The following is a 144,179-nucleotide window of genomic DNA, read 5'->3' on the forward strand; positions in this document are numbered from 1 at the left end:
GTGTCGTAAAGGTTCCAGTGACTAACGTCAGCTTAATTGCTATAGATAGTGCTCCCAGTTTAGATAGATAATTGGTTTCTATAGCTATGATTGGAAAACAGCGGCTCTTTTTATAACAGTCGGCATTTCTCCACAAAAAATGGACTTGTGTTATTACTCCAAGAAATTGTTCATTATTTTGACACATAAACTTATTTAGAATATAAAAAAGAAGATGTGGTGTGATTGCCAATGAGACAACTATTCACAAGAGACCAAATGACACAGAAATTAACAACTATAGGTCACCGTACGGCCTTCAACAATGAGCAAAGCCCATACCACATAGTCAGCTTTAAAAGGCCCCAAAATGACAAATGTAGAAGTTTAGGAATTATTTTATTTTTTTTATTTTTTAGATATATGAATAAAGTTATGAAATGTTTAAATATACAATATGCAGGTATATAACGATATCATTATGACGGTAACAGACCTGTGTATATTCTCTCCAATCATAAACACTAATGTTGTGTTTTGATCATTCTTACACATATATAAAGATCTTCAATTTTATTAGGTAATGTTAATGTGTGTTTCAGATATTTGGAATATTTTTGTTTCAATAATATTCAGCACGACTTTTCTCAACGTTCGTGGGTTTGTCAAAAATACTGTACATGTGCTTCTTTTTATCCGTAATATCATCCCCTTCCCCATGATGCAATTGTTCGCTTTAATCGTGAAAAAATGTTTTACCATCATAGACACTTACCATCCCCTTTCCTCTAATCCTGTCCACCCTTGCATATGGTTGGATAAGTCGTCGATAAAGAAGTCAAAAGTTATTACAGCAGATAACAAACATATAAACCAATGTCAGAAACAGTAACTGAGCCGCGTCAGTCTTAGTGGTAACCTTTGATTCTATGTTTCATTAATCAAGAATAAAGAAAAACAAGTATGTTTTCTGTTCTATCTTTGAATAAACAGACATAGGGTAACTATACCTCCCCTCCTGTGAGAATCAAATGATTGCTCCCTTTTATCATGTTTCTAGTGTATTGACACAATCTATAAACACAGATTGAAACAATATTTATATCAACTTCGAGTATTAGGGACAGTTAATTTGTAACCTTAAGGGCGTAGGATGGGAGGAAATTAAGGGGGGGGGAGGCATTGAAAATTTTTGTGATTAGAAACGGTTGCATTCAGTTCTTATTTTTTTTCAGATGGGGGGAGGGGACATTGAAACATTTTTACAAGATTTCAGCAATTCTGTATTTCAAACATGCAAAACATAAAAATTATAGCTAATTTGGTGAATACTCTAAATCAGTATCTGATTATTGAACAGAAGTGTCCAACACTTGATTCAGATGTCATATCTATATCTTTTGTGTCATAATTTTTGGCCATCCTCTATTTATTTGTTTGACATGAAGAATGAAAATAATAGGAAATATTGGTTAGATGTCTTTCTCTTTTTGCAGGTTTTCTCGAAGGTTTTACTTAGAGTGTACCCCTTCCATATAAAATAAACACTGGTAATATTTAATAGGTGATACCTTACATAATTAATCGTAAAATTTATGATTGAACATATATTGAGCTGGGGTCTTGAATTAATTTTTCCACTAAAACAAAGTCATCAGAGATACCAGGCTTAACATTTTGTACGTCAGATGCGCGTTTCGTCTGCAAAACTCATCAGTAACACTCGAAGAATAAAACTCCCTGTTTTACAGCCGACTATACGGTATCAGATTTATCATTGTTGAAGGCCGTTTGGTGGCATATAATTGCTCAATACCACTTCATTTTAACTCTGGTGCGAAGTTGTCCCATTGGCAATCATACCTAATCTCCTCATTTTTATACCGAGTATAAAATACTTGACAGGTGTATGCAATCAAAATGCCGGGCAGCAATGATACTATTTTTGTATCAGAAATGAATATCCTTGATATCCAGTTATCTTTGAAAAGACTTGATAAAAACCAACGACTATAATGTAGGTACCAAATTGTAAGCATGTGCTGTAATGTTCTTGCTCCTTCTTTGACAAAAAAATAACCTTAGTTTAAGATCTGGATGATTTCCTTGTCTTTTTTTTTAACTGCTATAGTATGTTCAATTTTGAATGATAGAAATAAATGGAATCCTGATAATTATATAAACCCTATTGAAGTTCTAAAGTGCATTTAAAAATTAATTGAAAGACACATACAATGCATCAGTACAATTTTATGATTATCTAAATAGTAAAAGGGTTTTGATAAGTTCACAGTCAGGTTTCAGACATATGCATAAAATCATCATAGATACCAGGCCCAAAATTGTGTACGCCAGACGCGCGCCTTGTCCACAAAGACTCAGTGACGCTCGAATAAAAAAACCCCAAAAAGTCCAAATAAAATACGAAGCCGAAGAGCACTGAGGACCCAAAGTTCCGGAAGGTTTTACCAAATACAGCAATGGTAATCTATTCCGGTAGTAGAAACATTCGTGTTCACTGCACTTACCCAACTATAGAAGACTGCTAAACTAACAAATATTGATAACGGAAACATGACTGAAGTTTTATTCTTAGATTTAAAAAGGCATATGATGCGTTATAAGTTTAAATCTGATCTGGACGTATCTTTTCAGAGTTCCATTGAGCACTCCGAAAAATTGAGTATTTTGATTAATTAAAAAGTGCAGAGCAACTATTAAGAGCAATTTCCAATGGGAGAATATGGCTTGTTCTATATGTTAGTTCTGTACCATGTTTTCTGATATGACAAAAATATTTACACTCACGTGCTTTGATGTGCGATCAAAATTAGTTTTACACTGAATGAACCTATTATCAAGATATGTCCAAGAGATGACCTTCTCATTTGAATTAATTTGCGTTTATTTCGCCATACACTAAGTTAACAATAGTAAAAGGATTCTGATTGCCCGTTTACTCCATTCAAAAATGTTTTAATTATTAACACATGTATAACATGTACCGGTATAATATCTGGATGTTAAGTTAGAAACTGTTCTGTTTCTGGTACTTCATCGTCAATGGTTCTTAGTGCCTCTTCATCGATGTCATCACCTATGCCCTTGGTAAACAGTTTGATACCATAAGATTCCACTAATTCCACCTCGGAGTGTGTTTCCTGGTTATTTGTGGACTTCCCGTCTGTGACAATGATACCAATTTTTTCTATCTTTTTGCGATATCCTTGTTTGGTTCAAAGTGGAAGAAAAAAAAAGAGTCGTGAGAATATGAACATATTAATCAGATATATTATTTTTTCATTCTAAAATGTAAATCATGTTTATTTTAATTATTTTACCATAAACATATAATCCTTTATTATTCCAACTTTTTCTCGTATGAATAATTAAAACCACGTTAAAAATGCACCGAAAATGCAAATTCAATTTATCTTAAAATTTCTGATTTCTAGTTTACATCTTTCCCATGTACTAAAATGGGTTGTTGTATAATATTTCTCGATAGCTACAATATATTCTTTTACAAATTATATTACTACCAGACGCAGAAAAGATTCACAAAACAAGCTAATTCAGTTCAAAGACCATTCCGTTTAGATAAATGATCTGACATGGAAAAACTGCAAATAAATCAAAAATGTTATTTTTTCATTCTAAAATGTAAATCATGTTTATTTTAATTATTTTACCATAAACATATAATCCTTTATTAGGGCATAGGATGTTTCTAATGGCTTCTATCAGTTTCTCTTTTTTCTTGTACTGTTTCAGTGGTATATCCATTTTTGCATCATCCGAAAATGTTATTATTCCAATCTGAGTTTGCCCATGACTCACTTTATTTTTGTTGATTGTTTCAATAACATAGTCCTCAGCCTTTTCAAATCCACTAGGTCCAAGTGAAGATGACAAATCGAGGACAAACATGAGATGGTACTGGCATGCTGTTCACAGAAAATAAATATAAATAATACAAATTATAATAATTTTCATTTCAAAATAATCCAATTTTAATATAAATTGACAATCCGCACTGAAGCGAAAAAAGTAAGATAAAGGTACTAAAGCAATATTAAGCTGGATAAAACAAAATTAAGTTAAGACGGACAATACCATGGCAAAACGAAATATACGAAAATATAAAGCAACAGTTCGCAAAACAATACACAGAAAGTAATAAAGAAATTTAATGTAAAAATCTTCACAATACTATCCTTTATAAAGTCCAAAAAACTTACCATTTTTCTTGGTAAAACCTTCAAGTCTTAATAGATTTAGACCTTTGAAAGTATTAGTTACACCACCTTTCCATTGGATGTTTCTAATGGCTTCTATCAGTTTCTCTTTTTTCTTGTACTGTTTCAGTGGTATATCCATTTTTGCATCATCCGAAAATGTTATTATTCCAATCTGAGTTTGCCCATGACTCACTTTATTTTTGTTGATTGTTTCAATAACATAGTCCTCAGCCTTTTCAAATCCACTAGGTCCAAGTGAAGATGACAAATCGAGGACAAACATGAGATGGTACTGGCATGCTGTTCACAGAAAATAAATATAAATAAATATATGATTAATTTAGTTGGTTTTCTATAAATTTATGAAATACGAGGTAACAGCTTATAATATTTTATTATTTTGTTTCAACAACCAACATTTTATCTATACACATAACTAATGTCACCAATATTAGAATTGCAATAAACTGTGGCTGTTCATAAGTTCGTAAGGACATGACACCCCCCCCCCCCTCTCCCCCCCCCCAAAAAAAATAGTCCTTCCCCTTCATTATCATAAATTCCCGATTTTCCAATATATGATATATCAGTTATTTGTACCATATGTATACCAATATGCCTTATTTTTATTCTGAATATATATGTGTTACTATCAATGTTGTATACATGTATAAAGGTTGTTTTAAATGTTTAATAGTTTGTACGTATATATAATCATTTATGTCAAGAGAGTCCTTTCTATATATGATATATTTGAAACTGAATACTATGCACGCTACAATTAATCTGCTTTTGAAAAAAAATGTATTTAAATTTTAGAAAGATATATTTTGATTTCACTACCTCTTCTTACTAATTTGGTCTTACCTCCACTCCCTTCTTTGCTTTCGCCACTGTTATTATTTACATCACCCTTGCTTTCACCACTGTTTTTATTCCGATCACCTTTGCTTTCGCCATTGTTTTCTTTCGTATCACTTTTGCTTTCTCCACTGTTTTTACTCCGATCACCTTTGATTTCGCCACTGTTTTCACTCAGATCACTTTTGTCTTCGCCACTGTTTTACATCTTATCTCCGTTGCTTTCGTCACTGTTTTCACTCAGATCACCTTTGCCATGACACAGTTTGTTGTTCAATTCTATTGTGATGGCAAACAATAGAAGTATCCACCAGGCTTTCTTTTTCGTTTTATCTAAACATGTGATTTGAAGCTTTGTATTTTCTGAGCGACAAACAATTTCTTACACACAAATTTGTATTTACAGTGCACGTTTGTGCATAATGATTATTCACTATCAATCGTAAAAGGGAATAAAAAAATAAGTATTAACAAAAATACCGAACTCCAAGGTTAATTCAAAAAGCGGGAAGTCTTTTAAATATTGCCATCATTTCCATAAAAAAGTAAAAGAAAATAGGTGTTAAAATTCATAACAAAAAAATCCAACAGACACTTGACAAACCAGCGCAAACCATGCTAAATTCTCATGAACCAGTTTGAAAATACATCAAACAGATTTTTTTTAAATATTGGAAATTAATTTAAGTTTATTTGTGATATAAATTGAAAAAAAATAAATAACATAGGGTTCATATAATGCCATTTATACTGAGAATTATAGCATTAGATAAAGCATTACTTACCAAAACAGTTTGTCGCACTGAGTGTTCTTAAAGTATGATAGTTCATATTTATACTAAGTAAATGTCTAATTATGTTATCTTGAAAGCTGATCTTATCATGAACATATTTCTTCTAAGTCTGAATATGGCTGTAATTTTTTTTTTATCGAGCACCAATTAATACTTAAGAAAAGTACGAATTGTTCAAAAAAATGCTTATGGATTTCAAGACAAATACAAAGATGACTTCAATGAAAATATTGACAGCTTCATCAAAAATATTTGCATAGTGTACCAGCTTTTATTTATTGCCATTTTATCTCACGATTCGTTAAAACGTAAGTACTGATGAACCAGCTGTTTATCATATACGTATATTTGCTAAAGTACAAAAACACACTTCAATAGTTCGAACCATTGGGATTGGTTGATTGACAATTGCTTGACGTGTTTTGAAAAATATAGATTTGTTTTTTCTATCATTACCTTTCAAATTGTATGTAACGAAATCAAGAAGCGACTGCAGATAAAGTACGTATCTATGTTCTTGGAAGTTTTACGGACGCCATCATGATTTGCAATATAAAAATAAGAAGATGTGGTATGATTGCCAATGAGACAACTCTCCACAAGAGACCAAATGACACAGAAATTATCAACTATATGTCACTGTTCGGCCTTCAATAATGAGTAAAAACCATACCGCATAGTCAGCTATAATGACCCCGAAATGACAAATGTAAAAAAATTCAAACGAGTAAACTAACGGTCTTTTCATGTATAAAATATTGCACGAAAAAAAAAAATGATATACAGCAACAAAAGAGAACCACTGAATAACAGGCTCCCGACTTGGGACAGGCACATACAGAATGTGGCGGGATTAAACTAGTTTGCTGGCGCTAAACCCTTCCCCTAACATGGGACAGTAGTGTAATGGCACCACATAAGAACAAACCATGCAAAACAATAAACGAAAATTATATATGAGAAACAGCAAAAAACGACTACCACTCAATTACAGGCTCCCGACTTGGGACTGGCACATATAGAATGTGGTGGGGTTAAACTAGTTTGAAGGCGCACCAACCATCCCCAAACCTGGGACAGTGGTGTAACAGTTCAACATAAGAATAAACTATAAAAAGCTAATAAAAAATCATACATCTATGACTTGCTTTACATAATATCTGTAATACAGATGACAAAGGTGAACGTTTTTTTGACACAATCAAATTTTCGGGTTTTTTTACCGTCTTAAAACAAAGGAGAACTGTTTCCCTTCAAGACTGTTTAACTTTACCTCCATGTTTGCCAGGTTCGAGGTGTGTAGTGTTTATTTTTTTCGTTTTTGTTTTTCTTATGGTGTCGATTTTTATTTGTTATGAACCAGAATTTTCATTCAAAAAGTAAGAAGATGTGGTATGATTGGCAATCTTCTAATGAGAACCACCAGAGACCAAATGTAGTAGAAATTAAGCAACTATTGGTCACTGTACAGTCATCTATAATGAGCAAAACTCAAACTTATAATGGCTATAAAAGGCCTCCAACATGACAAATGCAAAACTATTCAAATTAGAAAACAAACAGCATGATTTATGTAAAACACAATAAACGAAAAACAAATTTGATAAAAAAAACCAACAAACAACAATCACTGAATTACAGAATTACAGTAACCTGATTTGGGACAGTCATAGACATAATCCGGCGGGATTAATCATGTTTGTGGCGCCAAACCCTCCCCTAACATTAGGCAGAAGTGTAACAACACAACATAAGAACAAACTATAAAAATCAGTGGAAAAAGGTTTGACTCATTAGATCGATATCAAGTATAAAAGATGTCTTATAAACTATAGACATCTCATATAGTATATAGGATATCTTAAATATTAAATGAGATATCTTATATATTCTTATATATTATATAAGATATCTCATTTGGTTTATAATATACCGTTTATAAGACATCTCATATAATTTATAAGATATGTTATATGATTTTCTTAGATATCTCATAAAGTATATAAGATATCGTATATAAAAAATATCTATAAGATATCTTATACATTTTCAAAATTTCCCATTCGGTCAAGTTTTAGGGTAAGAAAAATTTTACATGACCGATGGTCTAGAATTTGGTGATATAATATGGTAAGCTAAGAGTCAATTACTAGTCCGCTGTTGCGTGATGTCTAATCACTTGATATAAATTATCAACGTATTTTATAGGAGTAACACGACGAGTGTCACACGTGGAGCAGATTCTGCTTACCCATACGCAGGACCTGACATCACCCCCGGTTTTTGGTGGGGTTAGTGTTGCGATATCTTTAGTTTTCTTGTTGTGTTTTGTGTGCTGTTGTTTTCCTGTTGGCCTTTTTCTTTTTGTTTTGCCATGGCGTTGTCAATCTATCTTTTGAATTATGAGTTTGAATGTCCCTTTGGTTTCTTTCTCCTCTCTTTTTTTAAAGCAATTACACACAGCCAAGGTGCTACAGCTCGCCAGAAACTTTTCCGAACCCTGAGTACAGAAGACATCTGGAAATTTTACATTCATATGTTTGAAAATGGGCCAGTCAGGTAATCATAGTAACTAGGGTTCTGATAAAACGATGTAATAATATTTTCGATCTATTTTTTGGAATTTAAATTATTTTTGTTAGTCTGATATCTTTTTCATTTAAACTGAATGGTTTATTTATGAAATTAAATGCGAATTTTAAAACATACTGTGACCCATCACATATAATGTAAAGCAGCTGTTGTTTCTAAATTAAATATATTTGTAAGAATCGTTAGTTCAAATTAAACTACAATAAACTAAAGACGATATTGTACGAAACATGATTCAAATAATGTTATCAAACCAATTACTGTTCACATCTTTTTGAAAACCTTGAAAGTCTTTTTGTACTATTGTCAATGTGTTTTTCCCTTAGAAATAACAGTATAAATGTCCATTAAGGTTCTCATAATTTATTTTATATATTTATATCTTCAAAGATGCTATCTATTCTGAACTCAAAATCATTATTCTTTGACGTTGTACGTATTAAATACCATCACCAAAGAAGCTTACTCGAAACATTTCAATACATTAAACGTATTTTACTTGTTATTTATAAGGGAAATTCAAATGTTCTGGTCTGCAATAAACATTAACGGCACCAATTTTACTGCACAAGATGCACGTTTTGAAAATCAATGTCTTTTCAGTAATGGTCAAAATACGCAACTTCTGTTTGAAAAAGTGTTGTGATTACTTTTAAACAATTAGTTAATCCTTTATTATCATAGTTGTACAAATAATAGGTTTGAATTCGTTTAATTTTGGTCTAATTTCATCTTTTGTTGATTATTACTGTGACCTAAAAATAAGTTTTTGTATATTTATTCCTTTCCAAAAGTTTCCATCCTTTCGCCTCTAAAAAAACTCTGTCAGTAACTTCCGAAATGTGTATCAAACTTGGCGGAAATGGAAAGCATTACGGTACTAAACATATATATTATTAACTTGTATGTATATTTTGACTAATTTGATTCGTTCAGGAATAGTCACATGTTAAACTATGTTTTCAAAGATCGATTAAAAAACAGCGGATAGAAAAGTGATCTTTCACGGTCATTTTTTGAATATCTAGAAACCAATAAACTTTGTGACGTTAATAATATAACAATTTTAGCCTTTGTATGAGGTCAATACAGGATATATCGACCCAAAGAAGTATATCGACTTTTGACTTCATCCTCAGTCTATATACTTCTTTCAGGTCAATATATCCTAGTATCGACCTCATACAAAGGCTATAATTGTATAATAAAATCACTGTTGTCTAACAAAACGTAAAATACAGATTTCAGTGTTTTACGTGTTTATGGAATTATCTTCACCAGGTACGCTCGACACAAATTTAATTGATTGATTGATTGATTGATTGCTGTTTAAGACCACTTTCAGCACTATTGTGCTATATTGTGGAGGCTATTTTTTATTGCTGGATTTTCAATTGTAGAAGTACATAAACATTGATTCAAAGACTGAAAGAATTCATAAATTCTTTACACAGAAAAACAAAGACAGGGCAACACCCTACCGAAATGATCACAGGTGGTCCGATACGGTAAGCAGACCCTGCTCCACAAGTGGCAGACGTCTTGTTATTCATGACAAGTACCAATTTGTTGATAAGTCTCATTCGGTAATGTCACATTCGAGGAAAGAGGCCGGGATTATATTGAGACAATTGAAATATTTCAATGGTCATCTGTGACACAGATATTCCTTAACTGTCAACAAAATCATGATGGTGTCCGAAGGGATGATTTGAACTTTTCGATTACCTTAATTTCTGTTTTTTGCCTTTATTTGTCTCTTTTTTTAATCGATTTACGAGATTTAAACATCGGTAAATTACTGTCTCCTTACTTCAACAGCTTTCTTGTTAGCAGCAACCTTCTATCAATTAATTCAAAACTATAATAAAATAAAAACTATCAATATATAACATTGTAGGCAATTGAAGTCAAGTCAATGTCCAAAGATTTATTTAAAGTCGATTAGTAACTTTTACATATAATATAAGTTTTAAAGAGCTCTAAAATCGACTACGTAAAATAATACAGTACACTTGAGACAAAACAATACACAAAAGATAAGGACAATACACGCATATAAAAGCAATATCATTCGATGTGATGATTTTGCTTTGATTCCACAAATAATGATAAAAAAAACATATACACACACAAAATAAATATTTGACTTCTATCCTGCATTAATATTAAGTTTTATTGAGGAACATGGAAATTTTTTCCAACGTTTATTAATTAAATCATTAATTTTATCAAAAGCATTATCATTATTGTTTTTTTTTACTTATGTCTTTTTGTAATCATTATAAAATTATGTAACATGCCCTTCATGACCCAATAATTGGTTTAATAAAGTATTCATGGAACATGTTTTTTGCAGTTTTGAATATAAAATAAATCTAATAATCATTATATTACATAAAATGATTTTTTATAGTATAAATATGTAGCTACAATGACCCATAAACTTGCACCATAGAGATCTATTGCAAGATGACTCGCATGTGTTTCTGGGACGTGCCAGCTAACTGGAAAATTCTTATGCAAAAGTTCGTGTCCCATATATACCAATATGGCATTCATACCTGTAATAATGGAAGTAATTACTAAGAAACTACTACATAGCTGAAACACAACGTAATGATTTACGTGCACTAAAAAACACAAATTTATAATAATTAACAAAATTAAAAAAATCTTGAATAATATTATATGACAAAGGACATCGAAGCAGAAACATTCTGAAATCAAACTGAACACTAGGTCAAATACAGCCATCATTGTTTTTTAGCTGGCTTTGAATAGTTTTTTCATTTGTATACTTAAAACATTGTACGTTTTGAAACCCTAATATAATCTAACGGCCATTAAACGTCACTGTGCTATATATGCGTAAGGAGAATTTACTTGTGAATCGCAAGTCGGTATCATCTTTCTTTTGAATTTTGTCAAAAACAAGATAATTTCGCATCCAATTGATACCCAATTTGGTGTGATGTCCCTTCAAACAGCGGTATACAATTGGGTCTGTAAAGTGTTTAAATATGCTTCTGTCAAAAGCTACCCGATTATAAACAAAAAATGGCTTTGACAAATGCAAAAGATTTCGTCTATATGTTAAACGAGAGGATGGATATGTTAGATGACGTTGGTTTGTTTGTATATTATAAAAATTATTTTTAATCTATTCAATATAATGGCTGCAATTGGTTATATATCAGTGTGTTGCATTTTGTCTCGTCTGGTGGTTACAGATTTTACGAAATCGATAGGTTAAAATATGACAATTGAATTATTTTCTTTACGTCATACTTACCTGGGTAATAAAATGGTGCTCCATTCCATATCTTCCATTCATCTATCATCAAATAGCAAAAACACAACAGAAAAAATGCAAAACCACCAAGGCAGAACACAAACGATAAAGACCTAGAAATAACATAATAATATTGAAATGTCTCCCTGTCCAGAATTGAGAGTGAGATGCAGTTGCGGATCCATGGGGTGTACAGGTGAACGCCCCCTTTGAATTTGTCATATTAAACCATATTATTGTCTAGAAAATGTTTTCACATTGCTCAACTCGGCAATATTTATTCCGTTTCCATTTTAAAAATCCTGTATCCGCCCCTGAGATGACAAAATTGTCTATTCCATACGTTTAGGGGCCAGCTGAAGCCCGCCTCCGGGTGCGGGATTATCTCGCTGTGTTGAAGACACATTGGTGGCCTTCGGCTGTTTTCTGCTCTTTGGTTGGGTTGTTGTCTCTTTGACACATTCCCCAGTTCCATTCTCAATTTTATTGTTGTTAGTGATGATAATCTTCAAAGGAAAATTTTAATCAAAAGACGTAACCGAGAGATATATTGCGATATGTTCAAATACTAGTGTTATCATTTCCCTATTTTGTAAATATGCTATAGATATAAATGTAGTTTAAAATTTTCAGCATAGGGAATGTGACACTAGTATTATTAAGTTCATAACTAGATTAATAAGTTCACAAAACATTACCATAAGTTTTTGTTGACGGGAATCCATCCTTCGTTTTTACTAAATTTACATAAAATTCCTGCTAACAGGCACTGAAAGGATATATGAAAAGAAATATATGTTTTAACGGGTATAAAGTAAATGTCTTATTTGCCGACATTGCTAAATTTTAATTCGAATATTTGCATACTCGTTAGTTCTGATTTTAACAAGATCTCCTCTCTCTGCATAATTCAAAGTTGGTCGACGATTTTGATGGTTGAAAAGGTGTGTGATATTGAAAAAAAGCCATATCATATGCACTTGACTTCAAACAGAGATGTCAAGTGACATGATTTAATACAGATTTTAGGGAAAACCAATATCACAAACCGTTTCAACTAATATATTCCTTTAATAATGAATGAATAATGTATGCCATTACAAACAAGAGATAACAAATCCCTTATTTAGTTGATAAAGTTGTAGGGCTTACCAAAACAAATCCCTTTTTTACATGGTAAAGTTGTAAGGCATACCAAAACACATCCCTTATGTACAAGGCAAAGTTGTAAGGCTAACAACCAAAGCAAACCCCTTTTTTACATGGTAAAGTTGAAAGGTATACAAAAACGATTACCTTATTCACATGGTAAGGTTTTCAAAAAAAAAAATCCCTTATTTACATGGTAAATTTGTAAGGCTTACCAAAATAAATCCCTTATGTACATGGTAAAGTTGTAAGGCTTACGAAAACAAATCCCTTATTTACAGTGTAAAGATGTTAAGCTTTCCAAAACAAATCCCTTATGTACATGGTAAAGTTGTAAAGCTTACCAAAACAAATCCCTTATGTACATGGTAAAGTTGTAAGGCTTACGAAAACAAATCCCTTATTTACAGTGTAAAGATGTTAAGCTTACCAAAACAAATCCCTTATGTACATGGTAAAATTGTAAGGCATACCAAAGCAAATCCCTTATGTACATGGTAAAATTGTAAGACTTTCCAAAACAAATCCCTTATGTACATGGTAAAATTGTAAGGCTTTCCAAAACAAATCCCTTATGTACATGGTAAAGTTGTAGAGCTCTCCATAACAAATCCTTTATGTACATTGTAAAATTGTAAGGCATACAAAAACAAATCCTTTATGTACATAGTAAAGTTGTAAGGCTTACCAAAACAAATCCTTTATGTACATGGTAATTTATAAAAGTTGTAGAGCTCTCCATAACAAATCCCTTATGTACATGGTAAAATTGTAAGGTAAACAAAAACAAATACCTTATTTACAGGGTAAAGATGTTAAGCTAACCAAAGCAAACCCCCTTTTTACATGGTAAAGTTGTAAGGCTTACCAAAATAAATCCCTTATGTGCGTGGTAAAGTTGTAAGGCTTACCAAAACAATTCCCCACAGACAGAATCGCACTACTCTGGCTGATCTGCTTTTGTATGTACAAAGAATTTTGCCTGCCTGAAAAAAAGGCGTGATTTTTATTGCAGTTGTACGAAAAATATATGTAAATGATATCATTTCCGGGCACAAATAAGAGAGTGTTTCTTAAATATGCACCATATCAGGTAAAGTTGTGATAGCATGTTTGAAAAGCCATTTTTTTTAAAAGGAGAAGAGCACACACAAAAATATCTAAACAGAACAATCGAAGCCGTCGAAGTTAAACTTTAATAGTGGTGGTTGCAATAAATTTTTGAAAGCATAAGTACTTAGTTTATAAGCTTTAAATAACAAATCAAATATATACTAATAATGTAAATTACACCAATAGCGGAGCATTGACTATTAAGCGGATATAGTACAGATCGCATCTTGACACTGTCCGTGGTAACAGAAATTACGAAACTGATGGTTTCATTTCTTAAAAAGCCAGCTGCTTAAAGTGGTGTTTTCAAATCGTTTTAATTTCAATAAGTATTGGAAATGTCTTCTTACTTGTAGTCCGAGAAAACATAGAACACAAGAGGTTAAAGTTCCAAGTAATCCTTCCGGTTCATGTGGCAAGTCGTTGTGATAAATTTCCTAATAAAAATAAGTATACGAATAACATTTATAATTTTTAGTACAGTACAAGTTAAAAAGTGCAATAAATAACTAACTATAACAAAACTTTAAACCTAACAAAACAACACCATAAAAAGGTACAATGTAACAAAAACGGGGAAGAAGGAAACATGCGAAACAAATTATTTGGTCGGATATTGTCTTGCATCCAGCATCCACATAATTGACTAAATATACTACAATAGGAATACTAGGAAGTATATATAAAATTCTCATCGAAACTCGCACTAAAAATCTAAACAGTATAATCAAGGTACATTAATTTAAGTTTTTAAATGTATTACAAAAAAATCATAGTACCTTACACGTAGGAGATCCGAAAATATGCTTTTCTCCGAAAACTTGTCTGTCTATATAACCCGCAGCTCCTCCGGTACAATTATGATGCTTCCCATAGTTTTCTAGTCCTCCTGGCCCAAGGTAACCTCTATATATTAAAATAAACTTATTTTATCATAAGGTCTTATATATTTATATCAAGGCGATATTTTACAGTCAAGACAATATAAACATACACTCAATTATCTGGTATAAAATTATGGATGTATGTACGATATACGGGGCGCCGAATGGGACTTGAATTTTTTGTAATCAAAATCAAAATTGTGTACACAAAATTCAATTCTGTCATAACAAAATCATTTTTGTCTTACAAAACTATGTGATACAGACTTGTTTTATGAGAAGTTCAATTTTGTAATGACAAAATTCTTTTTTGTAGACAAATTAATTTTTGTAGACAAAATTCATTTTTGTCATTCAAATAGGTATGCAAATATAAACCTATTTGCATACAAAATTGACTTTTGTTACCTGCTATGGAAGCTAAAACACAAAATTCAATTTTGTGAGACAAAATTGAATTTGTACGCAATTAATATTTTTGATTAAATTAGCATCCTGTGATTTTGTAATTAAAATTATTTTTTGAGTAGACAAAATTGAGTTTTGTTAGACAGAAGTGAAAACAAAATTGACTTTTGTGACAAAAATGACTTTTGTGACACAAAATTGACTTTTGTTAAATTTTCACTTCTGTTTAACAAAACTCAATTTTGTCTACACAGAAATAAACACAAAATTGAATTTTGTGACAAAATCTCAGTTTTGTATGCAAATTAGTTCACAGAATCCAAACTAAACTGATTTGCATACATAATTGACTTTTGTCGCCCAATTTTCAAATTAGGTAACAAAAAGTCTGTGATACAAAAATGAATTTGTCATGACAAAAGTAACTTTTGTCCACTGAAAGATAATTCTGTATGACAAAATTTAAATTTGTAGTATGCTACAAATTTTGTTTAAACTGAACTCATTTTTTTTTAACAAAACTCACTTTTGTCTGTACAAAATTGAATTTCGAGTACAAAACCACAAGAGTCCCGTTCGGCGCCCCGTACGATAAGCAGTTTGAGTTTTGTTGAAATAAGAAAAGATCAAACACTAAGATACGGTGTAAATTATGAACGAGTAATTTGTAAGAACAAGAAACTGATCTTAGTGCGTGTGATGTTTTATTTTGACAGCTTCGAGTGGTTGTCGTTGATCGCTGTCGGTCATATATTTGCTTTTCGTTCAAAGTGGTTGTACGAATTCGCCTTTGGTTTTCCTTTTAAATTGTTTCAAATTTTGTCATACCGGTATCTTCTATTACTTACGACACGGTACATGTAATGGTTTTGTGCATCGTTGAAGGGTGAATGATGACCTGTATTGTTCACTTTTTTTCCCATCATCTTTATGAATAACTTTTTCATTAAAAAACAATTTACATCTCCATTTATTTTTATTTTCATTTTTATGTAAAATGTATATAAGTTGATCGACATACTTTTCGCAACCGCGAACAGGCAGCAGAAAAGTCAGGCATGTATGTACTAATATAAACAAAGAAATAATAATCCATTCCGACCAGTAGTCAGTAATATCTTTAAATCTTGTCTCTGTCATCTGAAATATACATGTTTGAAACAGAGAAAAATTAAAAAAAGCATTTTGTTCACCGTCAGTGAAAACAATCTGAACGTGGAGGGTTTCACTGATTTTGTATTCAATAAGGCGATACTAAAAATTGAATATTATCTTTTTTCGATATATGATATTGATTGATAGTAACTTGCTTAACATCCAGTGGCAACCACTTTATGCAAATTCAGGACGAAAACTAAATATATGATAAGGAGGTTTTGCAAGCTCAGGATGAAGAGCAGGAAATTTGGACTGCAAATGGTTTATGAGATTGTGTCGGATAGGGGAGACATTTACCTTGCATCGCACGGGCAACCTACAAGCCCTCTAAGTTGCTGTAGTAGACATTTAAAGTGCAGAAAGCTTTATCACCCTACTCGAAGCATTTGTCTTAACGACCCAATGACCACAGAATGTGGCTACGCAATTCTTTATACCGCACAAATAAATGGACAGTCCACTCTAGGAAGGGTTTTACTGGTAGACAGGAAAAGTCAAAGAATTACCACATAACCTAGTCATCTCTTTGGATATCGATATTAATCTATTTGATTTCTTGAGGACACCAACCAAATATCTTTGTATGGGAGCATGACTTTTTTCTCTAGACAAACACACTTTAATCAAAAACATGTTTTAATGAAACACTCTGAGCTGGAAGATTTTTTTAAAATCCATGTTTTGCAATTTTTAAGTTTTTTTTTTACGAAACAGGGTACAAGTATCAATTAAATGTTTTGCAAGCACACATATTACAAAACACGCTGCTGTATGAAATCTTATTATTAGGTCTCTTGTGGAAAGTTTTCTTATTGGCAATCATACCACATCTTCTTTTTTTTATATATATGTAGGACTCAAATCTATGGTGGGTTCCAGATCTATGGCAGATTTCTAATCTATGGTAAATATGACGTCACAAACGCCAAACAAATGATAAATCTATGGCAATTTTTTGTTTTCTCCAAATCTATGGCAGATTTATTATTAGGTAATTTTTCTTGGAAAAAGAGTAAATTATAACGTCACAAGAAAATAACATCATATAACGTCCATGCCGGCGCTAACGATGACGGTTTTGTTATATAAAAGGAAACAAAAAGACCAGTTTTCAAGGAACCTAATACATAAATTAAATTATATTTCAGAATTCAAGTTTACGGTAACGGAAATTCCTACAAATGAAAAGATGAACTCATCTGATTCGATTGAAATAAGAATACTAGCGAAAAAACTCATATAGTCATTCGATGCAGCAAAATCGCTAGTGTAGGCAATTTCACGCAAATGAAATTTTTTTTGGCGTTTTCGGTGTTTATGTTTCGTGTTTGTTTTCGCTCCTTGTTTTTCTTGTTCATGTGTTCCTGATGTTGCCCTCTCCCTTAATTGTACGAGTTATTACTGTGCATTTTGGTTTGGTTTTGCTTTTTGTTTTTCTTTCGTATAATTTTTGTTATGCTATGCTGTTTTCTTGTTATTTTTTTTACCCCTATGGTACTCTTTAATTTTCTTTTAACATAACCTGTACTATTGTAGCAAATAATCTCACTTGAGATTTAAAAACTAAAAAAGATCTTTCATAAACTTCTAATAACTATTTACACCATTTTCAGCTAAAATTAGGTTGAATAACTGTACTGTTGGAGAAATAAGGATTTTTTTAAAATGCCACATTTTTGAGGCAAGTCATTGTTCATTACAGGAGTTAAATCGTCATTATTTAAAAAAGATTAATGCTGATATAAATATTTAGTAAAAGTTCAAACTGATTAATTCTTTTTATACAAACTGATTTTTGAGTTGTTAAGGGACTTGGTTTAATGAAGGGTCAACCCGGTACCATGCACATAGTAAAGGAAATGCTTATTCTCCCGGGGCACATAATTTCACTCCTAAAGGCTTTATAAATGTAATTTTAAGTGCTATTACTTAAAAGCAGCTAGCTTTTTTGCTACGTGATAAAGACATTTCGACTTATTTGAAGAAACTTTGAAATCATTGGTCAGACATGTACTGACTGGTCCTTCATTTGCAGAAAATCTGCCATAGATTTGAAAACTAGAAATTCACCATTGGTTAGGAAACTAAAGATTTGCCATAGATTAGGATTCTAAAAAATCGGCCATAGATTTGGGATGGCACAACGTCATTATTACCATAGATTAGGAATCTGCCACAGATCCGGAACCCACCATAGATTTGAGTCCTACATATATATAGAAGAGGGTGTGGATGGGGAATTTACAGAATTCAAAAAAATGAGCAAAAAAAATAAAGAATACAGAATAAAAATTAAAGAATTGTGTAAAACAATACTGAATTCAGAAAAGGACAATGTCCAGAATATAGTTATCAATTAGTTACAGAATATCCATTATTTTTAAAGATAAAGAATAATGAGCGATACAATTAAGGAATACAGAAATGAAAGACCCTATCCATACCCTCAAAGAACTTAATTATAGATTTCAAACAACAAGTTCATTCAAATAGCAGGATTAACGACATCGTTCACTGTCCACTGAAGTCTCTGTTACCGAATAGGGATAACGGAAACACAAAACAAACAATTAACATATAGTACTTTGTATCATGTGTGTATAGCTGGCTGGTATTATCATTGATTATATAAGCATGTTCTTCCAACATTACCGTATCCAGGAATTAGGAGCAAACATTAGCAAGTTGTGAACGTTTAAATTACCGTATCCGGGAGTTTAGCAACACACATGTGTACTGTGGCTGTAATGAGATAAGTCATAGCAAATCTCTGTAGAACTCCGGGTATTCTTAATTCTGTCATGTATACAGCTGAAAATTCAAATTCAAATTTATCAATAATTCTAAAGTTGACATAGAAGTGTATTTGTGAAAACAATAGAAGCTATATATATTCAGTTTGTATATAGAATTTCAAGGGCAAAACTAACAAGGCAGAATGCTTGTAAGTACGTTAATTTTTTTTTAACAAATTAAGTTTGTTTCACTTCTGTTATTGGAGGTGGTAAAGTGTTATAAATGAGCCTGACATCTTTTTCATTTAGACGGCAACATCAACAAAAAACGCCAATCATGCAGTTGATAATTACGATGTTGGTCAACCATTGTTCAAGATACAATACACTACACACCAGTAAAAGTCTGAAATGGCCTATATCTGTACTCGACTGTACTGATTTTTACTCGACCAGTCTGAATTGGTCTGAAATTTACTTGATAATACTTGACTGAAGTCTGAACCATACTTAACAGTCTGAACTTGTACTCGACCCTTACTCGACCAGTACTTAACCATTTTATACGTGTCTGAACCATGCTCGACCTAGTCTGAACCATGCTCGACCTAGTCTGAACCATACTCGACCTAGTCTGAACCATACTCAACCTAGTCTGAACCATACTCGACCAAGTCTTAACCAACCTAGACCTATTTTTTGTATCTATCTATTGTATTTCATCAATTTAGGAACTGTTTTTAACAACAGCTATTTCCCCTGGCTAGAAATTTGACAACAATTTGAAATTAAAAATGTATTCAATATACATGATATAGCATTGAAACCAAAATTTCACAATAAACATAATATAACTTCATCACCATATTCATCAACACTTATATACATACATATATATCACCTTTAAAATAAAAATAAAACAAGCTGATCAAATAATCTCAAAACTGAATTGTGACTAAGATTTTCAATGTTATTCAAATTTTTTTGAATGTTTCAGATATATTTTATGGTTACTGGACAATTTTCACCATTAACTTAAGCCTCGTATAGATTTATGGTGTCAGTTGAGTTTAGTTAATAATGCAGTGAACATTTTTTTTATTAAAATATATATAAATTAGCATATTAAGCAACTTAATAAATTTAAAAAATGACATCTTTGTTTTATTAAAACAAGAATATAATATAATCATGATAATAGAACTTCCATAGTAATCCTGTGATAAACTTTTAAAAAAGGAAATGTGTTCCAAAGTTACAGTAAAAATTTATTTCAATTAAATTTAAATAATTTTTCTCAAAATTAAAGACATGGCATACAAGAAGCACTTTGATAAGGTTTAATTACCTCAGTCCATGTGTGTTTTACAGGTAAAAAGAAATCCCTATTTAGAATTTAATACTCTCTGACCAGGTGTGATCTTTTTCATGAGTTTGCCCCAAGCAGGAGGTATTACTTTATACTTCACCACTAATCAGAAGAACAATTTTATTAATTTCTTTAATTTTTATTCCTTAAATTTTTGATATATATATTGTATATAATATATCCCAAATTATAATAATAGATATATTTCTAAAATAAGGTTAAACAATTTCAGTGATTTTGTTGGCTGTTGTTACGTCATTAAAAAGATAATTATATAACTATTGTACATTTTTTGTATGTAACCCACCTATGTAGTTTTTATTTAGGAATTTAGGAAAATTAATTTTAAAAAAAACACATGCCAAACAAGAAACACCTTAATAAGGTTTAGTTACCCTCAGTATAGGTGTGGTTTTTTGGTAAAAGAAAATCTTTTTTTAACAAAACTCTAAAACTTTATAAATTATTATATAAGATAATTTGATTTAACTATCTCTATTCGATAAATCTGAGAATCATGTAAGAATGTAAAAATCTGTTTTTATAATATATCTTTATTTTATTGTGGCTGTTGTCATGTCAGTTAAAAAGAAATTTATTTTAACAGTTAAAATTTAGAAAAAGTAGAGGTTATTTGGTCAAGTATGGTTCAGACTGGTTGAGTATTGTTCAGACCTTTGGTCGAGTATGGTTTAGACTGAAAAAAATAGGTCGAGTACAAGTCGAGAATGGGTTAAGACTGTTTCAGACTGGTCGAGTAATAGTTCAGACTATTTTCAATGGCAAAGATAAGGGTCAAGTACAAATCACTACAGTCGAGTATGGTTAAGACTGGGGTCGAGTAATGTCTAGTAAAATTCAGACCAATTCAGACTGGTCGAGTAAAAATCAGTACAGTCGAGTACAGATATAGGCCATTTCAGACTTTTACTGGTTTGTAGTGATACTTCCGTACGTAAGTCGCCAAAAATAAAACCATCGACATTTTATTATGAATGAACTATAATTTTACTGTATACAAAATTTTGTTAATCAATGCTCCTTAACTTCGTAATTTGTTTGGTCTTTTTAACTTTTTTTTTATTCGAGCGTCACTGGTGAGTCTTTTGTAGATGAAATACGCGTCTGGCGTACAAAATTTCAATCCTGGTATCTACACTGTGTCTAAACTACCCCGGCAAAAAATGTTTGGACTCGATAGTATCTAATGTTCGGTACGGTGACGGACAATCAACAGACAGAGAAAAGGTAGAATTTCTGTTTATTTATTTGTTTTTTTAATGACATTGAAGAATATACATACACATATAACTATTTTCGATTGTGTGATGTAATATTTTCTACAACCGTTCTAGATTAATGGAGAAATAAGTAAAAAGGCACACGAAAATTGTGAATTGAGTGAACCTTGCTACGAATTTGTTTAATTTCTCTTTAAATTGTGCACATTGTACGGAAAGAAAAGTACGGAAAGAAAGATATTAACACAGAGATTGCATGGCTAGTCACTATGAGCACCTCAATATTTGCATTTCTGTGCATGGAACGAAAGAAATGGGTCATGTCAAAATGGAAGGACCCTGTTTCGTCAATGTTGTTTATAACACAAGGACCCTGTTTTGTCTCAGTATAGGACCCGGTTTTGTTTTGTTTTGAAACCACAAATTTATGAAAAGCTACGTTAGCACGGATCTGGACATTGCCCATCGGAAGAAATTAAATATTTGAGTCAAAAAGATGTTAAAAAGATGTTATTGCAATACAAACATGTGTTAAAATATATTTCAAACGGGAACTTTTTGAAATAGGGAGTAGACATTTTTGAATGCTATACGTATACCTTATTGATCTGATCTTCGAACTAAGTTTAAATGGAAATAAATACTTTATATCATGTACTTACATTAATTCCTTATGATAGAAAAAAGAAGATGTGGTGTGATTGCCAATGAGACAGCTCGTCACAAGAGATCAAATGACACAGAAATTAACAACTATAGGTCGCCGTACGGCCTTCAACATTGAACAAAGCTCATACAACATAGTCAGCAATAAAGGCCCCGAAATGACAAGTGTAAAACAATTCAAACGAGGAAACTAACGGCCTAATTTATGTACAAAAAAATGAACGAAAAACAAATATGTAACACAGCAACAAACGACAACCACTGAAATACAGGCTCCTGGCTTGGGACAGGTAAATATATACAGAATGGGGCGGGGTTAAACATCTTAGCGGGATCCCAACCCTCCCCCTAACCTAGGAAATGGGTGTAACAGTACAACATAAGAACGAACTATAAAAATCAGTTGAAAAAGGCTTAAGTCATCAGATGGATACAAATAGAAATACATCTCAAAAATGTTTGTTTGTTTTCTATACTACTGTAATGATGTAAAAATAAGAAGATGTGGAATGATTGTGTTACCATATTAATTTATCAAAAGAGTAAGGATAGTATGCTTTACTACACTATACGCTATGTTTACAATATATTTACTCATTCGTTCATCTATTGACGGACAGTGAGAGAAAAAGCTCCGTTTTGAAGGCCGTACTTTGACCTATAATGGTTTACTTTTACAAATTGTGACTTGGATGGAGAGTTGTCTCATTGGCACTCATACCACATCTTCTTATATCTATTAGAACGTTTTGGATATCTCAATCAAAATGGTTGCCTTTCGAACGTGTATTTTATGCCCGCTTCGAAATACACAAGTTCTAAACTTCCCCATTAGAAACAAAATAATTCTATCATGCCATGCTCTACGCTCATTTTAACATAGGTAGGCATTATATTTGTCAATATTTTATACCTGGCTAACGCTTGGTTTAAAAATTTTAACAAATATAATGCCTTCCTATGTTAAAATGAGCATTGAGCATGGCATGAAAGAATTCTTTTTATAAATAAAAGTTGGTTTGCAACATTATAACGTCCAATATCTTCGTCTTCGTCTTCGTAGAACAACCTAATAGGCAATTTAGCCCGTGAAAAATGACAATGAGACAGCTTTCCATCAGAGACCAAATGACGTATAAGTTAACAAATATAGAACACCGTATGGCATCCAACAATGAGAAACGTCCATACGGCATAGCAAGCTAAAAAAGGCCCCGAAATGAAAACTGTAAAAAAAAAACGAATGTGGAAACTAACGACCTAGATTTATGTACAAAATAAAAAACGAAAAACAAATACATGTATGATATATAGCAACAAAAGACAACAACCGATTTACAGGCTCCTGAATTCGGTACTGGTACATACAGAATGGCGATGTTGAACGTGTAAGCCCCCCCCCCACCCCCACGCTCCCCCTCCAAAAAAAAAAAGTGGTATAACAGCACAACATATGAACAAACTATAAAATTCAGTGAGTTCAAAAAGGCTTAACTCATTTGATTACAGAGCCCCTATAGTAAATATGGGATTGGCGGCTGTTTCTGTTTTTTCGTCTTTTATTAAATTTTATGATGGTATACGATATAGTTACATTATATCAGTGGCGGATCCAGGGGAGTAGAGGGAATACGCCGACCCCCCCCCCCCCCCCCCCCACCCCCCCCCCCCCTTTTTGGTGGCTAGAAATAATTATTTTATCATGTTTTTTACGATTTATGTATGATTTTTTATTTAGCATAAAATCGTTAAAAAAAGTTCCCCTTGCTACGCTCGGCGGTATAAAATCCGTTTATGAATACGTCCCTTTCAAAAATCGTGGCCTCGGTCCGCCCTTGCATATTGACAATTTTAAACTTGACCAAATTGCTTAAATTGTAGAACATTTGTCAATGTACGATAATCATTATACAATGAAGAGATAAACCTATATATAATAGTTGTACTATATAGGGCAGTTGTTAACAACTTGATACTAGTGCATTAAAGAATTTGTTAATGTTAAAAAAAAAAGAAAAAAAAAAAAAAAAAAAGAGAGAGATAAAACATCGTTTATTTATATAAATTACTAATCAAATAATCATTATTGCAATTTCCGGATGGCCTAAGACTTTTATACTAATTTATACTTAGTATTATTATAACAAGGAGGGGTAAACAGATTTTTAACGCACTATTATTGTGATCCTTTGCGTTTTTCAACGATCCCTCAAACTGCTGTTGAACGCCATATTTTAATTTTCGTCATGCGATTATGCATTATTTTCTATGACAAAACCGGGTCTGCTTTGTGAAATTTAAGGACAAAACCGGGTCGTACACATTGACAAAACCGGGTGCTTCAATTTTGACATGACCCACTTCTTTCATTCCATACACAGACATGCAAATATTGAGGCGATCATAGTGAAAAGTCTTGAAATCTCCGTGTTAATATCTTTCTTTCCGTACCTTTCTTTCCGTACAATGTGCTCAATTTAAAGAGAAATTAAACAAATTCGAGGCAGGGTTCACTCAATTCACCATTTTGATGTGCATTTTTACTTATTTCTCCATAAATCTAGAACGGTGGTAGAAAATATTACATCACACTATCGAAAATAGTTATATGTGTATGTATATTCTTCAATATCATTAAAACAACATATAAATAAACAGAATTTCTACATTTCTCTGTCTGTTTATTGTCCGTCACCGTACCGGACATTAGATACTATTGAGTCCAAACATTTTTCGCCGGGGTAGTTTAGATACAGTGATCTATGATGAGTTCATTTATTATCTATAATAAAATTCAACACTTACACGAACTCCCATTTGTGTTAATAACAAGTCCAAGTATAAAGAGTATACATGATCGTCTTAATATCTTCCAGAAAATTTTGTGCTTTGGTGTTTCGTTCTTCAAAAGACTCGTGAAGGAATAAATCATAGATGTACCCATAATAAAGACGAACCTGCAAAATCCATAATGACAGTTTTGGTATTATGATACTGTGTGTATCCCACTGGAGTATCCCAATGAGATATAATTGTAGTCAACTTAGCAATATCAGAAATAAGCTAGTTTTGATGCTTTTGTTAGTAGTCTGTTTTCAATCAACTCGTCACAAAAAAAGGTAGATGACTTTTGGTTTTTTGTGTCGTTGGAAAGCTGTCTCGTTGACGTATAGCTAAGCTTACACATCTATTTCGAGGTAATAGTATGAAAACCTTCAGTTAGTGAAGAAGATTTTTTAATAAAATCGCAATATACAATATTACATAACTTACATAACTCACTTGTTCGACTTTTATTAAAATACATCAACATTATTGACAGAAGTAAAAGAAAACTACCTACCATGGAAAAACTAAATCGGCAACGGTCAATCCGTTCCATTTTGAATGACTGAAAAACCAATATCCTCCACCGCCATAATTCACGAATACCATTATTACTATGCTTATTCTGAAGAAAGAATGGAAGGTTTATTCAAGGACAACAGGTATTAACATGTTAGTCCCTTAAACAATTAAAGAATTGGTTTTCATTGTTCCAATATACACTATTCTGTTTAATTTGGTCCTATAAATTAACATTTGAGTAATATTGGATTGGTTCCTAATCCGACTATATAAGGGTATATACGCGGAGATAAGCTACAGAATTTCTGCATTGTCAGTTGTTGCAGTCTTCGCATTGACCTCGAATGCAGATTTCATCATAGTAATATGCTATAAAATCGTAAATAAAGAAATTCAGCAGAATTTAATAACTTTTAACCGAAAGTTGTTGGAAACATTAAAGAAAACTGTATTTTTGTGTATTATTAAGGCGACAATAGTTTACCAATGTTCAAATATTGTAAATCGATAAGCAAGAGACAAACCAACGTAACAAATAGATATGGGGGGGGGGGGGGGGGGGGGGGGGGGATCACATAAAGATCGACACCGATTGCGTTGACTGGGTAAGCGTCTTTTGCTATACATGTATAATTAATATATGAATAGTGTCCCCCCCCCCTTCCCCCTAAAAAAAGAATGTTTTTTTATGAGTATTGAATGAGTTTAAATTTGTCCTTACCCTCTAAATGTATCCAATGATTTTAGCCTCTCTTTCTTTGATTTAGCATCTGGGGATCCACGGACACCTTGAAGATTCTGTGTTGCATCATGTTTACCTGATACGTGTATTTCTGTTGATGATGTAAGACTAACTGATGATATCAAACCACTATGTTTCAGTGAACCGTCATGGCTTATCGTGACCTTAATTAAGATGGCGATGTAGGGTTAATTTTGATAATCTTTATTTCACAGATAATACCTTATTAGGAAGTGCATATAGTATTTAAATTGTAATTAGGGTATTATAATTATTTGGCATTCATTTATGTTTGCTGCATCTTTGGGAGATTGTGGAAACTCTTGGAATATGTCACGAAACAACCGGTACTAATTACAATATTCAAATTGAAAATAAAAGACATTACAACATTCTATTCGACTCCGCTCGACATATTCTATAGACATTTGTTTATGATTCATATATACAACTTTTGATATTTTTTGTTTTGTTGGATTGCCAACCATGACGTAGTACGAGATGTCAATTATACCTTAGCTGAACATGACCTGTACAATTATTAGGACAGAATATTCAGAAAACCACTAGAAGAATATTCTAATGTATACCTGAAAATCTAAATGAAACATTTTACCTGATCAATAAGGGGTTCATATTCACCGTCATTTGAGTTGATCTTTCGACATAGTTTAACCCTGAAAAAAGTAAAGAAGAATCAAGGTCTCACATTGCATACATAACCTTTTTTTATTTTTTTGTATTTGTTCTGCTTGCTATTTTCTGCTCTCTCCATGTTTGCCTTAAAAGCATGCCAGTAATTAAAAAAGTGTAACTTGTATATCGATCACTTCATTGAGACGTCTAGCGTTTCTTGGTTCTCTATTATCCACTCTCTTTAAAATGGCATATGTTCTTTTGTGTAACTTTTGTTAATCACTGATCGAAATTAAAAATGAGATGAATTTCAGATCTACAAAGTCTACTTCAAATTGTTTATGTTAATGTTAATGTGCCAGACCCGTGTCAGTAACCGCGCTAGTGGTCGTCGCAAGTCTGATCGTAATGTGTCGGAGTTTTTAGCGTTTTTTTTTAGGGGGGTTTGTTTAATTTGATTTGTTTCTGGTTTTTGAATTTTCAAATATTCAGAAATGGCGTCTTTAGGTTGCTGTATCATTGACATATAATTCACATCTCTTGTTATATCTTTAGTTAACCAGGAAGAGTATTGAAAAACCTACTAACAATATTTATACCGTGTAATGAACTGGCCAAATTATTTGGAGAAATAATTTCAGTTCGTTTGTTTAACGTCTAGAACCAAAAAAAAATCAGATAGCTTAAACAAACATACAAAAAACGTCTCGTTTATTGTTTTTGAGGTATTGGCTATTCAATGTAATGATGAACGAAAATAACCGGGCAATTTAAAATTTGAATGTGTATGTAATTTCAAAGTCTAAAGCACTCACCAATAGTACTTTGAGAACAAACACCATATTAAAGCTACAGCAAAGAAAATACCAGCCGCTGCATACAGTGCTTTAATAAAAGAAAAATCAACCATGAATCAGTCTATCATGTATACTAAAGACCAAAGGTATGGAAAGCCAAATACATTTAAGGTCGACTACTTCTTTTTATCATTTTGACTAAATTACATTATGGTTTGCTTGTTTCTGTAAAAAGCATACACTTCAACCCTGTGTATACTGAAGACAGAAATAAAGGACCATAAAGCTTTCCCCCATTAATGTAATATCATTTCACAAAAATAGATTTTTTCAATTTTTTAGAATATATGTAAAAGTAAAATATTTGAAAATTGTCCTTAAAAGGTGATTTTTGGTGTAAGTCTGGAATCGTAAATCTTTGTCTTTATGTTTGTGTACTTTTGGAATTATTTGATGATTACAGGTACTGGTAGGTATTTGCAAAATTACATATCCATCCGAACTTCTTAGAGAATACCTTACATTTTGTCGCTTGTCAATTGTTTATAGTCGTTCGCTATCTTCCAGATGTTTGTTTTCAGTTTTGCATTATTATGTACTGTAGTTATTTTTTTAAATTCCAATTACTTAATTTCGGTATGGCATGCTCAATCGGTTGAGGTTGTAGGTTTTTGAACTCAACCGTGTCAAATAAAAAAGACTGCTGTGTCTTCGCAACGAAATCAGAATTATGCAATGATTTAGATAAAGAGTGATTAGGTGTTATACAAAATAAGTTCACACATCATCCCTCAAATGACTCGCATTTATGTTTGTTTTTATATATGATCCATCAATAGTATAACAACGAAAAATCATCAAATAAGAATACCAATGAATGAACTCTTTGGTGACGTTCTTAGTTGAACAGAACAGTTAAGTTTAGCATCTGCAGTTACATTTATTGCATATATCCCGTGTTCTTTAAAATGCATTGACAAATCTTTTTCACTGAAAATGTAAAATAAGACATGATTAGCAGAAATATTAGAAAAGTACAAATAAATTGTACATTCTATATGACAAATCTTATACCAAAAATCTTTGCTTTTTTTTAACCTTTGTACAAGTTTTTAACTGTGCTTTTCTTTGTTTTTTTTCTTCTTTATTTCATAGTAATGTAAATTAAAGTAAAATTACCTGCAGTTAGACTTAATACTGACATCATCTGTTGTTATCTCCAGTCTTGTTTTCCACCTTGTGTCAACTAACACAGTTTTATTCATTACATTTGTAGCTAATGGAAGTAGGAAGCACTACAAAATAATAAAAATTGTACAAAATACACCCGTGATCTACAATATAAATCTTTTTATACTGCAGCTAGAATACTTCCCGTTGTATTTATTTCCCAAATTTAGTACCAAAGTGATAATTCGTGCAATGACGATTTCACGTTACGTTACTTTTCTTCACAATGTGGGGTTCGTTTAGGGATTTTGTGTTAACATTTTCATAATAATAATTGTAGCCATTTTCAGCTGTAGTATAAAAACAATATTATGTTAATGTCAGAATGAAAAAAAAAAAAACAACACTTGTTTGTATTCGGCACAAAACAGTGGCAGGGCGAGGTTTCCCCAATTTCTTAGCCTCATACAAAAAAGTTGATATTTTTTACATCAACCGAATATCGTATATATGACATATATGTGTTTTGAAATTGAAGAGTTAAACAAGAGGGCAATAAAAAGTCGTACAACAATCAGAAGTGTTGTGATATTGTAACTATCATATTTATTTAGTTGGTTTAATTTGTTTTGTGTGGCCTAAGAATGTTTACACTATATATTTTTTATATTGTGTACAAAATAATACACATTGTGTTACAACTATGCAGTTTAGAAATAACTAGAACAATCATTGATACTCATATGGAATGATTAGAACTTTCTATTTCACTTACATAACGTTTCCAGAATGATTATAACAAAAGATGCGTAATTTAAACATCTACAGTTATCTAGAACGTTCCGTTACAAGTATTTAAATGAAGACCCTTAAGTTAGACATAGACTTAGACATGGACATCGATAGTCCAAATAATATGACGTCTTGTAAGGCTATTTTTTTTCTGTGACGCTGAAGGCGTTGAAGATGTCACAGAAAAAAAATAAAATAGCCTTGCAAGACGTCATAATTATTTGGACTAGGACATCGATAGACATTAATATTCTCAGCAGGATTGACACTTTTATTTACAAACTACATCATGCTAGATTGTGACTTATTGGACGTAACATTCTGTGTGGATTCCCGAGAAGATTTCCGGATAAAGAAAAGATAAAAGATTGGACTCATATTTGACAGTTAAGTTGACATTAATATTTGTGTAATACTTCTTGTAAACTTGTGTATAACAAATCTTGTTAAATTAAATTATTGATTTGTGTCTTTTGTTGGCTACAATTAAAAGTCGATTTTTCTGGTCGTAACAGAAATTGGGGGCTCGTACTGTGATAACGTACATATCTCATTGAAAATTTTTAGTATTTTTGTTAGAATTAGCCAACAAAATTCTACAAAATGGCATTTGATGCCTGTAAATTTTTAAAAACGCCAGACCTGGAGGGGTTTGATAATTTAAAGAAAGAGGAATTAGTGTTTCTTGCTAAACATCTGAAATTAGATTTTATAGTATCTATGAGAAAACAAATTATAAGAAATTTGGTAATAGACAAATTAGTTGACGCAGAAATTTTAGGTGAAGAGGCTCTTGAACTTAAGGTCGAAAATGTTGACGCTATCAAATTCAAACAGCTTGAATTGGAACATGAACTTAAATTAAAACAACTGGAAAACGAAGTTAAATTAATATAATTAAAGCAATTGGAAAAAGAAGATGAACTTAAATTAAAACAATTTGAAAAAGAAGAAAGACAGGCAGAACTTGAAATGAAGGAAAGGCTAAAGATGGAGAAAATAAAAAAAAAAGAAGATGAATTTAAACTAAAACAAGATGAATTTAAATAAAAACAGGCAGAACTTGAAATGAGGGAAAGGTTAGAGATGGAGAAAATGAAAATTGAAATGGTCAAAGAAGAAAGCAACACTAAAGTCCAGTCGAAATCAGAACATTTTGACGCAGCAAAAAATATACGTTTGGTTCCCAGATTTTTTGAAAAACAGTCGATAATTATATTCCACAGTTTGAGAAAATTTCCAAAATTTGAAATGACCAAAGCCTTATTGGATTACGATGCTGCAAAGTGTTTTTGAGGGCAAGGCCGCAGAAATTTACTCAGCACTTTCATCAGAAAAAAGTTCTGATTATGACACGGTAAATCAGGAAGTTTTGAAAGCTTATGAGCTAGTACCAGAAGCATATGGACAGAAATTTAGATCTTATAAAAAGTTTGATTCACAAACCTATGTTGAATTTGCTAGGGAAAAAGAAGATCTATTTGATAAATGGCTTACGTCGGTCGAAGAAAACAGATAACAATTTTGATAACAATTGATGTTATTAGAAGAGTTCAAACAATGTGTTCATTTAGACTTAAAAACACATTTAGACGACAAAACTGTTGAGACATTACATGATGCAGCTGTTATTTCAGATAATTATACCCTTTCACATAATAGAAGTTTCAAGGGTCAAAATTTTAATACTTCGAGTGGAATTACAAAAATCAAAGCACTAAGCGTACTGATAGTAAGCCTGTTGCACAGAATAAGAGTCAATCTAGTTATAAAATGTCTAGTATAAAATTTGATACTTTTGAGAAGAAGTCACTGACTTGTGCTTATTGTAAGAAGAATGGTCACCTGATGGCTGATTGTTTTAGACTCCAGAAGAAGAATGAAAGAGATAATAAGCCCAAGACCAGTGTTTGTACGACACCCCGTGTTACCAATACGTTGGAATGTCCTGCGAGTATCGCTTTTCAGTCCAGTTTTTTGTGATTACATGAAGGATTATAAACCTTTCATGTCTGATGGGTATGTTTTTATTGTTGATAATACTACTCCTCAGCCTATTAAGATTTTACGGGACACTGGAGCTTCTCAGACTTTATTGTTAGAAGGTGTGTTGCCTTTGTCCGAGGAAACTTCTGTTGGTGCCTCCGTTTTGTTACAAGGTGTGGAGTTAGGTTGTATAGATGTTCCCCTCCATCGTATTTATCTGAAGTCAGATTTGATAACTGGACCCGTTGTTGTGGGTGTTCGTCCTAATCTACCTGTTGATGGTGTTTCATTATTGCTAGGAAATGATCTAGCTAGGAACAAAGTGGTTGCTGAACCAATTGTTACCAGTGAACCGGTGGTGAATGTTAAATCACCTGAAGATGATGCTGAACTGTATCCAGCTTGTGTTGTTACTATGGCGATGACTAGAAAACAACAAAATGAGGATTTGCAAGAAGACCAGTTTGATTACATGGACCTTTCTGACACTTTCCTAGCCGACATTGAAGCCCTTATAAGACCACCTAGTGTTAACAAGAATGTTATTATGCCATGGAGTGGTGAACAGCCATTCATTCGACCGAAGGAAATTTGCCGAAGAACAAAATAAAGACCCCGAGGTTCTTCAGATCCGCAAGAGGGCTCAACCACAGGAGGAAGCAGACAAAGTGGCCGAATGCTATTACCATCAAGACGGCATTTTAATGAGGAAGTGGAAGCCCCCCTGATGCTACCCCAGAGGAGGAATGGAGAGTGGTATACCAAGTGGTTGTGCCTAAAGTTTATAGGCAAGAAATTATTGGTCTTGCCCATGACACCCCCTTGGCTGGACACTTAGGTATAAGGAAGACTTGCCTTAAGATCTTGCAGCATTTCTACTGGCCAAGACTTAGAAATGATGTCGCAGAATACTGCAAATCATGCCATATATGCCAGGTTGTTGGTAAGCCTAACCAGAAAATACCACCAGCACCACTTCTGCCTATTCCAGCCTTTGGAGAACCTTTCAGCAGAGTACTAATTGACTGCGTTGGACCTCTACCAAAGACCAAGACTGGAAATGCGTATTTATTGACGATCATGTGTACATCCACTCGCTTTCCTGATGCTATTCCGCTAAGGAATATCAAGACACCTACTATTGTCAAAGCTGTTATCAAATTTTTTCACGTTAGTAGGACTTCCCAAGTCTATACAGTCCGACCAGGGTTCAAACTTCATGTCAGGTTTATTTCAGCAAGTCGTGTACCAGTTAGGGATTGCTCAGTATAGATCAAGTGCTTATCATCCAGAATCTTAAGGTGCCATGGAACGTTTTCATCAAACATTGAAGAACATGATTAGAACTTTTTGTCTTCAATTTGACAGAGACTGGGATGATGGAGTTCACTTTCTACTTTTTGCGGTCCTAGAGGCTGTTCAAGAATCCCTTGGTTTTTTTAGTCCCTTTGAGTTGGTATTTGGCCATACTGTAAGAGGACCGTTAAAATTGATGAAGGAAAAGTGGTTTGCTGAACACACTGACTTGAATCTTTTAGATTATGTATCTAGATTTAAAGAAAAATTGTATACTGCTTGTCAAATTGCTCAGAAAAACTTAAAAAATGTACAGAACAAGATGAAAATATGGTATGATAAAGATGCCAGAGCCTGTGATAAGGTACCTGTATTTTTGCCAGTCTCTGGACATCCTTTAAAGGCTTAATATTGTGGTCCTTATACAATAGAGAGTAAAATAAATGATTTGAATTATATTGTAAAAACTCCAGGTCGGCGCAAACAAAATAGAGTGTGTCATATTAATATGTTAAAACCATATGTTGAGCGTACTAATGAATGTGAGAGTAAACCAGTTGCCACTTTAGCCCTGGTTAAATTGGAGAACAATCATGACAAACCAGATGTAATTGAACCACCTTTTATTTCTAAAACTATGGAAGAGACCGTTAGATTGAAAAATTTAGAAATTTTCTCAAATTTAGATTCAAAACTTGCACATCTGTCTTTTGATCGTAGAGAAAAAATAAAAGCTTTGGTATTTTCTTTTAAAAATCTTTTTCCAGATGTGCCAAACAAAACCACTGCTGTTTGTCATTATGTTGATGTAGGCGATGCCTCTCCAATTAAGCAACATCCTTACCGGCTCAATCCACTCAAACTTGAATTTATGAGACAAGAAATTAAATATATGCTTGACAATGATATTATTGAGCCGAGTAACAGTGAATGGAGTTCTCCTTGTCTCCTTGTGCCCAAACCAGATAAAATCTTTCGTTTCGTGACTGATTTCAGAAAAGTAAATTCAGTTTCAAAATCTGATTCCTATCCAATTCCAAGGATAGACGATTGTATTGACAACATTGGTCAAGCAAAATTTGTGAGCAAATTTGATTTGTTGAAAGGTTACTGGCAAGTTCCATTGACACAGAGAGCTACCTGAAATATCAGCTTTTGTCACACCAGATGGCTTATTTCAATATACTGTAATGCCGTTTGGCATGAAAAGTGCTCCAGCTACATTTCAAAGAATCATCAATAATGTTATAAAAAATTTAGAGTGTTGTTATGCTGATATTGATGATCTCATTGTATGTAGTGATAGCTGGGAACAGCATTTAACACATTTATATGACATTTTTGATAGATTGTCACAATCAAATTTGACTGTTAATCTTGGTAAAAGTGAATTTTGCCAGGCCACTATTGATTATTTAGGGCATACAGTTGGCCAAGGTCAAATGAAACCTATTATGGCTAAAGTGGATGCAATTACCAAATTTCCTCCTCGTACAAATAAAAAACAACTTATGAGATATTTAGGCATGATTGGATTTTACCGGAAATTCTGTTCAAATTTTGCTACTGTTGTTCAATCATTGACTCATCTTTTACGAAAAGATTCTAAATTTATCTGGAGTGAAAATTGTCAAAACGCTTTTGAAAATAGTAAATCACTTTTAATCAATAATCCAGTTCTGGTCACTTCAGACTTTGAAAAACAATTTAAACTTGCCGTTGATGCAAGCGATGTAGGAATTCGAGCTGTTTTATATCAAGAGATAGATGATAATGTTGAGAAACCTATATCATATTTTTCTAAGAAATTAGATAAACATCAGAAAAATTATTCGACTATTGAAAAAGAGTGTTTTGCACTGTGTCTGCACTTAAACATTTTGATATATATTTAAATCCTACTGTGTATCCTATTCTTGTTTATACTGATCATAATCCTCTCACCTTCATACATAAAATGAGAAACAAGAACCAGAGGTTGACTAGGTGGAGTTTATTGTTACAGGAATATGATGTTATTGTAAAACATATTAAAGGTAAAGATAATGTAATAGCAGATGCTTTATCTAGAACTTATTAAAACACTTTGTATATACTATGTATTTTTGTACATATTATTCATGAAAAGTTTAAGGGGGAGGTGCTATGATATTGTAACTATCATATTTATGTAGTTGGTTTAATTTGTTTTGTGTGGCCTGAGAATGTTTACCTTATATTTTTTTGTATTGTGTACAAAATAATACGGATTGTGTTACAACTATGCAGTTTAGAAATAACTAGAACAATCATTGATACTCATGGAATGATTATAACTTTCTATTTCACTTACATAACGTTTCCAGAAAGATTATAACAAAAGATGCGTAATTTAAACATCTACAGTTATCTATAGAACGTTCCGTTACAAGTATTTATATGCAGACCCTTAAGTTTGACATAGACTTAGACATGGACATCGATAGACATTAATATTCTCAGCAGTTGGATTGACACTTTTATTTACAATACATCATACTAGATTGTGACCTATTGGACGTAATATTCTGTGTGGATTCCCGAGAAGATTTCCGGATAAAGTAAAGATAAAAGATTGAATTGGACTCATATTTTGACAGTTAAGTTGACATTACTATTTGTGTAATACCTCTTGTAAACTTGTGTATAACAAATTTTGTTAAATTTTATTATTGATTTGTGTCTTTTGTTGGCTACAATTAAAAGTCGATTTTTTAACAGAAGTTAATGAAAGGCAAACATCAAAAGAGACAAAATATAGTATAAGGACAATGAACAAGGTTAAGCAACACAAACCATTTACCTTATAACATTCTTCACTTTGTGATAAAATGTTAATGGCGATGTCCGATGTTATGGTAACTACTGCATTGTCTATTGGGATGCTGGAATCATCCCGATACTTATTTCCAAAAGACAGACTTTTTACTCCTCTATCGAACAATGCTAACACTACAAAACATTGAAGTTGTTAAAGTTTGTATATTAACTGATTAACAATACATGGAGCAGTTGTGAGTCGCGTTTTCCCACAATTCTGCAGAATGTGTATGCATATAGAACAGAAACTGTCTACACGTAAGGTACAACTGAGATTATTTGAAACAATAGTGTATCTTCATTTCTTCCAGCTAGCTTGTGTTACATGTAAACACACACGAACAACTGTACATATTCGCGCAAAGACATTACCAGATAAGTTTGTTTTTTTCTTATTCTTTACTTAAAAAACACCAACCTTAAAACTTTAAAGCATTATAATGTTTGACTAAAATACCATAAAATTGTTTATAGTTTGCTTACAGATAAGAATGATTCGACATGTCATCTCTATTACATCAAATATCCATTCAATTGATAATATATATTTCAACAAACTAACTTATTTGTGATATTCGGACAAATTTCAACCTGATAACGAGAAATAGATTAACCCCTATCAGTAGATAAATCATGAAAGATAACATATTATTTTATTAAATATTATTCTTAATACATTTTACTAGATTAGAATGAGACATACAAGCGGAACAAGGGATGGCTTGGCTGATTTGGGATGACCCCCTCCATTTCTAGGTTGTGTGAGTGTATGTATGTGTTCGGGGCAAGACTATGCTTCAGTCGAAAATTTTGATAAAATCAGCATGCGTTGTACGATACTGTATAATTCACATTAGTATTTACTTATAAATGGTTTTTCATTTGTGCAAAAATAATTACTCCCCCCTCCCTTTATATCATTCTAGTCTCACCGTCACTATTGTTACTGGATGGCGTTAAAGAATTCAGATGAAACTGATACAACTCAAGATAAATACTGCGGCGCCCGAAATAATAAAACAACTTGTTACGGAAGAAATAAAACTTGTCCGTAAATATCAGATATGGTAACAAATTATGCTTTTTATATAAAATTCTAAAATCCGGTATAAAATGTAATCACATACGCTTTAAATATAGAAATAAGGAGATGTGATTTGATTGCTAATGACTGGGACAAAGTTCTATATCCAACAAAGACCAAATTACCAGGATGTAAACAACTCCAGTTCATACATATGGACTTCAACAATGAGCGAAATCTATACCGTGTATAAGCCATAAAAGGCTCCGACAATGAAAAAAAAATAATATATTTCCAATAAAAATAGACATTGCCATGCCCCAAAAGAAAATCGAAGAAAAGACAAACCAAAAATAACAATACATTACACAAAAACTTAAGATTCGACCAAAACCCCGAGGGTGATCTCAGGTGTTACAGAAAAGTTTGCGGTTCCTGTTCCACTCGAGGAAAAGAGGAAGGGATTGTGGGTAAAACAAGTGGGACATACCCGTGGTCATCTGTGACACAGATATTCCATAACGGTCAACCAACTCACGATTTCGTCCGTAAATCTAACGAAGGGATGACTTCAACTTATCATTTGGAAGTCTTGGTGCAATAGTTTCCTCTTTCAATGAAGTGGGGATACGAAACACAAGCCCAGTAATAGCGTATCAACTGAGAAATATACACTCCAAATGCAGGCTCTGCTTGAATGATGCTGCACAGAAATGGAGAGTGCATAATCATTGAAATCACTTCTTTAATCTAAATATTTAGTTCTAAACCGACCTTCATTGTCAATTTCTATCATTGAGATAGATACTCTTAACATTGCCTCTTCTACCAAAATTTTTAAAATATAAAGTAACTATCCTTATTTTTTAAAGGAATATTAGAATGAGTATTTTTCAATGTTCTCAGATGAAAAAGCAAAGTCAACAAAGGTTAAGAAAGCTGGTTTCTGAATTCAATAAGTGCGGGCATTCTTTGGTTTTATTTAGTATTGTTCTGCGTTCATCAGTTATTAGTTGTCTCAGTAGCTTTTTTTCTAAACGGACTTTTATTGTACATTCTTCTGTGTAATTTGAAATGACGTTGGATAAAATAAATAGTAATTTTTGAAATATTGAATGTCAGACAAATTGAAAACTAAACAAGAGTGCACTAAAAAAGCTGAAATAATTGAAAAATTGACCTTATTTTGCTTAATTTTTCGAAAGCATTCGATTAAGTCCCTCATGAGAGACTACTCTATAAAGAGGAGTACTATGGTATCAGCGGGCCAACACTCCAGTGGATAAGGGATTTTGTAAGCTCCAGAAATCATATATAAGAGTCGTTGTGGATGGTAACACATCTCACACTGCGCGGTCCCCTGTCCAATCAGGAGTACCACAGGGTAGTGTGCTTGTGCCACTCATGTTCCTACTGTTTATCAACGACCTACCGGACTACGTACATTCATCAACAGTTCGTTTATTTGCAGATGACTGCGTACTGTACAGAAGGATCCAAAATGATGCAGACTCAAAACTACTACAAGAAGACATGAACAACTTGTTCAGATGGGAATCTGATTGGCAAATGGTAAAATATTACTATGAAATGAGGTCAAAGGTAGGTGAAGTCTGTATCGTGACTTGTTTACCTTACGATTATTTAGATCAAACTATATATATCCACAACGGAAAAAAAATCAGAAAATAGAAAATTCTTTAGCAAGTTTTACTAAACTGCTAGAACCATTAAAGTTGTTGTCAAATTCGAAGCACATGCGCCATCTGATGCAAGATATGGAGTTGTCTGCTCTTCTACCTTCTGAAATAAAAAAATATAGCATCTGTGTGTCTCTCATTCTGGGCATCATCTCAGGCAAGTAGATAAAAACTAATGTACCCTTTGGAGATATAGTATTTTCAGATCCAGAATTTTTCTTTGTTTTGTCTTCCAGAATATGTCCATTGGAATTTTTGTCTTAGAGTGATTTTAAGCATTTACAGATCCTTCTCATTGTAACCCTAAAAATAGAATTGTCAACAAAGAAATAACTAGTTCTGCATGTATGATTACTCCTATGACCACAAAATAGTCTGATGACGAGAGTTGTAGAATATGCATCAATGAGACAGCAACCCAACAATACAAATATCATTAAACAAGAGGTGCTTAAAGCCTAAAACGCTCACCTGTTAAAAATATGCAATTTTGGTATTTATTGTTATCTTTATTGCAATAAGTTATGCTTGCTAATTTGTAGATCATGTATTGATAAAAATTTTTACAGTTTCTACATATCTATTTATACTTAAAAGATTTTCGAAACGATTAGCAAAAACACACAAATTAGTAAAAACATACAAATTAGTAAAAAACAGTCATCATTTAAGGGCAATAACTCCCTAAAGAGCCATCCAATGATTTTGGTCATATTGAAATTTTTGAAGATCTTGTACTGCTGATCATTTTTGCTTTTACATATTCTTCCTGTGTAATGTATTAAAGTTTTTGAGATAATAGGAAAAAAAAACCTAAAATAAGTAAAAAATTATCATCTTATAACTTTTTTGAAAATAGCAAGGAGATAGATCTGTAGAATTTTTCCTTATGTCAGAATTTTTTCTACCTATCATGGTTTTCAAGATACAAGACAATAAATGTATTTTACCCTTATGTTTTATTTAAGCCATAGTGTCCATGTTTGTTGATAGACAGGAAGAAAAAAAACACTTCCTTTAACCTAGATACTCTAAGGATCATTCAGTAAAAAAAAGAATACCCCCGCTCAGGCTAGCTTATAATACGTGAAAATACTTTTCAGAGCATTTGATATCACTGCTAGTTAGAGTGCAAAAACAAAACAAAAAGTTATAAAGGGGCATAACTCTAGAGCGGTAAGTGACACACTGCCCAAATTTCAATTCTGTCTGCAAGTTTTCGTTCTAAGCATGGTGTATGAGTTTCATAGAATTTGGATGAGTAAAACTTCTGTTATAGTGCAGAATGACAGAGGGAAGAACGGATGGACAGTCAAGGGTAACACTTAATGCTCCTTCGCCTAGCCCCAGGAGCATAAAAAAGTATAACAAAAATACCAAACTCCAAGGCAAATTCAAAAAGGGGCAGTCCATAAAAACTGACAAAATCAAACGCTATCAATCAACGGAGCAAGTGAAAAACAACTGCCATATTCCTGACTTGGTAAAGGCATCTTCCAAAGAGTAGTTTCGTTGAATTGGTCTGGGTGATTCAGAGAAAAATAGGAAAAAAAATTACAATGACAAAGACAACGATTGTGGATACCAAGTGATCACATGGCCCATAGGACTAGGTGAGCTTAAAAAATATCTATAGGTACTGTCTTCAACAATACTGTAAATTCAGAAATTATTGCATGCATTTATTATTGTGATTGTTGAAAAATTACCAAAAATGTGAGTTTAACTATTGCGAATTTTGGAAAAGCTACATACAGATAGATATATTTATTTGATATCAGAAACTACTCAAGTAGTCTCGTCATTTGCATTAATAAAAACCTCGCAATAATTTCTGAATTTACATTAGATAGGTGTCTATGTCTCACTATGGCAGCACTAGTTACTCAAAGTAAACAAAAGTTGTAAGAACATTTTGACCATGACTATCAAGGATCTAATACCAATTACAAATTCCCTGAATGATAAATACAGCAAACGACTTAGAAGAGGGGCACAAACAGTGTGGCAAGGCTTTGTTCAGTTTTAAGATATGCTAGTACATATTAACATGGATGAAAATACTGAGACACAGTAATATTCTGGACAGACTTTTATATATAAAATAAGTTTTGTCTATATTTGGGAATCATAAGATCTATGTAAAATTCATTCATATACTACTAAAAACCTTCTACCATGAGAAATAAAAATCTGAACTCTAAACACTTAGGATGCAACTATAAATTCTACAAATAATGACAAGATAAGCAAGTAAGCAAAGCAAATTTCATTCATTTAATAACATATTTATACTGTAATTGTTTTTAGTTATAAATAGAATAAAACACATTTTTCTTCATATTAGCACATATATAAATATTAAATACAAAAGCATCTCAAATCCCTTCCTTCATGTCTCATAAACACCCATATTAAGATGACGAATATATATACAATTTAATCTTTCCTTGAAACTCATTGGAATAACTATGATTTATATCTTTGCCCTGTAAAATCAGGTTCAACAGACCAGTTTCATTCAAATACCTGTACTAAGTCAGGACTAAGACACTTAATTAAGAAATTGTTCCCCTGAGGATTGTTTACAATATTAAGTTTAACTTATCAAATCATGAAAGCACTTCATAAATTATCATTATTGATTACTGCTCTGATTTGCAGTTCCTGAGAAAACTTTATCGGGCAGACGACCAGATGTAGACCAGTATACCACCTTCTTTTGGACTGGGGGTAAAACAACACTTATTCATTCAAAATTACATACATTATTAAAAAAAAACATGATTGTCATGATAGCTGTCATGAAACTTTGATCAAAGTGAGCTTAAAAAAATGTATAATGTAAACAGATATTTATGAAACAACCATTTTTTGGCAGCCTATAACAAAAAGATGGCATCATTTTTAAATTTGAAAAAAAATGGCACAGTGATAATTTTTATAAAATTATGTTTCTTTCTTGAAATAAGTTCAGAATTTAATAAAAAGATACATGAAAAACATGTTAACATGAAGTTAAACTATGAATTATTACTCACTAATGATTTGCAGTTCTCAGAATAATCCAATGCAAATTTCATACATGTTAACAAAAAATCAAAAATGCATTACACAGTTTAACATGCTTACATGCAGCTTGATGCCAGATTTCAGTAAGCTCTGATTTGCAGTTCCTGAGAAAACTTTATGGGACAGATGAGCAGATGTAGACCAGTATACCACATACTTTTGGATTGAGGTAAAACAACACTTATTCATTCAAAATTACATACATCTTTAAACATAGCACAACAATTTATTGATGATTTTATAGAAATTTTTCGGGGTTTATCAAATTTTTTAATTCTCAAATATATATTTAATATAAACATATCACATGCAAATTAAAGATATTTAGAAATCTTTTTCATTCCATTTACTTTGAATCTTTTGAGACATATTGACTCACAGTTTTGAATACCTTCAATTCCAATGCAAAATATGACTTAACACTTTCATGGGATTTTATAATTTCCTACATTTCAAATGCGAGCAAAATACCAATCTGTTTAATCCATAATATTCACATATATAGTACATTAATAAAAAAAAATCCATATTTTTATTAAAAGAAACCCATCTTATTTGCTTTAGAAATGGAGGCAATTATAAAAACACTTGAAATTTACAGAAAATCACCTTATGAAAAAAGAAGATTGTTATATAAAAGTTAATAAATACAACTGTTATTCACGGGGATACTTAAATTATTAAATAAATAACATACATCATAATAAAGTACTGTAAATCAGAAATAATGTGAATAATGGTACAGGATGATCATCAATTAATGAAAACTAATTTTATGATATTCACTAGAAATACTCTACAACAAATTATTCAATTAATCCTAAATAATAAGAGTACCCATTAAATTCTGAACTATCAGCACATTACAGAATATATAAATAACAACAAAATAACCAATCCAATGTGCTATATATATATATATAAGCAAATCAAAATAAGTATCAATACATCTTTAAAAAAATCTAAGTAATTTAATACTTATATATATCATATAAAAAATCAGTTGTTTATTAGGACATTCATGTCATATTACAAAGAAGAGATTTTTATGGAAACAGTATAATGCTACAATGAGCCAGATTGCAGTTCCGTAAACATCTAGTGCTAACAGACTACCATGGTGCTGTGGGACTCTCCAGCTTATAGGGAAGTTATGATGAAAAAGTTCATGTCCCATATACAGCAGTATTGAGTTCATACCTGAAAGGTAAACCATATATTAAGAAAACATTTCAAAAGAAACATTAATGTTTCATTAAAAATTCGTGTCAGAGAGCCTTAATCACCTTTCAAAAGTGCATGTAATGGGACAAAATTATTATATCATTCTGTTTTCATAACTTTTTTTATGTTAAAGGGGATATCAACTCAAAATATATCTAGGTGTATATAACAGATTTCTTTCTTTTGAAAACTTTTTATATAAACAACTGATTTCTATCAGTACTCAACCACAAACACAATACATTAAAATGTTGACCTCTTTCAAGCTTTCTTTATAAAAATTAGAAACATAATATGCCAATTAACTACTTCATTGAAAACGCTTTTTAATCACATAAAATTATATGTAGATTTTGTATATTGTTGTAAACAATATGAACTAGATATCATTGAGATTGGTGCCATCTCTGAGGGCCCCGCTGTGAATAATGTGTGGTAAAAAATTTGTATCTTTGTCATTGGACATGGGGTTGTCAACTGAAACCAAAGTTTTTGACCTGGACCTTTGACCTAGGAAGTTGTACATAAATTATGATACACCCTCTGGTGTTAGTTTATACACATGACACGTATATATTTTGAAATCGTAACGGTTCTCAAGATATAGAGCGGACACGATCTTTACCATAGGACATGGGGTTGTAAACTAAAACCAAAGTTTTTGACCTTTGACCTAGGAAGTTGTACATAAATTATGACACACCCTCTGGTGTTGGTTAATATACATGTCAAGTATAAACTTTGAAATCATAACGGTTCTCAAGATATAGAGCGGACACGATCTTTACATTGGACATGGGGTTGTCAACTAAAACCAGTTTTTGACCTTGACCTTTGACCTAGGAAGTTGTACATACATTATGACACACCCTCTGGTGTTGGTGAATATACATGTCAAGTATAAACTTTGAAATCATAACGGTTCTCTAGATATAAAGCGAACACAATTTGTTAGGGACAGACGGACGGACAGACTGATCACTATAGGGCGTCCGCCATTCGGTGGGGCCCTAATTAAAGAAGATAGCTGGCATACACCAATGACATATGAGACAGCAACTTACCAACATATAAACACAAAAAACAAAAGATATCTAGGTTAACATAAAATCTTCAACAATAGACAGGTGTCTTTAAAATAAGTCAAGTTCCAAGTCTATTCCATCTTTTCGTCATCTATGTTTTTAACTTTTCTTGCTTCTATTTTCATACAGTTTTATTACAAATATTAGCCAATCATAAACCTCCGTGAAAATTACAGTTTGAATAATTTATCAAAAATGGTATTTATTTATAAATCTTATTTCTTATAGAGAATTTTTTTTTTATAATTTATGATATCTAATTCACATTTAACATACTGCAGATATCATTCCCATTAGTAGGAAATCTCCTACAAAGGCAAGAAATATGGAAGGAACTTTAATTATAAAACTATAGAATAATGATAGAATGAATAGACTTGTGATGTTCGGTTGGAGTCTCATTGATGTTAAATCACATCTTCCCTAATTCATAGTTTCTCCATACTTGGCAATGCATTGCTTGGATAAAAGGATTAAACTAACACATGGCATTTTTTTTCATCACATTCAGTGCTGCAGGATAACAATAATTTTTCTGATGATTTGTGCATTGTGCGGAGGAGTTGAAAAGTGCATACCCAACAATTTATACTTTTATACTTATCTATGATCTTTTGGGGACAAAATTTCTATATGTTTGTTTTATAATCTAGAAAAGCTGTCTCATGACATTACAATTATGTTACCAACTTTATTTAGAAAATTAAAATTGGGCAGATGAAGATAGCAAATGGAATGTATATGAAAATCATGTATTCTTTAGTTATTCAAAATTCAAACTTTTAAATATTTTTTCAATTTCAATTTTATATTTCTGTTGAGCAAAATCAATTCAAACTTGATGTTTTCTGAAACAGGTAAATCTTAATGTTGGTGCCTATAGGAAAAGGTCACAGGTGTGTTCACAAAGCTTATGGTGATTAATTTTTTGTAATTTCTTTTACAGTAGACCAAAAAGTGGTACAACCCGAACTGTACCAGCCATGGTGTGTGCTTCACCATTCAATGGTCAGAAGCTCTAACTTTTGGGTTTATGGATTACATGGTTTGACAAAAGGTTGTACACATCAGTAAAACATACTGTGAACCCTTTGTAAATGTTAACTTGCATTGGTATGAAACATGACAGAGAAGCTTCTTTTATAAATAACTTAAATATTTTGCGCTCTTCTAATCAGAGCCTATATTTTTGATACCTCTGCCATACATCATTAAGTATTCAGTGAATTTAGTTGACTATTTAAAACTTTGGCAAAACTAAACAAAAGCAGATCATTGAGGAATTTTACTGTAACAACAAAAATGGTGGATATTTCCTGTTATTTGAGCAAGGATATATACATGTTATATGATGTATTGTGTATTTAACTTGAAGGAAGTGCATAGGGGTAATTACAAATTGTATTTTACTATGAACTGATGAGCTTTTCAGATAGTAACAAAGATCTTTCTTTCATGCATCTCATATGTAAAATAACACCAGAACAAGGGTCCCCACACATCCATTGGCAGAAGTCGGCTGTGTGTCTCGGATACATAAAATCCGACAGGAAAATATGTTTGGAATGTCTCATGGAACATATAAAAGCTGATAGAATTCATTCCTGTGTAAACATTAACCATAAAATTATGTTATAAAAAAATTTTTGTAAAAAAAAATAACATCAATTTTATACAGCTTACCTAACATGGAAATGGAAGGGGAGGGACAAAAATAATAAATATGTGGGTTATGTAAAAATGTTTTTTTTTAAATCACGATAACTTTTTCAAAGTACTTAAAGGTGAAGAAAATATCTAAGGAAAATATTTGCATTCTATGATAAACCGCATTAACAAATATGACATAAAATATAAATATATTTACAATTTGGTTTTATTTTATTACAGCTGACAACCATTTGAAACTATGCACATACTATCTGGATACACGTTTACATGATAATACATAAAATTTAACTGTAGAGAGTTGATAAATATTGTATTGAACGAGATTTGGTGGTGGAATCTCTTTCTTTAATGAATTTTAGACTATATGTAGACACGCTTAATCCTTCTTTTCAAATGATCTGCAAAAAGATGTGTTCTTTCTATATGCCATCATCAGGCATGGTCACCTTTTATGTCATAATAGGAATTCAGAGAAAAGCAAGAAAATTTGACATAATAATCAAATTTTGACCAATGAAGAACTGAGATCAAACTAACCACATGTTGATTAAATAAAAATAATCAACAGGTCAGGAAAAGGATAAATCTGGTAAGAATTAGAGAAAAGCATTTATCTGACAGTGTCTATTTTAAAAACATGACCAGAACTATATCAGTGTTAAAAGAAAAGTATCAAATTAAGTAGTTTTATGTTTCTGACATTGTCTTTTCAATCTTGATTTGACTTATATGATTGCTTCTAAAATAGCATCCATGTGTAGGGTTTTCTCTACTTATCTACTAAATGTTGAACAGAAGTTGTTGTTTTAATAATGCTTCTTGAACCAGTGTCCAGATGTTCAATTATCTGACAATGTCAACTGAATAATGACTAGAACTCCTTTTTTACTTACTGCCTATTAAATAATGGTCAGAATTCTACCATTGCTTTGGGAACAGTACCTAGATCTATATTTATCTCACTATTGAAACATAACAAGAAGTGAATAATTATGTAATTACCTGGGTAATAAAATGGAGCACCATTCCAGAGTTTCCATTCATCTATCATCAGGTAACAGAATGTTAGTAAAATAAAGGCAAATCCTCCAGTACAAAATACAAATGATACTGACCTACAAATGAAAAGACATTAGCACTACTATATGTCAATCAAAGAAGTGAGACATTACGTGTAATCCAAGTATCGAATGCATGCAAACTAAAAACTTATATATTACCTAGCAAACCACATTTTAAATCATCATCTGAGTTTGTGAAAAACTCTTAATAAATGAATACATAAATTAGTATAGATGTAAATTTTGTGTAGTAACATAGTAATTATACATTATATAGATTCTATTTTCCAGGTACTTTTAATACTTATATGACATTTGAACCCACCATAAAACCCATTCACAAACAATTTAAAGATACCCTTTAAAGATGAAAAGGATGCAGGCCTAGTCCACTAATATAGTTTTTTTTATTTTCTGTAAAGTATATCATTTTTCATCCAATATTTTGCAGAGAGGATTACAAACTTACCAAAGGTTTTTATTTACTGGTATCCAACCTTCATTTTTACTAAATTTACAGAGAATTCCTGCTATAAGGCACTGAAAAATATAATGAAAAAATTTATTTTACATAAATTGAAGCATAAGAATTAATGTATGTAACATGAAAGTTGCATTAATTAAAGATTGTTAATAATGTAAAGAAAAAATTAAAATGCCTTTCAAATTTTACAGGCTAAGTGCTAAATTAAAGATTTTAAAAGATTCCCATACAACTGACAAAGATCAAAGACACTAAAATTCCTGATTTCACTTGAACTCAAAAAGATAATCTTGCAAAATTTTAACATTTTCTATCTGCACATTAATCAGGCTTCGTGAATATTAATGTTTGGGCATGACACTATGTTGTTAAATAGTCTTATTGTAAACAATTACCAATGCAAATCCCCATATAAGGAGTCTTTTTACTCTTTGTTGTCTGTTTTTATATGTCATAAAAATTTTCCCTGCCTGAAATAAAATAGAATTCATTTACATTCTACAGAAAAGAAAAAACACAATGAATACAAAGAATATACATATCATAATAACAACAAAAAAACATCTAAAATCAATGATTCATGTGGATTCTGAAACATGTGTCATGATCATTAAGAATCAAACATTTTTTTTAAATTTTGTCTTATATGGCATGATAAAACTTGTTTACCTACCAAATTTACATTCAGACTTTTCTGCATATATGTCTAGAAATGTGTCCTAAAATCAACATATCAGAATTTGTAACTGCTACATGAGAATGGTTACACTGGTGAAACAGTAACATTCACCATTTTAATTTTATTTCATATATGTGAGGTACAGAGTTTGGTTACATTCTCTTTTTACAATTATTTTTTTTCAGGGTTACAATGGTTTATATGTTACAGTAACACTTGGTTAATTAAAAAGAATCTAAAAATTGCTGGGTTACATTGGTTACATTTTCAAGAGTTATCTCCACTTTATTTACAGTGCATTCCATATCACTTATGTTTCCACTAAACCAGATCAAAAGAATGGTATTTTTGTAAAATTCTACCTATTCTGAACTGAATTTAATGGAAATCTACAAATTTGCATGTTTTTTTCATTAAGTGTTATCACAGTTTGTTACCTTCTTAGAATGTCACTTAAATTTAATGTTTTTACACAGTTGCTACAGGATTAAGAGTAATAGATGTTAAAAACATCCAGGACTGGATAATATCATATTTATATTAAGTATCTCAATAGAAATCATAGTATTTAATTCATCTGCTTTACTTAAGGCTTTGCACGATCTTGAAAGCACATAGTAAAAACATTTTTCTGGTATGTAAAAAATAATTAAATATGATGTCAAAAATCTACCTGTAGTCCAAGGAAACATATAACACATGATGTCAGTGTTCCAAGCAATCCCTCTGGATCATAGGCTATTGTGTTTTTATATATCTCCTGGAAATTGTTTGAAAATCATTAAAAATAGGAAGGTACATTAATCTTCCATTATAGTTTTGCTAAACATATCAGTTAATTAATAAAAATGCATGCAGTATTTTTACAGGGTATGAAAAAAACAGCTACATGTACAAAATAACAGAGATGGTGGCTTGTTTGGTAATCTGTATTTTGATATATGAACATTTAAAATTTTAATTTTATTTTGAGAGTTGCTTTGGCTTAATACATTGTTACAGCCACTTTGTCTTGTAAAACTTCACACATATTATACATTTTTTAAGTATCTTGGTGTACGGATTCTAAGGGTAATAGAAAAGTTACTGGTTGGACATGAAAATATATCATGCTAATGTTAACAAATACTTTTAATATAAGTAAATTTACAATATGAAGTAAATACCTTGGATGTAGAATTTTGAAAGATATGATCTGAGCCAAATATTTCTCTGTCTATATATCCATGTACATATAAATATATTTACAATATGAAGAAGATACCTTTGATGTAGGATTTTTATAGATGTGATCTAAGCCAAATATTTCTCTGTCTATATATCCAGCAGCACCACCAGTACAATTGAAATAACTACTATTTTCTGATAGTCCCCCTGGTCCTAAATATCCTCTGAAAAAAAACAAAGAGCTATCTTATATGCTGACTCTGAATTATAGAAGAATCTTAATAAAATTTTATATTAGACACAACAGTAGATTACCAATGTTCTAATCTCATAAATCAAATCAAGGTAAGCAATAAAACTCAGGGAATTTAAACCAGATGCTCTCATCAGGAGTCAGTATTGCTCAACTGACAGTTATCAAAATTGGTGTTTCCATGTATACCTGTTTGTTTTAACAAAAGATAAATTATTTGGTCTGTAGTCACTGGATTTTTTTAAAGTCAAATGCATATTGGGTTTATTAAGGCATTGTTCTGTACAATTACAAGAAAATATAAAGCAAGTCCAAGGGGCAAAATAAAATTGAAGAAAAAATCTATGATAATGCAACTCAAAACAAAGAAGAAAATGGAAAAATATCAAGTGAAATATTTCACCTTGTTCTTTTCATTTATAAAGTGGCTTTGCTTTTCTCTTAACTTAACACCACCCATTCATATATTGATTTAAAAGAAAATACCTACCCATTCATATATTTCATAAGAAAATCACAACCCATTTATATATATTTCCCAGCTATCATGACATCTAACTTCAATGAGATATTAACCAAATGGGATTTGTGATTTATATTATGAGATAATAAGATCAGAACACAGTTTTTACAGACATCTTAACAGAAGATGAACAAGTATGACCCATTGACATATAAATTTCTACCCATTGATATATTACCTCTGTGAAATTGCACCCCATTGATATATTTGAAATTCCAAAAAAGTGACCCATACCAGCCGCACATCTGTATATACCTTTCTATAGGAAGAGACCCCCATGCTTGACATACATGCCTTATTGCAAAAATCATATGTTGTATTTTTGCCAATTAGAAATGTATCCATAAAGATCAAAAGACAAAGATGAAAACAATTACAGGTCACCTTTCGCAATCATCAATGAGAAAATCCATAATGTATGATAAGCTATAAAAGGCCCTGGTTTGTAAAATGTGATTCACTTCAATATAAAGGCCTAAAATATTTTAACTGTTACTTCTGAGAAAGAAATGACCAAATGATAATTCAATAAGTTTTTTCTAGTTATGTTAGTAACTTCAAGGTATATTTTATAGATTTGTATCAATGTGCTTCAGTGATTCATTTTTATATACTTACTTAGGACAGCCAGGAACATCTAGTCCAAACATTAGAACACAATATATTCCAATGAAAATAAAATTAATTATCCATTCTAAAGGATAATCTGTTATATCTCTGACTGGATTGGTACGAGTAGGCTGAAATAGAAAATAAACTCAAAATAAAAGACACTATGATTGTTGTAAATATAAAATAAACCAGTACTAAAAATAACTATTTTTTTCAAAAAAGAAAGAAGAGAAATGCATTTTCTTTCTATCATACATAGTTGCAAAACACTTCCTTAATTCCTAAATAGTGAATGAAAATACCACTTTAAAGGCCTTTCTGTATTCTCCTTCATCAGGAATACTCAAACCCATAACATCTGAAAGTTAATGATGTATAAAACCTTAATCATTGGTATATATTTTTTAAAAGTACACATCATAATGAACATATGTAATTATTCTCAAGTTGATGGGATCACAAATTCATCGCTGACTTCCTTAAACTAAAACTTTAATCTACCTCAAACCAAATTTACTTGTTATTTTTCAATTGATAGATTTTCTTATAGAGGATGGACAGGTAAACAGACTGATGCACAGATCAGAAAACATAATATCTCAATACTATTGCATAACAGGGCATACAAAAGCTTTTATATCAACTTGGAAGTCAAAAAAATGTTGACAAAATTATTTCATTTGTTAGCCTCTATTTTAGTAGATTTTTCATATTACCTCCAGTAATCAATTTAACACTTACAGTATTTGGACCATCTTCTAGTTTGGCAAAGAACATATGTAGAGTGGCTGTTATCAAATAGGTTCCTGCAAATCTTTGTAATACTCCCGGCATACGAAATTTGGTTAGTTCAACGGCTGCAAAACATACATTTACATCAAATCCACAAATGTATATGTTGATTAATTATTTCTCACCAAAAATGTGTCATAAAATGAAAAGAGATATCAACAAGTACTGGTCTACACTACAATCTATTCTTCAAACATGACAAAACAATTTAATAATATTCTATAATTGCTTCATATCAAGTGAACATCTCAATAGACCTCTTTTGAGTTCATTGCATTTTTCATCAAAAACTTTGGTTTTAGAGAACATCATTCATGTGTTTAGAGGCATGGTCACTTCTTTACCATGTTGAGCGAGCAGTTGAAAAAATATGATGCTATATTGCACGAACTAATCGGCAAAATAAATTCTTATAATAGATAATCAACACTGCTGTCATTAAGGAATTGTGATTAAGTACCTACGGTATAAACATTATTTCTAGTTTATCCTGCATAATGACGATCCCGAAGATGTTTGATGAACTGTAATAGTGCAGGGATACAGGCGGTCCCCTCTATCTGGTAAATGACGTCATAAAGGCGCGCATAATTGACAAACTTTTCCGATGAAGGACATAACTCGAAAGTGGTCTTTTGCTTTAGTTCAAGGGGAAACAACCCTTCAAGGGTTAAAAAATGGGACGTTCATCTCATACCATGACAATAATTGTTATATTAAACAGCAACTACTGTAAAAGCAGAAATTTTCTTGGAGGATTTAATTTCGTTTATTTCGTGGAAAGAATATATCCACGAAATTAAAAACCCAACGAAAACTTAACCTACATATAATATTACTTCCATTTAATGGAAACCACGAAATTAAATCCCCATGAAATTTTATATAGAGACAAAACCATGAAATTTTAACCCCACGAAAATTAATGTTTCTACAGTATATTAAATATATGATATATGTGAGGTAGGTAAATTAAGTGCAGTTGTCCCAAGAAATAAATGTCCATATACTCCTACAGAAATATGAATTCCATTTTCAATAAACTGCTTCGCAGAGCACAGCTGAATACGCCCGCAGAGGTCCAACCCTGAAAAAGTTGGGGCAAAAATGGACACAATATTCAAGCTTGATACAGGTCTGAATTTGGATTGTTATTAAATATTTGACATACACTACAGCTCGGGTGGATTTTGCTTTGTCCACCGGCCCACCATGGGGGTGGGCACCAGGTGGGCAAAATTTGTACCTTGTCCACTCTGCCCACCTGTAGGAGTGGGCATTCAATTTCTTTCGTTTCATCTAAAGACTTGCAAGTACAATCACTTGAAAAAAGCAGATAAGCATTTGTAATCAATATTTTTACAAAAAAGAGATTATAGCTAGAGTGGGCACGGGTGGACTGCCCACGGTGGGCCGGTGGAAAAAGCAAAATCCACACGGGCTGTTGTGTATTATAGGTTTCTGAATAAATGTAGTCAAAAGAACTTGAAATTGGTTATATGAATTGAATTTATATTCAATTAAAGATTTCTTGCTGTTGTGCAATACACTGTCCTGTTGCACAATACTTAGTAAATGATGATCTGTTGTCAGACTATAAACAAAAAAAGTTCAATTTCTTTTCAATGTCATATTTGAAATTTATGAAAATCAATGGGGAGATTATATCAATAGCTATAAATAATTCGCCAAAGTTTCATGAAAACTGCTGAAAGCCATTTTGAGTTATTGTCCAAAAACTGGAAAATCCCCCCTTTTTTAATGAAAAAAAACCCATAACTCAGAAATGTAAAATCTAAAATTTATAAAATTCTAAAGGGAGCTTACATCAACAGATATAAACAATTCACCAAAGTTTCATGAGAACTGCTGAAAGCATTTTTTAGTTATTGTCCAAAAACTGGAAAATCCCCCTTTTTTTATGAATAAAACCCTGTAACTCGGAAACATTAAATCTAAAATTCATAAAAATCCAAAAGGGAGCTCATGTCAATAGATATAAACAATTCACCAAAATTTCTTTCAAGTTGGTGAAAGCATTCTTGAGTTATTGTCAGAAAACTGGAAAATCCCCCCTTTTTTAATGAATAAAACCCCAAAACTCGGAAACCGTAAATCTGAAATTTATAAAAAAACAAGAGGGAGCTCACGTCAATAGATATAAACAATTCACCAAAGTTTCATGCATATTGGTTAAAGCTTTTTTGATTTAATGTCCGGCATGTTGACGATGGACGAACGGACGGTCAACGGTATACTTTAATACGTCCCGTAAACGGGCGTATAAAAAGCAAGATGAGACAGGGAAGCAACTTTATTTTTAGTTTTGATTTAATATATGTTACTTAAGGCTTGTATTCTCCTTGGTAATCCATTTTACAGAGAATATAGTTTTCAACATACGAAACAAATGTTTGAAAACCACAAAGAAAAAATTTGTAAGGGTTCCACGGAACCCAGTGTCTCGCCTACTTTTTCTGTTAATCGCAGGCTCAACAAAAATGAGGAAGTAAATCAATAAAAATATTCCTCTTGATACTATCTTTTGATTGTAAGAAGCTTCTGTCCAAGTTTGGTAAAAATCCAGGATAGTTTATTAATCTAATAAATGTTTAAAAACTTTAACTGCAGACTGAATGTTATGTTAACTGGAAGAAAACAAAATTTCCTTCTAGATACTAGCATGTGATCATAAACAAGCTTCTGTCCAAGTTTGGTACAAATCCTAAATAGTATAAGAAAGTTATTAAAATTTTAAAAACTTATACCACAGAGTGAATGTGTTGTTTCCTGGCAGAAAATCTAAGTCCATTTAAAAGTAAAATACAGAAAAAACGGATTTATTTTTTTACAAAATTTCCTTCTAGATACTAGCTTTTGATCATAAACAAGCTTCTGTCCAAGTTGGTACAAATCCAAAATAGTATAAGAAAGTTATTAAAATTTTAAAAACTTTAACCACAGAGTGAATTTGTTGTTTCCTGGCAGAAAATCTAAGTCCATTTATAAGTAAAATACGGAAAAAATGGAATTTTATTTTTACAAAATTTACTTCTGAATACTATCTTATGATCATAAACAAGCTTCTGTCCAAGTTTGGTAGAAACCCAGGATAGTTTAAGAAAGTTATTAAAATTTTAAAAACTTTAACCACAGAGTGAATGTAATATTTCCCGGCAGAAAAACTAAGTCCATTTATAAGTAAGATACGGAAAAAATGGAATTTTATTTTTACAAAATTTACTTCTGGATACTATCTTATGATCATAAACAAGCTTCTGTCCAAGTTTGGTAGAAATCCAGGATAGTTTAAAAAAGTTATTAAAATTTCAAAAACTTTAACCACAGAGTGAATATTTGTGGACGCCGCCGCCGACGACGCCGACGGAATGTAGGATCGCTATGTCTCGCTTTTTCGACTAAAGTCGAAGGCTCGACAAAAATGGTATGCCTTATATATCCATACTAACCATTGCAGCCCTCAGAGTTGATAACTAATCCTAGCAGGAACAATATACAAGATCTCTTAAATATCTTAAAGAACATTTTATATTTAGGTGTGTTAGATCTCAGTAAGCTAGTGTAAGAATATGCCATCGATGTCCCCATTATGAATACAAACCTGGAAAAAAGTAGACATAATATATAATAACATGGCTTAAGACTGTCATTGTTCATATCATTTCTAGATTCAATTAATAAACAAAGCAACTGTCAATGATCACTACAAGACTGATGTAATTCAACAGTTTGTTTTCATACACTGAATTTATTTCGCTTAAAAATTGTTTAAAAATGAAATTCTTTTAATCTCATATTTTTTCCTTCTTCTAAATATATGCCAAATTGCTTGAAAATTTCAATTGATTTTATTGAAAAACAATTGCAGATAATTTCACTGTAGGAAGGTAAGTTTAAACAATTCAAAATTTGGAACACAATGAACACTACTATAACTAAAACTTAATTTTCATGATAAATTTGATCAATTATATTCAAGAATCACACTTATTAGACTTGCATTAGTGTCTCTTAACTCAGATTTAAAATAATATAAACAGTGTATTAAATTAAAAAAATTCTGCAGAAAGACTGCAGATATACTTTTTTGTCAGTAATAATTTTCATGGTTTTAGGAAAACTGATTCTACTATCTTGAATTTGTGGTTGTACAATGTTACTACAAACTATACACAAAGAACTTTGAAAATGTGTATTTTGTTGTGTAATTCAATTTTGATTTTACTAAAACTCATGAATTGCATAAAATTAATTAATATTCAATAAATAATATAGAATTTACAAGATACATGCATATAGAAAAGTTTCTAAATATATATATTCTGAGAGTTAAAGAGAATGGAAAGTCTTTTTAAAGATTATTAGCATACTAACAGAAGATTATATAGACATACCAAGGCATAACTAAATCTGCTACAGTTAAACCATTCCAGTCCGAATGATTAAAGAACCAATATCCCCCACCACCATAATTAACAAAACACATTATTGTTAAACTCAATCTAAAATAATAATGTTATTAATGTAAATTTTGTATTTAATTTATTGGGAAGGAAATTAAACCTGTCTCTAGAATCAGCTGGTGTTTACTTGGCCATTTTATTTAATGCAAAATGAATTGTCCGTTTGAATAAACATAATAACTATTGTATAAATTTTGCTGACGCAATTGGAAGTAGTACCTCTTTCCGAGTGAAGCCTTTTGGTACGGAATGTCCTGTGAGGTGTTGTCCATTTTGGAAAAGACACTGACAATTCTTTATTAACTTTTACTTTCACTTTCATTTTAACGTCGTCAAATCAATTATTGTGACGTTACGTCTTGTTAACCTTTGTAACCCCATATGCACCGCATTTTATGTACTTCAGTATTTGTTTTCTATGTTTAAATTGTCCTGAAGATGCCACCGTAAGTGGCGAAACATGTAGACCATAATAAAGATTTTCCTTGCTGTAATCTAAGATGTTGTTGTCTTTGTGTACCATTATTTTCCTGAGGTTTTAAGACAACCGCAGCATACCTCCCGGTATCCATCCTGATTACTCTCTACCAGCCTGTACCGTTAGAAGGTGTTGGTTCACTCGATGCAACCTATTGTATAAATTGTTCAATGGGACAGTTCACTTTGCAACAATTCAAATGGCCAGGTGAATAACAACTGATTCTGGGAAAAGGTTTTATTTCTTTCTCAATAAATATCAATCACAACTGAAATCAAAACACATAAAATGTAAACACTCAAAAGCAAAACTAATCAAACAAAGACATGCTCCATGCTTCAATTTGAATATAAGAATCATTAAGAATATTATGAGACAGTTTTTAGTCAAAGCATACATAAAGAAAGACAGGTGTTATTAACAAGAAGCAACAAAGCTGTGTTAGTATCAAACTACTGTATATAAATCATTCTGACATCCAGGTTTGTCTTACCATGGAAATACCAGATCTGCTACTGTCAGACCATTCCATTTGGAATGTTTAATGAACCAATATTTGCCTCCTCCATAATTACAAAATATCATGATCACTATGCTTATGCTAAAATGAATCATCAATTATTTATTTTTAAAAAATTATTTTTTTAAGTTACAATGCTTGGTTAACAAAACAGGTTTTTGTCATAAAATATCCATGACTAATTTAAAACGAACAGAAGGAAATGTGTTGTATATGTCAATGTTGTAAATGATATAATAAAATTTCATCTAATACATTAAGTAAGACACAAATTTTACCTTAGACTGAGTCTTTTCCCTAAATTTTAAGTCATGTGTTTATATATTAGGTAAAAAGTTTCCTGTTTGTGGCCATATTGGATATCTATAATCAGCAAAGTAATCATTTTCAGCTTTCATTGACTGATCAAAACAAAAATAAAAATCAAGTATTTGGTTTGTACCATGTGTTATCTCCAACACAGAAAACTTCACAATCACTCAAGCATGACTTGAAGTGAGCATAAACAATGTGCAAATGAAATGAATGTGTTATAACACAACTTTTAACAAACTTAAATGATCTATCATTAACAAGTTTTAATCAGAAAACTTTACATAAGGTGTTGATGACAACAGCAGAGAAGTAAAACTTTTGTCTCAATTCTACATAATCATTGCAGGAGGGGTCAACATGTACAAATATATGTAGTGATCAATATGCCTACCCTCTAAATGTATCAAGAGATTTGAGCCTCTCTTTCTTTGGCTTTTTATTTTCTGGTGTTCCGGTTGGGTTTATATTGGTCTGCATAGTACCAAGATCAGGTGATGAACCAAGGTCTTGTGATGCATAACTACTCTGTAATAGATCACAAAGTTGTTAGTTTTAAAAGTATTCCCTAGTGACGAGCACTCATTTTTTAACATTTTCCATTTATTAGATAGAATTGTGTAAGCATGATTCAACCATAAAGCTATGATTTAATAAATAGTACTTTTTCTAAATAAATACATGTACTGTCTTTATTAAAGTGCAGCAATTATTTTTATTTTATTTCAAGCTTGAAAGTATTTGAAGACCTTCTGAATTGACTCACATGCAAGTTGACTGAATGACCTACTAAATTTTTAATTCTTTTTTAAAATCAAAACGTACAGATAATTTCACAAGAATTAATGCTTTAAAGATGTTTTATTGAAATCAAATTTATTTAGATAAGAAAAAGAAATGTTTCCAATAGCTAATTATTCAATAATAAAAAGTGCAAAAAAAAGGCCTGGTAGGGATATATATGGACATAAGCCATGCAATATTTAATTACACATATCATAACTTGTATGAGGTCAGTAATGACTTTAGAATTCAATCAAAATCAAACTGTAATTATTTATACTGGTGAGACATACACAATACTAGCCTAACAGGACCATCACCTGGACAAGTCAAAATAAAATGTGTATAGGTCTTCCCTTATTTGATCACACTAACATCTAACATACAGCCTAAGAAAGAGTACTACTTATAATCCTTTTCGGTCAATTTTAATCTTTTATTGATAAGAAATTTTAATGAGCTAGACCCTCCAAAAACAGGTCTATACATAGTAATATGACAAATACAATACCAGATCAAATTTTAGATATTATGATATGTCTTCTCATAAATTATGCATAAGGATAGTCAAATCTTTCAAGAAAGTATATTGTAAACAGTTACAAAGCCAAGAACTTTGGTCGATGGTCATAATTAAACCTGTAAACAGTGACTGATACCCCAAAAAATCTTTTCAATGGTCAAATTTCAACCATCATGTTATGGTTGATGGAGGAAAGGTGACATAAAACTAAAAACTTCATCATTGTATATAGATGTATAAAACTTGAGAATTTTGAACCTTTATACAAAATGATATTCAAGTAAGCTCCAATTTACCTTCAAGTATTTAAACCAGAATAACATTGCTTACAGCAAATCTTCATAGGGGCAGTACTTTTTTTATAAAGTTTCATTGCTTTATACTTTGAGTGTTTGACAGCTTTGTCGGAGCTGCATGTAAATATAATTAGTTTTCTGGGTAAGAAAATAATATTCATGGGGAAAAAGCATCTCAATATCATGAATATAGGAACACAACAAATATATAAAAATTTAGACCATAAACCTTAGAGTTTACACATTTCATTTTCACTAATAAACAAAGATGCTTGTGACTCACCTGCCCTAAAGTGGCAGATGATTTTACATGTCGCTTTCTTAGACCAATCTTGTTTTCCTTCAAAGGGACTGTTTTAAGGCCATCAGTAACATCCGTTTTTGATTTTTTCTGTGAGGAAATGTTTAAAGTATGTTTTATATCTGTATATAATACTGTTTGCTTGTGGTAACTTGCCAATATTTACACTGAATCTTTTACTTATATATAGATGTTTTAGTATCAAAAGTAATTTCCTCAACTAAAAGTTAAACTTTGAAACACTTTTACCCAAAACACTTAGGTTGTTCCACTCCTCAACATTGGCAGCCATAAGCCATATTTGGCACAAAACTTTTTGAAATTCTTTGCAATGCTCTTCAGCTCCCTGTTTGATTTTGGCCTTCCAACTTTTTTTATTTGAGAGCCCTTAATGAGTCGTATGAAGATAAAATGCACGTCTGGCCAAACAAATTTTAAGCCGGGTATCTTGATGAGTCTAAATATTAAGAATGAAATATACGTCTCATTCTATTGAAATGACCTTCTGTATACATCGTAATGTTGGGATGCTGTCTCACTGATGTGCTCCCTATTTCTATATTCACATTCATAGATTCAAATTTATCATCCGAATATGGTAGATATATAATAAGGTGCTGATGCATCTTATTTAGCAGTGGGTGCAATATGACAGGCAACAATAAAACTTTTGCTTTGGAAAATATAGTAATATTAGTAAGCAGCATGCAAGGTCATTAAACTGATTCCAGCAAATGAAAACTATGAAACTGATGTATTAATATACAATGAACATAAAGTATATAAACAAAATCATAATCATTCAACATATGTCAAAAAAGCTATCTACCAAAATCTGAATATGTGCAAGGAGACCTGTTTTGCTGCTTGATAAAAAAGCTATGTATCCTTTATATATTTTATAATTTTCTAAAATTTTAAATGATGAAGATGAGATATCAAATCAGTCATTTCAGATTATACTGATGCTAAAATGCAAAAGAGACATTTCTCCCATTAGTTTTCATGCATAAGAAAATAAGAACCACATTGATCAATACATTGTACAAATCAGACAACAATACTGTTATACACTTACTGGATCAATAAGATGCTCATTACCAGACTGCATCAAAAGCTTACTGCACAAGTGACCTCTGAAATGGTAATACTTATCTACATATGTAATCTATTGGTGTTATACAATAAAAATTATTTCTTGCTAATGACAATTGACCAAAGTTACTTTGAAAACAAAGGTAAATCATTTTATAAGAAAGTTTCTTATGTTAAAAGTAAAGCTTTTTGAAGTGATATACCTGGTTATCCAGGGAATCAAGACACCATAACATGAATAAATTCTGTTCATCTATTATTACCCCAATTTTAGAATTAGAGAAATAAACATTTTAAAAAGGAGGCTTTGAATGTAATTAATTTCTTGTCAAGAAAAATGATAAAATAAATGCTGAATACAATTTTGCCAAAAATAAATTTTGATATGGAAGTTTACATACTAGTTCTTTCTTCAACACTTCTCCGTGGATTTCATTTTTCGTTTTAATGAGACAGTTACTTTTCTGTTTTGAATTGTTTCACATTTTAACATGTTTATTCTGGGGTATTTTATAGCTAACAATACAGTATGGACTTTGCTCATGGCTGAAGGACATATGGTAGACTAGAGTTATTTACATCTTATCTTTTGTTTTGGTGGAGAGTTGTTTCATTGGCAATCATACCACATCTCCTTATTTTCATATAAATTAGGAATAATAACTTATAACTTTACCTGTAAAATTTAATACCCAGCACAAACATGGCAGCTGCAAAGACGAATCCTCCTAACATAATGTATATAGCTGAAATTGAAAGTAATCCTTCATTCACTTCTTTTGAATGTGTATAATGAAATGCTAGTTATTATAAGTTTGATATACATGTATATATATATATATAATTCCAATGAAGAAGGCTGTAATGGCCAAAAGTATGGAAACTTGTGTTATAGTTTTTTTTATTATTTATAATTGATTTAACCCCAGATCTTTTCTCCTTGTAATCTAGATTTGTATTATACGCTATTAGTTCATTGGGCTGCTGTCTGATTGACATTTACCCCTCCTCTCCTTTTATTTACATTTAGTTCTGTCCTGAACAAGATGGGATGATAATAATAATATAACTACAGTAGTTTATATCAGTTGACATTCAAAACAATAATTTAAAAGTTATTTCTCTGCCAATTTTCCTTTAAAAAAATATACCTTAACAGTAGATTTATGGGTGTATACTTTTTTTAAAATTAATTTATATTTTTCTCTTATGGTTCATGGATTTTTTTTAATTGTAAGTCATGTATTTTGAATTGGTGTAATCTTCATTTTCAATATTTTGAAATATGAATTGTAAACATTTGTGAATTTGAATATGAAAAGTCTTTAATATTTCACAAATGGTTGAACTTTTTAATTGTTATAAAGCTTGTTCTTGCTTAAATATGGCTGTTATACTGCTTTTAATTAGTTTCTGCATAATATTCTTGTTAGATTGTTTTTGTGTTCATTACAAGCTTTTGCCCCGATGTATTTTTGCTTTCTTTTGTTTTACTTTGATTTGATTTGTAGTTGAAACTACTACATGTATAACAAAGTAACAATATATCAATAAATATATACTTTGCTACTTACGTATATTGCTGTCAGCTGGAGCATTCATTAAAATGGGTCCTTTACATTTAATCTTATCTTTCATTAATTCTACATATATATTGTACTCTCCATATTCTTTGAAATGTGTTGACAAATTAAATTCTCTAAAATGTAAATGCATACATATATATTTTCAATTCATAATATAGAAATCATTCATAAACTTCAAGCAGTGTAAAATAGAGCATTTCACAAAGTTTGGAAATAAATCCATTTTACAGGATTTTTCGATTCTGTGGATTCATTATTATTCGTGGGATACCAATTTTTGTGGAATAAGTGGGTATAGGTGAACCATGCATTCAAATATTTAATGAAGTGTACATTTTAAATAGGCTTGATTCCAGACTTTGGCAAACAATGAAATCAAATATCCATGAAAATACATTTGTTCTCAATCCAAAAAAATTGGTACCCATTAAAATAAATGAATCCACAGTATTTGTAGATATAAGCCTCTAGTTCTATTCCTATATAGTAAAGGCAGTCAAATTGGTTAGTTTACAGAATATCAGTCTAATAAACATTGTCTAAAAACTCTAAAAAAAGATAGTTACAAATGGTTGGGTTTCGTGTGGTGTGTTGGAAAAATGGAATAACAAAAATTCAAAAGAGGGAAAATTTGTGGATAAAAACACAGCCCGGAACACTAAGAAATGTATGTCTGGCTACAACTTTTGCAGAGGTTTTACAGGGAAAAAAATAAATATTAATTGTTGACAAAGAAAGATAAACATCAATTGTGGATCCCATGACACAGGGGAAGGGTTTGGGAGCCACTTCAAACTTCCTTTCAAATTTTGCATATATTTGTACTAAATTTAAGTGAGTGACGGCAATCGTGTCAAACTCCATCCTTGCTTAATCTGCCCTTATCATTGTAATTAAATATTTTTACTGTGTATATCTAAAGTAGATTATAAAAACTTATTCATGTAACTGTATCCAAGATACTATATTTACCCACCCACAGCTGTTTGTAGTCTTGTATGCAGGGTTGAGACCAGTTATTGCAACTTTCATTGACCATCGTGAGTCTAGTAGAATGGTACAACTAGAACTGTAGTTCACTACTATTGTAGGCTGTAGATCACACTGTAAATATATTTGAATAATAAGTTTTCTATGATGTTGCTTCATAAAAAAAACCATTTTGAATTACAAGTACTGTGACTATATTGATCTGTCAGTATGACTAATGGCTTGCTTGTATAAGATAATTAGTATGCTGCTTTGTACTCAGATATCAGAGGGTGTGGATGGGGTTTACAGAATAGAGAATAATGGTAAAAAAAAATAAAGAATAGATAAAAATGGACAAAAAAAAATGAAGAATAGAGAATAATATAAAGAATAACTGCAAAAATGAAAAAATTGAGTAAATATATACTGATTACAGAAAAGAACAATGTCCAGAATACAGTTATCAAGTAATTACAGAATAGCCATTATCTTTAAAGATAAAGAATAATGAGCGAAAAAATTAAAGAATACAGAAATTAAGGACCCCCCATCCATACCCTGATATCAAGCAGAGTCAGATTTTAAAATACTTACTCACAAGGTAACAGTCTATATGTGTAAGAAGACATGTCATTAAACCTATACATATTATTCTGACTCTCATTCAATCAGTCTTTGCTGTTACTCCTGAATGCAGAATACTTAGCAGTAAAGGAGCAAATACTTATTTTAAAGTTTCTGGTTTGATCTAGTCAGGTTTCAAACTTTTGACCTTCAAACTCAAAGTCAGCACCATACCCTGAGACAATTGAGGTATTACTTTATAATATTTAATTAATGTATATTGTAAAAGATAAGCTGCATTGTTTAAGTTAGTAATCATGGTAATCAGCAGTTATATTTTTTTCTAAATTCTATTTGTATTTTACATATTTCAACAAATCACTTATATGAATAAAAGAAAAAATGAGTACAAGATAATGAGATAGCAGCACAAGGAGAAAAAATCTATGTTTCATAGTTTGTAACTTTACCAAATCTAAATAAAACTTTCATATCATATAGACACCCCATATTATTGTATGTTGAGTACTGATCTCTAGGTATCTTCTAGGTTTTAAGGGATTGTTTGATAGCTTTCTAAGTGACATATACCTGTACCTCAATTTGTTCATACTGATATCAATTAGGTATAAAACCACTAATTCGGGCCTCGTTAGAAAGAACATACAAGAAAGTTGTACATCTTGTAAACAAAATAGTTCCTACGCATAGCTGTAACTTTGTCAATAAGTAAAATATTTGGGTAAATTTGGTATCAAATGAAAGCTTAAGGACTTGGGATCACTGAAGGGCCCGGCCCTTGTTGAAATTTTTTATGAATAATAAAAAAAAATATGAAATTATAATAGGAGGGCACATTTGCCCTGTTTTTCAGATCAGAAGTACCTGTTTTTGTACTATCAAACTTCCGGGAACCAGTATGCTCTAATATGCAATTAAAGGTATGTTGAATTTTTCAGCACATGTCAGGATAAGGTATAGTTTTGACATAAAATGACTGTCACTTTATTTGAACTTAAGACATGCAAGACAAAGTAGCCATTTAAAATGCTTGAAATTGCAGAATTTAATATAGGAAGCAATGGGGCTATGAATTAGTGGTTTGATTCCTATACCATAATACAAGACGATGAGGACATCAAGCATTGAACAGTTAAAGCATTTTCATAATCAGACAATGGTACATATGATGACTATTGATTTTCAATATATTGAAGTTTTCTAAGACAACTATCATTGAATGCTAAGCAAAGAGCAATGAATCATTTTAAGACAACTGCACAAATGCTTAGTATTTTCTTAAGGCCACTGAAGCTTCTTTAATAGACCAGGACATACTTCCTAATAAATATTAATAACTGAGGGATAACAGATTAAAACTTCTGTAAACATTTTAGCAGCATAACATTAAAACTCACAGTATAACATTCAGCTGTGATGGAAGAGACAAGTAGATCTAAAGATGAGACTCCAGGTTTTGTGGTGTTATTTATAATAGTCACTCTAGCATTATCCATCTTATTGTCTGGTTTACAGTTGGACTGCATTACTGATGAAACCAACAAAGGAAAAGCTGCAATAAAACAATAAAATACATCAATTTATATATGTATATAGTATCAGATTATATACATGTTGATATATCATAAAATGTTAGCTGTAATTTACAGTTTGAGGCTTTTTTGTGAGTAAGCACAAAAAAGGAGTTACCAAGACTAACACTGTGTTGAGCTAATTTGAGCAGCTGAAATGTTACAATAGGCTGTATGCTGAAAAACTGAAACATGTATTCACATGAATGTTTTTATTGATCTATAATATAGTTCTTTTAGTGTTTTTGATCTATCCATTATGACAGGGTTCAACAGTATCAATATGCATTAAGAATCTCTAATCATATTTTAGAAATTGAGAGCAGCAGATATAATAGTGAACAACATTTAAGTCAGAGTTTCTTAAGATATTTTTCTGAAATTGAATAAGAATTTCGTTTCATCTGTGAGTGAAAGCTTTATAAAGTTATCAGAAAAAAAGATTATGATAGCATATAAAATAGCATATTTTATGTAATTTTTAATAAATATGAATTATATGACTGTATCGAGTGTGATACAATATTTCTTCTCTAAAGACATTTAAATTTGTAGTCTTAAAATCTGAGGCTTTCCAAGCGTTTTAAACATAAAAAAATTAACTGTTGCCAGAGTGTGGAGAAGTATCGCATTACACAACAATTACGTACAGGTGTCAGACCACCAATTCACTCCCTCCAATTTAGAACGTATGTAAAAGTAGCCCTACTCTGACACAAAAAAGTGCTTTTGATGTCATTGTTTACTTAAAATAACCAACAAATTTGCAGAAATGAAATGTTTGATGAAAGAGAAATATATTTAGACCATTTTGAGCCAAAATTTACTTGTCTATGAGTTTGCATTAAAAATTGAGGATTAATGCGCTCCATAGTATACTAATTTAAGATTTTCCGGAAAACCAGGGGTTATTTTTACTAGTACTTGACTTCCGAAAGGCAGTTCTTTCTTAGAAGACTTTAAACATGGGTTGAAAATTTGCATGTAGAAAGGTGATACATGTACAATTCAGGATATACCTGGTTTCTATGAAGTTAAATTTAAGGTAAAATATTAAGAAAGCTGTGAAAATTGCAAAATTTGGTTGAATAGATAGGGATTTTAAATTGGTGGTCTGACACCTACACAAGACAGGAAGTGGAATATGTTTTTTTCTTGCACATGATTTTTAGATGATTTGCAGGCAAACATTATCGTTCTTTTTCAATGATCTGCAAGTAGATTGTGTTCCTCCTTTGTGACTTCATCAGCATGGTCAACTTTTTGGTGACATCACAGTAGCAAATCGGAGACAAGCAATAAAAATCAACATCCTTATTGAATTTTTATCAATAAGGAACTGAGATGAACTGAACCACACATTGATTTAATCAAACAAATAAACGGACTGTTGTGCGTTTGTTTTTACTACATTGGCTAGAGGTATAGGGGGAGGGTTGAGATCTCAAAAAACATGTTTAACCCCGACACATTTTTGCGCCTGTCCCAAGTCAGGAGCCTCTGGCCTTTGTTAGTCTTGTATCATTTTTAATTTTAGTTTCCTGTGTATAATTTGGAGTTTAGTATGACGTCCATTATCACTGAACTAGTATACATATTTGTTTAGGGGACAGCTGAAGGACGCCTATGGGTGCGGGAGTTTCTCGCTGCATTGAAGACCCATTGGTGGCCTTCGGCTGTTGTCTCCTCTATGGTCGGGTCGTTGTCTCTTTGACACATTCCCCATTTCCATTCTCAATTCTATTTCAGGAAAAGTATATATCATTATATATTGGCTAAGATCTAGAATTAGAGAAACCTAAATATTCAATGAATTTTCCTGGGACTGATGTTCTTAACAGATTTATTCTATACATACATGTAGATATGTTACAGTGAATTTGTATAATCAGGAATTATCAAGAAAACAAATATTCTTTGTTTGATAAAAATAAATCAAATACAGACAGATATGTATTACCCTTTTTATGGTTTAAGTGGATAGTTTTCATTCTCTGTCCATTTATAAAATCTTAGTTGAACAGTGTTTCTGGTGATATTCTATTTAACTGTGTTAAACCACATTAACTCATAAACAAATAAACTGCTTCGCCGAGCGCAGCTGGATACGACCGCAGAGGTCCAACCCTGAACAGTTGGGGCAAAAATGGACACAATATTCAAGCTATGATACAGGTCTGAATTTGGATTGTATTTAAATATTTGACACATTATAGGTTTCTGACACATAATAAATGTAGTCTAAGAACTTGAAATTGGTTATATGATTTGAATTTATATTCAATTGAAGATTTCTTGCTGTTGTGCAATACACTGTGCTGTTGCCCAATACTTAGTCAATCTGTTTTCAGACTATATACAAAGAATTTTTTTGGGGTGAAATTGATAATTTCTTTAATCTTGAGGAAAAAAAAAATTAACCCCCCCCCCAAAAAAAAAATTGACCCCCCACCAAAAAAAATTATATTTGAAGAAATTTTCTTTTTGTAAAATGTGGTACAATTTAAGAGACATCCATACACTTTAACACAAGTTATTGTCTGAAAACTAGAAAATTGCTTGTTTTGGCCCCTTTTTGGCCCCTAATTCCTAAACTGTTTGGGCATTTACCCCCAAAATGAATCCCAATCTTCTACTTGTGGTATTGAACCTTGTGGTACAATTTCAGAGCAATCAAAATACTTATACACAAGTTATTGTCCTGAAACTAGAAAAATGCTTGTTTTGGGCCCCTTTTTGGCCCCTAATTCCTAAACAGTTGGGACCATCACCCCCAAAAACAATCACAACCTTCCTTTTGTGGTATTGAACCTTTTGGTTAAATTTCATAGAGATCCATACACTTATACTAAAGTTATTGTCCAGAAACCAAATGTCTTCCGACGATGACCACGTGATAGCATTATACATGTTATACGAACACAAATTTTTTGTGATCGTATAAAAAGTATTTAAAATTGAAATTAATAATACCAACATTAATGCATGGATCATGTAATTTGCTGTATAAAACAAAGGGGATGAAAGTTATAAAACATCTGTTTTATAGTTCCAACAAACAACAAAAAGAAAGCAAAGAAATTCAACTAAACATACAGAAAAACAAACAGTATGCATGATTGATTACAGTGCATTTGGTCTAGAATTTGAATCCAGGCTGGTGCAGTTTTTATTTTGGAAGTAAAATTCTGCTTTCCAGTTAAATTAACAGCACCAATAAAAATCAAATTGCGATAGCGCTGGAAAAGTTACATAAACTGTTATCGCCTTTTTGTTATTTTAGTAGTATAATGCAAATACGGAATCCAAATGGCAATATTTTAACATGTAAACTATGCAAAACAGTAAAAGTCAATGAACCATGACTTAATGTGCAGGACCAAATAATCTCCATGGAAATGAGAAATGCCAATGCTTATAAAACTGCATACCAAATACCATTGGCTTATCATTCATTCATGACATTTGTCATAGTTGGTCTAAACAAAATTTTACTAAGATAAATTTGGACAAGAGTTCCTTATATTTAAAATGAACTTTAACAGTATTAATTTGATTAATAAACTAAAAGAAATGTTCCAGAATTTTACTTAAAAATAATCATATCAAGGATAAATTCAAAATCTGAATAAGAATCAGATCGACTATCATATAAACATGTTAGACAGCAACTTAAATATATATCAAATTAACATGATTAAATGGTAAATATCTTATTTTCAAAAATTGGATAAACAGTAAAATTTTATTTGTAAATGATATAATTGATGATAAAGGAAAAATTAATCAAAATATGATTTTAGATTAACATTTGTGTACTATCTTGCCATGCTAATTGGTTTTCAGAATATTCTAAATTGTTGAAAGCAATACCAAAACAGTGGTTACAAGAGCGTACAAAAGAAGAATCAATCAAAACAAAAGTTGCTATTAACTCAGAATTTAAATTTCAAGATAGAGTTCTAAGGAAAAATGGTATCAATTAAAAACATTTCCTCCAAAGACATTTACATTTCCCTTTTAAATAGATATTATGAGAAGGCAATAGGATTTCAATCAAAGCATCGTCGATGTTGTGATCCAGCCATATTCATAGCTAGTCTGATATTCTTTCTGACTACTGTTTTCAAAATTTTTTTTCTCTTTTTATTTCCAATCTTACTGTAAAATTTCTATGTTAATGTCCAAAGGTAGGGAATTTTGCAATATTGATGCAAATATTGATATATATATATATATTAATATTTCAATTTTAGACTCTGTCAGATTTTTTTTTTATAAATATTTGCAATTTAATGGTATTGACAAGAATGGAAAGGGAAATCGTCAAACAAGTAATATATTTGTTTATATGCCATTAATTATAACTGGCTTAATAATTTACAGAAAGAGGCCTTGGAAATGCACTTTCTCAACAACAAAAATAAAAAAAAATAGTAACTATTTTTTATCTGAATTGGTGTTCATCTTCATTAAGAAAAAATACATTTCCTGTATTCAAATTTAAATGTACAATAATAAAATATTGAATCTTGAATCTACAATTACCTAATGCTGAGATATTTCCATTTACTGTTAAATAGCAATATAATGGGATATAAATGTAGAACAAACAAATAAATTTTATTGCAGAAAATGCTCAGGTAAGAGTTATGCAATTTTGTTTATTGTTTCAACCAAATTTCTGATAATTGTAACTAATTAATCAGAACTTGATTATTGACTTGTGTCAGATGATAATGACACTGATTTTACAAGTGAAATAAAATTTGCTTGCTTTTTTTATACATATTTTTTTCATTTTTTGTCTTTTCTTTGAAAAAAAAACACATCTGATTAATCATTCAGCTAGCTAGCAAAATTAACAGAATATTTTAATGTAGTGTAGATCAAAATAAATAATACATTTGTAGGTTTACTATTGAGGTCAAGAATGTGTGTATTCAGTTAGGTGTGTAATAAATAGTGTCTATTTAATTATGTAACAGGTCATGAGATATTAACTGTGGTGAATTAAGACTGGGGTTTTAATTGTTTCCAATTAATATTTACACCTTTGAGTGTAATTATTTGAAAATCATGACAGTTGATAATCATACTGACTCTTACTTGCCTATGGAAAGAATTGGAGTAATACCATTTCAAAAAAGTGTGGGAATCAACTTAGATATATCAGAGACATATATACACATGTGTATATATGTCTCTGGATATATTAATACACTTGTTGACCCAAATTTCATTGAACAATAACTTACACAACCATAAGATACTAATATAATACTTTCAAAATTCTTATCAACTGATTCAATTGATGTACAAATACTTTTTCAAATTAATTCATAAATAGTAAATCATTATAAATTTTGATTTACATAGGAACTATATGCAAGTGTATATCTAAAATAAACGGGTTGTTCGACCAATCTTTTCTTAATTTAAGGGCAAATAACATGTCAAAAGTTGACAGTTGATGATTAAAATGGTGTTGAAAGTTTCTGCAAGTCATAAAAACACATAATTAGTTTCATGATATGTCTTCAACTTAGTATTCTGCACCATCTCCAAAACCAGAGTGATCGCATGGATCCAGCATGGCTAAATCAAAAATGGGACAAAATGCTTAATTTATATAACAAATACAAGGAAAAGAGAACAAATGTTGTAATTTATCATGTTTATCTTTAACTATATCTAAGAATAATAAATTGAAAATGTTAAGATGGAAATTTCTATATTACATTTTCAGTTCTGCCAACTTTTAAAAATGCAAATGCGTGAGATTTGGCCAAAATTGTAAAGATCACAGAGAAAAAACAATAGATCAAAGGAAAATGCCCCCAAATAAGCATGAAAATGCGTGAGTCTCACACTAAATGCGTGAGACTTGGCAGCCCTGCATTTTAGTTTTTTACCAATCAAACAATTACTTTTCTCTTAGAAAATAACTAAAACTCCTTTATGTAATATATGCAATTTCATTCTAGATTATGAACATTACTTTTTGACATGCAATATCTGAAACTATTTTGGAATCAAATAAAACTAATACTCGATAAACTTAAAATAGGACATCATATAATATCACTTGCATCACTTTTGAATGGATCCAAGATAAAGGATACAAAATATTACAGTATTAACGATTTTCTAACAGTTATACTTTTTACTGTATATATTTATATTATATATCTGAGCAGAAAACAATAAAAATATTGTGTCTGAATTTTTTAAAAAGGAACTTCTCCAACATTACGAAATATTGACAAATAAAGAAGGCAAATGTGAAAACTTCCACAATATGGTTGCAGAAAAAATTAATTTATCTGCAACCAAATTTCACATTTGCCTTCTTTATATAAGCTAAATTTCATCCAAATATAATATGCACATCTACATGTTATGCATAACAACTGTGAAAAGTTTCATTGGCCTCCTACCTACATGGCCTATGTACTTTTGGAGATTCTGCGTTTACAAAAATTGTAGACAAACAGAGGGATGGACGAACGGACAGATTGACAGACAGATCATGCAGATGGACAAAATGAAAACTATATGGCTCCCCATCTGAAAATCAAAAGAAACATGGAATCGTAAATCAAGATTTCATTCACTACTCATAATCATATAGAAATTTCCAGTATTTATTTATTGTCTCAGGCTCAAGTAGATTGTTCAATTCCTGAGGAATTCCACACTTGTGTCACCAAATTCATTTCAATTTCAATATGTTGCATTAAAAAATAAGCAATCCTTATTCATATGTGATCAGTACACCCTTTTATAGCCACAGAAATGAAGGGGAAAATTCATTAATTTTGTGAATCTCTGATTAATTTGAAGTTGTCTGCTATTGTTTAAAATACTATAATTTGTGTTAATAAAATTAGCTCCACCAGTTTCTTTGGAGCCCAAAGGTTATCTATTCTTTGAATAATTATGTCCGCCATATATTATACAAGGATTAGTTTGACTTTCATTCAAGACACACAAATCAAATTCATGAAGTTAAATTGTATACTTTATTGAGAAAAAATGACATATATCTCAGAGTTTTCAGTCTTTATTATCAATAAAAGCAGTATTGCACCGTATAGAATCGAGTTTACAGATAATAATTATCGGTTTCCCTGTTCTTATTGAGTTTTGGGGAAATCATTGTACCCCTTTAGCTCAGTTGGTAGCGGTGGTCATGGCTTACTGTGCAAGAGGTCTAGGGTTTGAATTCCGACTGGTACAGTTGTAATTTTGAAAGTAAAATCATGCTCTCCGGTAACAGCTAGTGTCATGACCACTAATTATAAAATAATCTATAAGCAGTTTTTTTTCTGGTACATTAAGAGTTGTATTTTTGTAATTTTTTTAAGTAAACTCCTGCTTTTCGGTTACAGTAAGTTATGTCATGACCACTCATGATAAAATTCATAATTTAAAAGCAGTTTGTGGTATGTGCAAAAAACGTAAATACTGGTGGAGTTTTACATACAAAGTATAACATAAATTGAAAGGATCCTTCCAGTGAGATTTTTAAAGCTGCAAGCTGCCATTTTTCTTCTTATCACATGACACGTTATTTATCACGTGGAAAAACATTATTTATGTTTTGAAGAAAAGAAACAGACAGAATATAGTCAGTGCGCATATTTATTTTGACTTTAAAGTCTTTGAATTTTTGAAAATGTATTTCAATTATTACTAAATGATCCTAAATGATAAGGGGGCGTGTCTGAATTTTTAAACAGGAAGTAAACAAACTGCGACCACGTGAATCACGATTTTATCACAGTTTGCAGCGACCAACTGAACATTGACAATGGCTATCCCTGAAAGATGTATTGAAAATTATAAATACATATTCCAGAAAGATTTATTAAGGTAAGAAGGATCAATTCACATTAGAAAATACCATTGACAATTCTTTAGCATTTATAAACGAAGCATTTTTAGCTCGTTCCAAATATTGACCTTTAGTTTACCCAGTACTTGTAAAAAAATGAACGACTGGTCAATTTGACATTCTGACAGTGCTTCATGGTAAAATTAAGCTGTAATTTGCATTTCAGGAAAAGAAATATTATCAAAAATAAGACATTCAGCAATGACGAAAAATTAAAAATTATACTTAATGTAATCAGGAACACATATATATTGTTAGATATACTGTTCCCAGATGTAATAACCTTGGATCTATATTAATGAGGACGAATTAGGGATAAAATGTGGTTTAAGGCCTTATACTAAAAATGCATAAGAATTCCGATGTGACAGGGATGCTTCCCTTCAGTCGTAATCGGTCAATCTAGGGAAGTAGTTCTTAAGCTCAGTAAGATAGAGTGCTGAATTGAAACAAAGAACTCCTGGTTTGGGGTCCTGGAGGTGGCAATGTGATTTAGGGAGACAAATCATGCTCTTAACTGTTATATTTGGCACTCAACTGAATACCCACTGTTGTTAGAGGTGATATTCAGCCAGGATTTGTGTTGAAAAGAGTCATCATTTCATGACAAATCTTGATGTGGGGGAAGTGTGGCAGGATTACTTCCCTTCTGTAGGTCCTCAGATACTAAGCCAGCCGTAATTGGTTGAGCTAGGGAAGTAATTCTTTAGCTCAGCCAGATAAAGCGCTACTTGAAACAAAGACATAACAGAGGTCCCAAGTTTAAATCTTGGACATGTTGGAGGTGACAATGTGATTTTGGAAGACAAATCACACTCTACTGTTACACAGAGAAATATGATTAAGGAGATGTTATTCTACATTTTTGTTGTGTGTACACTGGTCTTTTTATTTTGATTTTATCATGCACATTCACTGTGGTTCTCAGAATGCTCAGTTGCTTACAGTACAAATGTATATATATATGATGCATGATCATGATGATTTTTTATTATTAATTGTTTTGGCTTTTAACTAGCTGTCAGTAACTGCGAGTACTCTCAAATCGTACTTTCTTGTTTATTTGACCTGTTGATACTAATTGTATTGCTTTTTTGTTATTTAATGTTATTCAGGGTTATATCTGGTCTATATACCAGCTTTGATAAGTGTTTGGTATAACTATAAATTTTCACTTCGTGCTATGAACATCAAAATTATTTATTTTGTAAAAATATTTCCTTTCTCTATTGGTACTGTACACGTATACTTAACAACAAAATTATTTTCATTTACCTGTGTTTAAAGTTATTGCAAATTATGGAGGGTATTTTTGTTCGAGCATATTGTTTTTCTTTTATTGTTTAACATTTTTTACCGATATAACATGTTACTTTTATTATTCTTCCCTTAGTTTATTTATTTTGTATTTACATTGTGTCATAGGTCAAATTTATTTGTTCAGTGTATGTTCAATGGTGTTAATATGTCCTTTGATTGAGTTAAGCTATTTCAGTTGATATTTTATAGTGTGTCTTTCTATGTTGTGATGTTACACTATTGTTTCAGTAAAAGGGTGAAGGTTTGGTACCATTAAAACGTTTAAACCCGCTGCATTTGTTTGCACCTGTCCTAAGTCAGGAATCTGATGTTCAGTAGTTGTCGTTTGTTGATGTGGTTCATAAGTGTTTCTCGTTTCTTGTTTTTTATATAGATTAGACCGTTGGTTTTCCCGTTTGAATGGTTTTACACTATTAATTTTTTGTGGCCCTTTATAGCTTACTGTTCGGTGTGAGCCAAGGCTCCGTGTTGAAGACCGTACTGTGACCTATAATGGTTTACTTTTATAAATTTTGACTTGGATGGAGAGTTGTCTCATTGGCACTCATACCACATCTTCTTATATCTATGGTTGCTTATATGGTTGCTTATCAGTACTAGCGATAAATATGAAGAGAAAAAAAAGGTGTGGATATGTAAGCATACTTTTATTCTTGATTGTATAAATCTTCAGGTACGTGAAATTCACTAGAGTATCACTTCTTCACACCAGTGTAGTGGAAATGAAACCCAAGGGAGAATACATCAGAACATTTTTTGTCCATTCTTCAAAATTCGCAACAATAAATGCACACAATAATTTCTGAATTTACAGTATTCATTCATTAAGACCAAGATTTTAATTAACAATAGGTGAGAAATGAGCAAAACCCATACATTATATTACACTATAATGAATAATTGTTTAATTGAAATATTTGTAACAACTTTAAATTTCTTGCATTTTCAAAGGCAGTGGCTGTTCAGCCTTACCCAATCAAAAAGCTTTATACTATTTGACTAGATATGTTTTCTAAATAGCCTTCAAGATTCATGTTACTTTAAGTTTTATTCTATAAAATTTGAAATGTTGTAAGAACATGTGTCTTATCCCCTTTGTTATACTTAATAATAAGAAATGGATGATGTGAACTAAGGAGAATACATATACATGTATCGCTTTTTTTGTATGTTTGGGAATTAAAGTTAAGCATTTTGACTTTTACTATTTTTAATTAAACATTTTGATGTTAAAGTAATGAAAAAAAGATCACAACTTAACAAATAATGTCAAGTTTAGTACAGTAATTTAAAAGATCCTTTTATTATGGTGTATGCAAAGTGATCAATGTCATTTGTGGAACTTTTCTCTTATTTATGGATTATACACTTCATTCAGTCATTCCATATTTTGACCTTGGTAATATTTTTTTTTGAAGGTAGATAATTTATTCACCTACATGTATTTACAGATAACTCATCTTAAGGTGAAAATGTGGAATGTATAGTCATTTTAGAGTGAACTTGACAAAAGTAAATACATGTGTAACAATATAAAATATTACTATTTTTATGATATCAAAAAATTGGAAGATCACATTGTTGCTCGTAACACATTTTGTGTATCTGTCAAGCTCTGGATGATAATTTTAATTAACTGACTGCTTTGGAGTATGACTTATAATTTTCGAACTTAACTTCTAACTACAAAATGCATGTTAATTTCAATTATCACAGTCATTGACAGTTGGCACAATAATGGTTCCAGACTTCCATGTATGCCCTAGAAATATCTCAAAATGATAGAAATATAGTTTTCAGATGATAAGTTTTCTTTTGAAAAGGACCTTATGTCTTTGAAACATATTTTTCTCTATGTAGTAAGAAATTGTAACTTAAAATTACAGCATTATACTACCTTCTATTGAAATGTGGATTGATATAGACTGCACTGTTGCACTTATACAACCATCTCTATAGAGTTTTGCCGTTGATTTATCTCTTAATGGTAAAAAAAGTTCTGGACGATAACTAAAGTGTGTTTGTGATTAGGATCTTATAACTTTTAAATAGTACTACATGGCATGAATGACAGGTCACATTGTATTTTCATGCCTGCTGTACAATTACAAATTGACAGTTCCAGAGATATGTCCCTTGAATTGTGTAAAAAAGATTGTGAAAAGAAAACTGCAATGATATACATGTACCACTTTACAGTATTATTTATGAAAGGCTTCCCAAACTCCGAACACCAAGTTTTTTCTTGGTGTGACACCAGGAAACTCCGACATCCCTCCCTAAATTCTCGGAGAAATTTGGCAGTATTCCCTCCGACTTCCGCGTAAATTCGCTACCTTTTGTTTATTGTATTAGCGACATCTCTCCCAGTCCGGTGTGACGCGGTGTCACACCAGGTAATTAATTGCCCTAATCCTTCTGATCTATACCGGCACGCGACAGTCAAGGTATGAGAGATTACTTATGTAATTAAACAATTGTATTTCCTGTCTATTGATAATCAGGTTATATTTCTGATTGCTTGAAACAAATAAAAGATTTAAAAGCAAAACGTTGTTGTTAATTCTTTCAATTACACTGTACATTTAAAAATAGTTTTATTAAAAAAAAACTATATTTGATTTTTACCTCGTTTTTTTTTCTGGTCAGTAAATTAATATTTAATTTACAAAAGAGATATACTTGTGTAAAAATAAACGGAGACTTACGCTGAATAAATGTGGGCAGTTTAAAGGAAAATTACATGTCTCAAAGTTTTGTATACAAGCAGAGACATATAATACAACTTAAATTATTTAATTAATTATGATAAATTTAACACTGAAACTGTTTATGTTAAGCTAAAACCTTCTTCCTTACTTCGAGTACTTTTAATACTTTTATTAATGACTTTATTACCTAAGGAGATCTCGCGAGGTTTAACTAGTGGCCGCGTGTTATTACGGGATTTCGCCGAGTTGCCAATCTCTTGTATTATATGTCTCTGGTTATGCTAATAAGTCCACGCCATTTTCATTTTACGATTACATAATTGCTTGAAACAAATTAAAGATTTAAAAAAGCAGAATGTTGTTGTTAATTCTTTCAATTGCATTAAAGTTTTATAACAAAAACTATACTTGATTTTGACCTTGTTTAAGTTCATCGGTAAATTATTTTATTTACGAAAAGAGACATACTTGAGTAAAAATAAACGGAAACTAACGCTGAATATAAAAGTGAGCAGTTTAAAGAAAACTACGCGTCTCAAAATTTGTATATGCAAGTAAAAAAGAAAATACTATTCACCATTCGTTATGCTTAATAAGTCTACGGCATTTTCTCTTTACGATTTGTTGGCATTACTTTAGGGTATATGTTACATTTCGGCTACAACAGGAATACTTCTATAGCTGCATCAACTCGTCGTTGCATAATATTCATTTACGCACAATGAATGTAAACTTGTGTGTTGTATAAAGGACAGTGATTTTTAAATTTTTTTTAACCCTTTAACTTTCTTTTTTTTTTTATTTTACAGAGGGAAGGTTGCATTTGTCACTGGTGGAGCTTCAGGAATATGTTTTACCATTGCTGAGGTTCTTATGAGGTAATTATTTACCATGGTATGTATATACATTGTACTACACATATATCACTTCTATCTGAGTATGTCAAGTCAATTCCATATATACATGTACATCTGGTAAGTAATAATTATATTTGTTTATATAGTCTCCTCCATCATCATTCATGTATTTATGATACATTAATTGTTTTCAGGGAACAGATTTTAGTGAAATAACTGTTCTATTGCAAGATTTTAAGTATCTAAGGTACAATTTTGGGTCAAATTGAGCTTATATTGATTGAAAGCTTATAAGTATTAAAAAAAAAAAAACTGTAACTTGCTAATTTAAGTTTTATATGTTCATTGTATGTAATTCATTGAAATATATATATAAATATTTGTTTATAACAGCTATATTTACAGTAAATGCTTCAGCTTTAAAATGACAGTATAAACATGTACAGAAAGTGCAATAAGTTAAATATTCTTCTTTTAGCAAACCAGTGATGAGAAATATCTTAAATCACAACCCTTTATCTAAAATATATTCACACAGAGGGATTGCTTGAATTGTATTTTTGACAACTCTTATAATTTTCAGACATGGTTGTGATACTGTCATAGTAAGTAGACGTCAAGACAAACTGAAGCAGTCAGCTGATTTATTGACGAAAGCCACAGGGAGGAGATGTGTTCCGATACAGATGGATGTTAGAAAGGTGTGTTTTGTATAAGCAATAATAAGAGAGTAACAATATAAGCATACAGTCATGACAATTTCACTGTAATAGGTTTGTCTAGGCCCTTGGATTGCAAGAATTAACTTGGATTGTGACTTTTGCTAGAATCAAGCAAGTATACAGGAGACTCCACTTGATTTGATACTGGCTAAATGAATATATCGGCTATTGTAATATTATTTCAAAATACCAAACCCTTTCCTATATGTCCAATGTAAATTTTATCGTGTAAACGAATAAAGGACATAAGAATATATCTGAAAATCGGATAGGAGTATTCATGAAAATTCTGTTAAAACAATGCATAATCGGATTCTTTCAATGTTTTTCTGAAAGGAAATGAAGGCGTAAGTTATGCAATTACAATTTGCAGACAAGAAAATTATGTTTTGGGACTATTTCTTAATAAAATTGTTGTCTTTATATTCATTGTCTTCCATTGTTATGTGAATTAGATGCCATAGTCTACTGTATCAGTATATCATCTCAATAATTATGTTGATTAATAATCATTTGTAACAACAATAAAACTTATATAATTAGATTAGATAAAGAGATTTGTATGATGCACTTTCATTGGCTGTTATGCAATTATTAAAGCAAATTTTATGTATTTAGGGGGGAAAATATTAAGAGGGAAATCAAATTTCATAAAAGTCATGAAATAGATCTTTAAGCCATAGTGAACTCATTTGGTTTTTTTTCTAAATATAAAGGAATGAGAGAGCAATATTTTCATTTTCATTTTTATATATTTGATTTTCACCATAGGTAAAATTCACCTTCTAGAATTTGTTTTTGCAAAATGTTGTTTTATTTAAGTACTATTTGGTTTTTGTGTAATATTTATATTACGTATACAGCTAAACTGAATTAAACTTTATACATGATCTGAATCCAATCCAATCAGAGAGCAAGTGGCCATATGTCTAGATAATTGGTCAATAGCTTCTAAGCAGATTACTAAAATGTATCCTCTTTACAGTTAGCTTTCAACCCACTGCTGTAGATTATGATTAGATATTTGTGAAATAGGCTATGATTACTCAGTTGCATTTATAAAAAGGATGATGGCAGTACACTTGCACACATACAATGTATATTTGCTAAATTGATTTATACTTTTGTATGTTGCTTTCAGCCAGAACAGATTATTAAGGCTGTGGATGATGCTTTAGCACAGATGGGAAGAATTGATATTTTGATTAATGGTTAGTACATTAATTTCTATCATAAGTCATTTTATCGACAGGTTATATAATGGTATATGTGTATTAACATTATACATGTATATCCAACCAATCAACACAGGGGCGTTTCTAGGATATTTGAAAGAGAGGGCGTATAATCAAATCTTTCCCCGAGCGGAGCTAGGCGAAAACATTTTTTGGACCTTTTTTTTTCTAAAAAACATAAAATAACTGTGAAATGCACTAATTGCCATATTCAATACAATATTAGCAGATTACAATAGTTTTTTTTTTTTTTTTTTTTTAAAGGGGGGGGGGGGGGGGCGTACGCCCATTACACCCTCACCTGGACCCGCCCCTGCAACATTTAAAGAACAAAGCAGAAAACACACACGTGAGTAATAATATTTTACTCTGCAATGGCATATCATAGTCTGGACAAAATGTTAAAAGGACATTTTGTTGGTTCATTTTTATACGACCGCAAAAAAATTTTGTGGTCGTATATTGGTATGACGTTGGCGTCGTTGTCGTCGTCGTCGTCCGACGTCGTCGTCCGAAGACACATTGGTTTTCGCACTCTAACTTTAGTTTAAGTGAATGGATCTTTTTGAAATTTGACCATAAGGTTAAATACCACAAAAGGAAGGTTGGGATTGATTTTGGGGGTTATGGTACCAACAGTTAAGGAATTAGGGGCCAAAAAGGGGCCAAAAATAAGCATTTTCTAGTTTCCAGACAATAACTGTGGAACGGTGTATGGATCTGTCTGAAATTATACTACAAGTTTCCATACCACAAAGGGATGGTTAGGATTTGCTTTGGGGGGTTATGGCTCAAACCGTTTAGGAATTAGGGGCAAAAAAGGGGGAAAAACAAGGTTGTCCTGGTTAATGGACAAATACTTTAGTACAAAACATAATTTAAAGCAGTGTAAGGGAGATAAATCAAATACATCATTGAAATTATCTCCCTTACACTGCTTTTAAATTATGTATAAAGTAATGGTTAATGAACAATAAAGATAATTTAAAACAGTGTAAGGGAGGTAATCCAAATACAACGTTTTGGTTACTTCCCTTACACTGCTTTTAAATTATGTTTAAAGAAATACATATTTATAAAGGAAGACCAGTAAAAATATCTGCAAATGTTGCATCTTTTTTTTTTACAAAAAAATCCATATGAAAGATTTGACACTATATTTTTAATTCTATTATAAAATAGATTAAGTTAGCCATATGGTAAATTTAAATGGGTAATTATAGTTGCCAACTCCATTGGAAATTTGAATTGAGATTATGACCATATCTTGAGGGAAAGAATTTTTTTGGGGAAAAAAGGGGGGGGAGATAAAAAGAAATTGTGGGGGGTCAATTTTTTCTCATTTCAGATTTCAGAAATTAAAAAGAATTATTCTTCAAATATTATTTTTTTTTCAAATTTCAAATATTGAAAAATTTCAAGAAGTAATCTTTAATTGCACAGTATGGCGCATTAGATTTGTAAAATCTTTGATCACATTTATTTATTTGTTATGCCGAATCTAACAGTGTATTTAGATTTTTAATTTTGGGTCCAGTTTTCAAATTGGTCTACATTAAGGTCCAAAGGGTCCAAAATTAAACTTTGTTTGATTTTAGCAAAAATTGAATACATGAGGTTCTTTGATATGCTGAATCTAAACATGTATTTAGATTTTTGATTTTTGGCCCAGTTTTCAAGTTGGTTCAAATTGGGGTCCAAAATTAAACTTTGTTTGATTTCAACAAAAATTGAATATATGGGGTTCTTTGATATGCTTAATCTAACCATGTATTTAGATTTTTTATTTGTGGACCCCGTTATCAAATTAGTTCATATTGAGGTCAAAAGGGTCCAAAATTAAACTTTGTTTGATTTCATCTAAAATTGAATTATTGGGGTTCTTTGATATTCCAAATCTAACCGTCTATTTAGATTTTTAATTTTGGGTCCTGTTTTTTAAATTGGTCTACATTAAGGGTCCAAAATTAAACTTAGTTTTATTTTAACAAAAATTGAATTCTTGGGGTTCTTTGATATGCTGAATCGAAACATGTGTTTAGATTTTTGATTATGGGCCCAGTTTTCAAGTTGGTCCAAGATAGGGTCCAGTATTTAAACTTTGTTTGATTTCAACAAAAATTGAATATATGGGGTTCTTTGATATGCTGAATCTAAACATGTATTTAGATTTTTGATTATGGGCCCAGTTTTCAAGTTGGTCCAAATTGGGGTCCAAAATTAAACTTTGTTTGATTTCAACAAAAATTGAATATATGAGGTTCTTTGATATGCTGAATCTAACCATGTATTTAGATTTTTTTATTTGTGGGCCCCGCTATCAAATTGGTTCATATTGAGGTCAAAAGGGTCTAAAATTAAACTTTGTTTGATTTCATCAAAAATTTAATTATTGGGGTTCTTTGATATGCATAATCTAACCGTGTTTTTAGATTTTTAATTTGGGTCCCATTTTTTAAAATTGGTCTTCATTGAGGTCCAAAGGGTCCAAAATTAAACTTAGTTTGATTTTAACAAAAATTGAATTCTTGGGGTTCTTTGATATGCTAAATCTAAACATGTGTTTAGATATTTGATTATGGGCCCAGTTTTCAAGTTGGTCCAAGATAGGGTCCAGTATTTAAACTTTGTTTGATTTCAACAAAAATTGAATATATGGGGTTCTTTGATATGCTGAATCTAAACATGTATTTAGATTTTTGATTATGGGCCCAGTTTTCAAGTTGGTCCAAATTGGGGTCCAAAATTAAACTTTGTTTGATTTCAACAAAAATTGAATATATGAGGTTCTTTGATATGCTGAATCTAACCATGTATTTAGATTTTTTATTTGTGGGCCCCGCTATCAAATTGGTTCATATTGAGGTCAAAAGGGTCTAAAATTAAACTTTGTTTGATTTCATCAAAAATTGAATTATTGGGGTTCTTTGATATGCCAAATCTAACCGTGTTTTTAGATTTTTAATTTGGGTCCCATTTTTTAAAATTGGTCTTCATTGAGGTCAAAAGGGTCCAAAATTAAACTTAGTTTGATTTTAACAAAAATTGAATTCTTAGGGTTCTTTGATATGCTAAATCTAAACATGTGTTTAGATTTTTGATTATGGGCCCAGTTTTCAAGTTGGTCCAAGTTGGGGTCCAAAATTAAACTTTTTTTTATTTCAACAAAAATTGAATATATGGGGTTCTTTGATATGCTGAATCTAACCATGAATTTAGATTTTTTATTTGTGGGCCCGCTATCAAATTGGTTCATATTGAGGTCAAAAGGGTCCAAAATTAAACTTTGTTTGATTTCATCAAAAATTGAATTATTGGGGTTCTTTGATATTCCAAATCTAACCGTGTATTTAGATTTTTAATTTTAAGTCCCGTTTTTTAAATTGGTCTACATTAAGGTCCAAAGGGTCCAAAATTAAACTTAGTTTGATTTTAGCAAAAATTGAATTATTGGGGTTCTTTGATATGCTGAATCTAAACATGTGTTTAGATATTTGATTATGGGCCCAGTTTTCAAGTTTGTCCAAGTTGGGGTCCAAAATTAAACTTTGTTTGATTTCAACAAAAATTAAAAAATATGGGGTTCTTTGATATGCTGAATCTAACCATGTATTTTGATTTTGGACATTGGACCATAATAGATAAATTAAAAAAATTCAAGTTCTTAGACCACATTCTTTCTGTGTCAGAAACCTATGCTGTGTCAAATATTTAATAACAATCCAAATTCAGAGCTGTATCAAGCTTGAATGTTGTGTCCATACTTGCCCCAACTGTTCAGGGTTCGACCTCTGCGGTCGTATCAAGCTGCGCCCCAGCGAAGCATTTTATTCAACTGTTGTGCTTATACATTATGTTGAAGATTTAAGTGCCAGCGTTTGTATTAAGGAATCAGCCAATTAAGATGCATTTCAAAACATGGTTAAAAAACAGCCAACCTAACCATCCTATTTTGAAATTACTCTCTTTCTGAGTTAGAAGTGGTAGGTCTTTCGTTTCTGCATGTCTGGTAATTTGAGAAATCTCTAGGTAATTTTTGGTTAGATTGATAGCAAATTACAGAGTTAGCTTCCCTTAATTGGTAATTTCTAGTGCATTTCAACCAAATTATATCTTGAAATACCAGAACAGGAGAAGGAAAGAAATGTTGACAAGCTTTACTAATTTTAAGGATGTTCGCTCCTCTTTTTATTGAATTTTTGCCAGATATTCGGAATCCTGTGGTTTTATTCATGTAGTGCAATTGAAAATTTTGTCCTCTAACTCCTACTTGTCTTTTATAATCTTATTTCATATAGTTTAAAAAGCCATATTTGAAAATCTTATAAAATCCTTGATATTTTTTCTTAGTTTTTGAAAGAAAAAAAGGTGCCAATTTTAATTGTATGAAAAATATAGAAAGAATCATTTCCCGCCAAATTTTCAATGGCTTATATCTCGAAAACAAACATACAGACCCTTCATTTTTTTCTGCTATTTTAGTTCCTTTATTTATATACTATCAATATAGAACAGTCTTTTAAAAAGCTTCTTATTTTGAAACAGAGTAGTGAACATCCTTAACTAGTCCTGAGATGATTTTCTTTAACAATTATTTGGATAATTGATGTTTATATAAAGGATTATCTCAGTTTTAGTCATAAGATAGGTTTTCCCCTTTTTGTACCTCTAGATCATGTTAGTCTCATTTTCAACTTAGTTTGGGATATACGTCATCTATTTTGCTGCTTTCAGATCAATAGCAGTGCACTTATGTCGTCAGATATTTTCATTACATTTTGATTGGATTTTCATATTTTAAATTTCCGCCACCATCCCCACCTCTTTCCTTTTGTTGCCAGTGCCTCAGGGGATTATATAGTATTCATTATTAATTGTTGTAAAAACATGTACTTATAGCTGTAATTTTATGACTTTAGTTCTTTGTATTCATGTTTTTCTAAATATATTTTGATATTTTATTCTACTCATGCTGACGTATGAGTTTCTTTTATTCTCTACTCATGCTGACGTATGAGTTTCTTTATACCTTCTCATGCTGACGTATGAGGTCTTATTTTATACTCATGCTGACGTATGAGTTTCTTTTATACTACTCATGCTGACGTATGAGTTTCTTTTACATCTTCTCATACTTACGTATGAGCTCTTTTATTCTCTACTCATGCTGACGTATGAGTTTCTTTATACCTCATCATGCTGACGTATGAGGTCTTATTTTCTACTCATGCTGACGTATGGGTTTCTTTTATACTACTCATGCTGACGTATGAGTTTCTTTTACATCTTCTCATACTTACATATGAGCTCTTTTATTCTCTACTCATGCTGACATATGAGTTTCTTTATACCTCATCATGCTGACGTATGATGTCTTATTTTCTACTCATGCTTACGTATGAGGTCTTTTCTATACTCATGCTGACGTATGAGTTTCTTTTACATCTTCTCATGCTTACGTATGAGCTCTTTTATACTCTACTCATGCTGATGTATGAGCTTTAATCTTTTCATGCTTACGTATGACCTTTTTACTCTCTACTCATGCTGACGTATGGGTTGTTATTTTATTTTTCATGCTGCATGTACTTATGAGCTCTTTAAAATTTGTCATGTTTAAGTTTGAGCTCTTCTACTCTGTACCCAAGCTGACTTATGATTTTATGTTTATTTTATTTTCTTACTGAGGTATGAACTTGTTAATATTTTAATCATGCTGGACTTTTCGATAAAATTGTATACTTTTATCATCAAATTTTATCTTATCCCTCAAGTTTTATGTATATTAATTTTCATTTATATGTTAAAAGGGGGATAACTCTTAATGTTTATTATGTGTATGCAGCTGTTAGTCCCCAGTTTTTCCTATTAGAATTACTTCTGATGATCTATAGCTCAGTATAAATATCCATCAAATTATGTAGGTTTTTCAAAAGTATGTTTCATTTTTATACGCAGCTGCACTCTTATTTGATTTTCCTCATAGGTAACATTCACCTCCTAGAATTTGTTTTTGCAAAATAATAGTTTTATTTTAGTTCTATTTGGTTTGTGTCTTCTTATTTTTATATTCAGCACAAATTTCTAGGATAAGTCATTTATTTGACACTCTGTAAATTATTCCACACAGGTGATTACCTAATGTAGAGAGAGATTAGAAATAAAATACTGGTAGATTTGATTTAACTTCAATACAAAACTATTTGTAGGTGCTGCTGGAAACTTTCTTGCACCTGCAGCCTCACTCTCATTCAATGCATTTAAAACTGTGATGGAAATAGATGCTCACGGTACATTTAATGTCAGCAAAGTTGTGTATGAAAAGTATTTCAAGGTATGTATATTTTGGTGTTCAGAAGATTACATAATGCATGAATATCATATTAAAATGACTACACAATTTAACCAAAACAGATATCTAGAGTTTGTTTCTGTGAGAAATTGTTTAAATACTAGACTGACATTATTGAAGCATAAAAACAAATTCTTGGATTTACTAAGAAAATATATACAATATCTTATCATTTTTGAATCACCTGAATTATGTGTACAAGAAGATTGTCAGCTCTAATCTATTAAGTGAAGCATAGAAGAGTTCTGGAATAGTTGTAGTTCAATTATTCCATGTGAAGACTGAAAAAGGTTTATTTTTCTAAGCACATGCCTTGTTTTTTACACAGGTGACTAAGCAAATGTAATGATTTAAATAGATTTCCACTTTAAAAAGTCACTCAAGACTCATCAGTGACATGTAAGTAATTGAGTCCTTATCTTTGATTTTTATAAAAGAATCTAATAAACAGTGCTTTTTTCCTCAGGACCATGGAGGTATGATAGTCAATATAACAGCCACACTACAAATGAGGGGAACAGCTTTGCAGACACATGCCGGATCTGCTAAGGCTGCTATTGGTAAGTCTACTGCCATCAACTCAATGTGAATAATACATTTACTTTATAACAAAAACTCATTATTTGCAGATACCAATGAAAATGCAAGTATACTTATAGAAGTATTGGTATGTAGCACAATGTTGCATTCATCCATATTTATAATTTGCATTGGCTACCTTTATCAGCTGGGAAAGAATAGACAAAAAGATTAAAAAAACATGCCAAATATAAGTACCATTACAGAGATGATTTCATGAATTCACCAACCCAAACATTCCTTCTGCAACTATTTCAATTGCTAAAAATATTAACATACCTTATGTATTTGGAAGAAACAAGAATGAAGAACATCAGCATATTTCAATTAGTAGAATCTCATAATAATTAAATGATAAAACTGTTGTGAACAATAGAAGGGCTAAGGTTTCACTTTTTGCGAACCTTTACAATTTAAAAGTGTTAGAAAAGCAAAAAAAAAATCAAAAGTTTAACAGATAAGGAAATTAAAGCCATTTTAAATTCATCATGGTTTGCCATATCAAACCACTTTCTGATATATATATATATATATATATATATATATATATATATATATATATAAACGCCTAAAAAGTGTACACAACAACACCAATAACAAAAAAAGGATCGAACTATAAATGTAATTATTTATAAATATTTCGGATAACAGATATCCTTCATCAGTAAATATGATTGTGATGTTGAATGAATCATATATCAGTCTACTTAGATTAAACTATACCAATCTTGAAATTTATACAATAAAAATGTCAAACCGAACATCAGGTAAGACGCTTGCACAATTCTAAATATGTGTTAAACACGACATAGGTTATATGACTAATTACAACAGAGAGTTCAAATATATGCTTTAAATAAAAATAAAAATGTGCGATATGAACTAGCACAATTCTAAAGCTTTAACGGTGACGACAGTTATGATGTTACAAGAACGATTGCGTCAATAAGAATTCCAAATAAACAGCACTGAACGATCTAAATTTGTAAATATTTCAAATTTGACAACGGTAGAGTAGTTGCAACAGAGTCTGCGTATTTAAACATCGCAAACAAACGGCCGTTAAAATATAATAATAAATTTTGACTAAGGTTAACTAGTTGAACGTGGCTTGGTACTTTTACATCCCTCAAAAAATTAAGCAATTTAAATTGGTATATTCAACAGATTTATTTGAGAGATGCTTAAGGTAAAGAAATAGAAACAGAGACTGTAATAAAAAGTAATATTACCCAAATGTGAAGCACTGCATGGAGTCGAACTACATCTTTTCATTTATCCCATTTGGTGCCAAAGTTGTTAATTTTCTTATCCAAAATCTTTCCCGAGTGAGTCTATCCTCCCTAGACCAAGCAGAGTTGTGGTCAATGATTGTAATGGTCAGTCGATTGAGATCTACCTTAGTGTGGCCAGGGGATCTCAAATGTCGACTGAGAGGGAGGTCTGGCTTGCATTGGTAGTCGCTACGATGACCGTTCATTTGGCAACTTTGGCACCAAATGGGATAAATGAAAAGATGTAGTTCGACTCCATGCAGTGCTTCACATTTGGGTAATATTACTTTTTATTACAGTCTCTGTTTCTATTTCTTTACCTTAAGCATCTCTCAAATAAATCTGTTGAATATACCAATTTAAATTGCTTAATTTTTTGAGGGATGTAAAAGTACCAAGCCACGTTCAACTAGTTAACCTTAGTCAAAATTTATTATTATATTTTAACGGCCGTTTGTTTGCGATGTTTAAATACGCAGACTCTGTTGCAACTACTCTACCGTTGTCAAATTTGAAATATTTACAAATTTAGATCGTTCAGTGCTGTTTATTTGGAATTCTTATTGACGCAATCGTTCTTGTAACATCATAACTGTCGTCACCGTTAAAGCTTTAGAATTGTGCTAGTTCATATCGCACATTTTTATTTTTATTTAAAGCATATATTTGAACTCTCTGTTGTAATTAGTCATATAACCTATGTCGTGTTTAACACATATTTAGAATTGTGCAAGCGTCTTACCTGATGTTCGGTTTGACATTTTTATTGTATAAATTTCAAGATTGGTATAGTTTAATCTAAGTAGACTGATATATGATTCATTCAACATCACAATCATATTTACTGATGAAGGATATCTGTTATCCGAAATATTTATAAATAATTACATTTATAGTTCGATCCTTTTTTTGTTATTGGTGTTGTTGTGTACACTTTTTAGGCGTTTATATAATTTATTTATTGTGTACGTGTATCGTTACTCGTAACGATCCAGCGCCCTCGTGGGAAAAATCGTTGACTATTATTCAGACGTTTTATATATATATATATATATATATATATATATACAGCTTTATAGAATTGGAAAACTGTAAAATATAGTTATCTCATTAACCTTTAAACCAAAAGCATTCCTACAGGACAGATTTAAATTAATAATATGCAACTTCTTTTCATGTTGTGTTTAAATTATGTCAGTAATGTTTCAGAATAATTGAAGAGGGTTGCTCATGTATCTAATAATAGAAATAATACTTTTTAAACTTAGTGTTAAAATTGATATAATGAAAGGATTTGTTATTATTTTCATTTCAACAGAGGCAATGACAAAACATTTAGCAGTAGAATGGGGACCAGACAGAGTTCGAGTAATGTGTGTTGCTCCTGGGCCAATAGGTGATACAGAGGGCATGAATAGACTAGGTAATTCTTTTGTAATAATAGTTCTTTATATATGTATTATGTGTGTTGCTCCTTGACCCAAAGCTGATACAGACGGCATGAATAGACTAGGTAATTTTTAGTGTAATAGTGGCTTTTTACATGTGTCTGTTTTAAAGGAAATTTTACATGATATACAGTAGTTATGTTATGCAGTGGAATAATCATACATTATATGATATACTGTAAATTCAGAAATTATTGCATGCACTTATTATTGCAATTTCAGAAGAATGGAAAAAAATGCAAGATTGATTATTGCAATTTCAGGAAAATCTGCATACACATTTATGTATCAAATATCAGAATGCGAGTTCTAACTATTGGGATATTCATCCAGTCACATTATTCACATTTATAAAAACCTCACACTAATTTCTGAATTTACAGTATAAAATTTTTTGTTTTAGGTTTGCAATATTTGTGCTTTTAACATGTTTTAAATCAGTGCAAAATCAAATTAAATCTTAAGACCAAAACAGATTTTTGTACCAGAGCTATGATAATTCCCTGAATAAATTGATATTTGACTACAGTAAAACTAAAAGTCAGGTCTATTATGCAAAAAACCTGTGTTGTCAGACAGGTCATCCATCCTCTTCATGTTCCACTGTACTTATGCATTTTGAACATTGATTCAAAGGTCACCTCTCTTGAAAGGTCAGTTTTCAATGATTGACCTTTGGTTGAGGTTGACCTTTATATACAGGTTTGACTGTCTTTGAATCACAAACATTCCCTAGTAGTAATAGACGTAAGTTTTTATAAAGGCTTTTTATGTACCAGAATTATCATTCTTTGCTATAGGTTATTGCAATATACTTGTTATTTTTTTTTATAGTCAGTATAAACAAAGTTTACTGTTTCAAGTTATCAGTCAATTAAAATTAAATCAGGTTTTGTTCATTAACATTACTGTGTAATTAAGTTCATGAACAAAGTTTACGTGTACTGCTGTAGCATATTTTTGATATGGAGCTGGTAAAAAGTTGATAATTTATTGACCGTATAAAATTCAATACAGACATCTATAAAACTACAGTGTTATAGGTAAGTAAAAATGATCTATTTGCAAATATTGTATGTATTCACTTTCATTCAGAATAATTTGTATAGAAATATTGTAAAATAGTCCAATGTTGACATTAACAACATATATACAGCAGTTTGAAATGAATGTTAAATTGTTCTGCTGTTGATAAGAACCATTTATCAAGTATTTTTGTGACTGAAAAAAATCTAGAGTTCAACATTTATTCTTCAACAAAAGCCAGGTGTCTTTTTTCTATACAATGTGTCTAGTTCTGAATCCTTAGTTTATGACAGTTGTGAATAAATTAAACAAAGTGTCAAAGATCTGCCATCAAGAAAACATCTCTTAAGGTGGTACATAACACTACAGGGAGATAACTCTGTAAAATCAGATGAGTGCCTTCTATTGTTAAGGAAATATTAAGCTTCTAAATGATCAAAATTAGTGTTTGTCAAACTGCTATATATCCAACGAAATTTTTCCAATAAAGTGCGTGGTTCAAGTCTTTTGAAATTCTTATATTTTTGTCAAAGGGTCAAAGTAAATATTTTGTCAAAATTTTATGAAAATTAAATGAGCCAAATTAATTTTAGTCGAGGTGTTTGGTACCAGCTTAATTACAAAATACATTAAGATATGACATGAGAAAACCACTGATGAGCTTCTGGACTTGGGACAGGCACATAAATATGTGTTGGGATTAGTTTAGTAATTTGAGATCTCACCAAAGTGGACTAAAAAACATACATGAAAGAACATACAATAGAAATCAGTACAGGAAAAGCACTTCTTTATTCTAAAATAACGGTATAATAGATTACAAACAAACTCATATATCATTTGATGTAGTTCATAGAATATTTCTCACAGAAATGTCATAAACAGTACACGAAGGCAAGTCCGTGTGCAATGCCCAGAACTAACTTAGTTTGTTCTTGGCATTGCACAACTGTGGGGACTATCTAACTCTAATAAAATAAACAACAGCTTTACAGTTTGACGTTTACTTGTTACTATAACTAAAGCTAAGGTGGCGTCACCGATGTGACGTCGACCTTGGATACAAAGGTAGTTCGCGACGTTTCCAGTCCAGCGGTCTTCTTAACATTCTCAGGGCCTCAAAAAAGTACTTTACATAGAAAAGAAAATTGAAATATAATATATAAATTACATTAAATTAAGATTAAAGTCTCTCAAATTAAAAAAATTTCCCAGTTTTTTCTCAATTAAACTAACGGTTGTTCATAAAACAAAATCGCATTACAGTCCATATTCATCGCGTAACACATTTTTAAACAAGTATGCTCGATCACTTTACTTTGAAAGTCCATAAAAAGTTTTAATGTTCTCTTTTGCACGTTTAGCTGCTTCTCGGGTGGATACCTGTTTTGTAACCTCGTCTGTCTTTGTCGGGTGTCTCTTGTTCCGTGTCCATGTTTTCACTCTCTAAACTGATTTCGAGCGGATATAACTTTACAATGGGTCTATTCGTAATTCCGTTCTTAGTTCTCACAATTGCTGAATGAATGTGTCCGTCATTTCCTTTAACTAAATCCTCAACAATAGCAGTTTTCCATCCAATTCTGGGTTTTTCATCGTGAATTTGTACTTAGTCTCCAATTTCAATCCTTCTTTTATTATTCCCGGTTTTCTAGTGAAATTGTCTGAGAGAAGTCAGGTACTCTGATTTCCATCGATTCCAAAATTGTTGGATTATTAACGATTGTCTCTTTGCACGTTTATCTAAATTCGTAGTGTTCATGAAATCATAGTTTTCAATATCAAAATCTTCTCCACGAGGATATGGCAGTGTATTAATGCGTCGTCCGTATAAAAGATGAGCTGGAGTAAGAGCTAGGTTCTGAATCCATTAAATCTGTAGAAATGTAAGTCAAGGGTCGGTCATTGAGAATAGATTCAATCTCCGTTGTTACTGTTTGAAGTGTTTCTAAATCAATTAGCGATTTTCCAAGTACCTTTCGTATGCTAGTTTTCGTTAAACCAACGAGGCGTTCCCTATAGCCTCCAAACCATGGTGCGCGTTTCGGTATAAATCGCCATTCAATTCCTTGTAAAGAAAATGCTTCCTGTAATTTCTCAGATTTACATAGTCGTGTTATTTCATCTGACACAGAAACAAAGGTAGATGCATTGTCTGATAGAATAGATCGTGGTAAAGATTTCCTTCTAACAAAACGCCTAAACGTTGTAAAAACGTGTCCACTGTTAAGTTTGTTACCACTTCCAAATGTATTGCTCTAGTCGAAGCGCATGTTAATAAGCAAATGTATGCTTTAATTAACGACTTGTCTGTGTGTCTTACATGTAGTGCTCCTGTAAAATCTATCCCTGTAACCGTAAACGGTGGCGCTTCTTGGAGTCTTATCTTCGGTAAAGGAGGAGGGTCTGGTGCTGAATATGGCTTTCCTATTGTTTTACGGCATGTAACACATCTTCTCAACATTTTTCTAACAACTTGTCGAATTGCAGGTATCCAAAATGTCTGTCTAAGATGAGTTATTGTCATATTAACGCCTGAATGTAAAACTTGCGTATGAGCGTCCATTATGATGAGTTCAGATAATGCGTGATTTGACGGTAGTATATATATGGGAATTTTGCGGATTCTGATATTGGTGCGTTGTGTATTCGTCCTTGACACCGCATAAGATTGTTGTCATCTTAGAATAAACGTAGTTGTCTTATTCTAGGCAAATTTGTTTTAGTTTTCGATTTCAACGCCTTATATTCTTGTTGAAAAGTCGTCTCTTGACAGTGTTTTATCCATAATTCAGCGGATTTCTGTACTTCTGGTGGTTTCAATTGTCCTGTTTGTCTTGATTTGCCATTCTTACGACAATTACTAATGAAACGTTGTACAAAAGCAGTTATGCGTAACAATCTCTTAAACGATCCATATCGGTTTATATATCCATAATAACGTGAAGTCCTGGTTGATTTTGATTTTCATCAGTTGAAATGTCTCTTGTTGCTTGACTGTTTTCCTGGTCATTGATTAAAACAGATAATGATGTGTCGTTTAACATTGTCGTATTTGGAAATTTAGAAGTGTCCGTTAGCCAACTGGGTCCCTTTTTCCATAATGTACTTTCCTTGTACTTCTCGCTTGTTATACCACGGGTTAACAAATCGGCTGGATTACAGTCAGTTGGGCAGTATTTCCATTTATACGAATACTTCAAATCATTTATTTCGTTCACTCGATTTGTAATAAAACGCTTTAACGTTTTTGTTGATTTTTACCAATGAAGGACGATCTGGCTGTCGGACCACAGAGTTATGCTTGAACATTCTAATGTGGATTTAAGATGATTTACTAAACGTTCCCCAATAACGGCGGCCATCAATTCAAATTGCGGTAATGTAAGTTCTTTAAGCGGGGCTACACTTGTCTTTGCCATCACGAGTGCGCTATCACTTCCGTTACACAAGTATGCTACTGCACCATACGCCTTAATTTGTGCTAGCATCAACGAATGCATGTAAATTATTTTCTGTTGAGTTACAACTAGTTTTGGAAAATAAGTATCTATTAAATACCTCATTTGTTACTTGTTCAACGTCTTTGGCAAGATACAGCCATGATATACATATGTCTTCATCAACTATATGGTCCCAATCAAATCCTCTTTTCCATATTTTTTGTAACAGTATTTTATTTCTAATTGTAACAGTCCGAGAGGGTCATACATTCGTGACGAATGTTTTAAAATTTCACGCTTGGTTATTATTTGTGAAGAAGTAAGAATTTCTCGTTTTTGGTAAAACAGTTCATCGGTTACACTGTTCCATCGCATTCCTAAAATCTTTGTTTCTTCATCTGTATCCAGTATGTTTTATGTTGCTGCTAATGTACAAACCTTTTCACTTTTTGAAGTCCACGATCTTAGATTAAATCTAGTTTTGTTCATTATTGTACGAGCTTCTTTGAAATAAACAATTGCGTCATCTTCTGTATTTAAGCTAGACAATATGTTGTCAACATACAGGTCCCTTTCTAATAATATCGTTGTTTTATTGTCGATTGCTGTAAATGTTTTAATAACGTGGCATTTAGAATGAAAGGTGAGCAAGTTGCTCCAAATAGTACAGCTTTAAATCTGTATTCAATCAAATGGCTATCAGGATATGATGGATTGTTTAGCCATAGAAAACGGGTGACATCCCTGTCGTCTTCGTGTAGTCCAACATGTAGAAAAGCTTTTTCAATGTCCGTTGTTATGGCATAACGGTTGAGTCGAAATCGAATTAAAATCTTCGTTAAATCATTCAGTATCGGCGGGGTGTTCATGAGACAGTCATTCAAACTAGGATGGTTTGGTGAAATCCGACAACTACAATCGTACACTATTCTAATTGGCGTCGTGCTTGAGTCTTTTTTTACAGGATGATGTGGAATGTAGTGAACTTTGTTCGGAATCGGCTCAGTTTCATTTACTCTTTCAATAAATCCGCGGTTTTCTTGATCTGTCATGATATCGCTATACTTCTTTAACATTCTTGGTTCTTGGCGCAGTCCTTTTATTACGCTTCCCGTTCTTTTCTTTGTGACAGCATAGTTTAACGGTAACTCATCGTGGTCGTTTTTCCATGGTAACTTTGTGTAACATTTGTTGTCTCGAAACTCAATTGAAGATTCTTGGTAACTTCGTATATAATCGTTCTCTTTTTCGTGCACTTCCGGAGATTCAATTCCTATAGACTCAAGCTTCCAAAATGCATCTAAGTCGTGTTCCTCAGTTTTACGTGAAATAAGTACATTGAAAATACTTGACGCTGTTGATAACTGTGATTTTTCTGAATGTAACGGTCCAGAAAGTAAGTACCCTAGTTTCGATTTGACTGCGGTGGGTCCGTTTCCGCGTACAACTTTATCTTCATCTATTTCCCAATAAAAATCGGCTCCAATTAATAATGAAATTTCAAAGGTATCCTGTTGCGTAACTGGGTGTGCGAGCTTTAATCCTTTCAAATAGTTACTGTTCCTGTCAATTTTACGAATGTGGTTCTGTAAATTAACGGCGTAGCTATCATGGGAACGATTAAAACCTGTATTGGGATTTTATGTTCAGTTTCTGTTTCAACATAAACCGTGGCTTTATCAAGTCGCCTAGCACTCGTATTGGTTTCTCCAAATGATGAAAGTTGAATATTGTCGGCTCCTTCTCTCTGCAGGTTTAATTTAGCGCAAGACTCTCCGTTACAAAAGACCTTTGAGCGCCTTCATCAAACAAAATGTTCGTATCTGTGCAATGACGATATGACCAAACGGGGGCCACAGCGGTTTTCAGCAGTACATTTGAGCGAAACTGTGCTGACGAGTGTAAAATCGTTGAGTCTTCTTGCATCTCAGTATTCTTCACAAGATTTACTACAGTTGATGTAGATGGCGTATTTTCATTCTTAGAACTGTTAACACCATTAATTGTGTCAGTAAAACGGTTGTTACTTTTTTTGTCAGGGTTCGCGGTGTGTTCAACTTCACTGCATAAACTAGTGTGGTGTCTTTTACCACAGTTACGACATGAGCTTTTCGATTTGAATTCCTTTATGTGATGTGTACCGAGGCAGTTGAAACATAAATTGTTACGTTAAATGACAGCGAGGCGTTTATCTAAATCGCGTATTTTCGGGCAATTGGTAGGCGAATGGATATCTTTACAGAAATTGCACGGCTTAGCTGTCAAATGCTGATTTGCATTTCTAGTACTTGTATTGTGTTTTCTTTGTGATTTAGCTCCGGCGATAAAGGTTGAATACGAAATATCACTTTCTGTCTGTGTAACTTGTCCGGCTTCCATAATTTGTATCTCTTTATGTATACTTCTTCGAAGATCTCGTAATACGCAATTTGTCGTACCATGCTCCTGAGTGAGATGTTTCTAATTTTTCCGGGCAGTTTGTTAATTATAATAGGAACTAATAAATTACCGTACGAGTCCTGTGTCTGTCCAAGCGATTCGAGTCCTCTAACTAAACTCTCCATTTTGTCATAAAAAATTCTAAGGCTTATGAGGTCATTTCGGGGTGGCGTAATATCAAGCAGTGCTTGTAGGTGAGCTTGCGTAATTTTGCGAGTCTGTCCAAATCTCTCTATAAGAACATTTACGGCTTCGGCATAATTAGCGTTAGTAAGAGAAATCCGGCAATTGTCTGAGCGGCTTTGTTTTCTAATTGGGCCTTCAAATAATTAAACTTTTGAACATCTGTCAATGTTGGATTGTAATGAACTGCTGATTCGTAAGAATCCCAAAAGCTTGGCCATTCTAATATATTGCCATTAAATGTCGGTTATGTTAATTTTGGCAAACGATGATTGCTAGATATAGCGGACTGGACAGCATAGTTTGACGTAGGAATTGATGTGGCAATGTGGCTTGTTTCTGTTGAAATTCGAGCGGCATCACTTGACTGTGGTATAGATGGGGCAACATAGTTTGTCTGTACAATTTCTGGCGAACTAATAGGGATAAACGGTGGACTGTCTCCATTTAAAACTTCATAAGATGAATGTGATGTTTGATTGGAAATAGGATGTGATGTTTTATCTATAAATATCCTAAAATGTCTCAGTTTAGTAACAAAATTTGTAGTATACTCATCTGTGTCTACGATTTCAGTCTCTATATCCTCTGTTTCCGATGTATCAAAATTTGTTCATTCAGTGTGTCGAGTAACTTCTTCTTCTGTTGTAAATTTTCGTATGTGGCTAACAGCTCCTCTCTGTCGAATTCAGAACTTTCTTTTGCTTCGGCAAATTTTCGTAAAAGTCTTGTAACCACTAGTAGCAAGATTTCAGTCTGAAACGGTCATTTTGGTCTGATCAAGTCTGAATCAACTGAATTTACCGCTAGGGAAAAACGTTAAGACTTTTTAAGACTTTCAGACGCTGTTCAGATATGTCGTGTTCAGTCCGTTCATTCATGTCAAGATAAACAAGACAGAAGGCTCTAGCTGTTAAACAAGATATGTTAAGACGGTTTTAGACGAATTCAGACCAAACATAAAAAGTAATGTTCAAAATTTTCAGATCGGGTTAAGATCCGTTTAGTGTGTCAGAATGATATTAGGAGTTACGCCCCTTCATGTGGATGATACATTTTAATTATAAAAAAATTACAATATAAATGCTAGAATGAAAAACGTATATTTTTAATAATTAAACATAAAATCATTGGTTGACTTTTTATTTCTGTTGGTCTTTTTTTAAGAGATTAGTGATTTTGTTTTGTTGAGGAAATAACTTATTCGCCTATAACTGTTTATGATTTTATTTTATTTTTTATTTTCTGATGTTAATTTATGTATTTATCTACTTATTCTTTGAAAAGAAGTAATTGCAAATTTTAAACATAACATTATCAAAAGAGTGAAAACACCTTATAAATTTCATGCGTCTGAAGCACGTTTCTGGATTTAACTTCATCGGGAACGATCAACGTAAATACAAATATGTTTTATGTCAGATAATTTATATCCTTAATTTCGTTATCTTTCGATACTTTCCTCTAAAACTTAATAATTACTTCGTGGCATTTAGTAATCATTCCCCGTACGTGTTATTCTTTTTATATTTGGACAACCGTCTTTTTTTTTTTTTTTTTGCTTTTATTTCGTAGTGATGCGTAGTCACCAAGGTCGCATCAGGGAACCATGTCTCCGAGTGCAGTTAATATTCTGAAAACTGCACTTAGACCGTGACGAGACAATAAAACTATAAATAACATACCATCGGAAAGAAGAAGATGTTGATGGGAGGGGGCGGGGAGGAGGTTACAGAATAGAGAATGAGTGGCAATAAATATAAAGAATAGAGAAAATGGATAAAAAAAAATAAAGAATAGAGAATAATACGGTGCTTGAATATAAAGAATTGATAATAATAGACAAAAAGTTTAAAGAATAGAGAAAATCGGCATAAAAAATTAAAGAATACAGAAATAAAGGACCCCCTCCAGATCCTCATAGAAGTTTTCGTTAAAACAATACAACCTAATTTAAGTTCAGCATCGAGTATATATCCTTGTAAATGCGTTAATCCTTTCTTTCATTTTAATAACAATTTTATTTAATATAAAATAATTATGTATTTATTTGTTTATTCAAGTTGCACTATAGCAAATAATTCTTCTTCGTTTTTTTCTTCCTATAATAGTAATAAATGTATTCGTTATTTAATATTTTCTGTCAATAAAGATTGAATTCGATGGCACGTGCCACTAATCAAAAATGATCCTTAAACTATCAAAAACTTGGCAATTACAATGGCTATTTCACAATTACATCATATGTACACCTGTCATGGTATCATAGCTCCGTTCATGTATGTGTAATTTAAGGTTCTGACACATTTTATAATAGCTTCTTTCTGAACACTATTGACGACATTGTTAAAACTGCACGAACATATCACAAAACCGCAAATTTAGTGGTTAAAAAATAAACGATAATGAAAAAAAAATAATTAAAAACTAAAAACAAAACAAAATTCTGTTGGAAGTAGCATATATTTACATGTATAAATTGTCTAGTGCTTTTATTACAGCGGTATACTTGTTTTATACACAGACCATATTCTGATCATATTCTATGCTAAGATATTGACAAGACAGAAGTAAATATGTTAAAAGTCGTTTTAAATCAATTCATTTCACAGCTGAGGCAAATGTTCCTTCCCATTGTTGAATGGAGGTTAAATAAATGTGAACAATAAAAAAGATGTATATTTCTTAGGCATGGAGCTAGGCATTTCTGAAGTATCTTTGATAGCGTTTTTTTCCTATCAAAAATGTATGCTGGTATATATGTAACTCTAGGTGTTTACCTAAAATGTTATGTATATGTAAAAGTTTAAGATTTTTTTTTTAATATTTGCCAAAAAAAAAACATTATCCGGAAAACCATATAATGGCGTTTTGTCCTTTAATTCTTTTTTTGTGATTTTCTAACCTACCTTCTAATTGATACGTTAATCCAAACAGTGCAAGTGTGTAATGCAAACATACAAAATTCGGCTTTGGTGTATCATGTTAAAACAATACCCATAAATTATGATAATTTTCAATAATTTTAGATAAGATTATGCAAGGAAATGTGTTATTGTTTTCTATTTATCTAGCAAAATTGTATCTTTTTTTACACAAAGATGTCGATAAATAAAATTTGATACCCTGCATTTTTCATGCATTTCAATAGCATATTGTCAAATTGTTAAAAGATCTCCTCCTTAACAGGGAATCCGTTAGTATTGAAAGTCCCTGTCCTAAATTATTGAATTTGTCATTCTGCATTGACAATATTCAATTTATCTTGGTGTAAGTAATACGCGCTCATTCGGGCTAACGCCCTTAATGTGTATCTAATACATATTATTTTCTCCCTCGTTTCACCCCTCCGATAATAAAGTTTTTTCTTAACTAGATATCGTAGAAAAACCAAACACAGTATAGGGTTGTGCGTTCGCTACAAGATCGCCTTGAATTTAACATGTTCAACATAAATATATACAATCAGCCATGCAAAAAGGCATAACATTTGTGTCAACTAATTCTGCCTCTTTAAAGGTCAAATGAAAGTTAGTCATTTCACTCTACTATGGAATGAAATGAACGAGAAAACTTTTGACGTGGTATAGTTATAATATAACTGTTCTTTATACTTATACTTAGTTTGTACTGCAAGCCGAAAAATCCACTTTGCTCTCTGGATGTCTCTTGGTTTTTGTTTTTGTTTTTGGTTTGTTTGCTATATAACTGACGTAAATAAAACCGACAACTCCTTTTATTCAGATACATAATTTGAGTTCTGTAAATTTCTAGACGTACGTAAGAATGAAAGACGAAAATGCAGGTTTCATAAGTGGTCATCAAAGAGCGACACAATTAAAAACAAATAAAAATATAGTTATTACAGCTACAGTCATTTTTTTTTTCTCTATTAAAACATATTTGATACTTTTTGCGCTATTGTCATATATCAAAAAAAATCTAACATTTCCATAAGCTTTCTGTGATTTCCCCGATTCACCATTATGATATATGGATTCAGAAAACAAATTTACGAAATCTATGACCACACAATTGTAACTGTTCCTATCTTTATTAACAAAATTTAGCGTAAATATTTACAACTATAAAAATTAGTAACAGTGGTGGTCTATTCTGCCCGGAAAACAATGCGGACTAAATCTGTGTACAGTGCACGTGGCAGATCCAGTCTTTTTAAATGGGGGTTCCCAACCAAGGATAAAGGAAGGGGGTTCAAACGTATGTCCTTATTAACAAAAGGGGGTCCAAAATCCGCACCCCCCCCCCCCCCCCCCCCCCGCCCCATCCGCCACTGTGTGTACCACTGACATTAAATTTTACAAATATGCAAATCGAAACTTGTTCTGTTAGATAGAGGAATTGTCTACCCCCGATCAAGAATCTCATTAAATTGTACAGATGTGCATACGTATTAGTCTAAAATATAATCTTTCATCTTATCAAATTTGAATCTCATGATTTTTGTAAAAAGGCGGAATTACATTTCCAAAGTGATATTCAAACTTATTATTCAAAGACAAACTGACAACGCCATGGCAAAATAAAAAAAAGTCAAAATGACAAACTGTACAGATATGCTAACTTAGAATATATAGAACATACTTTATGACTTCATAACCATAGAAAGACAACGAAAGATCATATCATAAACAAAATTGTATTGAAAGGTCAATGATGAGAAAATTTTAACATTTGTTATACCTAGTACTTCATAATCTTTTTCTGAAAAGTTTTGTCGTCCTGAATATGCATGAAATGTTTGCCACTGGACGTTAAGCAACCAACAATCAATTAATCTTTTGCTCTAAAAAATTAATTAAACAATATAAGCCACAATTGTATCCATCACTTGGTGTCTGTTTAGGAGCCAGCTGAAGCACGCCTCCGGGTGCGGGATTTTCTCGCTGTGTTGAAGACCCATTGGTGGCCTTCGGCTGTTTTCTGCTCTGTGGTCGGGTTGATGTCACTTTGACACATGCATTCCCCATTTCCATTCTCAATTTTGAATAGTATAAAAAGTTGTTTTATTTAAAAGAGACTTTGAATAATAACTTTAAAACACAGTTATGTTATAATTGAACGAGTTCATAAAAACTAGAAATAAAGGACTATATATATACTGGAGTAAAACCAAAAGTTTGTTCCGACACTAGACTTGTAGGCAACGGCTCAGATATACTTATTTATACTGGATAACCTATATGTGTGGTCATAAAAATTACAGACTAATTTCCTCTATGTAAACACAAGGAGATGTGGTATATTAAGAATTGCTTATGAAACAACTAAGTTCCAGGTTTGTGAGATTTGTTCCTTACCTGGTGAAATAAGTTCCTTGTCTGTGAAATATGTTCCACTGGTTATACAAGTTATCTTTTATACTGAGCATTGTTATCAGTGAGCTTAAAGTTATAATTCAAGTACATTATAAAAACATGTATTATATTGATAATGTAATAAATAAAAGGTGTAAACATCCAATATGGATTCTGTGGAGTATAGCAAAATGTTTAATTACATTATCCATACAAAAATACCCAAATGACAATAATTTAATGAGGCAGATAAGCGAAGAATAAGAAAAATCCGTCAGAATTTTTTTATAGATCAATCATTTATTTATGAATATTGCAATTCAACATATGTTACTTCATATCAGAATTTGTAGATAAACTGTTATCACAGAAATATGTCTCATCCTTTTGTAATTTTGATTATGCAAATGTTGAAATTAAAATAGCAATACTTTAACATGTTTCATAAGTTATGCAAATATTCAAAGTCAATGAACCATGACTGAGGTACATGGCTAAACAATTTCCATGTAAATGAGATGTGCCAAAGCTAATACAACTGCATACCAAATACCATTGAATTATTATAAGTCGTTCCCTTTAAACAAACCTAAACACAAACATTAACTTATAAACTATGTAAAAGTTTCAAAGTCAATAAACCATGAAGAGGGGGTGAGGCTATATAATATCCATGGAAACGATATTTGCAAATGCCAATAAATTTGCATACCAAATATCGTTTACTTAACATTAGCAGTTCATCTTAAACTGATCTAATCACAAACTAATACATGTAAACTAAGCAAAAGTTTCTAAGTCGATAGACAATGACTGAGGGGGCGGGGCCAAATATTCTCCATGGTAATGAGATGTGCTAATGCTTATACAACTGAATACCAATTAACATTTGCCTACCCTAAATGGTTCCCCTTGAACTGACCTAATCACAAACTAATACATGTTAACTTAGCAAAATTCTCAAAGTCAATAGACCATGACTAAGGGAGCCAAATAATCTCCATGGAAATAAGATATGCCAATGCTTATACAACTGCATACCAAATATCATTGACCTACCACTAGTGGTTCCCCATAAACTGACCTAATCACAAACTAATACATGTAAAATAAGCAAAAGTTTCAAAGTCAATAGACCATGACTGAGGGGGCAGGGCCAAACTAGACCTAATCACAAACTAATACATTGTTGACGACGCCGCCGCCGCCGACGCCGGAAACAGCATACCTATGTCTCGCTTTTTGACTCCGTCAAGGCGAGACAAAAAATGAAATAGTGTGTTTTAAATATTTATCGCAGTTGTTAATCATAGTTGTGCATTTGTTTTTTAATCATATTATCTACGTACAATATATATGCTGACTTAATTTGAATTTCTCAAAGATTTACCTTATTTTGAACGTTGTCGTGTTGTTTAAAGACTTCAATGTTGAATATTAAACTTGTCAGGTACAACTATAGAATGTTTTGCTTGATATAAAGTTAATGCATCATGTTAATCTATAACACCCGGAACTTATTTAACATTTAGTAAAAAAATTAGTTCCGGAACAAATTTTACAGTGCTGGAACATATTTTCTTAAAATATATATTCCGGGTAAAAATTTTCTGTGATATAAATTCCGGTAGAACATATTTCCTATGAAATAAGTTCCAGCGGAACAAATGTCACGCCGGAACATTTTTTTTGTTACAAAAAATAATCTTAATAGCAAAAAATAATTCAGATATTACTTGGAACTATGAGCAGGGTCAGGAACAAACTTCTAATGTTTGTTTTGAGGTTTATTGACTATTTATACTAGACATGCTAAATGAGAGAAAGAGAAATAAAAGAAAATTATAAATTTAAAAGACGAAAATACTGTTGGCACTTTAAAAGATTATTCTTAATTGTATGTTTTCTACAAGAATTGTAAAACAAGTATAAACATACATATACTATGATCATAAAACAAAAAGACATTTATATGTCAACATACGAACGGTCTCCCACAAAAGATTATGTCAATCCAGTATGTCAAGCTTTTAAGGGTAAGTATGATAAGGGCCTTATTCGTCATCCAACATTAAATGGTATAGTAAATAAATATGAAGATATGTACAAGTAAAGCAATAACAAAAGATACAGTATCAAGCTGTATGCTTGATTAAGTTTTGCTACAATTTACATACAATTTTGAACGAATTGAACTACAAAGAGAAAACATTTTCCACTTTCATCAGCTATGAGACGGCTAGCTTTTTAGAAAAGCATAATTGAAAGGGTTATTTGCATGAGTATAGATCAATTGCTTTTCTTTCACCCAAGCCATGCATATACTCAGAGGACAAAAAGGATAAAAAACTTGAACACAAGTACAGTATAAGTAAATTTTTTGAAAATAAAATAGTTCCCTACTTTACCATCTTACTATTTTATGACGTATTAGGACCTAAATTAAATCAAATTTTTTGCAAAGTTTTAAAATATCCAGTTACCTTTAAAGAATAATGATAAGATCCGAAATAAGGTAACTTTAAACTGTGAAGGAAAACATGTATATATGATGAATCGTTCTAAACCCCAACCCTTTTACATAAGTCTTATAAAATAACCTTCTCATTATAAATTCTGATGTACGTATAGCACCTTTAACTAACAATTATAAGAAAGTTTAATTTAAGACCACTTAAATTCTAAATTCTTATTTGTAAATATATCCAGTTCTTACTTAACTTATTCTTACACTTCAGCACATTATGAATATTATTTTTAAAATTTTATGATGACAATCCTATGAATTAGTTATAATATTAATTATTTAGTAATTATTATTGCCTAAATTCAGTCATCTGTACATAATTAAATGTTTCCTTATGTTCTAAGGTGTATATAGTTGCTACAATTATACCCTATGGGTAGTGCTCCACAATTAATGGAGGAATATACAAGAAACTGAACTGAACTGATTAATCGTAGAGAGATGTACCTAAATTTATGGTACATAGTTAACAGAAAAAAGTTTCATTGTCAGTCTTATTTCAACTGTATTAATTTTAAAGACATGTCACATCCAAACGAAGTCTACGTATATGTACATGTATACGTCTTGTCTTGTCTATAGTCGGGAAATTTTCAATTCAATTCATTTCATTTGAAAACGTTAAAAATAATATAGATCTTATTCATTGCAAAACGTGACGTCCTTTTTGGATAAAACCCCTGTTTCATCTACGAGGAAAGTCCTATAATATAAGAATGCATATATAGGTGTGGTTGAACATTGATAGTAAAAAAAAGGAAAATCTGGCATCAATAGAGCGCATAATAAATTAAAAAATAATTCCCGAAATAAATGTATATAAAATATGTGTGTGACTATTGAAAGTGTATCCACATATTTACAAGACACTGTCGCTTTTTTCACTCGTTCTTGTCCAGTAACACCGTGTATCATCGGTACAGCGGATATAGGTACTAACCAAGCGGACGTGATCGATTTTTCTTCTGACACGGTAAGAAAGTCTTTGTTGTGTTTACATAATATCAATGTGTACCTCAATCTAAACATAATTGTTGTTTTAAGAAATGATTTGGTCGTAGGTTGATGATTAGAGAAGTCTCATTATTTTCCTAAAACAAGAACACTTACTAAAACATTCGCAAATACTTGTCAAAGAAGTTGGCGCTCGTCTCATCCGATATGATTCTATATTCAATATTGCAACTCTTTTTCTGATAGAAGGGCATGCACTGTGTGTACGTAATAAGTATAGCTGTTTCAATAATTGGCATTGAAATCTTTCATACATATGTTATTTTTCGATATTTTATTCCGAAAAGAAGCGTTGTGTACAGTGTATAGCTGACCACATAAATCCTTCTGTACAGTGCATAGTTAAATGAATGTACGGTATATAGCTTTTCACCCTTCGAAGTACCTATTAAGCTGTATCCGCTGTACCGATGAGTGAGTAATAAATTCCTCAAACGAGTTTGAATAGGGAAATAGAATCTGAAGAAGGAATTTGTCATCAACATTTTAATAAGGCAATATTTGGTTTTGAATGAAGCCCGTTCTTATCTGTATTTGTTGCCGTACTTATCAAAATACGATTTTCAAATAATCAAACTCAAACAGTAAAGTTTTGTTTCTCCTTAAAATCGTTCTTCTCCAGTATTACCATGATTACAAGCCTGAACGAATTTCAATGAGAAAATAAATTCTGAATAATGAATTTGACTCCATTTTTCTGTCAGTTTTCTGTCCCAATCAAGACCGACCCCCCCCCCCCCCCTTTCACAAACGGGCTAAAATAATGCGTACATTGAACTCCCGTCATTTATCATATTTGTTTTTTTTTCTTAACATTTTCAGGTAGTAAGATTTGGTTTTAAATCGAGCTCATGAGAAATTATGAACTTTTTGGTCTTACAGAAAACATGTTATTTCATATCAATTTAATATTGTTTTTGCAAGACTCATAATCAAGAACAGCGAGAAAGACTATTTCGCAGACTGTTGAAAGATACTCAGTCCGTTCTTACAACGAATAAGTCCTTATGCACAGATGTTAAATAAAAATAAAACAAAAACTTGCCCATAAGCCAAACCAAAGAAAGAAACCAATAAAAGCACGTACTCTACCAAGATATTAGACTTATCAAAACAAAACAAAAAACACTTTGTATGTTTATATTAAATAAAATATGATATTCGTTTATTTAATTGATGTTGGAAAGGAGAAAAAAATCACGAAGAAAAACAAAAACGAACTGATAATAGACAAACTATAAAACAATATCAATTGTTATTTCTTTTACTTTAGAACTGCAGAACGTATAATAACAAAATTAATTAAGCTGACTCATTACACATAAACTGTATAAAAATACATTAAATGGGACTTTTGAGGTTTTTTTCTCCATTATCGTTAAAGTCAATACACAAAGTATTTAATTACATAAATCAATTTCGAAAAAACTTTAAAATTTCGCATTATTAAATTTTTATAAAAAACACTGTTTCAATAACATAATATTCATAAGATAGATTAATAAAATATTGAATCTGAATATTCATAAGCAATAAGGATAATCCAATCAATTTTGTTGATTGGATTATTCACGGCTGAGTAGTTGTGAATCAGTGACACGTGCCCTCATTATTTTATAAAAATATTGAATATCTATTTAAGTTCGTTTTCAAAATATTCCAAAAGTTTCCACTAAAATAGACAACGTGAAAAGAATGTAAACATTTTTCCTGTGTGCATATACGATGACTTTAAAAGAGTCCTGGGTGCACTTTGTATGTCCTGAGTGCACTCAGGAGGTCCTGGGCAGTGTTTAGACGTACCCGTTGATTTGCAACTGTATTTTTTCTGTTTTGGCACATACTTATATATGAACCTCATTAAATTCGATCTCAAAATAGCGAATATAAAGGAACAGATATTTTAAAGTCTTAATAAATTCCATTGAGCACAAAACTAATCCAAATTCGATTTCAATTATTTCGTGATTCTAAAATACGTTTTTTTTGTGGCAGAAATTGCAATTATGTTTTTATCTGATATGACTTTGAAACACTGATTTAAGATTTATATTGTCCACAAAATATCATAAAATATAAGGGATAAAAAAGACGCTTTTCTATTATTTTTTTTACAAGGTTGTTAATTGTTTAATTATGTCGTAATTTGCTTGGTCAGTGGCGGATTCAGGAGCCGACATATCGCTTCCCCTTTGATTGGATAATATATCATTTTTAGCATAATTAAAATCATCATTTTTTTTTATCCTGGCTACACGTGGCGTTATTTCTCCGTCTGTATAATACAGCTAGTGAATTAGTCTAAATATCCATCCAATGCATAGTAATATTTCTTTTTCATCACTTTTTTTATTCTTAAATATAAGCGTTGTCTATTTCTATCTGACAAGCACACACATGGACTTTTTCATTAGTATAGAAAGTCCCTGGCCAACAATAGCAACAACGTCCTTTTGATGATCAATTCATTATAAAAAAAAACAACTAAACTCTCTAAACTAAACTATGTGGACAGTGGGTCATCGCACACAGGTTTGTTTAACAAGACAGCTGATTGGATAAATGTGATAGATTGTCACGCCTACATTAAACTGTTGTCCAATCAAATGCCAGCAGAAACCTGTCAATAAAAAGGTTATTGCAAGCGTGGATAAGTTAGAGATTTGATTGTGTATTCGATATTTGAACAAAAAGTTAGATAATCACTATTCGTTTAGAATTAAATTGCGAAGAAAGTGTTCGTGTAACAACCCTCCCCTTTTCCCGTTTTCGCCTTCTTATTTTTACACTTTCTTTTTTAACAGAAAGTATTAAATATGAGCGTACTGCAAGTTTCTGAATTTTACAAGCATTCTATATAGCGACTTGTGATTTCCGGGAACGTCATGTTTTCAAGATTTCACAGACCTCTGAAAAAGTTAGAACATACAAGTTTCATCTACCATTTGCAGAAAAAACAATACCAAATTATATTTGTAAATTGGAAGAGATTAAGAATTATAGTTTAATATCCGTACTAAAAATCGTCTGAAATATAACAAAACATATTTCTCTCTGCCTCAATGCAATCGAAAGCAAATTTTCATTTTATTCTTCATCTATTTGCAAAAGACGAAGAATTCTCCTTAAAACTGTAAATTATTAAACAGGCATACTAACTTTAAAGGATAAAATACAAGTTTGTACTACCATCCAAGGAAATAAGTGTTCCATAAAGTAACTAATCCTTAATTCACAACCGTCAAAACTCAGGACTCATTTTTGATATTTACCTGAGAGATCATAAAGGACATACATCTACCAAGAACTTATTATAACCAAAATGGCAAAAATGAAACAATATCTATTTTTTTTTTTTGGTAGACGAGTAGCAAATTGAATAAGGAAATGTTATTGAAAGAGAATTAAGATATATGATAATTTTTCCAAGCAAAGTGGCAAAAACATGCATATATAAAGTTATGTAGGTGCAAAACAAAACTATATATTAATAGTCAATTTCGACTATTTAATAAAGGATTATAGGTCGAACACGACACACGATTCTTGATTTCCAATGTACATGATTTAAAACCGTGTTTTTTCTTCTACAGATTGCATTTTGAAGAACACATGCTTGGCCATGATCGTTGAATGTTCAGCGTACAATATTACATAATATTCAGGATGATTTCAACGAAAAGCAAACGAAAAAGATTTATTTTTTTAAATCCGAGCATTCCTTAAATTCAACATTTAAAACCGTTTTGTTTTACGCAAAACATATAAAATTGAGAATGACTGATGTACTTTTTATTCTCTCTAACACTTAGGATTGGTAGTCCCGACAGCTTTCTCTCCATTAGTAAGGGAGGTCCTGGGTAAGGGAGGTCCTATTCTTAACAGTAAGCAAACACTGAAAAGTCACAGGACAAAAAGTCACAGGACAGGAAGTGACAATTGTTTAAGTATGTAAGAGAAATATCTTGAAAAATTACTTTGTATTACATATATTCTTTTTACAGTTTATTGAAGATTTATTAAATTTTAATCATGCAAATGATATAATATTTCTTAGCACCATGAAGCTGTTTAGGTACCAATCCACTTTGATAGTTTGTTTACTAAACAATTATTTGTTCATTTAATACATTTGTTTACAGAGTTGGTTTATATATACAATAGTTCAAGATACATACAAAATATATTTTTTTAAATAAGTATTTTCTCTTTTTCAAAGAAAATAGTCTCAGAAACTGAACTGTGACCTTTCGTCTGTGACCTTTTGTCCACAAGCACGCATTATTTATGAGTAAAGTTGGAACAAAGGTCAATTTGGCTCTGATTCACAACAATTGTTCTCTTGTAAACATGACCTTTTTTGTCGACACGCGCTCGCCGTATCAGGCTAGAACAAACCAATGCATATCAATGTCACATGTGTCTTTTCCTCGACTGAATGTTATTAGCAATATTAATATTGGATACAATTGTAACGTAATGAATTGCATTTGATCCTAGTCCTAAGTTTAATTTTTGGTTGAATCAGTTGAACATCTAAGTGATCATCGATGTGTAATATTTGACACTGGACATTATTTTAGGAGCGATGCAAAACAAATAATGTATTTCTATCAATCATTTACTTCAGTTAAAGACTTTTGAATGTAACAATATGGTACAAATCGATTTGATTTACTGAATTGCATATTTCTTTTTATCGAAATGAAAATATTATAATCAAGGCGATTAAGACTTGATCAGACCAAAATGACCGTTTCAGACTTAAATCTGGCTACTAGTGAACGGCACTACGATTGCCCGTTCTTATCGATTTAAGCTTCGGTAACTCCATTAGTCACGGCACCATAAATGTGGGGACTATCTAACTCTAATAAAATAAACAACAGCTTTACAGTTTGACGTTTACTTGTTACTATAACTAAAGCTAAGGTGGCATCGCCGATGTGACGTCGACCTTGGATACAAAGGTAATTCGCGACGTTACCGGTCCCGCGGTCTCCTTAACAACAACATCTTGTAAAATAATAAAATTTATATACAAACATGACAGAAATGAAAACAACATGATGGGATTTGCACAAACAAGAGCGCAAATAAAATAAACATTCAAGAAACCATCAAAATGATACAGACTAAAAAATGGAAAAAAAGACAGACCTAAATACAACATTAAAAAAAATAGACGAAATGAGCAACAGACAATAAAGACAGACATACAATCAAAAAGAAAGTATGAAATACAGACAAACAATAATGAAAATATTAAAACATACATACAAACAACCGTGAAAGATACATACAAACAATACTAAAAACAGTACAAACACATAACAACAACATTAGAAATAAGATTGACAAACAAAATTCCCTGAAAACCAAAATTAGTGAACTCCACAAAAATTTGATTTGATACAAGTATTTCAAAAAAGAGAAAACATATCCGGATATGAACAAAGACTTGGTCGTATTGATGAGTGCTCTAAGTAAGTAGTGATTGAAAGCCATCATACAGGAAAGGATATACCAATTATTTTAAGTGTTTCATTTAGTTATAATCATGATAGCCATAAAACTGTTATAGCATTGAAAAGAACTATCTCCAAGAAAGTTATTTACTATGTAAACATATTTTATTCTAATTTATTATAAATTTTCATAATTTTCAGGTGGAAAACATTTAACTGATAATATAGTAAAATTAATACCAATACAACGTATAGGAACCAAGCAAGATATAGGAGATACAGTACTGTATGTGGTGAGCAATGCTGCCCAGCTACTCACGGGGACAACAATAATAGCTGATGGTGGAAATTGTTTAACTGATGATAATAACTTTATTGCTAGAAGGGCAATGCTTCAAAAATTTTCTAAATTGTGATAAGTTACTTTACTGCTATGAACAGTATTTAAAAAGTACAAAATGCATGATCAAATAATTGCCTTTGATTTATTTAAAATAAAATGTACTAATGTACTTGAAAATTATGGACAGACAATACATTGATTCATGAAAATATTTGTGAATAAAACAATTTTTGCAGTATATACATCTATGTATTTCGGAAACAGGATATACACCAACAACAACTGAGTAAATATATACATATTTCTACATATTTTCCAAAACTCTGAAAAAATATTAAATTAAATTTGTAATCAGTAATTTTCTGTACTTCCAAAGCTTAATGTTGAAAAACATAGTCAGATTTTTATATTCTGATTTTAATGTTGAAATAGGTAATTAATATTCATCTTTTCAACCTGCAATGTAGGATTTTCAACATTGATTAGTTATAGGGACAACTTTAGACTTCTGTTTAATAGAAGTCTCAGGGTCAACAGTTCACTGATTGTCATGGTTGGTATCTTCACAAATATACAGATTTTTTTTATATTCTCATTTGATTGATTTAATACTTGATTATTGTTCTCTTTTTTTCACTTCTTGTTATTTAGCACTAATGAGTTTTAGGGTAAGCAGTATTTGATTGTCATGATCATTTACCTCTTCCATCATTTTATCAGAATTATTTTATTTAACTTTTTATTACTAATTTCTATATCTATATGGTTTTGCTTCATTATGATGCATAGTTGTATAAAGACATGTAAAAAAAAGTATTAACAAAAATACGAACTCCAAAGTATATTGATAAAGGTGGAAGTCCATAAAACCTGACAAAATCAAACACTCTGCTATTTGAAATAAGTGGAAAGCAACTGTCATATTCCTGACATGGTACAGGCATTATCGAAGAAAAATATGGGTTAAACCTGGTTTTATAGCTAGATAATGTTCAAAATGTTTGTAATATTTGTAGCATTATACCAGAAAAATCAATAAATTTCTTGATTCATGTCCCTTCAGCTCTGATATTACTACACAATAACCCCTATTGTTTTAAGAGCTTATACTTACTATAAATGTTGATGTCTATTAATCAAATTTGAATAATTATGCATATTGTTAATTTATTGTTAATTTTTTGATAATTTTTACAAATATATGAATAGATTTAAATCATATGTTGTTGTTTTGTTTTAGATCACATGTATGTGAGGCCATGTAATCTTTTGCTGGTATATTTGCACTTAGTGTCAGTAATCCTACTGTTTATCATATAATTTGAATCTAATGAGACTGAGCTCATCATTAATGTTTTTAAGCACAGTAGTACAAATTAAACTTCATTACTCTGGTTCAGATTTTGTAATAACCTGTTTACTGCAGCTGAAAATGAAATTAGTTAATTGACTGTGAAGATTTTCTTTAGAACTGATCGACTGATTGAAATTAGATATGACAGAATGGTTCTTTATCTAGTATGGTATTACTAATATATATTTCATATCAGATATAAATTCATCTTATTCATTGATATAAACGAGGTTGGTATCATACTTTAGTTTGCAGTTAAAAAATACATATGGGGCAGATCCAGGATTTTTTTAAAGAGTGGGTTTATTACAAAAAATGTAGAAAATTGTTTTGAATGATTTTATGCTAAACATTGATATATTTTCCAATCAAAGGGGGCATTTGCCCTCTACACCCCACCCACCCCTGCCACTGTTCATAATGCCCATGTAAATTATCACCTTTTAAAATGTCTGCACATGATTTAAGAGTTGTGTCCCTTTTTGTCAAAAGATTCTTGGTTTATTCTACATGTGTATATATGAAATGAAATCAACATTATATTTACCTTTGTCGAGAACATAATCATGAAAATAATCTTCTAGCAATTAACTTAGTATATACTTCAACATTGATAATACCCTCACCTGCACCGCAAGCATTATCAATGTTGCGATCATTACTACTGTCCCTTCGACAGTCTATTTATCACAATAATTTCCTTATTATTAGTAACTTTGATGTAATTAATAACATATTCTATGATTGACTACGAATGTTTGCTTAACGTCCATTTGCAAGTTATTATACATATCCAAGCAAGAACAATTGATTTTATGGGCAGGATCTGCAAAGTGGGTGGAATGGGATAAATTGCTGGAAATTTGGACTGTAACTGGAAAATAAGAATATGTTAGACATGGGCCAGATATCTTGTATTGCAAAAGGCTACATAATAAATTTTGATTCTTTAACATGCATAGAACATTGAACTTGATAAATATTCGGTTTTAAAACCCCTGCGCACATTGAAACTGAATCCATGTGAGGTTCTAACTGAGGTCTTACAGCTGGTTAATCACACAAAGCATAGCCAAGAGACCAAGGGAAATATACAAATGAAGAAAAATATTTTGAAACTGTCAAACAGTGCTGATTGAGTTCATTGTATTTTTAATGTGAAATTCCTGAGGACATTCACAATTTGTTGCTATTTGATAAATGCAGACTCCTGTATAACTTTATATCCCTGTCTGAAATGTTTCTTTATTTGTCTGTCGAGTGTTTCAATTTATAATTAAGTAATTACCCTCCTAGTCTTAAAATTACACACTGTGCATGTCAATGACATCCTAATTTGCGTCAATTTTAATTTTGATAAGAATGAGTAATACACAGTTTATGTAGAAATTATTTGTTATGTACCCTTTGTGACAATCAGATTTTAGAGGTTGAAAAAAAACCTAAAATTTCCTTAGCGGGGAGGGGTGGGGCTTCATTTTTTTTAATTTAAAAATGTATAAATCACCTTCTAGTTATGCGGATAAGCATATCTTCTTTTTAAAGTACTTGTATTTATTGTAGTATGATTTGAGTAGAATTCCAGTATAATTTGTTAAGTAATATGATTCAATGTAGTGTATAATTTCCGCTGTTTTAGTTTCTGTATTTTAAGTACTCCCCAATGGACATAAAACCATTGTCATCTTTGCGAGTGATTTTAAGTTGTTTATTTATTGACAAAATTGCTCTCAATGATTTTTTTTTATGATGAATTGAATCGAAAAGAACAACTGTAAAGAAATCGATTATACATAAAAAAAATTAACAACAATACCGAACTCCAAGGCAAATTTAAAAAGAGGAAGTCCATAAAAACTATCAAAATCAAACGCTATCAAATAACAAAACAAGAGAATAAAACAACTACCATATTCATGACTTTTTCGGAAGCAAATGGTGAGTTAAACCTGGTTTTATAGCTAGCTAAACCTCCCGCTTGCATAAGTTTGAGTTGACATAAACTGAATATACTAGGTGAAACAATTTGTGAGGATTATTGTCTTTTCTTGTAAGGACTTAATTAATGCTAATTTTGCAGGTGGAAAGCATATAACACAAGACTTTATAAATGTTATACCTAGTCAGCGGCTTGGAACTAGACAGGACATTGGAGATACAGTAATGTATGTTGTCAGTGATGCTGCACAGTTGTTAACAGGAACAACTGTTATAGCGGACGGTGGTAGTCACCTGACACGTGGTAACAATTTCCAGGAAAGAATGGAATTGCTTAAAAAATCGCGACTTTAATGCTAGATTTTGATTTTGAGATTGTTATTAATAGAGATTATATTTTAGTATCTATAGTCAGATGTAGTTTTATATACAATGTTTCAGAAAAAACGTAAAAATACGTTCATCAAATGTACGAAAATAATGTTCAGACATAAGTATACATATATCTATACCTAGTATTGCAATACAGGGGAAAACGAAAAGAAATCATTGCAAAACTGTGATGATTTAACTTTTTTTGCGTAAATTGTATTTTTTTGTATTGTTTATTCAATTTGAAGTGGAAATGCAAATGAAATTCTCTACAAAAGATAATAAGATACCAAGTGTGAATTCAAAATGATGCTACAGTACAGACAACGGCTTGATGCACAGAAGTCGAAAAGACACAAAAACAAACATAAAATGTTGGGAAAAATATGAGAAAAGATGAACAAAGGATGAACAAGAAATATCTTAACCCATTTGGCATGTACGAAGAACTTTATTTTAAGTTATACTAGTAAGATACACAGACTGAAACACAACTTTCCAACAGATTGACAACCGATAAAACACTATTTGGTGTATTGTCCTTTGGTCTTTTTTGTGATAACTTATCGCCCTTCGATGAGATTGTAGTTGAGAAATACTCTCTCGTTTGGAAAACCATCGGTAATCTATGATTAATATAAACTAGAACGTGACGATATGTGTTACTAACTTTTTTTATATTTTTCATGCATACGAAAATTGTTGGAATACTGTATTACCATGTTTTTTTATTATGTTTGAGCAAAAGTGTCATTTATATTTTTCTATTCAGGATTGTATAACATTTCTATATTAGATTATCTGATAAATCGCATCAGATTTAAATACTTGAATTATGCGACAAAAAGAAACACCAACCATCCCATATCACGAAAAGAATTTTTCTTTAGCTTAAGTCACAAATAGAGAAGTTAATCTCAGTCCTGAAAAAAAGATTCATAAAAACAAAACAAAAAATCTTTGAACTATTTCTGCGTATAATTGGGTTCCACAACTAGCACTAATAGTTACTCTCATGGTAAAAACTCCCCATAATAATTCTCGTATTACAACTAGGTTGTTGCTGAATATTTAACTAATAAGATGCATAATAAGTTTACCAACGTTCAAATCTCGTAAATGCTGTACACATAAAGGTTGAAATCAGAAACTCAGGAAATCGCATTAACTCCAAAAGGACCAAGGCCTGTTGCGTTCACAGGGAAACACATTCATGAACACATCGACGAAACCTCAAGGCCACCAATCGGATGATATTCAAATGTCGATTTCAGTATAGGTTACCTTAGCTGTATTTGGCAAAACGTTTCGGAATTTTGAGTCCTCAGTGCTTTACAACTTCGTACTTCATTTTAGCCTTTTTAACTCGTTTGATTCAAGTGTCACCGAGGAGTCTTTTGTAGACGAAACGCACGTCTGGCGTACACAATTTTAATTTTGGTAACACTTGTAGACATATCCTTTGTTTTTCTATTATAGTTCGAATCTCTGCTGCTTTCCCTTTTTTCTATATCTTGTGTTATCGTTGATATCTTAGCATTAAGAAAAGATCATTATTAATTTTGTGTTTTTATTTGATTACTATCGACAATTTTGTGTAATTCATAAGAAAATGAAATTATCGCCTTTTTTGGTAGTTTTATCTGTTTCATTGCATATTTTGGCATATTCGTATAATATGAAAAGTGCAATCGAGAAGTGGATTCAAACATTTTTTCCTTCATAAGCAATATGTTTTTAAATTACTGGAAAATTACTTCGTTTATGCATTTTTTTGCCAATAATGGACACATTTCTGAATCATATTCCTTATTCTGTAAGTTTCTTATGAAAATGCCTATACCAAGTCAGGAATATGACAATTGTTTTCCATTCGTTCCGTTGGTTGATAAGGTCTAACGTTTGATTTTGTCAGTTTTAATGGACTTCGAGTTAAGTATTTTTGTTATATTTATTTTCAAGCGATTTTGTATTAATTTTCATTTACTATTTATATTACTTACTTGACTGTATAGATCTGTTTGGATAGTAGTGTAGAGAATTAAGTGGTTATTAAGTTCGCAAATAATACGATATCATTAAGAAAGGAACTGTTATTGAGAAAATTCGTCACAACAATAATTGAAGTATGAGACACAATGGATTAGCGTTAATACGTTAAAAAGATAATCTTTTTAACGAACTCACGCTTATCGATTGTATCTCAAACAGCAATTCGATGCGTTGAATTAAGGCTTGTTTCCGGGCAAACCATAATTGTTAACACTTAAGAGTTAAATGTTTCAAAAGAAAGGTTTCCTTCACAAAAAATTTTGATTTGATACTTGGAAAGGATAAATTTTTATTTTTAAATAATGACCAGAAAGATTTGTTCTTCTTTGGTCATTTGTTTTTACTCTTTTTTATTGGCGAATACATTTTTTTTTTACAAGCCAGTTAGAATATTGTTATAACATTGACGGTACCAATTTTACTGCATCAGATAAACATTCCGACGATTATAAATGACTCTTCAGTGATGCTCGAGGCCAAACTATTTCAAAGTTTAAACCCTCATGCAAACGTAGTAGAGCTGATCAAATAAAAAAGGACCAAAAGTAAAGCCAAACCAAGGAATGATAAGAAATCTGACGATTCGGGTACTTTTATATTTATTTAAGATTGTATTTTTTTTATGCTTTCATTAATGGATTTTGTGGTAAGCGGCAAAGAATAGATAATTACCTTAAAATCTTTTTATAGGTGGATAAACTATAAAGAAATACTATTTCAAATGTATAAAGTATTTCTTTTAAGTAATTTATTATTCATAACATTGCATAACAAACTCATTGATCATATCACCAGCATGACGAGAAGAGTTCAATTACGTATCCTTCCCCATTGGAGATAATTCTTATGCCCTTTAAATTGATAACTTAATTAAAATACCCATTATTTTTACTTCCCTTTACTACACATTTTTCTGTCCATGGGAATGTGTTGAATGCAGTAGATCACCAGAGGATTATTCCAAAATTACATTTCAAAATACAAGTCGCATAGTATGTATGAAGGACTTCCTTAAGTATACAATTATATTCATTGTCTCAAACTAAGTTGAATGCAGATAGAATATCCAACTTAAAGTAATTCAGGAAAGATCCAAATATTTACCATAAACCATTGATTATATTATCCACCATGCACAGAGAAGTAAATGTTCTTATTCCTTTCTCATAGATTATCCTTATCCCCGTTGTATTGACAATAAAAGCATGGGCAAAGGTAGATGACTGTTGTTCAAATCTCGAAAATTCCTTTTGGATATACAAACCAAGTAAGGAAAAGGCATGAACTCCAAGAGGAGGTATATATTCTAGTCCTGGTATCTATGCTGAGTTTATTCATGTATTATCCACCAACGAATCCAGACTTAGTCAACAGGTCATGAAAGGGGAATAGGACACAGTCGGTGAATGTAAAGATCAGACGGTGGAGATAATTTTCATTCTGATAAAAATACTAAAGTAAAATAATTCAAACCATTATGGCTTTTTTTTTTCGTCAAGACGATTAGAAAAAATTTAATACCGAATGACATCTTTCATTAGATTATCCTTTTTGATACGATCGTTTTCCTAATGATCCTTAACTATTCAAACGTAAAAGATGATCACGAACTTTGTTTGATGAATTAATAAAGCCAGTGAATGTACGGTCAGTTATCACGTTCATATCCCAAAAGCGTGACTATATAAATAATAAGGACATGTGGTAAATCTGATTAAAATACAGATCATGTGTCCAAGCTTTGTCGGATAAGTACGCACCTTAAATAAGTTGAAGGCTGATGTAATAATTACCTGAACAAAAAGTAAAACGGAGTGTTTTCAGATCCTTGTAAGCAAAGCTTTGACACAGGATCTGTAGTTTAATCAGATTTGACATGTGGTATGGTTACAATGCTCCGTAGAACGAAGAACAAGGATGGAGACAACTACAGGTCAATGTACTGCCTTTGATAATCAGCCAAACACATATAGTATGGTAAGCTATTAAAGGACCCTTCACAGCAAAAATGAAGCTATTCAAAGGTGACAACTAACGAACTGATTTAAGTATACAACATTAACGAACAATAATTCCGAAGAGTTGTGTCAAATATGGCTTATGCAATCTGTACCTAGGGTAGACAAATCTTAGTGTTTGAATATTTCAACATTTTATAAACCATAAATTTACAGGAGATGAACATATCAAAGATATTGCATGTCACCATACCAGTGATGAATACAACAATGGTGATACCCTCGGGGACAAAAGTGGCATGGACCCAGTGGTTGTAAAAAGTCATCAAAGATACCAGGATTAAAATGAGATAGCAACCAATCGACATAAGAAATTAAAAGATATCTAGAGGCCAAAAAACAATTCTCATCAAAAGATAGGTGTATATGCAACATAGCAAGCCTTAAATCGTGCCAAGTTGCCAATATTGATTGAATTTTTCCGGAACTTTCAAAGATCTGTTCAAAATCAACACCAAATTCTTAAAATAACTACACAAAAAAAAAAACATGACAACCACTGACGAGCATCTTGACTTTGGACAGATACAGGAGTATGTGGCGGGTTTAACAAGTTTTTGATGACTCAACCTTTAGCCTATTAACCCTGAAATATACACTTACAAAGAGCACTTACGAAACATACAATGAAAAGCGGTACACGAAAAGCCCTTAACGGATTAATAGATAACAAAACACAAAAATAAAAAAAAATGTTATACCGTATCAAAGATTGCACGCATAAACGGAAAACAAACTCTCAAAGTACTTAACATAATGTTATTAAATGATGCCGTCCTACAAGTTACTGTACTTCAGAGAGGATTTCATACAGAAAGGACATTTCAAAAACGTGTTAGCTTTATAAAAAATAAACCGTAAAAACCTGCTAATGAAATGCCATTTTTCAATAAATTAAATTCTTACCGGGTGAATCTTACTAAGTGTACCACAATAAATCCGTATATTTGTGATAAATTTAGTAATTTTTTCTTATCTATTTATGAAAATGTTACCTTCATTGAATTGTTTGAGACGCTGCTACAAACACACACACAATCAAGTAAGTTGTATTAATAAAATTTAAAATAAAAACTATTGATTTCGTGCTACCGAAGCGCAAAATATTCTGGATTTTTCACCAGTAACGCTCAAGCACAAACATTTAAAAGGCTATATGAGACTAAAACACATGAACAGCTATATGACCAAAAATGGACCTGAAATGCCAAAATCTAAAGTAAACTTTGACTGATGGAGTTGGAACTTAAGTTTCTTAATAATTTATAAATGTATCAACGTAGAATTTACGAAAAGTTTGTTATAAATCATACCAATACTGAAGAAATTAAAAAGCGAAACTGTAATGACTGCAACATAAATAGTTGAACCTACATTAATCAGAGTTCCAGAAGAGTTTGTTTGACTTGCTCACCAAATTTTTTTTAGGAAGTTTGCTTAATCACTGTAATCAAGGTTTATATTTGAAGACAATGGTTAGGCAGACTTTGTATACATCATTGCAAGGTTTATTAGATTGGATGCTTCATTTGACTTGATATGATCTCAAAAAGTACACTCACATTTTATTTGCACGATTTTCTATTTATTCTCTAGTGTTTAGATTGTACTTTATGCTTTTTTCTTATAGAGATACGGGTTAAAATTAGTCTCGGTGATATAAAATTTGAGATTGTATTTCATTTACCAAAATCGCCATTAGATTCGAATATATTTGTAAAATGATTGAGTGTTGAAGTTGTACATACCAGTACCAGCAACAGAGAAGGATAAACCGAGGGAATGAAATTGAAATAGATGCAATGCAATGAACGAGAAATGTAAAGTGAGATGAGACACTATAGGAACCAAATGTTGGTTGTTACATGAAATTTCTGGCTAGAACATTAATTCTCATCATCGGCCTCAGATGAGCTATTCTTAACGAATGGTTTCGAAGGGGTCTCTTCGTGATAGGAGCGTTGCATTCTTCCAACACGCTTTGCATTGATTGATAAACCCTGCCCTTTGAGTGGACTCCTGTGCTATGTGTAGAATTATACAAAGTGAAAACTGAACTATTGATTATTTAAAGTCCACCTATCTACCAATAAAAACACATCCATTGAAAACATTATTAGAAAAAACATAATATATATAAAAAAAAATACAAATATATTGCAGTAATTGCAATTAATGAAGTATGTATGTTTCTTGTTTGGTTTTGTCAAATATTGATGAGTTCTGGTCTAAGATTACGAAACTCAAATGGATTTTGAAATTAATAAAACGATACAAGATTTGTATATCCTGAATATCGGTTTCTTACTCAAACCTATTATCAAGAATTCAATTTCGACAAAATTAACTGAAACTATATATTTCTAATAAAATGAATTCTGTTAAAGTTGAAAAATTTCAGGCAACTAGTTTACAAGAATTCAAAATTTTACAGCATATTATTATTCAGTACATATATTTTATATACCTGATGATATATATATATATATATTAATGATCAGCTTTTTCATCAAATCAGCTTATCGTTATGTTACAAGTAATTATAAAAGATAAGAATAGGAATATCATTTCAGTTGATCCGCATTTGCTTTACTAAAACACTTAGACTTAGAAGATGTAAATAACGATATTTGACCTTAAAATCGAAATCCGCAAATATGGTAACAGTTCTTAATTATTATTTATAATGATATGGTCCTATTGGTATTATGATCTGTGTAATTTTATCTATTTCCATGTTGAACATAGACAAGGTGCCAGAAGATGATCCAGACGACAAACATCATTTGAACATTAAGTATTGTGAGGTAAATTGTTTATTTTTTTGTCTGCAAAACGTCTCAAGAGTAGCTGATTAAGGTAATACAATTATCGCATGGGGCTATTTTCTTTTCCAGAGCGCCTGAGCTCAACTCCGATTTATGATGGGGTTCGTGTTTTTATATGTGATGTTTTGTGGACTGTTCTTTGTCATTTTTCTTTTGACCATTGCGTTGTCTGCTTTTCTTTGACTTGTGTTTTTTTGGTTCTCCGCCCATTTTTCTTTTTACATTTTCAAACCCGCTATAGATGGAGAAAATCTTACATATGCGCATAATAACGAGATCTACTTACTGTCTATTTACACCAGAACTGGTAGATGACTTATTATAAGAGTTATTGTCCTTAGATTACGACTTTTTTTTCAATTTTTGCCGATAATCTTTAAAACCATAACAATACAATACAATTTTATTCTCTAAAAACCAATACAATCAAAGGTACAGAGAATGACATGCAAAAACAATATACAAATAATACATAGTATGGTAGAGGTGAGTTAACATTGTTGGAGTATGAGATACAATATGAAAAAAAAAAAAATAAATAAAAACAACAACATTGTAGTGTGGTTTAGCCAGGAGAACCGATTTTCTCGATGATTATTTTGATCAGTTTACACGTCAGTCTTTTAAGAAGATAACAGATAAATAAAAACTTATATAATTAATACTTAACTGATCATCAGGACAAGATTTACAAATTTGTGAATTTGGCCAAAAATCGTTGGTCAACTCTTTTTAGGTGTAATACCCCCTAAATGACGATTTTTGACAATTTTAGCATTACCGACCAAATTATTTTCCAACCAAAGTAGATAAAGTAAAACTGTAAACAGCCCATATGACAAGCAAAACAAGATCTGCAAATTTATCAAACATGGCCAGACTTTCCTGTCGACTCTTATTATGAGTTACTGTCTTTAAATGATGGTTGTTATCCATTTTTGCATGTTATACAAATACTATAAGGATAAATAAGAATGTAAACAGCAAAAAGAAGAAAGTGGACGCGAAATTGTACACATAAACAATGATCAGCAGTACAAGATCTACATAAGTCAATTGTAAGTCCACTTTTTTGGAAGTTATTGCCTCAAATGACAATTTTAACCAATGTTTGTATTATGGGCAGAAACATAAGTAGATAGAAGAAAACTGAAAACAGGAACAACAGGAAAAAATACAATCAAGATCGCGATCCTAGTTATAAATAATATGTTAGTCTTCAAAAGTTGAAAATGCATATAGATTCAAGTGAACATCACGTTCTTTAATTATGTTTTTTTTTTTTTTTTAACTATTTGAATATTAAGTGATTGCTAATTGAAAACATGTACTTTTTTAATTAATCAACCAATCAACCGGGAATGAAAACAACACAAAGTTCATCGCCCTGAACGAGCTTTGTGTAAATTCTTGAACCCGGTGTTTATGAAATTCAGTTGGGATAATAATATTTAATATCTAGTGTTCCTTGTGTTATTTCGTCGTTCAGACGTTGTCTAGCAAATTATTGATAAACCAATAGACTCGTCAAATTTTATACAATTAGTAGTAAAATTATACGCAATAACCTGGGTATCTTTGATTTTTAATTGCTATCACTGATACGACATCATTGCAGGTGAACTTCCAATCTCTGAGGGTGTTCTATGATTAATGTCCAGTACTTTCATAATGATTTTAATTAAAATTCATTTTCATCCGAGTTATTTCTTGGAGACAGTGTTATAAGTCTCAAATTTGCAATTTTCCCGCAAATTTTCAAAACAGAAATTAAACGAATATCGTAGCGACTGCGTAACAGGGAGATAATTGAAATGTTGAAAATCACAAGGTCAGAAACAAAATATTTTGTTCATAAGTATATTGATCATGATTCAGATTACATATCGGTTGTATGGCCAATATTTTATACATTTTGAACAGTTCCCTACGCTGAAAATGGGATTTTGCTCCGAATTGAACAAAAATTAACTGAATATGAATATAAGAAGTGAAAAAAGTCTGATTTCCTTTGAATCTTTAAATATTCAAAGCCTATATAGCCTCTCTTCTATAACATTATATCATGAAATATATTGTAAAATGGTTGAACACTTAATTCCAGTTCAATATTAAAACAAACACATGTCGGGCCTTTTGTAGCCGACCATACGGTATGGGTTTTTCTCATTGTTGAAGACTGTACGGTTGCTTATAATTGCTAACATCCTTTTCATTTGAACTTTGGTGGATAGTTGTCTCATTGGCAATCATACCACATCTCCTTATTTTTATACAGAATATATTTACATATATATTCTATGTTAATTTAACATTGAACTGTATGTAAGTTTTTTATCATTTTACAACATGTATCATGATATACTCTGTGTCACCGGTGAGTAGGGTGATAACAAATTTAGGCAACTATTGTGCTCCATGTTTATTTTGCCCAAACTTTCATAAATTAGTCATGATCTTGCATAATATATATATAACGGAGATGTGGGTTATACCTCAATTACTTAGATAGCAAAAAAGTATTTAAAAAAATACCGAATTGCAAAGTAAATTAAAAAAAGAAAAAAGTCTACAAAATCTGACAAAATCAAATGTTAAACTATATCAACCAACAAAACGAATGGAAAACAACTGTCATATTTCTGACTTAGTACAGGCATTTTCCGAAGAAAATGGCTTGTTATCTGGTTTTATAGCTAGCTAAACCTTCAACTTGCATGACAGTTGTTTATAGCTCCGTTATTTTGACAAAATTGGGCGAGCAACCCAAACAGACATAATTGGTTAATGTGACAATATTTGGGATCCAGCAGCCAAAATTATGAAAACATACATCACAAATACACAATACAACTGACTGAATGTTAATATTCAGACACACATAGAAATAAATATGACAAAGACGCCAATAAAAATGTAAATAAAGTTGATCAATAGTAAATATGACAAAGACGCCAACAAAATTCTGTTCGTATACAGTAGATAAAAACATAATGCCCTTCTAGCACACACATTCCCGGTAAAGTACAAATTAAGTAAAATATAAATACAAGGGTTAACAATATGAAAACAACACTGTAAAAACCCTCTTGCGTCCAAAGCATACATCTAGACCCTACTGCACCAGGAATGTTCAAAGCCAAAACCCCGATAGCTTGATGCAAAAATACCGAGTCATGACAAGAGTCATACGACCAAAAGGAACATTATAGCGCAAAGACTTTTTTTTTCGACTTTAAACATTTTATTTCACTACTGGTTGTGAACAATGTCCCTTAGCGCTACAACAATGACGCTAAGGTTCCTCCCTGTGATATTAATTGCTAATGAAACCAGGGGATTTAATTAGCAAAATAGATCATATATTTATATTCTGTGTTAGTTGCATTTTACAAAGTATTCATACGAGCACACAATACATATACATTTTTCAGTTATCCTATATATAAACAATCATATGAGAAAGAAAAAAAATCCAGATTGTTGTCCGTCATTTGTTTTGATATAAAAAAATTCTAGTTAAAACCGAAAGTAGAATTTACCAAACAAGCATGGTTGGCCACATGGCTAGACAAATAATTTCATGAAATGGTAAGTAGTTTATTATAGTCATCAAGTTAGTTATCAAATGTGTAAATTTTTAAACTTAGAATAATCGAATATTTCATCAGGTAAGTAAAAAATGAAGTATATAAAAGAGATCAAGGAAGGAGCTATTGACCCCTCTTGATTGATATATATATATAGATATAAAAGATACTTCAGCACCTAGAATCTTTACCTCAAGACCATCTTGTATTATTTGTGAAGTAGATCTTTTAGGTCCTGGTACTTATCTTTTAACTTTTTGAGAAAAAGGAAAAGACATTTTTCTTTGACAAAACCCTGGCTCTGTAATTTTTTGCCTAGATACCGATGGCCTTTTACAAACACAAAAATCAAAAGACATCTAGAAGTCAACATATCAGGTTTTAATATCAGCCTAAAAGCAAATCAGAATCACCAAAATTTTATAAACACAACCATGTGCTTTTCTTTCCGTTGTTATTTCTTCTACAATAACGACGTGTCAAGTGGTGCAAGTTCTGCTTAGAAATAACCGAAAAAAAAAAAGTAAAATAACAAAAATACCGAACTCCAAGGAAAATTCAAAACGGAATGTCCCTTATCAAATAAACAAAAGTTCAAAATTCATAGAACTAGCAACTGAAGCGCCTTTGAATTCGGGGTGCACGAACCAAGAAAATGCATCGATTTCATAAAAGTGTGAAATCACGAAACACTTTTTTTAAAAAGAAAAATCTGAAAAAGAACACGTATTAGTTGTAGTTAAATAAGAACCATGAGTAGTAATAACAAAAACTATCGCTACTCTATGAACAAATGCAAAGATTAACCAATTGATGATAGCGATTATAAAACTGTTTGATGATGCTATCAGTTTAGAATAGATATAACCTTTTTACTTTTTGTAATTTCGGATTTAATTCGGAGGAATGTGTTATAATATTTTCCCGGTCGTTACTTGTTAATGTATAATTAACATGAAACGTCTTAATCAAATGCTCTTTGAACGTTAGTTAAGGTAAACGGAATATATACCACTCTTGACTGACAAGCATTTTTCATTACCATTAATGTATTGGACATTTGAATTACCTGAAACTATGTTTAATTAATTTAGCAGACAAAAAACACTTTCTGTATCGATCAGTTTGGGTTTACAACATTTAACGATTTAAGATTTGTATTAACTTATTAATGTATAAATGGTTTAATGCATAACTTCGTTTATTTTTATGAAATATTTGTATTTATCATTTATAGATTTCGTTGTAAAATATATTTCTGATGGTTTTTTTTATCAGGAAAATTTAATAAAGAAAACTTCCTTATTTTAAGTTTGCTAAGTAAAAAACGTTGTTCCCGTGATGCTAAGTTAAAATATGCAAAACACCAGTTATTCAAGACGGTGATCGTTACAAGACCATACACAATCAGGATATAAGGATTGAGATGGTGGTTACGACTATTAGAACATATAATGTGATATCATCTGAAAAACAATGGAAAGAATGACTTTGTTGACATGAAATTTCATTGATATCTTCATTTTCAGTAAAAAACTGTATAAAAAATGTTGAATAAATCGAAACACTAAAGTTGTTCTACTCCTAGGTATAGATTGCCTAAGACGTATTTGACACAACTTTTTGGAATATTTGGGTTTTAAAGCTCTACAAAAAATGAAAAAACAACACGTTATAAATTTAATGCGTCCAAAGCGCTTTTCTGGTTTACCTTCACCAGGAACGCTCAAAGCCGAATATTTGAAAGCCAAGGATGTATAAAAACCGAAACAGTTGAATAGCAATATGACCAAAAGTACCTAAAAATAACCAAATCCATCTCAGGTCAACTTTGCCTGAGGGAGTTGAAACCTCAGTTTCTTTATAACTTCAAAAACGGACAATTTTAGAAATTTTTGTTATAAATCATTTCAGTACAACTTTGCATTTGATTAGGCATTCCAAATGTTTTGATTTGAGCGCCACTGATGAATTTGTGGTAGAAGAATCGCGCCTCTGGCGTCAAAAAATATAAACCCGGGATCTTTGATGAGTTTCTTTTTAAGCCTGATAAAATTGATGTGAATAGTTTAGAGAGGCTTCGTGGAGTACTATATCCGATATAATACCTGTAAGTTTGAATGTGGATTTGGTTTTCAAACATAAGTTGTACAATGAATGTTTCGAAAGGCGTGGTCAATATAGCTTCGTGCCATTGTGATGAATACCCAACGGCTTCTGTATAAAATGAAGAATGTCATCAAGGGAAACAACATGAAGAGAAGGTGATGTATAATGACAATTACTTGTTAGTATGATTATGTAAATGTGACGTATCTAATATATTAGTCATGTCTAGAGATAAGAGGACACCTGCTATTTCAGACGACACAGTGTCCTTGATGACGTTTGTATCGGACCATTATACTGGGCGACGCCCGAGCCATTATTAGTTTAGATCGTCGTAGTTTCATGCAACTGGGCGGTTAATAACTATAACAATGATCCAAATTCATCAAAATCATCCAAAAAGACATAAAAAGAAAACTGTAGAGGGTTTTACGCTAAACAATATGATAACGTCATACGGATCTGGCAATACCGTCGGTAATCTTCTTGTATTTTAAAGCTGAATTTTTCTTAATTAATTCTTCTACTAGTCATATGGATTTTGTCGACATAGTTCCGCAGATATAAAATTAAGCAGGTGTGGTAAGAATGTCAATGACACAACTATCAACCAAACACAAAATAATAAGGATATACACTATGTCGACAGGGAAAGCGCCCCTTGCGATGCATGCATCACCCGCCATGCGAAATCACACTCACTCAAAATTTCACAATCGGGAATATGTCATGGTTGGTCAGATCACACGACTATACTGGTATCTAAAGATCTAAGAATATCAAATCATGTCGATTGTGAGTTAAGATACCGACACGTCAAGTTTCAACTTAACCGAAAATTGACCTCGCTTCAGTAATTGTGTAATTGTAGGTATTTAAAATAATATTGTGTAGTGATTACATTTTTTACACAACACATATGTCGTTTAAAGATAGACAACATAATGACCAAAAGAAGCAAAAAGACGAAAACACAAACAGCAGTCGATAAAACTGCACTGCAAACACAAAAGATTCAGCATCACAAATCCCACTAAAACTAAAATACCGAGGTGAAATCAAGTGCTCTAGTAGTGTCATTATTGCTGCTACACTAGTAACATCCATTGTACTACTCCGAGTAAAATCCGTTGATAATGCATTGTACAGTAGCGGATTAGTAACTATGCTTTGTCTTACCATAAGACATTACAAAATTCTTTTAATTTCTGTTCATTTTTTGAGTGTCGCCGATGTACAAGTATATTCGTCACCATATTGTAACAATCTTGATTGGAACCTTATACTCATAACTTAAAGTAATATCGTACTTTCTTATATTTAAAACAAATCTATATTCAAAAACGCTTTTGCTGTTTTTTAAACAATTCCTTGTTGTCCAGGAAATTATATAACACGGTTTAAGAATCATCATCATCATCAAGAAGATACCAGGGGAGTCGAAAAAAGGCAACACCATGGATGTGAAAGTTTGAAATGAAAACCATTTTCAGAACAAAGGATTTAGGTTTTGATACTTTCGGTGATGAAGCAAATTGAATATTTTGTAAAAAGAAGCGCAAATATACAGAATTCAAATATTGCAAAAATATTGTAATTATTTCACGTTATTTGCATTTTTCTCAAATCCCTGTCCTACGATTTTTCATAAAAAAGGGTATGTTATTACCACTAAAATTTCCGTTTATTTATACGAAAACTATAGTGGGTGACCGAATTATTTTTGCTATATAAATCATTCAAGTGTCTGTGCTATATCTAAAATGTCAAATATAAGAGTTCGAACCACAATACAGTTTCGACATCAAGATTTAATTTTTCCTTTTCGGCTTTTATTTTTACGCTGTACAGATGATTCATCTATTCAAACTAAAAACAAATCAATGACCCACTATAAAATATATATCAATAAAACAAAAATTTCTATAGTAATAACGTATCATCTTTTTAAAACAATTCAGACGACAAGGTTTCGAGAAATGATATATTTTGAAAAGTAACAATGGCTGAACTTAGTCTTGGTATGATTGGCCATGTTATTGCAAAGACATAAAGATCCAAAGTGTTATATCTAATAAACTAATATTGCATCATTGTTACCTTGTTTGTCATCATCGAAGAAAACTTTTCTAGAGTTTTTTTTCTTTCATTACTTCTGTTGACCTTGTAGTTTAAGAGGAGATTCTTTTTAATATGGATAAAATGGTTGACCTTGGTCACTATATACCTACCACGTTTGGTTTAAGTTCCGTTTGTATTTTCAGAAGGAATGACAACGTTTTGAAAAGATAATGAACAAATGACGTTTGAAAAGAGTTGGCAATAGATCACTCTGCTGTTTAGGTCAATTGAGCTTAAACATAGATGGATATATAGAACCAACATTTAGACTTTATAAAATCACTGTATTAGTGAAGCCATCAGATTTATACAAGGATATTAAACATTATAGTATACTTATAACACAAATCTCATTAAATCAAATAACTTGATAACATTTGTCGACTTGTTTCTTTATTATTATGAGGCTGACTTCATACAGGAACTTCTTAGGAAGAAAGATAAGGAGTTAGCAATGTCCTTTAACTTTACGTTCCGCTATATAGATGATGTTCTCTCACTAAATAATACAAAATTTGGTGACTATGTTGAACGAATCTATCCCATCGAACTAGAGATAAAGGATACTACAGATACAGTTAAGTCTGCCTCATATCTTGACTAACATCTAGACAATGAGGGTCGGTTGAAAACAAATCTTTACGACAAAAAAGATGATTTCAGCTTCCCAATTGTGAACTTTCCATTTCTATGTAGCAACATTCCAGCAGCGCCTGCATACGGAGTATATATCTCCCAATTGATACGATATTCCCGGGCTTGTATTTCCTATCATGATTTCCTTGATAGAGGATTGCTGCTCACAAGGAAGCTATTAAACCAAGAGTTCCAAATGGTGAAGTTGAAATCATTCCTTCGTAAATTTTACGGTCGCCATCACGAGTTGGTTGACCGTTATGGAATAACCGTTTCACAGATGATATCGGATATGTTCCTTATGTCGTACCTACAATACCCTTCCCTTTTCACGAATGTGACCTACCGAATTAGACTAATTACCGGATTTGTAATAACACAAGCAACACGACGGGTGCCACATGTGGAACAAGATCTGCTTACCCTTCCAGATCACCTGAGATCCCCCCCAGTGGGGTTCGTGTTGCTCAGTCTTTAGTTTTCTGTGTTGCGTCATCTGTACTATTATTTGTCTGTTTGTCTTTTTATTTTTGGCCATGGCGTTGTCAGTTTGTTTTCGATCTATGAGTTTGACTGTCCCTCTGGTATCTTTCGTCCCTCTTCTGTCGAAATTATTTCTATTGCTGTTAAGAACTCACTATTTCCACGATTTGTTTTATGTGTAATTGTTTCATGTATTCGCTCATAACACAGTGAGACTAAACAAAATCACCCTATTTACCAAACTATCGATTAATCAAAACATCATTATGCAATTAAAAACTTTTAAATTAAAAAAAGAATATTTGTCGAAAACAAATTGCTTTGCTGATCCTTACTTTTATTTCCAGGACTGCGTTCATCATGTACTTGAAAAGACCATGTAGTAGAATATCGCTTATCTACTGTTACCTTAAGTTGCTATATTGAAATAAGTTTCTATAGTTATGTTTATGTTATCAATTCAAACGAGTATCACTAACATTTCTAACATTTGCATTGCTTTAATTTTCTTTTTCCAAGCGTGCAATTATGTATAACATATGTGATAGATCTGTGTTGGTGTTAATAATAGAAATTCTTAATAAAAAAAAAAGCAATCAATCACGAATACAAGGTTGATTTTCTAAAGAACCGTTTTATTCATTGTTGAAAGATGAACATTACGATGTAGTTCTTCACATCCTTGTCGTCTTTTGTGTATAGTTGTCTTATTGATAATCATATAACATCTCCATGTTTTATATCGACAGAAAATTAAAAAAAATATTTATAAGGTTAAACAATCTCTGTTTCCTAATACATGTGTTAAACAAATCTCTTATCATATTGTTTCTCCTGTAATTAAGACCTGGTTAAACCAAAGCATAGTAACAACGCATATCACAATTTCTCCATGTCTAAAAAGCGACATGGTTGTGAAAAGACTTGTTTAATGCGGGTAGCGAAAAGGTTTTCTTGCAAAATTTTTAAGTTATTTTCGTCGGAGATTCTGCAATTGACAGCCTGACCTATCGTCAAAACTTTGGATTCTGTCGTATAATCTGTTGTCTAGCCTGCCTTGCGGTGAAAGTTTAATTTACTTGGAGTTCGGTTTTTGGTAATTTTACTTTTTACTATTAGTCGTAATGTTTTCCATATGTTGGCTTGTCAGACGTATTGACTAAAACGTTAGAGAGGTCGGGCCAATTTCCCCTTTTCTTGTTTCACTCCCAGGGTCAAAATCTAAAAGTTATCAATCTCACTGGAATTTGATCTATATCATATACTTACATAAAGTTATCATGAAATTATATTATATTTCGACAATTTTCCATAAAATCAAAATGTCATTCAGCGTTACATGTTGCTGTTGAAGGTATTTTGATGAAAAATTGCAAATTATACATCGCATATCTCTTACCGATATGAAATAATTTGTTTCCGAAAGACAATATATAGCTTAACTTTCAACAGAAAATAGAAATCATACTTGTACACCTTGGACTTTTTTGTGATTTTCCGAGTAAAACTCCGGTAGGAACGCTCAAACCCCAAAAGTTGTATACACAAAATGAGTACGCATAGACCTGATGAAACCCTGACTACTGAGTTGATGAAACATTCGGAGACTAACAGTCTACTAGCAGCGGTATCGGTCTTCGTGCCAGACATTATTGAAAATAACTTTAAAAAATGTTAGTGCGTTCAAAGCGCTTTCCTTGGTTCATCTTTATTGTAAACGCTCTTACCCCTATTAATGAAAGCCAATGATGTATAACTACTTGAATACGGAGCTTACGGTCAAAAGGAACCTAAAAGGAATAGCCCAATAGAATCACGGTATTCTAATGCCTACAGCAAAAGCAAGAACGTTGAAACTTTCTAGATGTGACAAGCACAATTGATATAGATATGATGAACATGTAATTGTTTGCATATGCATATGTCTTACAGTAAAATGACATTTAAAATTGATATAGATATGATAAACATGTAATGGTTTGCATATGCCTATGTTTTACAGTAAAATGACATTTTCTTCAGAACCACAACATGGCATTATTTGATTTATAAACTTGTGGTTCTGAAGCGAGTCTCCTTTAATGCAAGAAATGTACATGTGCAAACAATAACATGTTTCGATAATGCGTGCCCGGGATTCTTACACCTACAACAAAAGCATGTCATCTCGCAAAAATGTAGATGTCGCCATTTCATCATGAAATTATAAGTGTTGTCCCTTTCACGGCCGTCACTATGATATACCCTTGACATAAGCAGGGGTTCTTAAAATATATTGAAAGTTAAGGTGTTTTCTAAGTAAATGTGAAAACTCATTCCTATATATTCGAAGATCAAGGCTTCTGACATAATCTTATATGATGAAAAGTTTATCTCTGCATTATTGCAAGATGTCATCATGACATTGCAGAAAAAGAGTTGTTCGTGACAACAACAAAAACAACTATCCTTCAATCAGAACGAGGGTTATATTTTAAACTATATCAATTTAACTATTCGTCGCAACCTCCATTTTTTTTCATTTAATCATATCATATGGTAGAAGTAATAATCTACAGAAACAGAGAAAACTTGAAATTATCATATGTACTTCACAGGAATATTTTGTTCCTCATTCTATCATTTTATAATTAAATTCTTGCGACACCATATCTGCTTTGAAAACAGAAATTTTAACGAATCAAAAGAAAGGTTTATTTTTGATATCAATTTGTTTCTGAGAAATAATAACCGGTTTTTGTAAATAAACAAACAATTGTTTCAAATTACAGATAAACTCATCATAGATACCAGAATTAAAATTTTGTACGACAGACACGCGTTTCGTCTACAAAAACTCATCCATCAGTGACGCACTAATAAAACAAATTAAAATGGGCCAATAAAGAACGAAGTTGTAGAGCATTGTGGACCCACAATTCCGAAAGGTTTTGCAAAATACAGCTCAGGTAATTTATTCCATTAGTTAAAAACCTTTAGTTTTTAGAAAAATTCTAAGTTTTTTAAACAGTTAAACTATAATTATGACCATTTTAAATCGTGGAGTGACAAATAAAAAGAGTGTTTATTTTACGACTTCAATGGACCGGCATAACTGCAGGCTAAAAATTATTTTTGCAAAGTCAATACCTTTATCTTACTTTTAAGCCATTTCCTACGGTGCGGTTTTTCTGATGAAGGACTTCATAAGCATAATTGAAACTGATATTTAAGCAATAACTATAAATGAAGACCAAACATAACATGCAGCCGCTTGAACAGATACTAGTTAAATGCAGTCCTTAGATATATCAAATGGGACACACCCAACACCATCTGAAATATCTATTGCATTTTCCACACAACGCACTCCTTGCTTACTTACGAAGTTTTTGTTGTGGATAATTGATACTTAAGCTTACAAGGGGGAGGAAGATGCTTCTGAACCTCCGGACGACTAGATCTGAAAAGTAGTCTTGGCAACAGCAGAATGATTAGTTACATTAAGCTATTAACTTGTTAACCCATTCCATCTCGAGTTGGCATTAGATAACAAATATGATTGACAATCTAAATTCCCATGGCTTTTGTGCATCATACTCGGAAGTACGAAGATATCTCACTAGCATAGAATCTTTGGAAATAAGCAGAATCCAAATATGTAATATTTACCTAGCAGTATTGCTGCATTTGAGGAAACAATGTTTAGATATGACCATATAATATACATTTCTCAACTCATTCGGTATTCAAGAGTTTGCAGGTGCTACTCAGACTTTATGAAACGTCACTAGTGTCTGATCAGAAAGTTGATGAACCAGGGTTATGTCAAAGAACGTCTCGTCCTTCTTCTGAAAAAGTTCATCCGAAGATAACAAGGCCTTGTCGATAAATATTCCGTATCACATGCACAAATAATACATGATGGTTTTGAAGTGTAGATTCAAGATACTTACGTTGTTTATCATCTTAATTACGTGTTGTAGTGTTCTTTTTATTTGTCTTTGTATATATTTTTAACCTTTACTGTTTAGTCAATTTTTTGTAATACCCTTTTGACGTGGCTTGGTATTTATATTGTGCTATGGTCATATTTTGTATTCTTGTCTTACGTTTTTGCTTGTGTGCTTGGTCTATATAGTGTTTATATGCCATTTTGTTTTTCTTTGTTGACATAGTTTTTTGTTTTTATAGTGATTAAAATTATAACTTAATGTTGACTGCTGTACCCCAATTTTTGACATCTTTACCCATTATGTCTTTTTTTTTTTTTGCTCACACATTCTTGTCAATATATTGGAATTCTATTCGACAGTCATATAAGTTAGATTATTAGCTAGCTATAAAACCAGGTTTAATCCATCATTTTCTACATAAGGAAATGCCTGTACCATGTCAGGAATATGACAGTTGTTTTCCGTTTGTTTGATGTGTTTGAGCTTTTGATTTTGCCATTTGATAAGGGACTTTACGTTTTGAATTTTCCTTGGAGTTCGGTATTTTTGTAATTTTACTTTTTCAGCAAAATGAAGAGCAAACGTTTACCAGCAATTGTATGATGTTGCACAACAAGAAAATGGTCTATTGGAGACGTTTATACTCCCACATTATAAGAATATGAGGATTTCGTGGGCTTATATGATTTACATTGCAATAATTGGTAATTTATTAACTTGTTGACTCTGAAATCTATCCTCCAAATACAATACACATATCCGTATTTGTGAACAGTTTAATCGTGGTGTTCCAGAATTAACACTGCCCTATGAGGCTCTCATGGTTGCAATTGATTCAGACACATAAACTGTATAAAAAATATTGCACCTAACGCATGGAATGCGTTCGTTGACTGTTATTGTTAATTGTTTGTCTCATCCAACAGCACTGAAGGCGTTGGAGATTTCTTTACTGTTTTTAAAGACTAGAGAAGAATTGAGAACGCATATCGGTTTTCTTCGAGGCACCTTTGTCATCAGATTTCCTTCAAGACCTTATTTTAACATGCAAGGGTAAATAACTTAAGTATTTGATCGTGTGGAGGGTCCGCGGGATGTAGGAATCATCCTACGCATTAAGCAATGTCTGATCAAAATATTTAAAGTCAGAAATATTGGGAAAATTATTACGGTATAACTCATTGAGGTCGGATACAGCTTTGAATATGCCGATCGTTTAAACCCATGGGTGAATAATGAGGAGCCCGGAATTCTGAAAATGTTTTGCACTTTGCATGTTAAAGACCCTTGCAGCTACTCTTTCTGAGGGGTCAAAATTTCTACCCATACAATCCCCATAGTCATAACAAAAATATATATATATATATACGCTAACCTTTCAGTACTTCATTTAAACCATTTTATTCAGTTACCCTATGAAATATTTGCCGTTGGCGACCGGTATATAATTAAACAGGAACAAAATAAAGTTCGATTCATTTTCAAGAAACCGCTTAAAATTCAGAAATATGTCTTCAAATTTACATGTAATGTACCAATATCAATTGAAAGCCATTTCCTGTTTCATCTTTGGTTTTGTTGCCCACCTGAATGTCCCTAAAAATGGGCATTAGTCTTAGATACACGATTTCTTTTATTATTTGATATTGGCTTTCAACTAGCTGTCAGTAACTATGAGTACTCTCAGATCTATACTTTGTGTCTATTGTTGTAAGGGATGTATAAATACCCTACCAAGTCCGGTCTGTGTTAGATGTTTTTCTGCTTTGTATCGATCTGATGAGTTAAATCATTTTCAAATTATTTTTATAGGTTGTTCCTATCTTGTGTTGTAACACCATTGTCCCAGGTTAGGAAGAGGGTTGAGCGCTCACAAACATGTTTAAATCCGCCATATTCTTTAGGTGCCTGTCCCAAGTCAGGAGCCTGTAGTTCAGTGGTTGCCGTTGGTTCATTTCTGTCATATTTGTTTTTCTTAAATTGTTTTTTTTTTTTTAAATTAGGCCGTTAGTTTTTCAGTTGAATTATTTCATATTTTCATATCGAGCCTTTTATAACCGACCATACAGTATGAGTTTTTCTCATTGTTGAATGTCGTAAGGTTGCCTATAATTGCTTACATCCACTTCATTTGAACTTGGGTGGATAGTTGTCTCATTGGCAATCATACCACATCTTCTTCTTTTTATATTTGGTGATTACAATGTTTTCCAACTGATTCGAAAATGAACTGCTACTATTTATTTTTTCGTTAAAGGAGTAATGTTTTGTCTATTTCACAATTCAGATATTATTAGCTGACTTTGTATAATCCCATGTGAAATTTTTAAACACGTATGAAAAACTCAACTACCGAACCTTGACCCAAAATTAAAAAAAAACTTACCCCAATTTTCGATTCTACGACCATGCTAAAATTAAACATTGAATATTACTATAATCGAAAAATTGTTATTTAGCCTGCAGGTAGGGTGTTCCATTAAAGTTGAAAACTTGGCTTGGTCACTCAACTAAATGATAATTCGTGTCAATAAAGCAATTCTAACTACTGTTCTGGTGATATCCCCGTAGAGGAAACCTCCACCAGCAGTGAAACCGACCCAGTGGTTGTAAATAAACCCATCATAAATACCAGGAAAAGTTTGCTTCATCTACGAAAGAGAGGCGAAAGATATCAAAAGGAACATTCAATACTCGCAGAGCGGTTTGTGTTCTTACCGGCAGACAAGGCAGCCAATAATGTAGTGGTAGTATGACGCATATACTACACGGAATTTCTTCAAAACGAACTTATCAATTCCTCACAATTATTTTATTTTATTTATTAATATTACTTTTACTGTTAAGTCTGTTTTTTGATATATCCATTTTACGTGACTCTGTATTTATGTATCCCCTCATACTTTGAACGACAAAATTATTTTATGTCTACCTGTGCGAATTTCAAACGCGCGATATTACGCCAGTACTTAAAACCTTCCATTCTTTATGGGTGGATTTCACATAGATAAATAAAATCGTATAATATAAGCAAAACGAGGATTTTAAATTTGATGTATGCCTTTTTGTGCTTCTTCTTTACATGCGGGTACGAATAGTCAAATTGCCGTTCGTAGGCTACGCTTACCCGCATCCGGTTTTATGATAATATGGCATCGGATCGGGAATGAAATGTGAAATATATACGGAAATTGTCGCAATAAGTGAATAAATTGATTAAAACTACTCAGAAGTTTTATAAATATTTATATATAGGTAAGTGAACAGTTTTTCTCAGTTAATAAATATTCTTAAAATGGAAGAGAGTGATATACATGTGGGGAAGACATTTCAAAGTTTTCATGAATTGGAACAATTTGTTCAAAACTATCAGTCGGGTAATTTATACAATTGTATAAAAGAAACAACATTTGAAATGTGCAGGGTTGAAATAATCCTATTGGATATGTGAAATTTGTTTCAAATATTAATTAGTTACATAAATCTTTTAAAATTGGTTTAATTTGACATTATTTCTTGCTTCTTTAATTTTTATATAGACACCAAATCTTTAATTTTAGTCGTGTAAGATATTTTAAAATTTAAGTTTCTGTTTTACATTTTACTAAAAGATTATTTTTTAATCTCATATGGGTATTTTTTTAAATTCAGTAAAATTTAGTTTTTTAAATTTGCATTTACATTTTATAATAGTATTAATTTTTATCATGTTTTTCTTTTACAGGGACTGTACAGTTTCATTTTCCATCAGTGTGCATTTAATTTGCGATGTTTATTATGTATTATTATCTAATAAATACAATTTGATAATATTATTTTTCATACTCTTCACTCGTTCTACACGAAATCCCCATATTATCGATAATTTCCGTATACATATCACGTTTCATTCCCGATCCGATGCCATATTATTATAAAAACCGGATGTGGGTACGCGTAGCGTACAAATGGCATTTTGACTATTCGTACCCGCATGCGGGTACGCGCAGACACTGCCTTGTTTGTTTTTATAGTGATTAAGATGATAACACAATGTTGACTGCTGTACCCCTATTTTTGACATTTTTACCTATTGTATGTTTGTTTTGTTCACGCATCGTTGTCAATATAATGGAATTTGATGCGACTGTCATACAAGTGAGAGGTTTAGCTAGCTATAAAAACAGGTTCAATCCACCATTTTCTACATAAGAAAATGCCTATACCAAGTCAGGAATATGACAGTTGTTATACCAATTCGTTTGATGTGTTTGGTTTTTTTTTTTTATTTTGCCATTTGATTGGGGACTTTCCTTTTTGAATTTTCCTCGGAGTTCAGTATTTTTGTGATTTTACTTTCCTCTACATTCAGGTCCGTACGCACCACTGAGAGTCAAATCGTTAACAAGCATATCACTGCCACTACCCAGCTTAAAGCCTCTTCCGAACATTTGAAAGTCCCTACCATGTACTGGTTACCGAAATTACACAAAAAACCATTTAAATTCCGTTTCATCTCCGCATCTAGTAAGTGTTCTACTACTAATATATCAGTGCTTCTTACTACCTCCCTTACTACTATCAAAGAACTGGTTATTAACTTTTGTAATAAAGCTTATGAAAATAATGGTATTAATTATTTTTGGGATATTAAAAATTCTTTAGAGGTTTTAGATAAAATACATGCTTTGATGGTTCTTTTGGTTCTGTTGACAGTTATGATTTATCTACTCTCTACACTACACTTCCACACAATCTAATAAAGAAAAAAATTTCATATAAAAAATGGTCTTTCGAAAAATCTCATTGTAAATTTATTTGCTGTAACTCGTTTAAAGCCTTTTTCTGTGACGAAAAAGGAAAATATGCTAGATACACTTAATGGAAATATGAGGATATGATTGAAGCTTTAAATTTTCTCCTAGATAACATATATGTACGTTTCGGCGATAAAGTGTATCGTCAGGTAGTAGGTATTCCTATGGGCACTAACTGCGCCCCTTTAATAGCAGATTTATTCCTGTATTGCTATAAATCTCAGTTTATGACCAAACTCAGTAGAGACACATCATTGTTACATTTGGTTGATACATTCAACAATACCTACCGTTACCTGGATGATATTTTTTCGTTAAATAATCCAGAGTTCTCTAAATATACTACCGAAATTTATCCAAAAGAACTTACTTTAACTAAATCTAACATACACAGCAGCAATTGTCTTTTTCTAGATTTAGACATTTCAATTTTTAAAGGGAAACTCCATACTAAAATTTACGACAAAAGAAACGATTTTTCATTCCCTATTGTTAATTTTCCTTTTTTAGACGGCGATGTGCCTTTGGCTCCATCATACGGTGTTTATATATCCCAACTCGTTCGTTATGCCTGTGTGTGTAGTGATGTCATAGATTTTAACGAACGTAATCAATGCATCACTGGTAAATTATTAAGTCAGGGATTTCGTTACCATAAATTACTTAAAACTTTTACTAAATTCTTTCATAGATACAAAGATTTTATTAGTAAATTTGGCTGTACCTGTAGAAAACTTATTAAAAATGGTATTTCACATCCTAAATTTTATGGTAATATTGTACTTAAAGCGCGGAAATCATTATGTGATCCGTGTAAACTCATCGAACCTTTAAACAAACTTATTAGTAAGGGTTATCGTACCAATGTTGTAATTAGATCTCTGAGTATAGTTTACATTGGCACTAATTTCGATTTTGTCATTAGCAAATTAAAACAACTAAATTTGTATTTTCTTTTCAAACGGGATGTATAGAGACACACACACGTTAATTTCTATCTATAAAGAAGTCAATCCTAACTATCCTACTACCTGTCGATACATTTATTTTTGGCATTGTACAAGTCAATGTCTTCTTTGACTGTTCATGACGTTAAAATACTAAATCCCTGGGATGTATTTTAGTTGATTTTAGTATCTGATGCATGATTTTTTATTATTAATTGTTTTGGCTTTTAACTAGCTGTCAGTAACTGAGAGTACTCTCAAATCGTACTTTCTTTTTAATTTGACCTGTTGATACTATTTGTAATGCTTTTTTGTTATTTAATGTTAACATGGATCTTGTCTATATACCAGCTTTTATTATTTGGTATTTAATACTACAAATTTTCACATCTTCGTACTATGAACATCAAAATTATTTCATTTTTCCTTAGATGCTGTTCTTGGACCTGTACAGGAAGTTTTATCTAGCACTAATGGTATGTTTTTATTGTTGATATTCACCCCATATGTACCAAGTGTTAGATTAGTTTTATTGATATTAAAGAAATTTCTTGGTATTCCTAAACGGAAGATTTTATACACACAGAAGAAGAAGTATACTTAACAACAAAATTATTTTCATTTACCTGTATATAATATGACGCAGGTTTCTTCACAAGTGATGATTTTCTATAGATTGTTTGAAATTTCACAGTGATATCATACTTTAACTTTGTTTAAACCTGTTTATTTACTTTTGACTTTAATTATTTATCCCTTGTAATTTTTTATTAACTGTGTATTTGCATTCAGGTGTCACAGGTCAAATTTATTCGTTCAGTGTGTGTTAATTTACGTTTTTTGATTGAGTTAAGCCTTCCAATTGATATTCTATAGGTGTAATACCACCATTGATTTTCCCCTATTAGTCTTTGTTAAATTTGCACTTTTCAAAAAATTGTGCAGAATTTATCTTTGTTTCAAATAAACAAATACTTGGCATGAGTAAAGTTTTATCCTGTCCAGTACTATAGAAAAAATTTCACACAACATTTCATTGCATATAAGAAAATAACCATCACTGGAAGTTAACCAATCAAATTTTCCCACTTTTTTAACCTGTGTACAAGCTTTAGTAACCATGTAACCTCAAGTTTCCAAAATATTCTATAGAAACCCCAAATAAAGAAATAATGGTGCTTTGAAATACCCAAGATATATGTTTATGACTCAGAAATGTTTTACTGCAATGAAATGTAGGATCAATTACCTACAACTGTCAAATTCAAGGGAATATTTTTTTTCGACCTATTTTCGTATGCAACCGGATGTGACGTACTATGATTTGGTGGTATTACACCTAAAGAAGACTTTTTTGTTAAATAAACTGAATGTGACTTTTTTCCTTTGTAATACTGGTTATTTCAAGCATTCCTGTCAAGTTTTGTCATAATCAGTTCAATAGTTTGAGAAAAATCTAGTATAATGTAAGACGACATCTACAGCGATTCGAGCAAAATTTCTTCGAAAAATTCAAACCAAGCCGCATCATGATAGAATATAGTGTGGACCAATAAATGATCCAATATTTATCTCATCTGCCTACAAACAGTTGAATATGATACAAAAGATGACTTTAGGATGATAAATACTACTAATGGACCTCTTTGTCTTCCTTATAAGGTCTCTTTTGGTCCATTTATACCTCTCATTTCCTCAAAATTTCTACTTTTTAGGCCAATAAATAAAAATTTTGGGGTAACTTTCACTCATTTATGATAGAAATGTTATTATAAATGATTAATTGAAGTATTCAAGCTGAATGAACTATCCGTATAAAAGTTTACTGTCTCCAAGGAGGTTTCAATAAGTCCTTACGTAAAACTTAAATTTACGCCGCGTTCCAGAGAAGGACATAAAAAACTTCTCTTTTGGTGAATAATTTGTTGTTACTGCTTTAAAAATAATTTCATTTACTTAAAACTATATATTTATTAAAGTATTTCTAAGGAAATATTTTCTAGTATAGCAGAATATAAGAAATAAGGAGAAAAAGCTCCCCAAGACTCTAAGTATGGCTTGTTCTGTCAACTAATATTCATGGTAAAGTCCTATTTCAAGGAAATTTTCTCATAAAATGTATTTTGGAGACTCAATCCACTCAGAATATTTCATTATTTGTAATATTTCACTTAAATAGCAAGAAATTTTAACACATGAGAGTACTCACAAGGTCAAAGGTGCATGTACAGCTTCCCATATTAGGTGTAATACCACCATTGATTTTCCCCTATTAGTCTTTGTTAAATTTGCACTTTTCAAAAAATTGTGCAGAATTTATCTTTGTTTCAAATAAACAAATACTTGGCATGAGTAAAGTTTTATCCTGTCCAGTACTATAGAAAAAATTTCACACAACATTTCATTGCATATAAGAAAATAACCATCACTGGAAGTTAACCAATCAAATTTTCCCACTTTTTTAACCTGTGTACAAGCTTTAGTAACCATGTAACCTCAAGTTTCCAAAATATTCTATAGAAACCCCAAATAAAGAAATAATGGTGCTTTGAAATACCCAAGATATATGTTTATGACTCAGAAATGTTTTACTGCAATGAAATGTAAGATCAATTACCTACAACTGTCAAATTCAAGGGAATATTTTTTTTCGACCTATTTTCGTATGCAACCGGATGTGACGTACTATGATTTGGTGGTATTACACCTATAGTGTGTTTTTCTATGTTGTGATGTTATACTATTGTTTCAGAAAAGGGAGAAGGTTTGGTACCATTAAAACGTTTAATCCCGCTGCAAATGTTTGCACTTGTCCTAAGTCAGGAATCTGATTACAGTAGTTGTCGTCTGTTTATGTAGTTCATACGTGTTTCTAGTTTCTCGTTTTTATATAGATTAGACCGTTGGTTTTTCCGTTTGAATGGTTGTACACTAGTAATTTTTTTGGGGCTCTTTATAGCTTGCTGTTCGGTGTGAGCCAATGTTCCGTGTTGAAGGCCGTACCTTGACCTATAATGGTTTACTTTTATAAATTGTAACTTGGATGGAGAGTTGTCTCATTGGCACTCATACCACATCTTCCTCTATCTATCATAAGTAGAAATTCAACTGACAACGCAATGGCTAAAAAATAAAAACAAATACCAACAGACAAATAACAGTACACAAAACACAACAAAGAAAACTAAAGACTGAGCAACACGAACCCCGCCAAAAACAGGGGGTGATCTCAGGTGCTCCAGAAGGGTAAAAAGATCCTGCACCACATGTGGCACCCATCGTGTTGCTCATGTTAGTACAAACCACGTCATAAGTCTTATTTGATAGGTCACATTCGGGGTAAAGGGGACGGGATTGTAGCTATCATCTGTGAAACGGATATTCCATAACGGTCAACCAACTTGTGATGCCGTCTGTAAAATTTACGAAGGGATGATTTCAACTTCACCATTTGGAACTCTTGGTTTAATAGCTTCCTTGTGAGTAAATACTCTGTCAAGGAAATCATGATAGGAAATACAAACCCTGTTATATCGTATCAACTGGGAGATATATACTCCGTATGCAGGCGCTGCTGGAATGTTGTTACATAGAAATGGAAAGTTCACAATTGGGAAGCTGAAATCATCTCTTTTTTCGTAGAGTTTTATGTCTTGTTTTCAACTGACCCTCATTGTCAATTTCTAGATGTAATTTATGATATGAGGCAGACTTAACTGTATCTGTTGTATTCTTTATCTCAATTTCGATGGGATAGATGCGTTCAACATAGTCACCAAATTTTGAATTATTTAGTGAGAGAACATCACCTATATAGCGGAAAGTGAAATTAAAGGATACTGCTAACTTCTTTTCTTTCTTCCTAAGAAGTTTCTGTATGAAGGCAGCCTCATATGAA

The 144,179-nt window shown here is 31.6% G+C and overlaps 3 protein-coding genes across 6 annotated transcripts; 1 reads left to right on the plus strand and 2 right to left on the minus strand.

Annotated features, from left to right (window-relative positions):
• Nucleotides 1-10,791: 10,791 nt before the first annotated feature.
• Nucleotides 10,792-38,713, minus strand: LOC127709544 (heparan-alpha-glucosaminide N-acetyltransferase-like). The gene is made up of 16 exons (XM_052215149.1): nt 36,074-38,713; nt 29,188-29,303; nt 28,880-28,998; nt 28,027-28,096; nt 27,192-27,252; nt 26,555-26,739; nt 25,829-25,936; nt 25,291-25,442; nt 19,179-19,285; nt 16,338-16,456; nt 14,804-14,930; nt 14,375-14,461; nt 13,823-13,897; nt 12,461-12,531; nt 11,763-11,875; nt 10,792-11,031 (listed from the first exon to the last, which is right to left on the minus strand). Exons 2-16 carry the CDS (start codon nt 29,271-29,273, stop codon nt 10,856-10,858), a joined length of 1,656 nt encoding a protein of 551 aa, XP_052071109.1. The 5' UTR covers nt 29,274-29,303; nt 36,074-38,713; the 3' UTR covers nt 10,792-10,855.
• Nucleotides 38,714-41,077: 2,364 nt separating this feature from the next.
• LOC127707712 (heparan-alpha-glucosaminide N-acetyltransferase-like) lies at nt 41,078-72,614 on the minus strand. 2 transcript variants are annotated; one of them, XM_052212405.1, is made up of 18 exons: nt 72,433-72,614; nt 64,770-64,924; nt 62,792-62,919; nt 61,804-61,928; nt 60,906-60,975; nt 60,213-60,270; nt 59,117-59,224; nt 57,626-57,759; nt 56,893-57,000; nt 54,908-55,059; nt 51,387-51,502; nt 50,652-50,773; nt 49,355-49,481; nt 48,764-48,850; nt 47,807-47,881; nt 47,397-47,467; nt 46,869-46,981; nt 41,078-43,086 (listed from the first exon to the last, which is right to left on the minus strand). In XM_052212405.1, exons 1-18 carry the CDS (start codon nt 72,491-72,493, stop codon nt 42,911-42,913), a joined length of 1,986 nt encoding a protein of 661 aa, XP_052068365.1. In that variant the 5' UTR covers nt 72,494-72,614; the 3' UTR covers nt 41,078-42,910. The 2 variants fall into 2 exon arrangements, with proteins under 2 accessions (XP_052068365.1, XP_052068366.1); XM_052212406.1 differs by lacking the exon at nt 59,117-59,224.
• A 1-nt stretch (nt 72,615) lies between these two features.
• On the plus strand, nt 72,616-115,591 carry LOC127707736 (peroxisomal 2,4-dienoyl-CoA reductase [(3E)-enoyl-CoA-producing]-like). Of its 3 annotated transcripts, none has more exons than XM_052212468.1 (8): nt 72,616-72,821; nt 77,684-77,752; nt 78,315-78,432; nt 79,595-79,664; nt 85,898-86,022; nt 86,507-86,600; nt 89,212-89,316; nt 114,537-115,591. In XM_052212468.1, exons 1-8 carry the CDS (start codon nt 72,760-72,762, stop codon nt 114,746-114,748), a joined length of 855 nt encoding a protein of 284 aa, XP_052068428.1. In that variant the 5' UTR covers nt 72,616-72,759; the 3' UTR covers nt 114,749-115,591. The 3 variants fall into 3 exon arrangements, with proteins under 3 accessions (XP_052068428.1, XP_052068427.1, XP_052068429.1); XM_052212467.1 differs by lacking the exon at nt 114,537-115,591 and adding an exon at nt 110,961-112,323; XM_052212469.1 differs by lacking the exons at nt 72,616-72,821; nt 114,537-115,591 and adding exons at nt 72,929-72,980; nt 110,961-112,323.
• Nucleotides 115,592-144,179: the final 28,588 nt, after the last annotated feature.

The sequence above is a fragment of the Mytilus californianus genome, unplaced genomic scaffold, assembly GCF_021869535.1.
Source record: "Mytilus californianus isolate M0D057914Y unplaced genomic scaffold, xbMytCali1.0.p SCAF_7, whole genome shotgun sequence".
Lineage (NCBI taxonomy): Eukaryota > Metazoa > Mollusca > Bivalvia > Mytilida > Mytilidae > Mytilus > Mytilus californianus.

Excerpts from the sequence above, each read along its gene's own strand:
- LOC127707712 (XM_052212405.1), bottom strand. The coding sequence starts at position 72,493 with ATGGCAGCTTGCAGCTTTAAAAATCTCACTGGAAGGATCCTTTCAATT. Across the intron at positions 59,225-60,212 it reads ATGAGCATCTTATTGATCCA|AAAAAATCAAAAACGGATGT; the intron begins GTAAGTGTATAA and ends ATTTCCTCACAG. Across the intron at positions 55,060-56,892 it reads GCAGATCTGGTATTTCCATG|GTTTGTATTCATAATGGGGA; the intron begins GTAAGACAAACC and ends ACTTTTTTCCAG.
- LOC127709544 (XM_052215149.1), bottom strand. The coding sequence starts at position 29,273 with ATGAATAAAACTGTGTTAGTTGACACAAGGTGGAAAACAAGACTGGAG. Across the intron at positions 14,931-16,337 it reads CCTGTTCGCGGTTGCGAAAA|AGGTTACCTTGGGCCAGGAG; the intron begins GTATGTCGATCA and ends TTTAATATATAG. Across the intron at positions 11,876-12,460 it reads CCCGTCAACAAAAACTTATG|GTCTTTATCGTTTGTGTTCT; the intron begins GTAATGTTTTGT and ends TGTTATTTCTAG.
- LOC127707736 (XM_052212467.1), top strand. The coding sequence starts at position 72,760 with ATGGCTATCCCTGAAAGATGTATTGAAAATTATAAATACATATTCCAG. Across the intron at positions 78,433-79,594 it reads TACAGATGGATGTTAGAAAG|CCAGAACAGATTATTAAGGC; the intron begins GTGTGTTTTGTA and ends TGTTGCTTTCAG. Across the intron at positions 89,317-110,960 it reads AGAGGGCATGAATAGACTAG|GTGGAAAACATTTAACTGAT; the intron begins GTAATTCTTTTG and ends CATAATTTTCAG.